General features: G+C 38.6%; 1 protein-coding gene across 2 annotated transcripts; it reads left to right on the top strand.

Annotated features, from left to right (window-relative positions):
* The first annotated feature begins 1,626 nt into the window (after positions 1-1,626).
* Positions 1,627-101,800, top strand: RNF128 (ring finger protein 128). Of its 2 annotated transcripts, none has more exons than XM_068533298.1 (7): positions 1,627-2,032; positions 69,980-70,227; positions 88,509-88,580; positions 91,784-91,866; positions 92,732-92,828; positions 93,627-93,795; positions 101,553-101,800. In XM_068533298.1, exons 1-7 carry the CDS (start codon positions 1,627-1,629, stop codon positions 101,684-101,686), a joined length of 1,209 nt encoding a protein of 402 aa, XP_068389399.1. In that variant the 3' UTR covers positions 101,687-101,800. The 2 variants fall into 2 exon arrangements, with proteins under 2 accessions (XP_068389399.1, XP_068389398.1); XM_068533297.1 differs by lacking the exon at positions 1,627-2,032 and adding an exon at positions 41,647-42,335.
* Positions 101,801-109,157: the final 7,357 nt, after the last annotated feature.

Genomic DNA, 109,157 nt, shown 5'->3' on the forward strand with positions numbered 1-109,157 from the left:
CCATCATCAAAAAATCTAGAAACAATAAATGCTGGAGAGGGTGTGGAGAAAAGGGAACACTCTTGCACTGTTGGTGGGAACGTACATTGATACAGCCACTATGGAGAACAGTATGGAGGTTCCTTAAAAAACTACAAATAGAACTACCATACGACCCAGCAATCCCACTACTGGGCATATACCCTGAGAGAACCATAATTCAAAAAGAGTCATGTACCACAATGTTCATTGCAGCTCTATTTACAGTAGCCAGGACATGGAAGCAACCTAAGTGTCCATCAACAGAGGAATGGATAAAGAAGATGTGGCACGTATATAAAATGGAATATTACTCAGCCATAAAAAGAAACAAAATTGAGTTATTTGTAGTGAGGTGGATGGACCTAGAGTCTGTCATATGGAGTGAAGTAAGTCAGAAAGAGAAGAACAAATACCATATGCTAACACATATATATGGAATCTAAGAAAAAAAAAAGGTCATGAAGAACCTAGGGGCAAGATGGGAATAAAGACACAAACCTACTAGAGAATGGGCTTGAGGATATGGGGAGGGGGAAGGGTAAGCTGTGACAAAGTGAGAGAGTGGCATGGACATATATACACTACCAAACGTAAAATAGATAGCTAGTGGGAAGCGGCCGCATAGCACAGGGAGATCAGCTCGGTGCTTTGTGACCACCTAGAGGGGTGGGATAGGGAGGGTGGGAGGGAGGGAGACGCAAGAGGGAAGAGATATGGGGACATATGTATATGTGTAACTGATTCACTTTGTTATAAAACAGAAACTAACACACCATTGTAAAGCAATTATACGCCAATAAAGATGTTAAAAAAAAAGAAAAGATAAACCTTGAACAGTCTTTTGTTAGAGTATAACACATGGGACATAAAAATTAATGGAATGCATCAACAGATATTTGAGTGCCCACCATGGGCAAGGCCTTGTACTTGAAAGGATCTCTAGCGACTGGAATATGTTTCCTTTTCAATGAATAAACTAAGGTAGCAGAAGATGTTCCTTGGGGAGCCTGTTAAGAAAAATTCCACAAAGAAATAAGAGAAAAAAAGGCTGTGAAATCAATTCTACCAATGCCGTAGCAATTCAAATGATGGCTCTTAACTTACTTCCGGCTGAACTGGTTGATAGCATTATTTCAGCAGGACTTGGAAAACCAGTTTGGTGTTTCAGATGATCTGAGAGGGGTGACTTTCGTTTTGTCACATGGTAATCCCAAAAGTCCAGTTCCTCATTCCAATCCACTCCATGTTTATGAAAGTTCATTAGCTGGAACAGTAAGAAGAAAAAAATGTCAGTGAAGGAAGTCATCCAATCCTGATAAGTTGACATGTAGAATAAAGTTGATGGTGTTATTTATTGCTAAGGTAGCCTGGTTAAGGGTTACATGTGTGTACAGTTGGAGGAGGGGCAGGCAAAACGGAATGTAGCTAAGTAAAGTGAAATAGAGCTGATGTATTCAGAGCTTACATTGCTAGAGGTGAGATCAGTTACCTACTTGCAGCTGAAATTTCAAACTTCTGCTTAGTGGGGACCTGAGTGGACAAATGGTGACTGATAGTTGGAAATATCAGCAGACATCTTAAATTTTATGCTCAAATGAATGAGCAATGAACCAGGAGAATAAGTCCAGTTGTTCTCAGCTGCTGGTAATTTTTACCTTTTTATTTAAAATCACAGCGCCTTTTTCAATGAATGCCTATGTGACTGTGGCTTATTACAATGAAACCAGCAACTACACTTCAACAGAGACATGTGAATGTGGTGTTTACGGATTAGCCTCACCGGTGGCTAATGCTATGGGGGTGGTGGGCATCCCTAAGAACAGTAACTACCAAGCTTGTGACTACAACACTGAGTTTACTAATACTAAGAAGCCCTGGATTGCACTGATAGAAAGAGGTAATTGTACATTTTCAGAAAAAATTCAAGCAGCAGGCAGAAGAAATGCTGATGCTGTTGTGATTTACAATGTTCCAGAGACTGGCAACCAGACGATACAGATGGCAAATTTCGGTAAGTAAGAACTGATTCCCAAAGAGGGTTAATGTCTTTGTTTATCTTAACGTGGTATTTCCATCTACAGTGACTCTAGGGTCTGGCAATGAGGTTGTAAAACACGTGTATTTTAAATTTTCTTGCCTGGCACTACTCTGAATTACTTTACTATTACTTGATATTGGCAATTAATTTGTTCCAAGGTCAAAAGCAATTCATGAAGTGGTTCCCGTTTTCTTTCACGATGTTCTTAGCTCTACTAGTTTTCTCAGTGTGTATTACATAATTGCTTTTTAATAAATGTGCATTTACCTGTAAACATTCAAGAAAACATAAATATTTTAATTTCATTCTTAATTTGTACTTTTCAGTTTGATTCAGGGTTGTATGTATTCAAGTGTGCAGTAACTGCAAAACTGATTCATTATTATGATTAAACAATAGCATATTGTAAGTGTGCAAAATGTTTACAGAAATGAGAATTCGACTCTGCTGTATGCATGTGAGATTTTAATGTCTGTGGGACTAATATATATAAAACTACTCTATAAGAAACATTATACATTGAAAACGGTAAGGCTGAAATTGGATACCTCTGTAATTCACACCAAAAGTAAAGATTTCCCTTAAAAATGTTTACTTATGACTTCTTAAGTAAATATAATTATCTAATTTATTAATTTTGTGAAGGAATTTACTTCTTAGAATTACTGTTTTTATTTTGTAAAAAATGCCACTTTCCAAATAAATGCTTTTAAACCAGTGAAGAAGTAGACTTCTGAAACAAGTTTTCTATACTGTAAGTGGGTAAAGGTTTTTTTGACCCCAGACTTGGCCAAAGGAGAAAAATGGTAATTTCAAACAGGGTAAGATCTGGTCGAACACAATACCAGGATAATTGGTATTCTCACCACCAAGTTTGGCCTCTGAGAAGATTAATGTAAATTAAATCAACCAGATTTCAGAACTGTAAGAAAAAAACAAATTTGTGTTAAGAGTAGTAGAGTGGAACATCCAGGCTGTGTACCTACAATATGGCAATTTAGTACTAATCTTTGAAAAACAAGCTGCTTGTTTCTCTGGGTATCAAAAACTAGGTAACATGGTCTTTAGCGGTACAAAATTATTGTAAATGTACAAAACTCTACTTGCTACCTTTTGTAACGTATCCTGGACATTTTGAGAACCCAGGCATTCACATTTTTTTCTTTTAAAGTTAAGAGCACTTCATAAACATTCTCTGCATGTTCCTATAATTTTACGAGTGACTTTTATTTTTGTAGAAATAAAATGAGGTGGCTTTCTGTTGAAAATTAGAAATTAAACCTTTTCTAAGGAACCTACTTGCTCTATGTTTCAACTTAGAGATTCTGAGTATTCTAGGTTTCCTTTTACATGCATAGCCACATTCTGCTGTTCGCTCCCCTGCTTTCTTTAGGATAATCTTCTTTTTTTTTTAATTGAAGTATAGTTGATTTACAATGTTGTGTTAGTCTCAGGTGTACAGCAAAGTGATTCAGTTATATATATATATATATGTTCTTTTTCAGATTATTTTCCCATATAGGTTATTATAAAATATTGAGTATAGTTCCCTGTGCTATACAATAGGCCCTTGTTGTTTGTGTTATATATAGTAGTGTGTATATGTTACCCCAAAATTCCTGATTTATTATTCCTCCCCACCTTTCTCCTTTGGTAAACATAAGTTTGTTTTCTATGTCTGTGAGTCTGTCTCTGTTTTATAAATCTTCTGCTTTTTTAAAAGTATAAACAGTATCAAACTAAATAGTAGTCAAGTTTTCCAAACTTGCTTTGCATCATGCAGTAAGGGGCAACTACTGGAAAGTAGGTGCCCAGCCACTGAATTTAAAAGACTGACCAAAACAGTAAATCTCTCCAAAAGGCATGCACAGTCATTTGAGTATATGTCTCTGAGCAGAATTTAAGAAACAAAGCAGTTACATTTATCATTGAATATATACTTCCAATATAATCAAGGATATGTGATCAAAACATTTTTTAAAACTACTGCATTGGGGCTTCCCTGGTGGCGCAGTGGTTGGGAGTCTGCCTGCCAATGCAGGGGACAGGGGTTCGAGCCCTGGTCTGGGAAGATCCCACATGCCACGGAGCAACTAAGCCCGTGAGCCACAACTACTGAGCCTGTGCGTCTGGAGCCTGTGCTCCACAACGGGAGAGGCCGCGACAGTGAGAGTACCCCGCACCGCGATGAAGAGTGGCCCCCGCTCACCGCAACTGGAGAAAGCCCTCGCACAGAAACGAAGACCCAACACAGCCAAAAATGGATAAATAAATAAATTAATTTAAAAAAAAAACTACGGCATTGCCCCTGTTTTAAAATAAGCAAATTTGAAAAGATAGCATAATCATAGTAATTGTAACAGTTAATATATATTGCCATTTAATATATGTCAGGCACTGTTTTAGGGTCTTTATTTAATGAATGTTGATCTTTAACATTGAATGATTTCAACCCCAAAGAATTAAAATTGTAAGTTTAGTGTTTTGCCATTATAAAACCTGTCAACTAGTGTGTCATTGGAGTTCTTCCTTCCTAGAAATTTCTCTTATATAAAAACTATTATATGATGCAGTTGACAAACATAGGGAAGGGAGTGTGGATACGAAAACTATGATCAGCCCCTAGACCATTAAAGATTGAGTCATTATTTTATAACATAAGCCAAAATTGTGTTTGTTTTTGCTGTTTTTCATTAGGGTTTTGTTTAGGCACAGAGGGTAGGGCAACAACTCGTCCTCCTCCTCCTACAAAAGCTCAAGGCTTTACCTTCTATCACATTATCTTTTTTTTTATTATTAGTTATCTATTTTATACATATTAGTGTATATATGTCAATCCCAATCTCCCAATTCATCCCACCACCACCACCCCCCGCCACTTTCCCCCCTTGGTGTCCATACGTTAGTTCTCTACATCGGTGTCTCAACTTCTGCCCTGCAAACCGGTTCATCTGTACCATTTTTCTAGGTTCCACATACATGCGTTAATATACGGTATTTGTTTTTCTCTTCCTGACTTACTTCACTCTGTATGACAGTCTCTAGATCCATCCACGTCTCTACAAATGACCCAATTTCGTTCCTTTTTATGGCTGAGTAATATTCCATTGTATATATGTACCACATCTTCTTTATCCATTCGTCTGTCAGTGGGCATTTAGGTTGCTTCCATGACCTGGCTATTGTAAGTAGAGCTGCAATGAACATTGTGGTACATGACTCTTTGAATTATGGCTTTCTCTGGGTATATGCCCAGTAGTGGGATTGCTGGGTCATATGGTAATTCTATTTTTAGTTTTTTAAGGAACCTCCATACTGTTCTCCATAGTGGCTGTGTCAATTTACATTCCCACCAACAGTGCAAGAGTGTTCCTATTTCTCCACACCCTCTCCAGCATTTGTTGTTTGTAGATTTTCTGATGATGCCCATTCTAACTGGTGTGAGGTGATACCTCATTGTAGTTTTGATTTGCAGTTCTCTAATAATTAGTGATGTTGAGCAGCTATTCATGTGCTTCTTGGCCAACTGTATGTCTTCTTTGGAGAAATGTCTATTTAGGTCTTCTGCCCATTTTTGGATTGGGTTGTTTGTTTTTTTAATATTGAGCTGCCTGAGCTGTTTATATATTTTGGAGATTAATCTTTGTCCATTGATTCGCTTGCAAATATTTTCTCACATTCTGAGGGTTGTCTTTTTGTCTTGTTTGTAGTTTCCTTTGCTTTGCAAAACCTTTGAAGTTTCATTAGGTCCCATTTGTTTATTTTTGTTTTTATTTCCATTACTCTAGGAGGTGGATCAAAAAAGATCTTGCTGTGATTTATGTCAAAGAGTGTTCTTCCTATGTTTTCTTCTAAGAGTTTTAAGATGTCCGGTCTTACATTTAGGTCTCTAATCCATTTTGAGTTTATTTTTGTGTATGGTGTTAAGGAGTGTTCTAATTTCATTCTTTTACATGTAGCTGTCCAGTTTTCCCAGCACCACTTATTGAAGAGGCTGTCTTTTCTCCATTGTATACCCTTGCCTCCTTTGTCATAGATTAGTTGACCCTAGGTGTGTGGGTTTATCTCTGGGCTTTCTATCCTGTTCCACTGATCTACATTTCTGTTTTTGTGCCAGTACCAATTTGTCTTGATTACTGTAGCTTTGTAGTATAGTGTGAAGTCAGGGAGTCTGATTCCTCCAGCTCCGTATTTTTCCCTCAAGACTGCTTTGGCTATTGGGGGTCTTTTGCGTTTCCATACAAATTTTAAGACTTTTTGTTCTAGTTCTGTAAAAAATGCCGGTGGTACTTTGATAGGGATTGCATTGAATGTGTAGACTGCTTTGGGTAGTATAGTCATTTTCACAATATTGATTCTTCCAATCCAAGAACATGGTATATCTCTCCATCCGTCTGTGACATCTTTGATTTATTTCATCAGTGTCTTATAGTTTTCTGAGTACAGGTCTTTTACCTCCTTAGGTAGGTTTATTCCTAGGTATTTTATTCTTTTTGTTGCAATGGTGAATGGGATTGTTTCCTTAATTTCTCTTTCTGGTCTTTCGTTGTTAGTGTATAGGAGGAATGCAAGAGATTTCTGTGCATTAATTTTGTATCCTGCAACTTTACCAAGTTCATTGATTAGCTCTAGTAGTTTTCTGGTGGCATCTTTAGGATTCTCTATATATAGTATCATGTCATCTGCAAACAGTGACAGTTTTACTTCTTCTTTTCCAATTTGTATTCCTTTTATTTCTTTTTCTTCTTTGATTGCCATGGCTAGGACTTCCAAAACTATGTTGAATTATAGTGGCGAGAGTAGACATCCTTGTCTTGTTCCTGATCTTAGAGGAAATGCTTTCAGTTTTTCACCACTGAGAATGATGTTTGCTGTGGGTTTGTTGTATATGGTCTTTATTATGTTGAGGTAGGTTCCCTCTATGCCCACTTTCTGGAGAGTTTTCATCATAAATGGGTGTTGAATTTGGTCAAAAGCTTTTTCTGCATCTATTGAAATGATCATATGGTTTTATTCTTCAAGTTGTTAATATAGTGTATCACATTGATTGATTTGCATATATTGAAGAATCCTTGCATCCCTGGGATAAATCCCACTTGATCATGGTGTATGATCCTTTTAATGTGCTGTTGGATTCTGTTTGCTAGTATTTTGTTGAGGATTTTTGCATCTATGTTCATCAGTGATATTGGTTTGTAATTTTCTTTTTTTGTAGTATCTTTGTCTGGTTTTGGTATCAGGGTGATGGTGGCCTCATAGAATGAGTTTGGGAGTGTTCCTTCCTCTGCAATTTTTCGGAAGAGTTTGAGAGGGGTGGGTGTTAGCTCTTCTCTAAATGTTTGATAGAATTCCCCTGTGAAGCCATCTGGTCCTGGACTTTTGTTTGTTGGAAGATTTTTAGTCACAGTTTCAATTTCATTACTTGTGATTGGTCTGTTCATATTTTCTGTTTCTTCCTGGGTCAGTCTTGGAAGGTTATACCTTTCTAAGACTTTGTCCATTTCTTCCAGGTTGTCCATTTTATTGGCATAGAGTTGCTTGTAGTAGTCTCTTAGGATGCTTTGTATTTCTGCGGTGTCTGTTGTAACTTCTCCTTTTTCATTTCTAATTTTATTGATTTGAGTCCTCTCCCTCTTTTTCTTGATGAGTCTGGCTAAAGGTTTATCAATTTTGTTTATCTTCTCAAAGAACCAGCTTTAGTTTTATTGATCTTTGCTATTGTTTTCTTTGTTTCTATTTCATTTATTTCTTCTCTGATCTTTATGATTTCTTTCCTTCTACTAACTTGGGGTTTTGTTTGTTCTTCTTTCTCTAGTTCCTTTAGGTGTAAGGTTAGATTGTTTACTTGAGATTTTTCTTGTTTCTTGAGGTAGGATTGTGTTGCTATTAACTTCCCTCTTAGAACTGCTTTTCCTGCATCCCATAGGTTTTGGATCATCATGTTTTCATTGTCATTTGTCTCTAGGTATTTTTTGATTTCCTCTTTGATTTCTTCAGTGATCTCTTGTTTATTTAGTAACGTATTGTTTACCCTCCATGTGTTTGTGTTTTTTACGTTTTTTTCCCTCTAATTGATTTCTAATCTCATAGCGTTGTGGTCGGAGAAGATGCTTGATATGATTTCAGTTTTCTTAAATTTACTGTGGCTTGGTTTGTGACCCAAGATGTGATCTATCCTGGAGAATGTTCTGTGTGCACTTGAGAAGAAAGTGTAATCTGCTGTTTTCGGGTGGAATATCCTATAAATATTAATTAAATCTATCTGGTCTGTTGTGTCATCTAAAGCTTGTTTTTCCTTATTAATTTTCTGTCTGGATGATCTGTCCATTGGTGAAAGTGGGGTGTTAAAGTCCCCTATTGTGTTACTGTCGATTTCCCCTTTTATGGCTGTTAACATTTGCCTTATGTATTGAGGTGCTCCTATGTTGGGTGCATAAATATTTACAATTGTTATATCTTCTTCTTGGATTGATCCCTTGATCATTATGTAGTGTCTGTCTTTGTCTCTTATAATAGTCTTTATTTTAAAGTCAATTTTGTCTGATATGAGAATTGCTACTCCAGCTTTCTTTTGATTTCCGTTTGCATGGAATATCTTTTTCCATCCCCTCATTTTCAGTCTGTATGTGTCCCTAGGTCTGAAGTGGGTCTCTTGTAGACAGCATATATATGGGTCTTGTTTTGGTATCCATTCAGCGAGCCTGTGTCTTTTGGTTGGAGCATTTAATCCATTCACGTTCAAGGTAATTATCGATATGTATGTTCCTATGACCATTTTCTTAATTGTTATGGGTTTGTTTTTGTAGGTCCTTTTCTTCTATAGTGTTTCCCACTTAGAGAAGTTCCTTTAGCATTTATTGTAGAGCTGGTTTGCGGATGCTGAATTCTCTTAGCTTTTGCTTGTCCGTAAACCTTTGGATTTCTCCGTCGAATCTGAATGAGATCCTTGCCGGGTAGAGTAATCTTTGTTGTAGGTTCTTCCCTTTCATCACTTTAAATATAAAATGCCACTCCTTTCTGGCTTGTAGAGTTTCTGCTGAGAAATCAGCTGTTAACCTTATGGGAGTTCTCCTGTATGTTATTTGTCGTTTTTCCCTTGTTGCTTTCAGTAATTTTTCTTTGACTTTAATTTTTGTCAGTTTGATTACTATGTGTCTCGGCGTGTTTCTCCTTGGGTTTATCCTGCCTGGGACTCTCTGTGCTTCCTGGACTTGGGTGGCTATTTCCTTTCCCATGTTAGGGAAGTTTTCGTCTGTAATCTCTTCAAATGTTTTCTCAGGTCCTTTCTCTCTCTCTTCTCCTTCTATAATGCAAATGTTGTTGCGTTTAATGTTGTCCCAGAGGTCTCTTAGGCTGTCTTCATTTCTTTTCATTCTTTTTTCTTTAGTCTGTTCCACAGCAGTGAATTCCACCATTCTGTCTTCCAGGTCACTTATCCGTTCTTCTGCCTCAGTTATTCTGCTATTGATTCCTTCTAGTGTAGTTTTCATTTCAGTTATTGTATTGTTCATCTCTGTTTGTTTGTTCTTAATTCTTCTAGGTGTTTGTTCTTTAATTCTTGTAGGTCTTTATTAAACATTTCTTGCATGTTCTCGATCTTTGCCTCCATTCTTTTTCCGAGGTCCTGGATCATCTTCACTATCATTATTCTGAATTCTTTTTCTGGAAGGTTGCCTATCTCCACTTCATTTAGTTGCTTTTCTGCGGTTTTATCTTGTTCCTTCATCTGGTACAAAGTCCTCTGCCTTTTCATTTTGTCTCTCGTTGTGTGAATGTGGTTTTCCTTCCACAGGCTGCAGAACTGTAGTTCTTCTTGCTTCTGCTATCTGCCCTCTGGTGGATGAGGCTATCTAAGAGGCTTGTGCAAGCTTCCTGATGGGAGGGACTGGTGGTGGGTAGAGCTGACTGTTGCTCTGGTGGGCAGAGCTCAGCAAAACTTTAATCCTCTTGTCTGCTGATGGGTGGGGCTGGGTTCCCTCCCTGTTGGTTGTTTGGCCTGAGGCGACCCAGCACTGGAGCCTACCTGGCTCTTTGGTGGGGCTAATTGTGGACTCTGGGAGGGCTCATGCCAAGGGGGTACTTCCCAGAACTTCTGCTGCCAGTGTCCTTGTCCCCAGAGTGAGCCACAGCCACCCCCATCCTCTGCAGGAGACCCTCCAACACTTGTAGGTAGGTTTGGTTCAGTCTCCTATGGGGTCACTGCTCCTTCCCCTGGGTCCCGATGCGCACACTACTTTGTGTGTGCCCTCCAAGAGTGGAGTCTCTGTTTCCCCCAGTCCTGTCAAAAAGTCTTGCAGTCAAATCCCGCTAGCCTTCAAAGTCTGATTCTCTAGGAATTCCTCCTCCCGTTGCCAGACCCCCAGGTTCGGAAGCCTGACATGGGGCTCAGGACCTTCACTCCAGTGGGTGCACTTCTGTGGTATAACTCCAGTTTGTGAGTCACCCACCCAGCAGTTATGGGACTTGATTTTATTGTGATTGCGCCCCTCCTACCATCTCACTGTGGCTTCTCCTTTGTCTTTGGCTGTGGGGTATCTTTTTTGGTGAGTTCCAGTGTCTTCCTGTCGATGATTGTTCAGCAGTTAGTTGTGGTTCCGGTGCTCTCGCAAGAGGGAGTGAGCGCATGTTCTTCTACTCCACCATCTTGAACCAATCTCTGAGTGTTCTGTCACCTTATCTTTTATCACCCCTAAAAACCACCTTTTCAGAAAACCACACTCTAGCCCCCTTCAGGGATGTGGACGCCCTTCACTTCCTTGGTTGCTGCTATCTCTTCATTCCTTCCATCGCATTTTCCATGCTAGGCCTTCCTAGCCTTTCCACAATGCTGTGCCTCTTTATGTCTTAATGTTGCCGATGCCCTCCAACCAAAGGCTCCTAGGAGCAGACCTGTAGTTGAAAAAGTTGGGTTTATTACTTACTGCAGCAAAGGGAGAATGCACACCACGGGAAACAATGGGGTATCTCAATAAGAGGGCTTAAGAAAGGATTTATAGGATTTGGGCTTGCTTCAGATGATTTGGGGGAGGGTTTAAGGAAGCATGCCATTGACCAGCCAGCCCAGTTTGCCTGAGACAGGGATTTCCTGGAACTTGGGACTTTCAGTGCTAAAGCCAGGAAATTCCTGGGAAAACCAGGCTGAGTAGGTCACTCTAGCTGGCTTTGTTCTGGATTTGGATACTGTCAGAAAGTAGGGGGTAATTCTGTGATTGGATTTCTAAATAAACCTTATTTGTAAGTGGGGAAGCCTAACCTGAAGCTACAGCTATAATTAGTAAAGAAGCAACAGTCACTCATGTTAGCCAGAATGGGAGATGTTTGGTCATTTTTGTGACTTGGATGTTGTTCATATTTTGACTGGGTTCAGACATGATTACGGAATGGTCTTGTTTTTGTCTTGATCTATCATGGCACAGAATGACCTCCTCTACTGTTGATGCTCTGTGAAATTATTTATGTTCAACAAGAAAACACCAAAGCCTGATTGGTAGTGCCAGGCCAGGTCCCAGATGTCAAGGGCTGCTTGCCCCTTTCTCAGCAACAGTATACTATGCCTATGTCTTTACTGCTGTGCAAATACATTATCTCCTCCCACTTTATGTATCAGTGCTTCCCCATCCCCTATAGCCTGCCTTCAAGGTCCTCAGCAAGCCTAAGGGATGCTTCTGCGCTCCTTGCTTCTCATGGTTTCATGATGTGGATACAGAATGTCTTTACTCCTGGGCCCAATCCATTCACAGCCCCCCTACTAGCAGTATCCCTTTTCTGAAGGGGACAACTTCAGTCTAAGAAGTGCTCCCACCGAGGAGGAATGGTGTCTAACCTAGTACTTGGAGGTAAACCTTTAATTCTAAGTTTCCCAGTTTGCAGTGTGTTTTGATTTGCATTTTGATGCAGTTGGAAATAGAAAGATATGCTTATGGTATCCTTAAGTAATTATGTACCTTCTTAACAACCCTTTCCAAATGCTCCAGAGTCGTCCATCCATCCAATTGTCCCAGATGTGCAAGAAAAGGCAGGACTCCTCAGTTATTAAAGCAGAAAATTCAGACTATGTTAAGTACTTGCTTGCTGACAGAACAGGTTTTGAAAGTTAAATATGCTATTAATAGGTTAATTGCCCTAAGAAAGGATTAGATTTTAATGTACTGTAGTTTATTTCAGCCAAATCAGTAATCGAAGAGGAATAAAATATTTCTTAACGTTTTTATCATTACGACTGTGTTCAGTGAAGTGTATTACAGGGTGAGGTCTGCAGCATTTCAGAATCCCCCAAACTCACCAATTCCCCAGCAATTAAGTACATGGAAAGGAAGGGTTTAATCAGAGTAGCAAACTCACATGTTTTAGAAAAAAATTTTTCTAGAACTGAGAAGGGAAATAAAAACATAATATATAAATGAAGTGAGAAGATAATAAAAACTTCAATAAGGCTTAGACTCCAATATATACATGAGTTTAATTCAAGAAAACTAATCAGTTCCACTTCAAATGAATCTCAGATCTGCCCAGCACCATCTCCAAGACTTCATCCTCAGACCTCTGCAATAACTTCCTAACTCATCTCCCTGCTTCTCTTGTCCCCCTCTAAGCCCACTACCCACACTGAAGCCAGAGTGGCTTTTTAGAATAAAACCAAACCACACCTTGTTTAAAACCCTTCAGTAGCTTCCCACTGCACTTTGAGTACATTCAGACTCCTTTCCATGTCCTCACCCAGCCATGAATCAACTGGCTCATGCCCACCACTCTGACCTCATCTCCTCTCACCTCCCTGCATGCCTCCTGCCCCCTACACTGAGCTCCAGCCACACTGGGCTCCTTTCAGTCCCTCAATCCCACTAAACCCTTCCCTGCCTTGAGCTTGAAAATACTTGAAACCGCCCTCTTCTTCACACTCCCACATCTCATTAAAGATCAAGTCCTGTTGATTCAATCTCCAAGCATTTCTGAAATCCATCCCTTTTCCCACCTCTGCTGCATCCATCCAAGCCCAGGCCAATATCCTGTCTCACCTGGACTATTGCAGTAACCTCCCAGCGGGTCTCCCTCTTATTCTCGTCCCTCTACAGAGTCTTGTCTTCCACCCAGCAGCCAGAGTGATCTCGTGGAAAATGGAATTCAGTCCCAATTAGAATAAAATCCAGGCTTCATGCCATGTCCTACAAAGCCCTGTGTGATGAGACCTGATTCCACAACCCTCTCTCCCACATGACTATGCCTCAGCCACTCTGGTCTTCTTTCTGTTTCTAAACCAAAAGAGCTAGCTTTTGCACTTGCTGTTCCCTCTACCGAAGTCATTTCTCTTTCATGTTTTCACGTAATGCTTCCTCCAAAAATATAGCCATGTCACTACTTTCTCGACATGGCAGCTGGAGCCATCCTCTAAAAATCGAGGTCAGATCACATTGCTCTTCTTCTCAAAACCCCCCAGTGACTTTTCATTGTTCTTCAAATAAAATCTAAACTTTGCCATGCCGAAAAGGACTTGCATCATCTGGCCTCTGCCTACCTTTCCAGCCTAACAGTGCCACCCCTGCCCTACCAATGCCTAACCACTCTGACCTTCAGATATTTTCTCCAACCCACGAAGCTTTTTCTGTGAGGGCCTTTGTGCTTGTTTTTCTCCCCATCACCATCATCACTACCACATGTAAGGTGGTTCTCCGAATCCCAGTTTAAATGTCTCTTCTTTGAAGAACTCTCCCCCTACTGCATTAATTCCAATCAAAACCTGGTGCTCATTTCTGCTGAAATCTCTTATAATGTGTAATGATTTTATTTGCTTATTTTCTTATAATAATAAGATGATTATTGTAATGATTTTCTTATAATGTGTAATGATTTTCTCATTTGCTTATTATCTGTCTTTCTGTCTTTCCCACTTGATTGTAGGTTCCAGGAGGGCAGAGACCATGTCATCCATTGTATAGTGCATAGTCTTCACTAGTTGTTAAATGAATGAAAGTTTAAGAAACCTGAAAGCAATTCCCTTTTATATATGAAAAGATAGACAAGTTTAAGTGAAGTTGATTAGGTGAATTTGGCAAACTATTGTACTTTAAAATTGTTTTTATTTTTACCTATACAAGTAATACTTTCTCCTTTAAAAAACAACACAAGATATAAAGTCCCCCTTGACTATTGCAGCCAATCTCAGGCTTCTCCCAAGAGATAACTATTGTTATTCATTCAGTAGGTAACCTTTCAGGCTTTTTCTATTAATTTTTACATATGTATACCTATAGAAACTACAAAGTCAACCTGTGTTTTATTTTTCACATTAATGAAGTTATCTGTAGCCTGCTTTTGTCACTCAATAGTAGGAATTGGAGTTATTTCCATATTAATAAATTTATATTTAGATCTAATCCATTTTTAACTACTGCATAATATTTCATAGTGTGAACACACTCATAACTTATTCAACCACTCCCCTACTAATGGACATTTGGGTTGTTTTCAACTCTGCTCTTTTACAGACAATACTTCAATGAACATAATTATTGCTGATACCTAAGGAAGTTAATGATATTGACCTTGCATCACTATTGATGTTGCTCTTGCATGTGACTGCCTTGTTGAACTCCTATTTCATTTTAATAGTTGGCTCTTGAATTTTCAGGATAAATGACCATTTTCTCTACAAAGCTTTACCTCATCTTTTATATTAATTGTACCTATTCATTCTTTCCAGTGGTCTTATTCTATTGTCTAGGGTTCTAATAGTGATAATATATACACTTTTGACGTGTTCCTGACTTTACTACCAAAATGCTCCCACTGTTCCACCATTAAATGTGTTGTTTGATACAAGTTTCTGGGAGATACTCCTTATCAAGTTTCAGGACTTCAGTAAGGCTTTTGAATCGCGTTATTCTTACTGGCAAGCTATAATATAAATACATATGTATATACATATACTTATGTATGTATATGTGTAGATAGATATAAGATACAGCTATAGTCACTACTGTAGGATATGATCCAAAGGGGAAATCCAATAGTTTACTGTCAGCTAAGGGGAAATAATAAAGTGATATACAGAAACAAGCTGAAACTAACACACCATTGTAAAGCAATTATACTCCAATAAAGATGTTAAAAAAAGAAAAAAGAAACAATAGGTAAAAGGGACAGTTTTGTTTTTCTTTCTTTTTTTTAGATATCATTTTATTGGTGCCCTTGATAAAAGGATTGAAAACATTTTTGTTGCTTATACATATGACTCCAAGTTGAGTGTCAAATTGTAAGACACAAACAAAATTTAAAATTATCTTGACAAACTAGAAAAACTGTTTATTAAAACAAGATGAAGTGCCACAGTGAATAGTAAAGAATAATAAATGTAGGGACAGATATAAAATAGAAAAACCTGTCAGGTTTATAAGCAAAATATTTGGCAGTCAATATTTTGCACCACAAGTTAAAGAGTGATACAGTTATTTTAAAACTAGTACGATCGTGAGATGTGCCAACAAGTATATAATATGTTAGGTCTGGAAAATACCCTGGCTATGCTTGGAATTCACAAAACCCTGAAAACATCATAACCCTTACTGTAACCTAGCTTACAATAACAAGATTTTAGTACCTCTCTCTCATACTCTCAAATAAATTCCCAAGTGTCTGTCTGTCTGTCTGTCTGTCTCTCCCCGCCCCCACATCCCACCATATAGGCACAGACATACATAACTGCATAAGAATTTATATTTTTATAAGGGAGTCAAAGATACAGTACCTCCGGATGCTGGTTTCCAGAAAAATACAAAATGAGTAAATTCACTATGAGCTCTTTAAAGTACATTAACTCCCTTTTCTCCATTTTAAAATCTAGGAATACTTTTTTAAAACCAAGGAATATTTTGTAAGTCTAAACATGGCCTTTTTGTTCATTGATATATATTCTCTACTTACCTCTTGTCCTCTTCCTTCTAAACTTTTAATCTTTTATTTATTATATTATGATTTGCTGCCAGGACATTGATTGCCCCCCAAATTATTGATAATTACTTGGAAAGAATGTGCACACGGATGTGTGTGTGTGTGTGTGTAAATACAGACAGAGAAATGCCTGGATAGGATTGCATAAAATAGAATAGTTCCTCTTAAGTACCCTCTCCCTCTATTTTCAACAATCCTTGGTTCCTAAGTTCTCTTACCCCAGCTACCCCTCTTCCATCACTCAGGCTTACCTTCCCTAGACAGCAAGGACTTCATGTAAATAAATTATATCTGTTTCCATCTAAACTCGTAAGTCTTGCGTCCTACACATTTAGGTAATTGTTAGATATGCAGGAGCTACTTTGTTAAAGTATCCCAGGGGAAACTTTATTTGTTGTACTTGGAAACAACGTGACTTAGACAAACAAACCCAATTTCTAACTGATGATAATTTCAGGACCTTTGAAAGAACTGTGGAACAATAAATTGGGGGAAATCGTATTTCAAAGCATCCCTTATCACATCATATAAGCAATAACCTACTCCACCTAACGTTTTAGATTTTTAGATGTATATCATATTTGTATCTAAATTTATAATAATATATATTATCATGTGATCTTTTTAAAAAATTACTTACTTACTTACTTACTTACTTATTTATTTATTTATTTATTTATTTATTTATTTATTTATTTATTTATGGCTGCGTTGGGTCTTTGTTGCTATGCGTGGGCTTTCTCTAGTTGCAATGAGCGGGGCCACTCTTCATTGCAGTGCGCGAGCCTCTCATTGCGGTGGCTTCTCTTGTTGCACAGCATGGGCTCTAGAGCGCAGGCTCAGTAGTTGTGGTGCACGGGCTTAGTGGCTCTGTGGCATGTGAGATCTTCCTGGACCAGGGCTCAAACCAGTGTCCCCTGCATTGGCAGGCAGATTCTTTTTTTTTTTTTTTAATAGATATTTATTGGAGTATAATTGCTTTACAATACTGTGTTAGTTTCTGTTGTACACCAAAGTGAATCAGCCATATGCATACATATGTCCCCATATCCCCTCTCTCTTGAGCCTCCCTCCCATCCTCCCTATCCCACCCCTCTAGGTCATCGCAAAGCACCGAGCTGATCTCCCTGTGCTATGCGGCTGCTTCCCATTAGCTATTTATTTAACATTTGGTAGTGTATATATGTCCATGCCACTCTCTCACTTCGTCCCAGCTTACCCTTCCCCCACCCCTTGTCCTCAAGTCCATTCTCTATGTCTGTGTCTTTATTCCTGCCCTGCAACTAGGTTCATCAGTACCATTTTTTTTAGGTTCCGTATATATGTGTTAGCATACGGTATTTGTTTTCTCCTTCTGACTTACTTCACTCTGTATGACAGACTCTAGGTCCATCCACCTCACTACAAATAACTCAATTTCGTTTCTTTTTATGGCTGAGTAATATTCCATTGTATATATGTGCCACATCTTCTTTATCCATTCATCTGTCGATGGACATTTATGTTGGTTCCATGTCCTGGCTATTGTAAATAGTGCTGCAATGAACATTGTGGTACATGACTCTTTTTGAATTATGGTTTTCTCAGGGTATATGCCCAGTAGTGGGATTGCTGGGTCGTATGTTAGTTCTATTTTTAGTTTCTTAAGGAACCTCCATACTGTTTTCCATAGTGACTGTATCAGTTTACATTCCCACCAACAGTGCAGGAGGGTTCCCTTTTCACCACACCCTTTCCAGCATTTATTGTTTCTAGATTTTTTCATAATGGCCATTCCAACCGGCATGAGGTGATACCTCATTGTAGTTTTGATTTGCATTTCTCTAATAATTAGTGATGTTGGGCATCTTTCATGTGCCTCTTAGCCATCTGTATGTCTTCCTTGGTGAAATGTCTATTTAGGTCTTCCGCCCATTTTTTTAATTGGACTGTTTGTCTTTTGATATTGAGCTCCATGAGCTGTTTGTATATTTTGGAGATTAATCCTTTGTCCGTTGTTTCATTTGCAAATATTTTCTCCCATTCTGAGGGTTGTCTTTCGTCTTGTTTATGGTTTCCATTGTGGTGCAAAAGCTTTTAAGTTTAATTAAGTCCCATTTGTTTATTTTTGTTTTTATTTCCATTACTCTAGGAGGTGGGTCAAAAAAGATCTTGCTGTGGTCTATGTCAAAGAGTGTTTTTCCTTTGTTTTCCTCTAAGAGTTTTATAGTGTGTGGTCTTAACCAGATTCTTAACCACCAAGGAAGTCCTATGTGATCTTCTTTATCATGCAATGATAGTGATACCACGTGGTTAAATAAATTAGTCTCTAGCAATAATCAATACATTGGCACCTCCTCGGTGGAAAGTACAAATAGAAGGAAATGAAAATTTGCTTAATAATTTACTTGCTTTCAATTTCTATTTTAAATGACTGTCTCCGTATCATTATTCCTAATATCTGGAGCTCTTTCTTTTCTTTCAGCATTGCACCTAATTCCTATTAAAATATGTTTTTCTTTGCTCTTTATGAAGGCAATTGTTAACAATAAATATTCTATTAGCTGTGTGCTGCACATTCTTCTAAATGTGATTAATCACTTCAACAATCCATGAGGTACAAAGTGTTAGTATCCCCATTTTATATATATATGGAAACTGAGGCATAGAAACGTTGGTTAACTTCCCCTCATGGTCATACAGCTAGTAGATTGCAAAACTAGGGTTTGAACTTTATACCTCTATACCCTGACTCCAGAATCCGTGTTTTTAATCAGTACACAATACTATAATACCTTTCTGGTGAGCATATACTATGCAAGGCACCATACAAAAATGGTACCAAAACACGATCATTGCCCTCAAGAAGGAAAATGTAGTAGGGAGAACCGATATTTATACAACTAGTAGAAGGCAGAATATAAAAAGCACTATTAATAGAAGTGTTAAGATTATTGGAGCTGAAGAGGTTAAGAAATTATGAGGTCATAGTGTTGGGAAGGTCATCAACGTGGATGTTAAAGTTATAGATGATTATAACAGAGAACTGAAAGATCAGTAGTGGGAGTATAAAAGGGAGAGCTACAGAGTAGGCAATCAGAAAGTGGAGTATTTCTGTTACGATTTCAGAAGTTGAGCAGATCAGGATGATAATAATGTCCAGAGTCTGGTCATGGCAGTGGGGTGACTACACTGGAATAGAGACAAAGGTCCCTGAAGTTGAATCACAATGAGGTCAGAGTGTTGGATGATGGAAGAACTTAGGGTGGAGAGAATGCCTGTGATCCAAATGACAGAGTCTTCATATATGTGGTGGAATGACTGGGAGGCTGGTCCATGACCAAAAACAGGGAGGGAAGGAATAGAAGGTGGTAAAACCAAGTGCCATGAGTCTCTTGACCGCCATGAGTCTCCAAAAAATGGGTTTTACTCATGACGGTGGGGGAAAAGTAGTCTGGCGACAACCACTTGGGAGTGAGGAGACCACTTATAGCCCTGAAGTATGTAGGATACAGAAGGATGAGCTGCCTCTACTAAAAGTAACTGAAGGAGAAGTGGTGTCCTCAGGGGTAAGATGGGTCAGGGACCATAAGGAAATATCATAAGCTTTAGTGTAACCCTCAGTGAAGAGGAAATGAGGGAAATTTACCAGTTAGGCATGTGTCATGTAACCAGAGATCTAGAAGACACAGTAGAAACTCGGGGGAAAGAGCAGTGGAAGAAGAAAGTAATGAACAGTACAGAGAGGGGAGCACAGAAATGAAGATTAAACATATTAGCTTCCATTTGGGGCAATAACTAAGGATGACATGAATGTGAGAGCAGGAAGCATTAGTGTGAAGGTAAAAGTGTCTCAGACAAATAGAGGACTTGGGTTACCAGCGTAGAAGGCTTGCAGTCTATATAAAACATAAGAGAATTATTCACAAGAGAGCAGGCACTCTTGAAGGAGTTGAGAAGGGCAGAGCTGAATAGGGTAGAGATGAAAATATGAAAGAATTTAGATAAGTGGGGTCCTAGAGCTGTGGCTGTAGATTACAAGAGTGAAAGAGGGGCATGTTAATGTTTGGGCAGGGAGGGGGAGTACACTGAAGGTAATAGGTGCTGAATGACCCAAAAGTAAAACTAACCATACTTAAGGTTCCAAATGGAACTTCTTTAAAGTCTTAAGTCAGGTGCAAGTTGGGGCTTGAGGTAAGTGTTACATAGGTATCTGGAGGATATTTCATGAAAGTATGAAATCCTTATAAAGAATGAGCTCATGACAAAATTCTTTGGGGCCATTTTAATAAATCAAACGTTCTGGGAAATGATCTGTTTGTTATGACTGATGCTTTTAGTAAAAACTGGTAGAAACCTAGTCAAGGCCTTAGGATTTCAAAATTGCAATGATTAAATGTCTGTATGCCCCCCATTCCAGAATTGAATTAAATCCAATCTACGTTTACTTGTGTATATTTTTAGCTTTTAAATGGAAATGTAAATTGAGTTCTTCTCAAGCAGTCAATTCAGGCTGAGGAGTCAATTCAGTTCTTCTCAAGCAGTCAATTCAGGCTGAGGAGGAGGAGTGTAGAATCAGTCACATAGGAGGTCTGACATAATTTTACCTCTAAAAAATGCCTACATGGACCAAATAACCATTTGTCAAATTAATTTTTCCACTGATTATTTTTATTAACCTCATACAGGATATAACCAGCATCTAAATGCTCAGTAACTTGTGTATGGTAAAGTCAGCTGCAGTTGGAGGCCACAGTGATTAATTCTGAGAAGTTTAGTACCATTCCGACCATACAGGCAAATGTTCTTCGAAAATTAGTCTTGTAAAAAAGCCAGGATATGCAAAAAGGCCATATTTACCAAAGGGCTTTGAGGAGAATTCTTGGAACAGAAGTCAGATGGAGAGAGGGGTAAGTTGTATTTCGGCTGAAGGAAGATGTGTGGTTTCTCTGACCATTTCACAAAGAACACATCCTTTCTCCCCTGAAAACTGTAGCCCTTTGGCTGAACAAGGAAAGCTTAAAGAAGGCCTAAAGAGAAATACTAGGGCTCTAACCTGATGCATATTATCACATGACATCTCCCTCACCTGGGATACAGGGGTGAGGTTAAACAATAGGGCATAAAACCCTTGGGTGCTATTTGTTCTTGTTTACATACCCATAGCCTGGGCCTAGGGATAGCTCTGCAGTGACTAAGAGGTAAGCTCCTAGGGAGAGCAAGCTCTGGCTGACAACTGGGTTTTCTAACATGGGAATAGAAGAAGACATAAAAATGTGGGGTTTTTTTTTCATCTAAAGATCAAGGATTTACTTATTCATTCAACAAATATTTGCTGAGGGCCAACTATTTGTCCTGTCTTCCCAAGTTTTACATTTCATAGCTCTCTCTCAGCCTTCAAGAATACAACAGGCATTCTATGAGAAGCAGTGGCATGTCGTAGTGATTTAGGGCATGGGCTTTGTAGGGAGACAGATCTGGATTTGAATACCATATCTACTATTTGTTTACTAGCTGTGTGATCTTGAATAGGTTATTTAACTTCTCTGAATTCCAGTCTTCTCATCTTAGTCATCTCATCTGTAAAATGGGAATACTATAGTACTACCTTATAGAGTGGTTGTGAGGATTGAATAAGATAACACATGTAAAGAAAACACTTACCATGGTGCTTATTCTGTTGCAGACACTCAGAAAATGGTAGTAGTAGGATGAGGATGACGAAGTAATTCCACTTCTTGATTTATTACCTCTCTTTGCCTATTCAATTTTTTCTCACTTTAACATCTTGGGCAAAGTTTATGTCCTGTTAGAAGCCTTTCTTGACTAACAATTTACCCTGATCTCTCGTTACTTGGTACCTATTCGACACTAATAAACATAGTTTAGGTCATGTTAATTTGCTTTTTTGCCCATTTTTATGTATTCTTATGTATTCATTTTTGTCTTTCCTGGATTCCCAATTAACATAGAGCAAAAAAAAAAAAACACAGAGCAATAGATTCATAGACTAAACATAAAATAATATAAATCTTCCATGTACTTCAGGAGTCCCTTCAACTAAAACCCTGTCTGGTAGCCATTCATTTACTGCTTGAGCACTTTCAGTGATGGAGAACTCATCTCACAAGGCCATTCAGTTCATTGCTGGAGAGCTTAAGTTTTTAGAAAGTTATCTTTCAAACCACACCAAAAATGTGCCTCTCTCTAACTTTCATACATTGTTCCTTGTTGTGCCCTCTTGAACAATATAGGACATTAGACAACTAAGTGAAGTTGTCTTCTATTTACTTTATATCATTCCATTCAATTCTCGGTCAGTGGTATTGACTTTTTGGCTTTCTTACTAGTGGTAGATTTTGAATTTCAATGTTCCTTACCACTAAAATCTTTTTTTATTCTGTTGATGGGGAGGGGGCATTCCCTTTGCTTTTTGAGAATAACTTCACTTTTTGTGTCTTGGAGAAGGAATTGGGAGCCAATCACCTTTGTGATGTGCTGTGTTTGGTCTGGCAATATCTTCCTCCCTATGACATATTCTCTGAAATTTTGTCCATCAGTGAAGCAGCATTCCTTTGGGTTTTAAAAGCTATAAGGTCTTTGAGTCCCTGTTTGAAAGACATATGGTCCTGGGAATGGTGATATCTTAACCTTAACAACTGATACCATAGCAAGGATTAATTCATTGATAGTGACTTGAGTGCAAAATTGCAGATAGGCTGAAGTGTGACCTGGAAGCAGTACTAGACTGTTGGAGATCCAGGGATCTTGTTTCGTTCATCTCAGTATACATAACACTTAGCTCAGTGACTGACTAACACTAGGCCCTCGCTAATGAATGAATGAATGAATGTGGCTGAAAAGGGAAGTATATGCTCTCCCAAACAAATAATACCTACTTCACAATTCTATCTACAGCCAACGGAGTGTGGTAACACCAGAAATGTTGGGGTTCCTCAACTTAATGACAGCCTTGCTGGCTATTAACATGTTCTTTTTATCTCCATCGCCTCTCCCTGAAGCTAGTTGGCGTGTCACCTTCAGCTGGCAGTCGGGGACATGACTTCTTTGTTAGGCTGCTTCTATGTAAAGGTCCAGCAATAGGAACTGCCTAGATTACCACCAGCGATTCATACACCTACACAGAGTGCTTACACCCACACGGGGTCATAGAGTGAAGGATCCAGATTCCAGTTCAGGTCTTGTTTCACTGCACAATATCGTGGAATTAAAATCACTCTTTCACTTCTTTATATAAGTTATTGTAGATGTAGTGATCTGCATCATACTATGTGAATTTGGGTAGAGTGTAAGAAAAACCTCATTAATTCTCACCAGTGTTTAATCTAAGTTAAAAATGTAAGGTTGGCATTTAGACAAGTGGGGAGATGATTAACTGCCTTCAGAGAATAGAAACTCTTATTATGCAGTACATAAAAGCAACTATTTTCCTGCAAATAATCTTTGCCTATTCATTAAAGGATCTCCAGCAGTGCTTCTCTTTGGCATGATTTTAGTACCAATTCATTTGTGTTATTGTATTACTTGAAAATAATAAAGCTGCATTTTGCATTTTGTTAAAATTTTAAGAGGAAGGCTTGTGTGACAGGAGATCACTGAATTCTGGAAGGGCATTTGAAAGAATATTTTTCAGACATATACAGTAATGTAATCAAAGCTAATGAAATATAGAAACTGCTTCAAAGAACAATGAAAATGACGAATTAATAGTCTAATTGCTTTTATGTAAATGATGCTTTCTAAGGCACTAGAAAAATTGGTTTTCTTGTACAAGGTAACTGTTCCCAGTGCAGAACTAATATACACCATAAACTTCCTTTCATCATAGAATAAGTCCTAGCCCTTCTCCAAAATAATGAAATATTACTATATTCTATAATTCCAATTATAGAGCTTGCCAGCTTCAAGCAAGTCTGATTTAGTAAAGTTTTACTCTACTTGCAAAATAATTTCATAATGAAAGTAAAGTTCTATTTTCTTTATTCTGCATGCTTGGACTGTACTTCTGGCAATGAAAAAAGTTAAACCTAAAAGAATATCCACATTGTTCATTTGTGAAAATTGTTTAAACTATTGGATGTCCTATTAATACGTCTCTGAAAAAAATTGATGTCCACAGCCCATTAATCCTCACTCTGTGAACACTTAAAGTGTTAGTAAAGTGGTAAATACAAGATGTGTCTCCTTCAAGCAGTAATACCTTACAAATCTGGTCCTTTAGGCTTCCATTTAATGGACCTGTGCTCTTAACCTGTAATTACATTTTAAAAACATGCAGTTGTGGTGTTTTGTGGGTTTTTTTTCTGACATTTATTTGGGACATTTTTTATGCTATAACTTCGTATGGGAATATTTCCATTTCCTTACAGTAAGATCTTGGAGATAGTATATATTTTTAAAATATCTTCTCATATCACATACCCTATTTGCACTTTAGAGAAAGAAAATATTACTCAGAGTAGAAGGGTAATTCAAGGCTTCTTTGCCTTCAGCCGAACAAAAGGGCAAGAACAAAAAAACGAACAAAACCCCTATTGTCCTAATTTACCTTCAGATAAATTTAATTACTGCATAGATCATAGTATTCTGATTTCTGAAAGGCTAAACAGTAAAGTACCATGTTCTACTGAAATATGGAAAAATAGATAATCTAAATTCCTTTCATATGTTTGTTTTCCTGTCCTTGAGTCAGTTTCACCCTTGTCTTTGACATACCACTAACATTCATAACAAAAGGAAAGCAGGGAAGACTAATATATACCACAAGACAAATCTCTAGTGCTCCAATCATTACTTTTGCACCTGTTGTTATTTTATTTTGTTAATGGTGTAAGCAATTGCATAAAACTCAGAGAACAGTAATTTCATTGAAGGCATTGACTTAAATGAGTCCAGAAGAATTTTCAGTTTGATAAAAATGAAAACCTTTTTGACTCCCAGGGATATGAATGCTGATCTTGGCGCCTTAGGGAGAAATTCATAAAGAAAATAGCCAGCTATATTCTGGCCAGTTCTATTTTTTGAGCGCCAGTTGGCACTGGGAAGAGTACAAACAATAGTCTCTAGATTTTGTCTAGTTTCATGATTTGCTTCTTCTGAAGCTATAAGCAGGAACATGTGGTCAAGTAAAATGTGGCTATGTGTACAATTTATACAGCCGAACTGTGTACACCCCCGTTTGACTGTAAGGAAGTTGTGGGGAAGATACTTGCTGGATGGTCCATGTATTGTTAGGAACCGGGCCGCACAGCAGGAAGCGAGAGGCGGGCGAGCGAGGGAAGCTTCATCTGCCGTTCCCCATCCCTCCCCATTGCTCGCATTAACGCCTGAAGCACCCACCCCTGTCCGGTCCATGGAAAAATTGTCTTCCATGAAACCGGTCCATCGTGCCAAAAAGGTTGGGGACCGCTGCCATAGAGGATGTTAAGAAAATATTTTGATCCAACAAAAATATAAAAATAATTTTTGCTGAAGAAAACACTGAACCTAAATCCCCATTCTTCTCCATAAGCAAAACACCCTCTTAATTTATAGGAACACCTGCTGATTCATAGGATTTGGTCTCAGACAAAACCTTTGGGATAGGGGCAGGGCAGGAGGTAGGTAGAAATGCATCTTTGCAAACCCTGCAAAAATCTTGAATTAAAATCCACCTCTTCACAGATATCCTCTTGTGGCAGAATGATTTAGTTGGTTTGTATAATAATGTAATAATTACATAAAATATAATAATGATAGAGTTATTTAGTTAGTTTACATATTTATGCAGTGAATACCTGACAATAAGATTATCTTGCTTCGTAAAACACAGGGGAATTCTCAGGTGCATAACAAAGTTTTCGCTTCTTTGGGTCTAGATAGCATTTTATTTTATTTTATTTATTTATTTTTGGCTACGTTGGGTCTTCCTTGTGGTGCGTGGGCTTCTCATTGTGGTGGCTTTTCTTGTTGCAGAGCATGGCCTCTAGGCGCGTGGGCTTCAGTAGTTGTGGCACATGGGCTCAGTAGTTGTGGCTCGAATACTCTAGAGAGCGGGCTCAGTAGTTGTGGCGCACGGGCTTAGTTGCTCTGCGGCATGTGGGATCTTCCCGGACCCGGGCTCAAACCCGTGTCCCCTGCATTGGCAGGCGGATTCCCAACCACTGTGCCACCAGGGAAGCCCTAGATAACATTTTAAATCTTCCTTTTGAAACCAGCTAAGTGAGCCAGACTTATCCGTGCCAGAAAGACTCATGAATCTGTATTTAGGGTTTATTCATTGCATGTGATCATTACAGGGGAATTCCTTTTCTCAACCCACTGTACAACCTGATGACACAGCATTTTCAATTCCAATCTTATAAAAGAAAGGCCCAGCAGAGGGCACGTTGAGCATTTTTATGACTAAACACCTTGGTACTTGTCTCAAGGATATTTAAACAGTAACATGCTATATTGGCATCTGAAGTAAAATTTCCAATGTCTCTGACATCATATGGCAACTCTTTCAATTAAGAGAACACCAAGATACTCAGTCAAGTTCAGCCAAATAGATTTAAATAAAACAAAAATCAATCTGATTACTTTAACACCAGGCACCTTGAAGATGTGAATAAATTCCCAGAATGAATAAAACCAGTGAGTTCATAGATCCTCTTTAGTGGTTACATGCTTATGGGAGTAAGGTGATATACAGAATATAAATATGCTAAGTTATGCCACTAATTTAATTACCTGCATGCAGCTAGTCCACTGGCAGTGTTTAAATCTCAGGCTAACTTTCTCTGATCACTCAAACTACTTCAGAGTCACCTCTTATGGGTCTGAAGGGAACACCTGCATAAAACATAAGATGAAAATGTGCTGAAAAATGCATTTCAAAGCCAACTCCAAGTATCTTTGATAATCTGCTCTTTTGTATTATCTACATCACTGCTTCCCATCTACTAGTATCTATAACTGAGATCTGACTCCTTTCTTAGGGGACTAATAAACAGTGACCCTGAGAAAACTACACCTTCAGTATAATAATTCTGGTGTGTACCTAGCTTTAGGTGGAAGATGAAATTCAACTCAAAAAATTAAAAAGTTGATTTCAGTATTTGAAGGAGAAAGCCAGGAAGGCAAGAATATTGTTTACATTTTAAGAATATAATTCTTCTAATAAGAGAAAGATCATCAGAGCTTTGGTAAATGACTCCTACTTTAAGCATGAATGCCCTCTATTCCTAAATACTTGACAAACTGCAATGAACTAGAAAGTTGCTTATTGCAAGACATCAGTTCCCTTACATTTTTCTCCACCTTTTTTCTGCCTACACATCTAAAATGTTACTCAACTCAGCTGTTTATTTTCCCATCACAGCATTTAAACTCTTGCTCTTCCCCCCTTTCTATTTTAATAACCCTTTGCCACAGTTAGCATCATATATGTTTACATGATACCAAAATAAATAAAAGACACTAGTTGAACAAGGCAACTGAATGTTCCACTTTTAAACAATTGTTTTGGTATTATGTAGGTAAGACTGACTCTTGAATATGTCCTAATATCTATTCATCTGTATCTATGTCCTCTTCCAAAATTACTTTATGCACTTGAAACAATTCTTCCTATTTGCAAGTGCCAGCCCTGTCTTCTTCCATCATTATATTTAATAATTGAAATGGTTAAAAATTTAGTTTCTGTAGCCTACGTAATTCAAGGGGATTTCAATTAGTCCCTTGGTTAAATCCAATACAAAAAATAAGACATTTATGGATAAAATAGAATCCATCTAAAGAGGGGGTTCTTAGGCTGGGGTCCTCGGAAATGCACAGATAGGTCATACAAGGTCTTTATGCAGCTGAAGTATTCTTTTTTATTTGCTTATTTATTTGCTTATTTTTTATTTTTGGCTGCGTTGGGTCTTTGTGGCTGTGCGTGGGCTTCCTCTAGTTGCGGCGAGCGGGGGCTACTCTTGTTTGCGGGTGCGTGGGCTTCTCATTGCAGTGGCTTCTCTTGTTGTGGAGCACGGGCTCTAGGCGCATGGGCTTCAGTAGTTGTGGCTCGAGGGCTCTAGAGTGCAGGCTCAGTAGTTGTGGCGTATGGGCTTAGTTGCTCTGTGGCATGTGGGATCTTCCTGGGCCAGGGCTCGAACCTGTGTCACCTGCATTGGCAGGTGGATTCTTTTTTATTTATTTATTTATTTATTTATTTATTTATTTATTTATTTATTTATTTATTTCTGGCTGTGTTGGGTCTTCGTTGCTGCACGCGGGCTTTCTCTAGTTGCGGCGAGCGGGGGCCACTCTTCATCGCGGTGCGTGGGCCTCTCACTATCGCGTCCTCTCTTGTTGCAGAGCACAGGCTCCAGACGCGCAGGCTCAGTAGTCGTGGCTCACGGGCCTAGTTGCTCCGCGCCATGCGGGATCCTCCCAGACCAGGGCTCGAACCCGTGTCCCCTGCATTGGCAGGCAGATTCTCAACCACTGCGCCACCAGGGAAGCCCTGGCAGGTGGATTCGTAACCACTGTGCCACCAGGGAAGTCCCAGCAGGTGGATTCTTAACCACTGCACCACCAGGGGAGTCGTTATGCAATTTTATTACATGTTTAGGTTCATGTGATCACCACCACAGTCAAGATTCAGAACAGTTCCATCACCACATTGTTCCCTCATGTGGGCCTTTTATAGTGACACACAACTCCACCCCATACCCTCTCCCTGACTCTGGGCAACCACTAATCTGTTCTTCATTACTACAGTTTTTCATCTCAAAAATGTTATATAAATGGGATCATACTGTATGTAATTTTGGGGGATTGGCTTTTTTCACTCAGTAAAATTCTCTGGAGATTCATCCAGATCGTTGCATATATTCATAGTTCATTCCTTTTCACTGCTGAGTAATATTCCATGGTATGGATGTATCACAATTTGTTAACCATTACCTACTGAAGAACATTTGGGCTGTTTCCAGTTTTTGGCAATTATGAATGAAGCTGCTATAAACATTCATATATATATATATGTTTTAGTGAATATAATTTTTAATTTATCTAAGATAGAGGTCCATGACTGATATTGCTGAGTCATATGGTAGTTACATGTTTAGTTTTATAAGAAACTGACAGACTGTTTTCCAAATTGGCTATACCATTTTACATTTCTCACCAACAGTGTATGTGTGTGTGATCCAGTTTCTCCACATGGTCACCATCATTTGGTGTGATCACTTTTTTTTTTTAGCCATTCTGATAGGTGTGCAGTGATATCACATTGTGGTTTTAATTAACATTTCCCTAATGGCTAATAATGTTGAACATCTTTTCATGTGCTTATCTACCATGTGTATACTATTCTCTTTGGTGAACTGTCTGTCCTTGTCCCAGAAAAAAAAAAGCATCCCAAATAGGAATGGGTTCTTTTCACATAGGAATTTGAGTAATATCAGTGGATAACAAAGTTTTACAAAAGAAAGAAATGCTGTTCAACCAGGATCTTTTTATTGGCTATCTGCTAGGACAGAACCATAACATTAATTCTTACTTAACCCAGTGAAGGTGTTTCTGTGGAGAATCTGGAAAATAGAATCCAGGAACAATGCTTGGCTTTTTGATAACTTGACTGTAGAGAGAATTGAGAGAGTACAAATGAATGAAGAGATAAGAGAGCTTTTGGTAAGTATTAGATTCTGTCATTTCATGAACACGTTTTCTAGCGAGTACCAGTAGTGCAGATATTTTATATCCTTGGTATGCTTTTGATATATTTAAATATCATTTGTGGCCTTGTTTTACGGGTCATAGTTGTATACTCACCCAGATAGAGAGCCATCTACTTCAGCGCAGGCAGGGTAACAGAATTACCTGCAGGCAGAACTATTACTCTCCTCCAAGAAGAGCTTGAATCAAAAACCTGCAATGACTATCCACTGCCTAATAAATCAAGACCAAATTCCTAAATACCTTTTCAAGGTCAACAAAACCCTAACCTACCTTTTCTGCCCTATCTCCTGCTACTCCTCCTCTTGCGCTCTCAACAAACTGAAATAATGTTTCCTAAATCCCCTCTGCTCTTTCCTGACTCTGAGCTTTTGTTTCTGCTATATCCTTTACTGAAATATCTTCTCTCACCATTGGTACCTATAAAAATCCCACCTATCCCTCAAGGCCCTGCTCAGACAGACGTTGCTTTCTCCATGAAATCTCCCCTAATTTCTTAAGTCAAAAGCAAACATTCCCGCCTCTATACTCACACAGGACTTTGTACCCCTTCCCAGCACCCAGCTCTCTGACCACTCTTTTGTTTAAATGCCCTGCCATTGCAATAACATAGATGAATCTCAAATGCATTTTACTAAGTGAAAGAAGTCAGACACAAAAAAACTACATACTGAGTGATTCCATTTATATGACATTCTAGAAAAGGCAAAACCATAGGGACAGAAAACAGATGAAGGGTTGCCAAGGGTTAAGGAGGCGGGGGGCTTTGACTATAAAGGCATAGTGTGTGGAATTTTGGGGGTGATGAAACTATTCTATATCTTGATTGTGGTAGTGGCTACATGACTACACATTGAATATTTGTCAAAATTTATGGAACTGTACACTAAAAATAGAAGTTTATTGTATGTAAATTATACCTTAACAAACACAGTAGAAAAAAATTCATACCAGCTAGCCAGCAAACTAACCAGCCTGCCCTCCAGTTCTTGCCGTCCACTTACTGTTTTTCAAATGTACTCTAATGTGCCAGGCTAAGAGCAGGGGCTACAAAGAAGAAAAATACATGGTCCCTCCTCTCAAGGAACTCAGTCTCTGACGGAGGAGATATGTAAGTAAATAAATGCAGCATAGCATGGAAGATACTATATATAATACACATATATGTCAGACACAGTGGAGGTATAAAGGAGACAGTGGTCAGATGGACCTAGATTGTTGAGATCCTAGCCATCCAAGCTTAGAAATCTCTATTCTGTTCAATATACAGTGAGAAATGACATAATCATAGCTATGTTTTCGAAAGTATAAATGGCAGTAATATGAAGGATGACTTGGAGTGAGGGAGAGACTAAAAGCAGGGAAATCAATTAGAAGGCTATTTGCAATAATCTGAGAGAAAATTAATATCACTTCTCTTCCCCATTAGTAGGCAATTGAGATTAGACTAGGCTTTCAACTAAAGCTTGTATTGCTTATAATCTAGATTCACATAGGCAAAAACAAAGAGAGGGCTCACAAAATTTTCCTTGGTACAATTTACCCCCAGTAGACTAAGATACTAAATGGAGGGACCTTGTTGCAACTATCATAAGACTTTGTAGATATTAGAAGCTCTAAAAAATGTTTATTATTCTAATGAATAAATTAGAGAATGTGTGAATTTTCTTTTAAATCACCGAAACTCCAAAAGAGAAAATTATAAGTCCTGTATGCCCAGTGATGCTTATTGCTTATCATTTTTTGTATGTCAGACGGCCCAGAGGGTCAAGGTTAGTAAAAAAAATTTTTTTGCCTAAATTCAAATACTGACTGCAGTTATCAGGTGGGATAGTCTAGCACATTTTTTTCCCAGAAAGTCTGTTTCTTCTTTGCTTGTTCACTGCTACATAACACAACTTGCAGTGACAGGGCTAAGATTCTGTTTTAAAAAAAGGCTGGATAAGAGCAGGCGTTATAAATCTACTTTGTTCCAGTATACTACCCTTAAGCAATTGACTGTTCCATCTGTCTCGGAACTTGAAAACCTCTGCTGAAAATGCCTTATGAGGGGCATAACTGAAGGCACCGATATAAGACAGCCTGGTTCTTGGAATGTGTGTGCTGAAAAGTTTTCATCCTGCCTTGAATCCAAACAAACAGAAGGTCCTAAAACCAGCAGGGTGTTGAGCCCTAAACACCTTGTAAGGCCCAAACACATGCTCTCATCGGGTCTCTAAATACCTCAACCATCAACCGCCTCAGCAAAACGAAGACATTTAATGAACTGGTGGGATTATTGAAGGTAAAGTTGACGAACCTCTTCTTCAAACAAACAGGAGCTTCAGGCTTTCAATGTCTGCTCCCTCTCTCTTTCCCCCCCACCCCACAAAAAGCAAACATTGCTGAGCCACTTCATTGCCTCTGCTAAAAGGCTTTCTGTGGCTCCAGAGCTGACAGCATCTAGAATATAAAGCAGTTGTTGACTTCTGTGTCCAAACTAGTTTGCTGGGAAGGACCTGAAGTATACTGATCCTATCTGCACACAAAGTTACATAGAGACAACTTAGAAAAGAGTATACCCACCCTCCGCTAATTGGAAGTTTGGCAGCTAAGGGAGAAGTGATTTTATGGATTCCTGAGTGTGCTGTGGTTCAATGGATCTGGACATTTTTTCCTTTTGATGATTCCATTAGTGTTTTTCCTCATTAAAGTTCCCATACTTTATACTGCATGATTTGTGGTGAAGTCAAACCAAAGTAATTTTTGTAACCATAAAATACCCTTTTGGGTTTTTTTGTTTGCTTTTTGTTTTTTTAAAATTTATTTATTTTATTTATTTTTATTTTTGGCTGCATTGGGTCTTCATTGCTGCGTGTGGGCTTCCTCTAGTTGCGGAGAGCGGGGGCTACTCTTCCTTGTGGTGCGCGGGCCTCTCATTGCGGTGGCTTCTGTTGTTCCGGAGCACGGGCTCTAGGCATGCGGGCTTCAGTAGTTGTGGCTCGTGGGCTCTAGAGCGCAGGCTCAGTAGCTGCGGCGCGCGGGCTTAGTTGCTCCGCGACATGTGGGATCTTCCCGGACCGGGGCTCAAACCCGTGTCCCCTGCATTGGCAGACGGATTCTTCACCACTGCGCCACCAGGGAAGCCCATAAAATACCCTATTGTTGAAGGCCTGCTTGTCTCTTGCCCGTTTCCTGCGACCAACATAACCATGACACATCTAATTCTGGTGTGACAGAACTTAATTACTATGTGAATCATGAGTGGGAGGCCAGCTAATTTCAGTTGTCTCAACTGTGTGCTAGTACCTGGTCACTTATTGCCAGATACTTCTTTACTCCAAGTTTTTGATCGATTTTGAGCCCTGGCCAGCAGCAACGAATCCTAATGCATATAGTTGGCAGCTGTGAATTTTTGACTTTGCCCCTTGGAATACAAAGGCTGCCTTTGCCCACACTCAGGCTGACTGTAGCTTCTAAAGAGTAAATCTTGGGACTTCTCGAGTGGCACAGTGGTTAGGAATCCGCCTGCCAATGTAGGGGACACAGGTTTGATCCCTGGTCTGGGAAGATCCCACATGCCTCAGAGCAACTAAGCCTGTGTGCCACAGCTACTGAGCCTGCTCTCTAGAGCCCCTGAGACACAACTACTGAGCCCACATGCTGCAACTACTGAAGCCCGCCCGCCTGGAGCCTGTGCTCCGCAACAAGAGAAGCCACTGCAATGAGAAGCCCACGCACCGCAATGAAGAGTAGCCCCCGCTCGCCATAACTAGAGAAAGCCTACGCGCAGCAACAAAGACCCAACACAGCCAAAAAATAAATAAAATTTAAGAAAATAATAAATAAAATAAAGTTTCTACTCTTAAAAAAAAAAAGAGTATACCTTGGCCTCAGTAGGTGATTGTGATTATGTGCTACAATATAACTATGTTTATTCTTTTCAAATTAAATTTATTTATTTAATTTTGGCTGCGTTGGGTCTTCGTTGCTGCGCGTGGGCTTTCTCTAGTTGCGGCAAGCGAGGGCTACTCTTTGTTGCAGTGCGTGGGCTTCTCATTGCTGTGGCTTCTCTTGTTGCAGAGCATGGGCTCTAGGCGTGCGGACTTCAGTAGTTGCGGCACGTGGGCTCAGTAGTTGTGGCTCACGGGCTCTAGAGCGCAGGCTCAGTAGTTGTGGCGCAGGAGCTTAGTTGCTCTGCGGTATGTGGGATCTTCCTGGACCAGGGCTCGAACCCGTGTCCCCTGCATTGGCAGACGGATTCTCAACCACTGCGCCACCAAGGAAGCCCACTATGTTTATTCTTAAACTGCTTTTCAGAAGCCCCAGCTTTACTAGGAATTATCAAATTAGGCTCCTATTGGAAAGGAATCCCATTCTGTCTGTAGGCTAAAAAAAAAAAAGCTTACTGCCCACGTGCATTTTAAAGAACTTAACCTCTCCCTAATTTAGTAAACTGATCTTATCCATGCCTGCGAGGCCCACTCCCTTCTACAGCGATTCTGTCATTTGTCCTAGGCAGTGGCAAAATCATAGATATTTATTTTAGCTACACTAGCTGATTTGGTAGGCTTTAATCTGAAGGAACACTAAGTGGTTCAAAATATATCTGCACAATTTTTCATTATTATTATCCCTATTTTGTAGCTGAGAGAGAAGAAAGAGAAACTTCCTCGGTGTCACATAACCAGTCAATGGAAAAGTTAAAAATAACAACAGAGACTGGAATGAGGGAGTTCTGTGGATCTAGTCTACTGGATAGCACAAACGGATTGGAAGTAAACCTCAAATACGTGGCCATATCTGTAGGGCACAATTCATTAAAAACTTTTTTTTTCCCATTTTCCCCAAGCAATTGTTTTTCTTTCTTTTAATATACATAAATCTCTTGTGGACACAGATTTAATTCTTTGGAAGTCTTCATCTTACTAGAAACCTAAAAAAAAAAAAAGGAGAGAGGAGACTGCATGAGAACAGATTAATTTCCCAAGTAGGTTGTCCTGATACTGCAGGCGAGGGTAAAAATCACTCATGTCCATCTTTCCCTCCAAGCACCTCCCCTGCCCAACTTTCCCCTGGAGCCATTGCTGCCCTCCCATGCCTTGGGCCCTTCCCCACTCTTATCCCTTTTTAGCAATCTGAGATCCCCTCAATCATCTCCCCAAACTCACTGATAGCTAATCTGATCCCTCAATAGCAATCAACTTGACACAGCTTAAATTTTCTGCATTACCCTTATCAGTACAATTCCTTTCTGTACCAGTTTTCATCAGTGGACAGAAAACACCCTTTCCACACATAACACATGTTCAGGCATTCCACTCCACACATGCATGGGAGCGAGTGTGTACAACTGAAGATGTAGACATTTATAAATGATGATGAAGCACTTGACAAAATGTACTTTCATAATCTCCGTTATCTAGGACTTCCAGGGCTGCTCAGCAAGAAATCAGGGCGTCCTGGTGAGGGGTTCTTAGTAGGTTAAATGTGTTACCATATCTGGTTGAAAAACACCGAATCTTTCCACCTTGTAATAATATCCTCAGTACGTATGTGGAGAGGTAGTACAGCAGAGTGAAAATGGTATAGAATTTGGAGTCAGATATACTCCCATGTGAATTCCAACTCTGCCACTTACTAGCTGTGTGACCTTTGGCAACATACTTCACCTTTCTGAGCCTCATTTTCCTCATCTGAAAATAATGGGCTTTTATTACTTGTTGTAAGAATTAAATGATATAATTAATACATGTACAGTGTCTGGCACATAGTAAGTTCTCAATAAATATGTTTCCTTCCTACCTCTGCTTTGGAAGGTAGTGTTATAAGGAGTGGAATGTTGCATAAGGAGAAGAGTGTAGTTTTGTACTAAGATGTCGGGTCAAATCCTAATCCAATCATTAGGTTATTCCCTAATGGGTGCCCTCAGCAAGTTACTTAACCTGAGCGCACGTTGCTTCTTCTGTAAGATGTAGCATATAATACTTATCTCATGGGTGTAAAGTATCTGGCCCCTAGCAGGTTCTCAATGGTAGCTATTTCTGTTACAGGTATAAGACTGTTCTTAGTTTCAGATATAGCACACCTACTGTTGTAAAGCCCCTCTCTGAAATTCTGTCTTTTCTTCGAGTGCATGAAATCTTTGTTTAAAAAAATCCCGTTTTCTAATGGTTGTATACCCACTTGAGCTGACTGAGGTTTACCTGCATTTGCAAGTAACAGTATAGTATTTGAAAGTATACTGCAGTATCACATTTGGGGCTTTTTGTTCTGTTTTGTTTGGCTGCTCTCTCTCTCCACACCACCATCATCTTCTTCTTGCTATCCAAGGGGCAACTGCCTCGAGTGGAAATTTGTTGCCATTCATTCTCTACACCTATATTGTCCAGCTGTGTGGCCACATCATTGCTTTGATGCCAGGACACTAGCTGTCTCAGATGGTGATTTACCATTTATTTAATGGTAAGAAGCCAGATGTGGTGTCTCATTTCCTGCAGACATATTAAAGGCTGAACACTATGGCCCATCTCTGCACCGCTGCAGAAACTCAGTATGATCGGAAACTTAATCGGCCATGGTGCTACCCTGCTGTTGCTTCTGCAGGATGCTGCTCTGTTTACCAGTTCATCATTAGATAGTGCACTGCTTAGGGCAGCTTTCAGTTCAGTGTTGCTGATATAAATATTTGGCAAGGCTAGCCTTTGTGGTACGATTTGAGAAATTCAAAAAGCCTCCTGGCCCAAATATATCTCTGTCACTGGTCACAGTGCCTGAAATGCATGCAAGAAACATTTCACATGAACTTTCCTTCTTGGGTATAAGGCAATGTTAGAATGCAAATACCACTCTCTAGAGGGAAGATACTGAGTCATTATCGGCTATTAATACTCAGAGTCAGAAGTGCATTGGAATCCTGATTCTGTTACTAGCTATATGAGCTTAGGGGGTTGCTAATTCTCTCTGAGCCAGTTTCCTCTTCTGAAAATGGGGATAATAATGGATGGTTGTGAGAATTTAATGAGATAATGCATGTAAAGAACACAGTAAATGCTCAATGAACAATAGCTGTTATTAGCCTTAGGGACAGCAGGGCCCCGAAGGAATACATTTAGGACTGGTAAATTTGGTTTGAGGGTCAGGACTAAGGTGAAGTCTGGTACCAGGAAACTGCTCAAAGCAAAGGCCCTGGTGGAGTGGTGATATTACAGCCGGGGAATAGCATGGAAACTCTGGGGACCTGGGGTTGGAAGAGTTGGGCGGAAGGAAGAGGGAAGACTGAAGCAAAATCACACTGCATTTCCATGAACCTTCCAATAAGAAAAGCGCAGTACTACTCAGGATGCGATGCTTTGTGAGGTAGTAAGCTCTGACACTGGGAGTGTTCAAGCAGAGGCTGAGTGCTGGCTACCCTCAGGATACTCAGGGCTTCTCAAACTTATATTTGCAGACAAATCACCTGGGAATCTTGTTTAAATGCAGGTTCTGATTCAGCAAGTCTGGGTGGGACCTGAGATTCTTCACTTCTCATGAGCTTGCTGACAATGCTGATGCTTCCGATCAACAGATCTCATCCTTAGTAGCAAGGCTCTGTTGCAGTTTGAAGAGAAATCGCAGTGAGACAGAGGGATATGGTTAGGGAAAGCCAGAGAGTTACCCAGACAAGGCTCCATAAAGTAGGAGCACTCTGATGCAGTCATGATCTACAGTCTGGTTCTTAGCTTTGTAAGCTTTGAAATTTGATTGGTAGTATAAGCAGAGCCTGGGCTCCTGGGGACTGACTCACAATTAACCAAACTCACGAGACCAGTATATAAGCCAGAATGCCAACTGATTAATTTATAATGAGAAGTATAACTTCCAGTGGAACAGATACTAGTGTTTGCTGATCAGAGAATTACCTCCCTGTAGGCATATTTACAGGAGGAGCTAAATGATGAAAAGAAGGTTGCTTGGTGAGGAGGGACTCATAGCAAGGGGAGTTCATAGGATGATTTTAATGGTTCATGTCATCAAGCTATGATAGTCTGATACCTTCATCTCCACTACTGGTCTAGACCTCCAGAATAGTGCTGAGGGTGTTAGCCTCCGTATCAGTCTCTCTGCCTCCTGTCTTGCCCTCATACAATCCAGATGATCTATGTAAGCCTAGGTCTGATAATATCATTTGTTTGATCCACTGATTTCAATATAAATTCACAATCTAAGCTCATCATTACAAAAAGTTTAAAATATAGAGAAAAGTTGAAAAATATTACAGTGAGCACCTATATACCCACCACCTAGATTCAACAATTGTTATCATTTTGCCATATTTACTTTATGTATCTGTGTGTGCACATGTGCATTGAGCCCACACTCTTTAACATAGGTTTCTAAACTCTTCATGTTCTGGCATAACCCACTTGACCTGCTTCACTCCCCTTGGCTCCCCCTTTGCTCCCCCAGACATGCCTAACTATTGAATGTTAGTTCCCTGAATGTTTGCTGGTCTTCTCATGTATTGCCTATTGCCTATGCCTGAATATCCTTACTTTCTTTTTTCTTGATTAGCTCTATTTGTTCATAAAGAGAGCCACGCCCATGTTGCCATAGCACCCTATACTCTTCTCAGTGATAACATGTATTATACTATACTGTTATTGTGTGTTTGCCTCTTTGACTTTCCTACTAAACTATGAACTCCTTGAGGGCAGGGACTGTTTCATTTGTCTCTGTATACCTGCACCTCTCAAGTGTCTTGCGCTTAGTAGGTGTTCAGTAATCAGAAAATCCAACTGCCTGCCGGACAGTTCTACCTAGTTACATCATGGGTACCTTGAATTCAACTTGTCTAAACTGAACTCATTTCTCCTCCTACCCACTCTACACATTTAAAACCCTCCTCCTAATTAAATGCCATTCAGTCTTCCAAGCCAAAAGCCTCAGAGCAATCCCTAACTCTTCCCTCTCATTCATCCTCCAAACAAGTCCTGTTGATTCTATATCCAAAATACATTACCAATCTGTCCATTTCTCTTTATCTCCACTACCAATTTAGTCCAAGCCACCTTCATTTCTCACCTGGAGCACTGCCAACAATCCTCTATCTGGGATCCCTGCTTCTACTCTTGTCTCCTCCAATTTTTATTCACAGAGAAGCATAATGATCACTAAAATTCAGATCTGATTTTAGTACTCCCTGCTTAAACCCTGATTATATTACTCCTTGCTTTTGGATCAAGTCCAAACTCCTTAGCTTTACCCAAAGGACTCTCAAGAACTGACCCCTTTGTCCCTCTATAACTTTATCTCTTGTACTCTGGGTTCCAAACACTTGGTGTTTATAGAGCCTGTAGTACCTGTTGTTTCTCAACATTTTCAGTTTCATGCCTCAGTGCCTTTTCTTGTATTGTTCTCTGTCTAGAAAGGTTAACACTCTCAAAGTCAGCACAGGTGTAACCTCCTCTGGGAAGCTTTTTCTTACTTCCCAGTCTGGGTTAGTTCCTCTTCTCTAACACCCACTACTGCCCTATGCATACCTCTAGTGTAGCTCTTATACTATATACATCAGCACTCTCTCTATATATATATTACAATTATCAGCTTGTTTGTCTCATCAAAGGTAACTTACAAGCTTTTTGAGAGCAGAGTTAATGTCTTATTTTGTTTTAACCCAATGCTTAGCCCATGATTGGCATATAGTAGATTGCAATAAATATTTAAGAAAGAATGAATATTAACAAATGTCTCTCCAAACTTCATTTTTGTAAATACCTTATAAAAGATCTCTTTTCTTTTAAACACATTGTTTCTTCAAAGTACAACATACTTGATTGTCATGCAGGTTTTATATGTATATATTTTCTGCTGCGCTGCGCGGCATGTGGGATCTTAGTTCCCCGACCAAGGATCAAACCCACACCCCCTGCACTGGAAGTGTGGAGTCTTAACCACTGGACTGCCAGGGAAGTCCCAATCATGCAGGTAATATTGATTGAATATTGAGTGTTCTTCACCAGCAATTTCAGACAATTTCTGGAACTGTACCATTTCTTTTTTTTATATAAATTTATTTATTTTTGGCTATGTTGGGTCTTCATTGCTGCGTGCGGGCTTTCTCTAGTTGCAGCGAGCAGGGGCTACTCTTCGTTGCAGTGCACGGGCTTCTCATTGTGGTGGCTTCTCTTGTTGCGGAGCACGGGCTCTAGGCACGTGGGCTTCAGTAGTTGTGGCATGTGGGCTCAGTAGTTGTGGCTTGCGGGCTCTAGAGCACAGGCTCAGTAGTTGTGGCGCACGGGCTTAGTTGCTCTGCGGCATGTGGGATCTTCCCAGACCAGGACTCGAACCCGTGTCCCCTGCATTGGCAGGCGGATTCTTAACCACTACGCCACCAGGGAAGTCCCGTACCATTTCTTTAGATGACAGATGCTACCCTTTTATTTTCCCCTAGGTAATTTTTATCTAAGAGATTAACATCATCAGTAGTTGGGGGGTGCCATGCTATTGGTCCCATACACCTCCCTTGACCTCTAAAGTCCCTTGCAACACCTACGATTCATGTTTCACAAAATTGCCCATTTATTTGGATTCTAGGTGCTCTTTGGTTATGGTGTTAATTTTCCTCTAGGTTTCTCTCAAGCCATAAGAGCATCACGTGCAGGATTGTCCCATGCTTAATCTTTGCAAATAATATTGATTAAGTAAATGTTGGGTCAGGGGAGTGGAATGATTGATTAGGAATTTAACAAATGTTGGGCTGGATAAAGTAAATTATATTTATTTGAACTGAAAAAAATGGCTAAAAGTGAACATCCTGAACATTACTTTCTCTGATTATTACCTCAAAGTAACAACCTTAATATTATTTTAAAAGTATTGGGTCCCTGAATCTGTTTAATAATAATAGTATTTAACAGATATAATTTTTACACTCTGCTAAGCACTGTTCTAAGTGCTTTACATGTATGAACTCATTTAATCATCTGGACTACTCTATGATGTAGGTACTATTATTATCCCCATTTTACAGATGATGAGGAAACTGTGGCACAGAGAAGTAATTTCCCCAAGGGCAAAAGTTACCCATAACTGTCAGACACCAGAAGTATTAATTCAGTTTAATCCATGCATATTTATTGAGCACCTACTAAATGTAATAACTGACAGGGTAGATAAAAATTGTACACTTAAAGTAAGGAGAAATCTTAACGCAATAGTGCTGTGAGTGAATTGTCAAGGTGAGTCAGGCTCTTTTTTAGTTAGTGGGAGATGGAGAAAGATTATGTAGTTAAGGTCATGAATGGCGCAGACATATCTGTTTGGGTAAGTCTGGTTTGCGGAAAATGGAAGAAAAGAGGCTTAGTTTTGAGGAGTATGAAAATGGTCATTCTTTTTTGAGGGCTAAGATTACTTTTAGAAGGGGCGTCTGATGCAGTATATTTAGTATGAGGTAAGGGTAAGAAGGAAATACATAGGTATGACGCTTGTTTAGAGAAGGAAAGGAAAAAGTTTAAAAAAAAAAAAAGGCAATGCGCTCTTCCGCCCCCCCCCCCCTTAGAGAATTAGTAAATAGCCTGCTTAAGCACCACCCACCTACCCAAATTCTCTGGACGGCAAGTCAGACCTTTCAGATCTGCGCTTTTTAGAAGTACTTTCGCATTCTGGCACCTTAAGCCAGAAATGCCCCGCAGGCAAACGTTGCGAGGGAAAAATATATTCTTGCAATTCAAAACGGACTCGAATCCTACCAACCAGCGTTTCTGTTCGCTGATTCCATAGTTCCTCGCCTGTCCATTTTTCATACAACGACTTGACACACCTGACCACACAGCCTCCGATCCTATTCTAAAGCCTGCCCATCCTGTTACCCTTTTAAAAGGCGGATCCCGCAGTGTCCTTTCCTCCCTCCCAGCCGCCTCCACCCCCAGTCGGCTGGGCGGAGCTTCACGCTAAAGCCCCGGAGCCCGACGCGGCCAAGGCAGTAGCGGAGAGGACTGGAGCCCCGAAGAGCTGCATCTGCGGCAACATCTCCAGCGACGTTACGTGCCTGTCGGCTTCGACCCAGCCCGCCGCGCGTGCCAGTCTCTCCCCGCCCCCTCCCCACCTGGCGCGCACCTGGCCAAGGCCGGGGTCCCGCCGAGAGCCGGGAAGGCGCGTGCCAGGGGCCCTAGGGAACCGCAGAGCGCGCGCGCCATGGGGCCGCCGCCCGGGGCCGGGGTCTCCTGCCGCGGTGGCTGCGGCTTTTCCCGATTGCTGGCCTGGTGCTTCCTGCTGGCTCTGAGTCCGCAAGCCCCCGGTTCCCGGGGAGCCGAAGCAGTGTGGACCGCGTACCTCAACGTGTCCTGGCGGGTTCCGCACACCGGAGTGAACCGCACCGTGTGGGAGCTGAGCGAAGAGGGCGTGTACGGCCAGGATTCGCCGCTCGAGCCGGTGGCTGGGGTCCTGGTACCGCCCGACGGACCAGGGGCGCTGAACGCCTGTAACCCGCACACGAATTTCACGGTGCCCACGGTCCCGGGGGACTGGGGCAGCAGCGTGCAAGTCTCTTGGTTGGCCCTCATCCAGCGCGGCGGGGGTTGCACCTTCGCAGACAAGATCCATCTGGCTTACGAGAGAGGGGCGTCTGGAGCCGTCATCTTTAACTTCCCGGGGACCCGCAATGAGGTCATCCCCATGTCTCACCCGGGTGAGTGCGGCTACCGAATTGCGCGCCATCAAACCCCTGCCAAGGCCATTTTCCCTTATTTTCCTCAGTGTACTCTTCCCCCTATCCCCTTGCTCCGAAGGAAAACGAGTGTCCTTTCTGTCCCCATCGAGTGAGGGCAGGGTCCTCTCTTCCCCGAGATTCACCCTGCGTCGGGGGGTTGGGCGGAAAAATCCTTTAGAATTTGCCTCTCTGGTGGAAAAGGGTAAAAACAGAGTGAGGAGGCTGGCAACTCGAGAAGGACTGTTTGGGCTCTTTGCGTCGTCTTTTCCTGCTGTTTCACGAGGGTGGTTTGCATTGGGTTAATTGGTTGGTGGTGGGCATTGGCTTTGAAATGACTGGGAAGAAGCCTGCCTGGAAATCCCTTCCTCAGTCTTGTCCTGATTAACAGCCTCAGGCCCGCAGCAGATTTTTTCCCTCCTCTCTCACTGTTTTCTCTGCATGTTTCCTAGTATCAGGTACAAGATTGTGTTACTGTGCCCTGTTAACCTCATTCCAGTTTTGGTGGAAACTTTGCTCAGCTGTCGGGTTCTTCTCTGCCCAGGGGTCTCAGGTCCCAAGTGATTTTTGGTATCAGTGCTTTCCTTTGCATTTGAAAAAATCTGATTTAGGATATAGAGTGGCAAAACAGGTGATTAGTGTTATTAAAGAAGAAGAGGTTTATGCATGAGGCTAGCAAAGGCCTAGACTTTGGAAAATGTAATCCAGGTAGGTCTTAAATTTGTGCAGATGAGGTGGATTACTGTTTCTCCCTCTTCAGTTATCCTTCCAGAAACCTTCTCCCTATTTGTGATTAGGTATCCATACCATATGTACATAGTGATCCTAGGCCCCAAAAGACAAAGAAGAAAAATTGGGGGAGAAAAAGGCAGAGACACGTAATAGTAATAGCAGTATATCATAGTTGTTGAGAGCTGGGCCTCAAGTCAGACCTTGGTTAAATTCCGGCTCCATTGCTTACTAGTCCTGTGACCTTGAGCAACTTATTTGAAGTCTAGCCTGGATTCCCTCCTCAAATGGGAAAGAACTAAGAATGAACCACTCCTACAGGTTTGCCTTGAGGATGAAATGAAATAACGATGGTAAAGAGTTTATAACACATCATCCTCTGTAAAGGTTAGGTGGTAGGATCAGCTTTTCAGAGTTGTTGGAGAGATGAATCTGCTTGTTTAGCTACTGGAGATTCTGTGTTTTTCCTAAAACAGTATGTCTGGCCCTGCCTAGAGAGCACTTGCACTGAGTGGCTGGGTGGTATAATGGAAAGAACACTGAACTGGAACTTAGGAGATTTTAGCTCTTTTAGTCCCTTCTCTGCCTCTACCAGCTTCACAACCTTGTACAAGTTACTCACTGGTCAAATGATAGTATAGAGGCAGGAGGAGGAAGCCAGGTTGGCAGATCGTGACAAAAAATGAACTAGATGAACTCCCTTCCAGCTCTAAAATGCTGTGATTCTTAGATTTTATATTGATTAAAGAAAGCAACTGCATCTCTTTTGGTTGATAATTCGTTGATTAGAATGAAATTACTTTTTAAAGGCTGATAGAAACAAAGAATAAGGACTTGATGTATTTTAAAGTCCTTACATTTCAATTGGCTACCTAAATGCAAGGGTTTGACTTTGCTTCCTCCCAATGAGATTCATTTGCACAGATGATTTGGAATTGAAGAGTACTCTTTAGTTAGAGAATTCCAATTTAGACTGCTTTCATCCTACTTCTGTTAAGTATATAAGCTTATATTTATCTGATAGTTTTAGGGGACAATAAAATTAATTTTGTTGAGCTCCCACTATGTGCCAGGCACTCTACATACATCTTACTTATTCTTTATTGAGAGACAGTATGGTGTACTAGGAAAAGCAAACGCATTGTAGTCAAGAATGAGAATCAAATTCTGGATTTACCACACAATAGCTTTGTGTCCTTGGTCAGATTATTTAACATTACTGAGTCTCAGTTTTCAGAAAAGTGTTTTGATACTTTAAAAATGTAATTTAAAAATGTATTATTATCTGAGATGCTGACTCTAGCAATGTTACACTTAGGCTAACTAGCTAAAGGAACTAGCTAGTTACTTGAGGAATGGAATCGCGTTTCTTCCTTGAACTCCTGGAGAAACTACTTTTCAACACAGGGGAAAAATCACTTTGCATTTCATCCACATATGTTGTTAAATATTTGTTTGCAGAGTGCTGTGTTGTTTGCTTTGCTCATTCCTGAGAGTAATCCCAGGATTTGTTGTAATCTCTGGTCAAAAACGATTTCTCTTGGATCTTAGTGGCAAAGAGGTAGGACTGAAGTTTATGTGCTGATTAACAATATATATTGCCATGAATTCTACAAGGGCCACCAAATGTGGAAAAGCCATTGCTGTGGTCTTTGTTTACAAAACCTTTCTTCACCCCCTCTCACAGGGGCCTATGCTTGAATTGTCTGTCCTTTGTTGGAGTTCGTGTTGATCATCCACACCCACCTATCACAGTCCTGCGACCATGAAGACCCATTTGTTTCAAGTAACAGAACTAACAGAACAGTAGCTTTAAAACTTTTGTGTATTGGAGAGAAACTCCACTATCTAAGTGCAATCGATTAGGAAAATCAGGCTATTTTTTTAAAAAAATCAGGCTGTTTTTATGGATACCAAATTTTCCCAAAGGGTAGCTGTAGGCTTGCAGCAACCCATGCCGTTTATTTCTGTATATTATCTTCCAGAAAATCCTGATTCACACAGATAAAAAATTTTAAATGACAGATTTTTATTAACAGATGATCCTGCAGTCTCTGGATATTTTTCATTCAAATTGATCCAGAAGCTGGGAATAAAATGCAGAGAAAATTTTGGTTTCACAGTTTAATCACTATTCATGTCTTATTTAAATATGAAAATCAGATAAGAAGCAGCCAAAACAGAGTAAGCACTAAAGCTGTCTAAAATGTATGGCTGTCACGATGAGACACGTTATGCATGTTCTTGTTATTGCACAACTAACTAGTCTCCTTTCGCCAAGCAGATGAGCCTGAGCCTTGCATGCTTTCTAATTGAGCACAGCCCACGGGTTGAAGTGGTGTCAGTACTTCCTTACACAATTTTCCTTGAGTCAACATGTGCAAGCATGAATTTATTGAAAGACCTGTGCAAAGCTTCCACTTTCATAATCCATGACGCATTTACAAGAACTTGAAACATATTCAGAGGGATGGCAGGAGAAGCATTATTCCTGAGGGCTGTAAAAAAGTGAATGAACCAAGCCATTTAAGTTAATGATTTGGTGGTCTTCCCTGGGATAGAGTTTGCTATATAAAACAGTTGCTTGTATACATTGTTGAAAGACCTCTTAGAGTGTATTAAGAAGATGGCCTCTGCCAGGTTTTTTTTTTTTAGGTTTTCTTTTTTTTATTGAAGTATACTTGATTTACAATGTTGTGTTAATTTCAGGTGTATAGCACAGTGATTCAGTTATATATATACATATATAGATTCTTTTCCCTCATAGGTTATTGTAAAATATTGAGTATAGTTCCGTGTGCTATACAGTAGGTCCTTGTTGGTTATATGTTTTATATATAGTAGTGTGTATATGTTAATCCCAAACCCCCTCCCTCTACCACTTAATATTTTTAAAATCGTAGGCCAGTATTTTACTTCTCTAAGTCTCAGTTTTCTCCTGTGTAAGATGGGCATATTAAAAAACTTACCTGATAAGGGATTAAATGAGATACTACAGATAAAGTGTTTAGCATAGAGCCTGACATTTAGGAAGCTACTATAATTTTTCTTTGTTACAGTTAAGATAGTTAAATGTATTTTGGAAAATGAAAAGTGATTTGTATGTTTGTGGTATACAATTTGAAAATGAATAGCCTAGAGTACTTCAAGGTCCATATTACCTGACATCTGACTGTAACCCTTTAGGAATAAGTTGAGTAGACTGACTGTTTTACCAGAAAATGATCTTTTGGCCCACCTATGTTTGTCATTCTTTTCTCAAGTAACTGCTTCTCCCTCAAGTAACCAATCTTCTTCCCATTCACAAAGGACTTTGGAATAGGATTTTCCACTGATTTATTACCACCCTATCCCTTCTCACCACTTGACATTTAGTTTTTATTCTTTGTTGGGTTTTTTGTTGTTGTTGGCTGTTTTTTTTTTTTTTTTTTTGCCCCCTAGTAAGTTGGCATCAAAAAGAACCTTTTTTAGTAGAATGATAGGCTCAAAAGAAGTTGAGAAGAGATTGGGTGGTGATGATTTACCAACGTAAAATACCATTCCAGAATCTGTTCCACGTGCATCCTTTTTGATCTCTCTGCAGTACTGTATTTGATATTGTTGACCACTCCTTTGAAACTCTTTCCTAAGCAGTCTCTTGCTTCTCTTGCCTCTCTTTTGTTTCATTTATGTTATTTTATTAACATATGCACCTCATACCTTTTCTTCCTTGCATTCATACCCAGGCCCCCAACACTCTCCCTCCAGTAAATATCTGCCACGTCCAGTTGCTTCCATCACTTTCAGTCTTCTCACATATGTTCCCTTCTCCCTCACAATTGTTTTTACACTGCTTTCAGTTCCTGTGTCTTCTCATGGGAACAAATACTTAGCCTCCTAATTGGTCTCCCTGCCTCCAGTCACTTCTCCCCTTCGGTTCTTCCTCCACGTGACCACCAGAACACAGCTCTGGTCACACATACGCCATTGCTCAAAAGCCCATTACTTATAAATTTGAGACTATGTTTCTCAGCATGGCGTATAAGACTCTTAATGATCTAGTCCCAACCTACTTGTGAAGCTTTATGTATTTCTTGTCTCCTATTGATCCCTAAACATGTTCTCTACCCTTTCCCATTATCATTCCTTTGCTCGTACTTCTGCTTTTGCCTACGTACCCTTTTCTTACCAGCTCTGTTGGTCAAAACCTTACCCATCCTTCAAAACCCAGCACAGATGCCTCCTCATCTTTGAAGCTTTTCGTAATTCCTTCTTTTCCTCTTCCCACCACAGCCCCCGCACCAAAAACAAAATAATCTCTTCTCTTATCTCCCGTAGAACTCCATCTCTTATAATACTTTCTCCATTTTGCTGGTAGTTTTTTGTTTATATATTTTACCTTCCTACTGGATCGTAATCATTTTAATGTTTTATTATTGTCATATTCCCCATAGGAACCTTTATACTTTATGTGCTCTGGAAATGCTTGTTGAGTGGCCTTAAATACACAACAATGCCAGAGGGTCATATGATTCCCTAGAAAAATATGTAACAGAAGGGGATTGAAATTCAATTCATAGAACATTTATCAAGGGTCTACTGTATGCTAAGTACTGTGCTTCTTGCCTGAAAATAAGGAGGACTAAGATTGTACAAATACTTCAAGATTGCAAACGCCCTAATTTTTATGTTGGTCACCATCGTGTGCCAGTTTATGGGTTTTTAATGGCAAAATGACCTAGGTAACAAAGAAATAGTGACAGTGAGTATTTACATTGAACTTTCCCTGTTCTATTTTTTCTTTGATGTTTTAAAACTTTGATTTACACCATTCAACGTATGTCTCCAATTAAAGTGCTTCCAGTGAACATGTTGATGAATGTGGAATTCCATAACATAAAAACCTTACAAAAATATAGCCTGATCGGTGAATTGTTTTTCTAAGTACATAAAGAACTATTTCCCCCAGTCCATGGAAGATGTGTGTTGTCTCATATAGAATGCCACATTTAGTCTCTGTTCTCAGGCTTAAATGGAGGAAATAGAGGAGAGTACCAAAGATATTTTCTAAGTTATTTTATGATTATAAACTTAACCATGCGTCTTGCAGAAAACTTGGAAAATACAGAAAAGTATAAAACTAAAAATAAAAGCTACGTATAATTCCACAATGCAGAGATGGTACCGTTAATATTCCTTCTAGTCTCTTTTTCCATGTACCCTACTTTTATCATAATGGTTATTTTTTCATGAATATTAATGTAGTATTAAGAAAATACAGACAATTTAAAGGAAAACACAAAAAGCCATAAATATAACCATTTTAGCATTTGGGTTTTTTTTTTGTCATTTGCTTCCTTTGCTCTGCATATATATTATTTAAAGAATTATAATTATATACTGTATATACAGTTTTGCATCCTGCTTATTATTGTAAGCATTTTCCCATGTAATTAAAAATAGAGAGGGGGTTCTCTTGTAAGCTGAAGATGGTGGTCATTGACTGGAGGGGTGGGAATTGAGCTTCTCTTCCATTAACCAGCAGAAAGGAAGTGCAGAAATGGCGACGGGGAGGGGTGTGAATTGGAACATTTAAAACAAAAATATGCCCCATAGAGCTTTACATAAAAATATACTTACTAGCCATAAATATGATCTGGTCTAACCCATGTTCATTGCCTATTGTGTGTGGCCTTGGTGTTTTGAAAGGTTTGATCACCATTTGTACCTTAGTTCCTCTTCTCCTATAGTATTCCTATAGGTGATGTCTTTGTTACAAATGAGGTTTGCACCCAGTTTCCTTGTTGCTTGGTTAAGTAGCACCTCATTGGCTAAAATGGCCTTTCTTATTCATGATGACCACTGAACTGTAAACTATTGTTGGGGTTTTCCCCAAAGTTTACTTGATAGGGTACCACAAATACTGCCTAGGGGTGAATAAATTTTTGTATATGTAAATTTCATCAAAGAATAATGTACATACCAAATAGGTACAGAAATAATTAACGTATAGCTCAGTGAATTTTCACAAAGCAAGCACACCTGTGTAACCAGCACCTGGCTCAAGAAGCAGAACAGTACCAGAACCCCAGAAGACTACCTTGCGCCCCAAGACGAAGAATCTTTGAAGCAGCACAATTGTCAACTTTGTCTCCTGAGGAAATGACTTCTTGCAGCATGTGGTAGGAGCCCAGTCACCTACAGAAACAAATCCTTCACTGTATTGGAGCTAGTTAACTGTGGTGATCCTCAGCTACACACTGTAGGGAGTTATTTCCAAGCACAGAATACACGCACTTTTAAAAAATAATTAATTAATTAATTAATTAATTAATTTTGGCTGCATTGGGTCTTCGTTGCTGAGCGCGGGCTTTCTCTAGTTGCGGCGAGCGGGGGCTACTCTTCATTGCAGTGCGTGGGCTTCTCACTGTGGTGGCTTCTCTTGTTGTAGAGCACGGGCTCCAGATGCGCGGGCTTCAGTAGTCGTGGCACGTGGGCTCAGTAGTTGTGGCGCATGGGCTCAGTAGTTGTGGCTTGCGGGCTCTAGAGCACAGGCTCAGTAGTTGTGGCACACGGGCTTAGTTGCTCTGAGGCATGTGGAATCTTCCCGGACCAGGGATCAAACCCATGTCCCCTGCATTGGCAGGTGGATTCTTTTTTTAAGTGATCTTTTTATTTTTATTTATTTATTTATTTTTAACATCTTTATTGGAGTATAATTGCTTTACAATGGTGTGTTAGTTTCTGCTTTATAACGGAGTGAATCAGCTATACATATACATATATCCCCATATCTCTTCCCTCTTGTGTCTCCCTCCCTCCCACCCTCCCTATCCCACCCCTCTAGGTGGTCACAAAGCACCGAGCTGATCTCCCTGTGCTATGCGGCTGCTTCCCACTAGCTATCGGTTTTACGTTTGGTAGTGTATATATGTCCATGCCACTCTCTCACTTTGTCACAGTTTACCCGTCCCCCTCCCCGTGTCCTCAGGTCCATTCTCTATTAGGTCTGTGTCTTTATTCCCATCCTGCCCCTAGGTTCTTCATGACTGTTTTTTTTTTTTTTTTAGATTCCATATATATGTGTTAGCATATGGTATTTGTTTTTCTCTTTCTGACTTACTTCACTCTGTATGACTGACTCTAGGTCCATCCACCTCACTACAAATAACTCAATTTCGCTTCTTTTATGGCTGAGTAATATTCCATTGTATATATATATGCCACATCTTCTTTATCCATTCATCTGTTGATGGACACTTAGGTTGCTTCCATGTCCTGGCTATTGTAAATAGAGCTGCAGTGAACATTGTGGTACATGACTCTTTTTGAATTACGGTTTTCTCAGGGTATATGCCCAGTAGTGGGATTGCTGGGTCATATGGTAGTTCTATTTTTAGTTTCTTAAGGAACCTCCATACTGTTTTCCATAGTGGCTGTATCAATTTACATTCCCACCAACAGTGCAGGAGGGTTCCCTTTTCTCCACAGGCAGGTGGATTCTTAACCACTGCACCACCGAGGAAGTCCCCATGGACTTTTTGACACAGTTATTAAGCCAGTTTAGAGTTGCCACATTTTGCTGTTAACACCCCACTTTGGAGCCCTATGGGCAAAGCAGAGCACAAGGACTCTTTTGTTATTTTTCCATTTCTTGTTCTGTCTTTTTCAGCTGTATGTATGTATGTCTTTCTAGATATCATGACAATATAATTATTGCTTGAATTTACCCATAGGCTTGTTACAATATTGATTTCTTCCGAAAAGAAAGTTTGGTGATTCATGCCTGACTTGATGGAGGCTGTGGGTTCAGAACCTAGTCGTGCTTTACTTGGTTTTAATGCTTGAATGCTCAAGTTAGATACAAATCAGTGATTTTGAGTTTAACCCTATTTATTTTGACCTTTTTTATTTTTAAAGTATTTGTTTATTTATTTATTTATGGCTGTGTTGGGTCTTCGTTTCTGTGCGAGGGCTTTCTTTAGTTGCGGCAAGTGGGGGCCACTCTTCATCGCGGTGCGCGGGCCTCTCACTATCGCGGCCTCTCTTGTTGCGGAGCACAGGCTCCAGACGCGCAGGCTCAGCAATTGTGGCTCACGGGCCCAGCTGCTCCGCGGCATGTGGGATCTTCCCAGACCAGGGCTCGAACCCGTGTCCCCTGCATTGGCAGGCAGATTCTTAACCACTGCGCCACCAGGGAAGCCCTGACCTTTTTTGAAAGAAGATGGTGCTTGAACTCACTTGGGGTATGTGTGTATGTTTCCCTCAAGATATTAATCATTATCATTTTAGATAAAATGTTGAAGTAGCTTAGTTAAATGCTGCCTGCAACTAAAAAGTCTTAGCTTTTGAAAGGAAAATACACCAAAATGTTAACCTTGGTTATATCTGGTTGGTGGAATTATAGGTGATTATTGTTCTTGTCATTATTATTTGTCTGTATTTTCTGAATTTCCTATAATGAATATGTTTTATACTTGTAATCAGAAAAAATCAGGTATTTTAAAAAATCCAAAATACTCCTATAGTGTTGATAAATCCTAAAGAAAGCGTTAATAATGTGACCTTCGCAACAACAGGAACGAAGCATACCTTATAATAGAAATGATTTACTGACTATTATGAGAATTTAAAGAAGAATTACTTTGGTCTTTTGAATATATCTAACTCACATAATTGTTAGTGTGGTCCTTTCTTGTTAACACTAACTGGTTTCTTCATATGTAAAATGAGCCTTGAACACTACAGAACTTTAAAGAATGACTTTTTCTATTTTAATATGGAATATTTCTCTTCTCTTCCTTTTGTATCACGATTGGTGTTTTTTTTCTTTCCCCCCTTACACATAACTCACCTTTCTTGGTTTGGTTGTTTGTTTGTTTGTTTCCCATAAGAGGCCTGCTTCCCTTCACTAGCCCCCTTCAATATCTATTCTATTCAATACTTTTAAGATTAGTGCTAAATTTAACAACTTAGGAAGAAGAATCCAATATATTGGCAGTTTTAACCCATGACACACTGAGTTCATCTGATGACAATAGCTTTTGTCATCCTAGAAAAGAGGAAGAGATTTCGTGAGAATAAGGGCAGAGGAGAATCATGGTGTTCTTATTTTACACTTCATTAATGATATGCAGAACATACAAGCTCAATCAAAATTGCATTTAACACATCATTAAAATTGAATTGCAGATCTTCCTCAACTTATGATGGGGTTACTTCCTGATAAACCAATCATAAGTTGAAAATATTGTAAGTCGAGAATGCATTTAATACACCTTAACCTACCTAACATCATAGCTTAGCTTGGCCTACCTTAAACGTGCTCAGAACATTTATATTAGCCTACAGTTGGGCCTATTTGATAGTAAAGTATTGAATATCTCATGTAGTTCATTGAACACTGTACTGAAAGTGAAAAACAGAATGGTTGTCTGGGTACAGAATGGTGGTAAGTGTATTGGTCACGTGGCTGACTGCTACTGCCCAGCATCATGAGAGAGTATCATACCACACATATCGTAAGTCAAACCATCATAAGTTGGGGACCTTCTGTACTTGTTTTCAAAATTGGCATTTCCCTTGAAATACTATTGTGCTATGTGAAACTCCACAAGTTGGTGGTTTGCACAAGAAACTGTCAAATTCAAGGGTAGCTTCTGTACCACTTCTTTTTCTCTTAGGGTACATTTTGTGTCCTACTTTTATACCCACTTCCTTTGCCTTTCATAGCTTAATTAATTGTACCTTAGATATTCCCCCCACCTCTCTCTCTCGCTGAACCCCATCTTCCTTTTCAAAAAAATTTGAGCTTCTTTCTATGTGATGCCATTTCTTTTGAAGTGAAATTAAACATTATAAGCAGCCAGTGCTTTCAATATCTAATGACCTTGAATGTGTCCATAACTCAGTCCCACAGTCTCCACAGAAACTTCCCATTAACCATGTAATCCTCCTGATTAAATATGCATTTTTCTTATGTCCCACTATTTAAGATATTTAAGATATTTTAAGATATTTTAAGTGTTTTTTGTTTTGTTTGTTTGTTTGTTTTTTCCTTTAAGTATTTCCGTGATTTTTTTCTGAGAAGTTTTATTACAAATATGGGTTAAATAATAATTTTTATTTGCTTTGAAGTTTTTAGTCCTCCAAGCATTTCACATGGAAATAATCTGTGGGCTCATTTGGGAGCTCAAACACTGTTTACCAACATTGCTATGGGAAAATGTATTGTCTCTAGTTCCAAACAACTCATTTACAAATGAATATTTTTTAAATTTTTTTTAAATTTTTAACATCTTTATTGGACTATAATTGCTTTACAATGTTGTGTTAGTTTCTGCTGTATAACAAGGTGAATCAGCTATACGTATACATATATCCCCATATCTCCTCCCTCTTGCGTCTCCCTCCCTCCCACCCTCCCTATCCCACCCCTCTAGGTGGTCACAAAGCACCAAGCTGATCTCCCTGTGCTATGCGGCTGCTTCCCACTAGCTATCTATTTTACATTTGGTAGTGTATATATGTCCGTGCCACTCTCTCACTTTGTCCCAGCTTACCCTTCCCCCTCCCCGTATCCTCAAGTCCATTCTCTATTAGGTCTGTGTCTTTATTCCCGTCTTGCCCCTAGGTTCTTCATGCAGCTCAACATCAAAAAAACAAACAACCCAATCCAAAAATGGGCAGAAGATCTAAATAGACATTTCTCCAAAGAAGATATAGAGATTGCCAACAAACACATGAAAGAATGCTCAACATCATTAATCATTAGAGAAATGCAAATCAAAACTACAATGAGATATCATCTCACACTGGTCAGAATGGCCATCATCAAAAAATCTACAAACAAAACAAAACAAAAATCTACAAACAATAAATGCTGGAGAGGGTATGGAGAAAAGGGAACCCTCTTGCACTGTTGGTGGGAATGTAAATTGATACAGCCACTATGGAGAAGGGTATGGAGGTTCCTGACAAATTAATTTTTGAAACACAACCCGTCAGTGTTTCTGTTGTGGTTACTGTTCGTAATGATAGCTCCATTAAGTATAGTTTATTATGTTTTCCCCAATCATGCTGGTTTAGAGAGTTTTCTCTACTTATTCAGTTTCTTTGTAATGTTGACCAAATCTGTACCTCACCTTTTCCATGTGTTTCACCTTAAGGGCTCCACATTTTGTTTTCCTAACCTATGATGATCCCAGAAGTTGGCTTATTTTAATAGGGTTTGTAATGTTCCCAAAAGTTTTAAGAACATAATTTTGACTTGTGGCTTAGCCATTAACAGATTTCCAAGTCAGTACATCTTTTCTCATTTTAGAGGATTTCAACAGTCATTCACATGAAGGCTAGAAAAGTGTGATTATATTGAGTGAGGTTTTCATTCATAGATCTACAAGCAACCTATACTTAACACAGTTCCAAAGTGCTTTGAGTTGTAGGAGTGTTTCAAATTTTGGTTTTCTACCACCATCATTTCATCTTGGCAAGACAAGCAGGATGTGTAAAAGAAACTGAAACTGGCCCGTGCAAAAGCACCAGTCACCTCTCTTGCCCTAGCCCTCAACTCTCCACCCATCTTGCTGCTCCTATCTGGCTGATGCCTTTTGGTTGAACTGGCAAACAAGACAAGGAAATTGACTTACCTTGAGTAACCTGATTAAAAGCTAAGAGATTATCCTTTGATGGTAAGGAAAGCTACATGATTGCTCTATTTTTATTTCAACCTATTGTACCAAAGGTGAATGTGTTCCATTTGAAATTGGGAGGTAGCATATTACAATGGAAAAACAGGTGTCCTTGAGTCAGACTGCTTTTCTTGAATTCCAGCCCTGCCGATTAATAAATATATGATCTTGGGCAAGTTGTTGACCTGGACTTATCTTGATCATAAAAGGGGGGATAATAATGCGCATTTTCTATGATACTGTAAATAAAGTGTTTGGCCTGTGGTGGGTATTTTGTAAATGTTAGTTCTCTTGAACCTTTTGTTAACAATTTTTTTACTAAGCATAATATTTCACCTTTGGTTATTATAGCTGTTCACTACCACATTTTGAAATATGTAATTGTTTTCTATGTAGAAGTAGGAAAAAAAACTATGACATCCAAATTGCTATTTTTCTGGCAGTTTCTGAGAAATGCAGGTAGAGATCACATAATCAAGAAACTGAAACAACTCTTGTCCTTCTCCCCTGTGTACTTCCATTTTAATTAGCAGCAGGACCTTAAAATCAAGATGTTATGCTCTAACAATAGACATGGCTTTGGACCTTTTGATGGCAAAGTGGTGAAGATGGAGAACTTAGGAATCAGGTAGATTTTTACTTGAATCCCAACTCTGTCATGTAATAGCTTTGTGACCTTAGCCAAATTAACCTCTTTATGACTCATCTATTGAATGGGGGATGATAATTGTACCTATTTCATAAGGTTATTGTGAGGACTAAATTAGATAATATATAAAGCACTTAGTACATAGCCTGGATCATTAAAGAATAGCTTAGCCACCTCCTCACCCTCATGTATAGCCCTGTCTTGGAGATTGGCAATGTATATCACTGCAGGGCTTCTCAGAGCCTCTGGGAAGTCTAAATGCATCTAAATAAACACCTTAACTTTGTTCAATGCATTATTTTCTAAACTTATTTATCTATAGAATCATTTTTCTTTCAAAATACTTAACATCTGAAATATAATTTGGAAAACACTGATTGCCATGTACTTGACAACTTCTTTCCTCTCTCTCTCCCTCGCCACCCCTGTCTGTCTCTCTCTCTTAGACTGGCCTCATGCTTTAACTGTATCAAAGTTCTGTCAAGGATCGACTAGACCAGTTATCTCACTATGATAAGAACAGAATGTTTTCAATCGTGATGATAAACATTTAAGTTACGTTTCTTGGTACTAATATGGTACCTTTTTTTTTGGCCACACCATGCGGCATGTGGGATCTTAGTTCCCTGACCAGGGATCAAACCCGTGCCCCCTGCCTTGGAAGTGCAGACTCTTAATCACTAGACCGCCAGGGAAGTCCAATATGGCACCTTTTATATCAGGTTAATGTGACTTCAAAGTGTAGTTCCACAGGCTAGGCTTATTCTCCTTATTGACTTTCAGAAACAATTTATTGTGAAAGGATAAAAACACAAATGAGACAGGTTTGTGTTTGTTTTTATAAATTAGTGTACAGGCCTTAGTACAGAACTTAGCTTTTGTAATACTTAATACAGGAGGAAATTTAATATTCTCAGTTAGTAGAATGTTCTTATTTATGAATTTTTTATACTGAGCGGTACCAAAATTTCTGTAGAGGCATACCAAATTCTCTTTTTCTCTAATTCGGATACCTAATAGAACACTAATTGGATGTCTATAACTTTTGCACCCTTGGGTTCTTGTGGCAAGGTCAAAATGAATATCCTATATCTCAACATAATGCTCTTCCTAATTTTAATGATTAATGCAATTTCCAATCTAATTCCCCTATTACAAACTATACCTGAAGAGAATGCACACAAAAAGAGGTTCCAGTTTCAGCAAAAGTTTGAACACCCCTTTATGACCAGCCCTGTGGCTAGATGTTGTAGTAGGAGAAGGGTGAACAGGAAGTAGCTAAAGATAAACAATGACCTGGCCCTTTCCATCTAGCTTACATTTTCAGCCTATATTGCCTTTTTTTTGGAGGGGGCGGGGGGCTAATAATGATATTTTAGTTTGGCACTCAAATATCAATATAGGTAGGGCTTTTAGACCTACATAAAAATGTCACTCTCTAGAGTTCGGCAATATTTAAGGTTCAGAGTACATTTCCCTTCCATACATTCTTTTTTAAAATATTTTTAAATATTTTTTTTAATTAATGTCTTTATTGGGGTATAATTGCTTTACAGTGGTGTGTTAGTTTCTGCTTTATAACAAAGTGAATCAGTTATACATATACATATGTCCCCATATCTCTTCCCTCTTGCGTCTCCCTCCCTCCCACCCTCCCTATCCCACCCCTCTAGGTGGTCACAAAGCACCAAGCTAATCTCCCTGTGCTATGTGGCTGCTGCCCACTAGCTATCTATTTTACATTTGGTAGTGTATATATGTCCGTGCCACTCTCTCACTTCGTCCCAGCTTACCCTTCCCCCTCCCCATATCCTCAAGTCCATTCTCTAGTAGGTCTGTGTCTTTATTCCCGTCTTGCCCCTAGGTTCTTCGTGACTTTTTTTTTTTTTTAGATTCCATATATATGTGTTAGCATACTGTATTTGTTTTTCTCTTTCTGACTTACTTCACTCTGTATGACAGTCTCTAGGTCCATACATTCTTGTACTAGTTTCACCTGATCTGAAAATTTGAGAGTAAAGTGGCATGATGGAGGCCATGTCAGAATTTTATTTTATGCCTAGGCTATGGCCTGGTTTTGTGCTCATTTTTCCCCCCTGGATACAGCAGCAATTTATTCAGTGGAATTCTCCTTCCCAAGGTCTCACATTACAGGAAAACAGAACCAATGACTACAAGGACAAAAGAGCACCATAATTTCCAACATTCATTTGTGTAAGTTTTCTTTCCCCGAAACCCCTAAATCTCCTGTTTATCTTTTTTACTGCCTAACAGAGATCTGATTATTTTTAACCTGTTGTGTGTATATTGTTAGTCAGTAATTGCTTTACCTTGAGCCATTAAATAGCCTTATCAGATTCTGAATAGCTCTGGATATCGTGCAATTTATTATCCCAAAGGGTTGAGTACATTGATGCTGTGGAGTTTACTGACTAGCATTCCTGCAGGAAACATTAATAAATAGCAAAAACAAATGTTGAATTTGGTTTCTAGAAACCTTACTACTCCAAAACAAAAGCTATGACAATAGAAAACTTTAGCATGAACATTTTAATACAATTACAGAATACCCTATTAATCAAATAACATACATACTACAATTTCTGCCTGGCCTGGCAATAGCATATCTTATTATTTTCTTTTCCTCAGTAGCAGCACAAATTTAAGGTTGTATAAACACTCAACCTGTTCCAACTGCTTCAAGATTTCTCTTTTATGTCCTCTGGACTTCCTCATAAGTGCCCAAACAACCAGTCTCCTAGTGAACCAGGATAACTGGGTTCCAACTTGAACTTGGGGCTAAATGGCATCCATCCTAGCTCCTGAATGTAAGTGTGAAACTGCAAACCCCAGGCTGGAGAGGGATTATTGCCACCATTAGTGCTGTGATTTCAGTGGGATCTGCACTGTAGCAGTAAGCGTCACACTAAACCCAGGGTTTGCAGAGTAGGATTAGTATTTAATTTGTTACCCGTGTATAGATAATATGTCCTTGCTTATAAGCAAACAGTCTTGAAGAAATGCCATCTTTGAATGCAGGGAGGAGGCGCATCTTAGACTCTGTTCACCACAATTATCTTTAAAGGATGAATCTGTTTTCAGATTCAATCAAGATTCAAATTACCACTAAATATAGCACACTTAAAATTGCATTCATCAAATATTTATTTGACATGTGTTACACGCCAGGCACTCTGTTAGACATTGTAGTTACAGTGGTGAAAGACCCAGTCCCTAACGTGAAAGAATCCATAGTTTAGTGAAACTCAAGTTAACCAGATAACCTCAAGGGAAGCCTGCACTAGACAGTGTAAAACCTATCTAACGCAGATGCGTCAGGATCTTATAAAAGGAGGTTGAACTTTATTCTGTAGGTGAATAAAGCTACAGAGCTTTATGGAGATCAGTTAAGGGCCTTTGGCAAAGAGCTCTTTAAAGGCCTTTGGACAGTGTAAAACCTATCTAACGCAGATGCGTCAGGATCTTATAAAAGGAGGTTGAACTTTATTCTGTAGGTGAGTAAAGCTACAGAGCTTTATGGAGACCAGTTAAGGGCCTTTGGCAAAGAGCTCTTTAAAGGCCTTTGGCAAAGGAATTATATGAACATTTTTCCCATTTAGAAAAATTTATCCAGTAGCTGTAAGGGGAATGAATTGGAAGACTGAGACTGGTGGCGTGGAAACCAGTTAGGAGGTTGTTACAGTGATTTTGGTGAGAGACAATGGTGACAATGAAGCAGTATTATAACAGAAAAGAAATGGGCCTGTTTATTATATGGCTAATTTTCAAAAAATAAGTTTATTGGCAGAGTTTTTCTATGCAGGGTAAAGGATTGGCATTGATCTGGCTAGAGTGACTGGACCACTATCTTGAAACTCCTTGACCATAACATCAAACTATAATCAAACTCCAGCCCAATACTTCTGAAAGTATGGGCCACAGACCACATGCAGCAAAAGAACCCACAGAGCTTGTTGAACTGTAGATTTCCAAGCCCCACCCCAGACATACTGAATTAGGGAATGGGGCCCAGGGAGTTCAATGTTTTAACAAGTTTCCCAGGTGATTCTCATGCATATTAAAGTTTGAGGAGCATTGATCTAGCCCGACAGTTTTCAAAATATGATCTGGAGAACTGGTCCCTGAGATTCTTTCAGGGGCCCATGAGGTCAAAACTATTTTCACAGTAATACATAGACATTATTTGCAGAATTCACTGTGTTAACATTTACAAGGATGGTATAAAAGCAACGGTGGGGAAAAGCTGCTGGCACCTTAGCACCAGTTAAGACAGAAACACCAAACTATGTTGTATACTATACCTCCATGCATTTACAGTAAAAAGAAAATGCCGGGCTTCCCTGGTGGTGCAGTGGTTGAGAATCTGCCTGCCAATGCAGGGAACATGGGTTCGAGCCCTGGTCTGGGAAGATCCCACATGTCGCGGAGCAACTAGGCCCGTGAGCCACAACTACTGAGCCTGTGTGTCTGGAGCCTGTGCTCCGCAACAAGAGAGGCCTCGATAGTGAGAGGCCCGCACACCGCGATGAAGAGTGGCCCCCGCTTGCCGCAACCAGAGAAAGCCCTAGCACAGAAACGGAGACCCAACACAGCCAAAAGTAAATAAATTAATTAATTAATTAAAAAAAAAAAAGAAAATGCCAGTTTCACTCAGGAATGTCCTTGACGTAGCAGTAAGAATAAGTAATTTTATTAAATCTCTACTCTGTCATACACAACTTTTTTTTTTTTTTGCCTATTCTGTGTGGTGAAATGGGAAGTAGGCACAAAGCACTTGTATGACTGAGTTGTGAGCTGAACTAGCTGTTTTCTCCAAGCAACTCCTTTTTAACTTGAAAGAACTACTGACAAACAATGGTTATTCAGCCTTGGGTATTTGGAAGACCTATTAAACACTCCTCAATCTTCTAATTACATATCTGTGTGAGTACAGATTTACCTTCATATACTTCAACCAGAAAAACAGTTCACAGTAGATCTAATGCAGAAGCAGATATGAAGATCCAACTGTCTTCTATTAAATCTGACATTAAAGAGGTTTACACAAATGACAATGCCACTCTTTTTTTTTTAAATTTTATTTATTTATTTATTTATTTTTGGCTGTGTTGGGTCTTCGTTTCTGTGTCAGGGCTTTCTCTAGTTGCGGCAAGTGTGGGCCACTCTTCATCGTGGTGCACGGGCCTCTCATTATATCGCGGCCTCTCTTGTTGCGGAGCACAGGCTCCAGACGCGCAGGCTCAGTAATTGTGGCTCACGGGCCCAGTTGCTCCGCGGCATGTGGGATCTTCCCAGACCAGGGCTCTAACCCGTGTCCCCTGCATTGGCAGGCAGACTCTCAACCACTGCGCCACCAGGGAAGCCCCCGACAATGCCACTCTTATTACATTTTTTTGGAAAATAGTTATTTTTGATTAAAAAAAGTTAATTACATTAACATATTTACAGCCGTTATTTTAAATGAATGAATAACTAAATGTAAAATTTCTCTGTTAATTTCTAATATGATTAATATGAATAGAAATAATCTACATAAACAAAAGTTCTTTGGAGTCTTCAATAACTTTAAAGAGTATAAAGGAGTCCCAAGTCTAGAAACTTGGAGAAATGCTGATCTAGCCCTTGGGTTCTTAACAATGTGCTAAACATTACCACTTGTGGAAATCAGAAGAGGCCTGGCAGGACTAGGTTTTTTAATAATAATTCTAAGAATTGTTTATCTGTGAATATGACATGTCATCCACAAATTATGCATCTGTGACCTTTGGAACAGCATGGTTTCTAATTTCCTAGTGTCTTTAATATGCTGTTTCCTGAGGGTTCCAGCTCCTGAGATTTTTTTGGTGCCATATCAATCTGTGACCCATTCCCTAGTGTAGTATTACCTTCAAAACCTGGGGGTACAGGACAGAAAGAAAGGCAACTTGCTGAACTACCCATGTGCTTCTGTTTCATTTGTTGGCTTTCATTTGTTGGCTTTCATTTGTTGGCTTAAAAGGATGCTAATAATACAAGGTGATTTTGGTCATCTTCACTGCCACCACCCCCCCCCCTCAAAAAGATGACTTGTAACAGTACAAAAAGTTAAGAACCATTGCTTTAACCAACAGGCAACCTGTACTAATGCCTATTTCATATTCTGCTATAGACTAGAATTTACCTAAAGGCTAGTTAGGAGCATAACATATTAAAGGGATGTGCAGTACTGATTTGTCTGGTTCCCAGTAAACCGCAGACATATATTTCCAGATACTTTTAAATCATTTGCATATTTGTTTGTTGAGGTGCAGTGATAAAACTATTTTTTTTTTTCATCCAGAGAGCTGCTATGAAGCAGTCAATTTAAGAAACTAAATTTGGTTCATTGGTGACTGGCAATAACCAAAAGGGGGCAAAAAAACAAGTTGTCACAAAACAGGAACTTGAATAAAGAGAGGCTAGTCTGGCTTGAAAGTTTAGATAATTTTTTTTTTTTTTTTTACTGGTTTAAAAAAGTCCCACTTAGGACTGCTTGGTCTGGGGAGCTTTGATATCCCTCTTTGAAATGCATTGACCTTCCCCAGTTGCTCAAAGAGTTTGGGCTATGAGGGAGTGGGTGGGGGGGAACTGAACCTTTAAAAGCTACTGTGGGCAAAACGAATATTTAGAAGTTCACTTGAATTGGTTCCAGATTTTCTAATGGAGGAAATGTTTGTTAGAGAATTATGTTGGAATTCGTCACACCTAGATCTTGTTCATTCCAGATACAAGTGAATTCAGAAGTGGTGACCCCATTGTATCGTCAGAATGTTGGGCAGTATTGAATGTGAGCTTATTTTTAGAAGAGCTACTTTGGCTTTCAATTGCCCTTATTATTTGTAAGTCACTCATTGTGAATACTTCTTTCTAATATTAAAAGTGGAAAACTGGTTGAAATAGATACTAGAACAGCTTTCCTCACCTCCTTGTATTTTGTGTTTGAATGCCAAGGTGCTGTAAGTATGCCATCCATATGCTTAGGATATTTCATATATTGTAAAATATTTTAGACTTTATTTTCCATTTTGACATGTTAATATTAAAATGTGTGTGTGGGGGGAAGATCTAGAAGCACAGAGCTCACTACATGGTTTGCACTTGATAAATAATTTATTCAATGAATTTGTCTGTGTTCACAAATAAATAAGATTAGACCAAAACCATAATATCATTAGTTTTTTTGAAAGAAATGAATGGGGTTGGCCACCAGCAGGATCCTAGGGTCAAATTTCTATGTATTATGAATAATAACTATAAAGTATTTTTTGCCAGTAGTGCTGGGATAGATAACCTTTATTTATATTAATCATAATTGAATGATATTTTAATTGAATGATATTGAGTAACAGTAGTAAGAGTTGCTACGGCTTATTTTATTACCTTTGCTCCCAAGATAGGCACATGCCAAAACCTTTATTCACTGTTGAACATTTGAAATTGGAGTCTGAATTTCCTCTTCTGCTTAATTATCATCTATTCCTAATCTGTCCCTTCTCCCAAAATACTCTAGGTAGCAGAGTGAGAATGTGAAAAACTTGAGCCGTATCATGTTGTTAATGATTTTTAAGGGAGAAGTTCAAGGATTCCCTGTAGAATTGAGTGACTGCTACAATGATCCTATCAAGATAAATGTCGTTAAAGTTCTGCTGGACCCAGGAATATGTAAGCAACAAGGGCCCAGATTAGCTATTCTTGACCATTAAATTGTTAATTATAAAGTGGTGTTAATACACTAGAATTGTAAAAATGACAGCTTGTTTTTGGTTTTTTTTTTGCTTTTCAACTCTGAAAATTTATCGGATACAAAGCATTAAAATTTATGCATTTGCATAGCACAGGGAGATCAGCTCGATGCTTTGTGACAACCTAGAGGAGTGGGATAGGGAGGGTGGGAGGGAGATATGGGGATATATGTATACACATAGCTGATTCACTTTGTTGTACAGCAGAAACTAACAAAACATTGTAAAGCAGTTATACTCCAATAAAGACATTTTAAAAGTTTATGAATAAATCCTTGAAACCAAGTGCAGATTTGGAGAGATTCAAATCCTGAAATGACAGCTGTTCTGTGATCAGGGTTTAGGCCATAAAGGTTTGTTGTCCAATTAATGATCAGTTTTCCTCATCAGACATTTTTAGCATGTTAAAGATTTTTCTTTTCTTTTTGGTGGGAATGGGTGCTATGATTTTTGGAAAAACCATGAAATTAATAGCTGTTTGAAAATTCCATAAGGATAGCAGGAGAGACGTAGTCATATTCCTTTGCCAGAAGGAATTGATTTTAGAAGCTTAGTACAGCCCTGCTTCCTTCAGGCAAAAGCTGCAACCCAATGGTCTGATTCCCACTTCAGGGTTATTTTTGCCACATGATACTTCTTCCCTCCCTCAAACTCTAGTCTGTTTCTGGTTACCAATTTTTAAATAAAGAGCACTACCAAGTTCAGAAATATCGAAACAAGTACAGTTTGTTATATTACAAATTACTGGGCATTGAAGGAAATTAAGTTGTCTTTTTTATATAGGAACCTATTCTAACCCAGTATCAGTTCAGAATGTGATTTGGAAATCATTTTTTTCTACTACTGGACATGAAAATGGATATGTACAATTCATTTCGCTGGCTTAGTTCATATTGCTAGTGATGAATGGCTAATATATAGGAGACATTTGCAAGTGCCTGGAGGGCAGGGACTATATTTTATTCCTTTCTGTAGCCCCAAGGCCTAGCACAGTGTCTGGCATGTGTATAGATACTTACAAAATACTTAATGAGTTTAGAGGTACTGTCTTCTGTGTAACTGATCCACAAGAAGATTAATTGAATAGCCTTGATCTTATTAGCACCATGTTTTAATCAGCTGAGCTGTACAACCCATATTTGGCTTCTTAAGCCTGGTACTTTCCAAATGAGATAGTTGTTGTAGCAATATTTTGGATAGAAAAGTGAAAAGCTTGACACCTTGTATAAGGGTCTATGTGTTAAAAAAAAAAGAGTCTATGTGTTAGTACATCAACATTGGTTTTAAAGATCAACTCTAAGGGGCTTCCCTGGTGGCTCAGTGGTTAAGAATCTGCCTGTCAATGCAGGGGACATGAGTTCGAGCCCTGGTCCAGGAAGATCCCACATGCCACGGAGCAACTAAGCCTGTGTGCCACAACTACTGAGCCTGTGCTCTAGAGCCCGCAAGCCACAACTACTGAGCCTGCGCTCTAGAGCCCGTGAGGCACAACTACTGAAGCCTGCGCACCTAGAGCCCGTGCTCCGCAACAAGGGAAGCCACCACAGTGAGAAGCCCGCGCACCACAACGAAGAGTAGCCCCCGCTCGCCGCAACTAGAGAAAGCCCGCGCGCAGCAACGAAGACCCAACGCAGCCAAAAATAAATAAATAGATAAATAAATTTATTTAAAAAAAGAAACTGCCAAACTGTTTAAAAAGAAAAAAAAGATCAACTGTAAGAATGGTTTAAGGAAATAGCAATAATTTTAAAGATTGTGTTAAAACTATTTCCATTTAATATGTTGTTGTACTACTGTGAGAGAATAAACCGATATGCAAAATTCTGCAGCATAAAGAACATAGATTCAATGATACAGGTTAAGTTTCTGTTAACTGGGCTTGTTTTCTTGAGTGTCTGAACTCCTGTCTTCAAAGAAGATCAATTCTTATAATCACTGAAGAAGTGCTTTGAGTTTCTCCAGGAAGGGAATAGCAATACTTCATCCTTCCAAGTAGGCAAAAGATTGTATTTTAATCATCCCTTTGAAAAAATGTCATTCTTCACATTTTCTAAATCTTATTTAAGATGAGAAAAACTTCTGGGCTTTGTGTGCATTTTCAAAGTTCCCTTCAAGTTTCTATTCCTCAACACACCAGAAATCAGAGAAATTAAACATTCAAAATAAGTTCTGAATACGACCACATCTGTGTTTCTTATAATAAATGGCTAACTTTTTATACAGAATATGTTTCGTGATGCTTTGAAAAGATCACTTTCAAAGTCATTAATTTTAATTTGAGAGGTTTGGAATTAGCTGAAGTATAACAGCCCCTTGAATCTCCAATATTTTAAGGACAAGAAGAAAGCTTAAGGGAGAAAAAAGGCTCGGCATGCCTGCTGTAGCAAAACACACACACACACACACACTCATTCATTCACACGCCCCAGTCAGAAAAAGTTTTTTTTTCCGTTCCACAAAAAGAAGTCTGATTGATTGTTCTTCTTTGAAGTTTTAGGGTACATATTTTGTGTTTTTAACAATAGCAAATAGAAAAACAAATTTTACCTGGGACTGTACATGAACTTTGGCTTTTTAAAGTAGGTATGAATAAGTGAAAAGAATAAGCAAAGTAATTTCGTTATAAGTTTTGAATTGTATACTACTTGTATTTAAGTTTTGACTCTGTAATGTCCAGTGGTGCACTGGAGTCATCTGACTCAGCCAATTGTACCCATATTTTCCCAACTCCACATTCATATGGCCATGGGAGTAGTATTTATACCATGGAAATTGGCACACACTACAAATCAAGGCTTCTTCCACCTCCCCCAAGAGCCAGTTGTTAAACATTTACCACTCCCCATCCCAAATGTACCTATTTAATTTTCATTTTTTGCAGTGAAATAATAGCTTTAGGTTTCATTGAAGATAGAGAACTGATGTAGAATGGTGGTGAAGAGCAGAGGCGCTGAAGCCAAACTGCCTGGGTTCAGATACCAGTTCTGCATGTTTTAGCTTGTGTTATCCTAGGCAAGTTAGTCAATCTTATCTCTAATGGGATAATAGCAATGCCTACCTTATAGGGTTGATGTAAGGATTAAATATGTTAATACAGGTAAAGCACTTAGAATAGGGTCTAGTTTACAGATGAATCTTATCTGGCAATTTCAGTTATCCAGAACATAGCCAGGGTTCAGGAAGTAAACAAAAATGTCACTGAGCAACCAATCTAAATATCAGAGGGTGGTACTTGCACCGAAGCCCTCAAGCTCTCTCTGGGAGCCTGTTTTATTCTTTGTTTAGATCCAAGCTTGATGACTTCTCAGAGCTGACAGTAGATTAGATGTATAAAATTAGAAAGAGGGGAGAGATGCTGCTAGAAGCAACAAGTGACAACCTCTCTCCCCCAAAGAAAATTACCCAAAGTGAGAACTCAAAAATGAGTCAGAGGGGCTTCCCTGGTGGTGCAGTGGTTGAGAATCCGCCTGCCAATGCAGGGGACACGGGTTCGAGCCCTGGTCTGGAAAGATCCCACATGCCGCAGAGCAACTAAGCCCCTGCACCACAACTACTAAGCCTGAGCTCTAGAACCCACGTGGCACAACTACTGAAGCCCATGCGCCTAGAGCCCGTGCTCTGCAACAAGAGAAGCCACTACAATGAGAAGCCCGCGCGCCGCAACAAAGAGTAGCCCCTGCTCGCCGCAACTAGAGAAAGCCCGCGTGCAGCAACAAAGACCCAAACGCAGCCAAAAAATAAATAAATAAAATAAATTAATTAAAAAAAGAAAGAGTCAGACTGGATGATATCTAAGGTCCATTCCAGCTCTCCAAGTCTGTGACTTTGGTGAAAAATCGTAACGGTCTGGGGACAAATAACCTAACTACTGTATTAAATAATGGCTTATAAAGATGATCCGCTATCAATAGTAAATCATAATCAGTATATCCTAGTTAGGAAAATAGGGCTGTATGGATGACTTTTTAAAATGTCCTTTCAAAATTGTTGAAATTAAGTATTTGTGTAAAACTTTTTGTTACTTGGGAATTTAACTTATATGGAATACCTAATTCTCTGACAATACCAGATAAAGGAAAGCGTTACTGTAGGTAATTAAAAGACAGTCTCTGCCCTTAAAATGTTCTTTAGAGAGGGAGTAACAGAGGAACAAAGAGGGAACATTTACATTCTCACTTGGAACTCGGGAAAATAACACAGGAGGCAACATTTGAGCTGGGACTTGAGTGATACATAGACAGGCAGAGAAGGAAGGGGGAGTGTCAGAGCAGATGTAGAGCATTTTAGGCTGAGAGAACAGAATGAGCAAAAGGAAAGTTATGAAGAGTGAATGACACTAGCCGATCCCATGTGGCTGGATCTAAGTGTTCATGAGATGGGGGTGTAGTGGAGGTACATCAAACTGGAAAAGTTGGCTTGGGACCAGATCATGTAAGGCTTTAAATGCTAGGTCAAGAAGTTAGAAATTTAACGAGTAATAAGGAGCCACTAAAGACTTTTGAGCAGGGAAGAGGCATGATCCAACCAAGTGATGACAAATGTCAACCAGGAAGGCTGATGAAACTTTAAGGGAAGGGGGAAAATTGGAGTTAGAGTGACCAGTTAGGAGGTTACTGATGTAGCTCAGGCAAGGAAATTATGAGGGCCTACATTATAGGGCAGCAGGAATGGAACAGAGGATCTGATAATGGGAGATGCCAAGGAAGTATTATCTACATGACTGACTAGGTTAGCAGTGAGTATTCAAATATGATTCTGAGGTTTCTAAACCCGGTGACCAGAGGGTTGTGATGCCATTAAGTGTGATCGGGAACAGTGGAGGGGGAGCAGTTTTTAAATAGTTGCAAGGGTGTAGGGAGGAGGAGGTATATAATAATGCTTAGAAATAGGTCTTTTATATGATTAGAAAGCTAATTCAATAGATAGTTGGACTACATATAGCATATATGAATATGAATTGGGGCGATTGAGGCACAGCATTGTTCCTTATGTGTAGACAATGTATATTTCTTGACTATCCTTGTTTTTTAATCTCCATTTGACCACAATGGCCAGTATGTTCCTGAGCATCCAGCCCTGCCACCCACCTCATATCTTCTAAAAGAATGAAAACTTCTGTTAGTCAAAAACATTTAGAAGGACACATCTGTGATTTAAAAAGAAATCTTTAAAATGATCATATATTCCAAAACCTCATTTTTAGAATGATCTATGCTTTCGAAGATTATTCAGGTTACAATATCAGAAATGAATGCTAGGTTATATAATTAATCAAAACTTTATAACCAGAAATTTTCCTGATAGATGGCTTGTAGAGAAAAGCCAAATAGCGACAAAAGAGAATTGAAATAATTTCTGTGCTTTTAGTGCCAAAGCTAGAAATGTAAAGCCCCCAAATAAAGAGAAAAATGAGCCTCTCTCTTGCAAAATAGCCAGTTCTTTAGGACTATTTGCATTATATACTGATAGAGGAAAGAGATGCAAAGAAGGCATTTCAACCTCCTTCACTTCCCATTGCTTTTGAGATTTTCCTCATGTAAATGGGAAGAGAGTGAGTCGTCAATGTTACCAAACTGAGTAATGGCAAATGAGTCAGCAAAGTTATATAAAAGGGTTTAACTAAATGGCTGTCATATGTAAAAATAATGTCTTTTGGAACTTTAGGGATCTTTAATAATACCCTATGAATATATTTTTTGAATTAGTAACTTCAAGTGAGACGAGGATCTTGATCTTTTGTAGACTTTGGCCACTGGGGGCCATAAATTTAAGGGATTACTTGCATAATAATTCTGCTATATACATTGCCATTTAAGGTTTATACTCCTGATTTGATCCATTGAAAGTGAATGCTATTAACATTCAAAGAACTCTATTCTCTTCCTAAAGATTATTGGTCTCAGGTTATTTAAACTAGAAGGAATATAAACCGTGATAAGCGTTGGAATGGTGAGAGTAATCTAACATTCACACACCACTGGGAAAGATAATGTCTGTTCTTTATTTTTATCACAAGATTTATAAAGTCGGTAAAGTGGAAGATGTTATAGAGATTTGGCCTTTAGACTAAGACTTATAGACGATTAGACTAAGTAATAAGTTTAGTCTGATTTCAGACTTGACTTTAGTTGGGGTTGAATAGAAACACCTTTCTATCAATTTTACATGTTATATTCATTGCTAACCTGATTAGGTCCATGCAAAACCTTAGAGCATCTTGGACAAATTTTACATTGCTCTTGAAGATATAGAAAAATGGCACATGGACATATATATAGGTTGTCCATTTGGGCTTGTAATCATTATTTGTCTCAAATTACTAATCCTGATATGTAGATCCTTACACATTTTAGTAGCGAGCTCATGAGATAGTTTATCACTTTATAAATTGGGAAACATATAGTTAAATAGTTTTGTCTTTCTCAAATCTCAGATTCTCTAGGAGAATTCCCTACCATCCAGGTGACTACTTGTCTTTAAGAAAGCCTTCATGTAAGAGGCAAATTGGGCCCCAAACCCAATACTTTTGAATTATAGGTGGCAAACCTGAGGAGAGGGGAGGTATTTGTTATATATCATAGCTTCCTTACTAAACTATGAGTTCCTTAAGATCAGTAACCAAGTCTCAGCATGTTTATATTCCCTATAACTTTCATATGCATATGTGCCCAATAAATGTTAATTGAATGAATGTCCTTCCTTTGTCTCATTGAGTGTCATTTAAAATCATTTTAGCAATTGGATTTTTATACTAAGAATGCTTTACCAAACTAAAACTGAATTCCTTTTCTTTTACAGGTGCAGGAGACATCGTTGCAATCATGATTGGCAATCTGAAAGGCACAAAAATTCTACAATCTATTCAAAGAGGCATACAAGTAACAATGGTCATTGAAGTAGGGAAAAAACATGGCCCTTGGGTGAATCACTATTCAATTTTCTTCGTTTCTGTGTCCTTTTTTATTATTACGGCAGCAACTGTGGGCTATTTTATCTTTTATTCTGCTCGAAGATTACGGAATGCGAGAGCTCAAAGCAGGAAGCAGGTTTGTAGTGGCCCTTTCTTCCAATTTAAAAATATTTTACTGTTTTAATTGTAGATTCAGTGTCATGCATTTTAATATACTTCACTTGCTGGACAATGATCCATGCATATGTTTTGTGAAAACTGGTAGTTTTTAAAAGTATGTCACCTTCTATCCTCTGAAATCTCTTATTTTCTGAAATTTGTCTATGGCCTTAATCCTGCCTGGTTAAGTCTTCTAATACCTCATTAGGGAGCACAGCCAGCATTTAAGTATATATGGGTGTAAATACATATGTTCCTTTACACATTTTTTCTAAATTACAAAAGCATTTCATACGCAATATAGAAAATTTAGAAACTAGAAAGTACAAGGGAAAAAAACCTTCACCCACAACTCCATATAACAACAACAACAAAACTGTAGTCATCACCCAAAGGTAACCACTGTTATTTTACATGTAAGTGTGTGCCTGTACGTGTGTGCATTTGCATTTGAGGGCAGGGCTGGGAAGAGAGACTAGGCTGAATGTCATGAGTAGGCAAGTTTAAAGATCTAATTGTGGATCATACAGTACTAGGCTCCAAACAGAGTCACACATTCATAATTTCTCCCATATTTTAACAGCTGATGTATAAACAGGTACAAAGTATAGAGATAATAGAACAAAAATACCAAAGCGTCATTGAACAGGGAAGAACCTCTGGTTATATGGCATTGATCCTACCACCTTTAAAGTGCCCCTCATCCCTCTTATATCCTTACTTCTCTTCCTTACCCAGCTTAACTTCCATGGCCACTCCCATGCATACGTCTTCAGTTTCCTTGGCCCTTCTCTCTCTTTGTTAACTTGCTGTCAAAACCCAACCCTGATTAAATCCTACTTCCCACCTACTCTATGCCAGTTCTTTGCTTAGCTGAAGTAGGAGAAAAACATTAGCATCTATACAGGCTAATCTCATTTTAAATTTATGATCACAAACTCAGAGTGAGTTTGCTTACTGCTGCCCAACAATCATGCCATGTTTTCTTAGCCATTTCCTCTCCTTTCCTAGGTTACTAATCATACATATTCCTTTCTCCTTAAACCTCCAACACGTCCTCCAACTTTACTCTCAACTTGTATTTTGGATCTTATTCCACTGAGAAAATTGAAGTAATCAAGGGTACTTCCACAAGCTTCCACCACATGTACCCATATATCTGCATCTGTGTCCATACCCAATATCCTCTGCCTTGTCTTCTGTTACTGTAGACACCCAAACATGCTATTAATTGCTTCCATTTTCAGAAGAACTTCTCTTGATCCCAGGCCAGAAACCTTGGAGTTAATTCTTTATTCTTCTCTTTCACTTCCCGTATAACCTCCATCAGCAAGTCCTGTTGTTTTCTACCTTCATTATATATCCAGAATCCGATTACTTCTCACCACGCCCATTGCTTCCACTCTGGTCCATGCCACCGTCATTTCTTAACCTCCTCTCCCTCTCGAGAATTCTCAACACAACAGCAGAGTGGTGTGCCACTTCTCCAGAATGATTAGTAGGGATTTAAGGCTTTCAGCTGATCATATAGTGGGGGCAAGATTGTATTTTATATGTACTGAGAAGTTCCTCCAAAGGCAGTGAAATTCTGGCCACTTCATGCACTCTTTCTCGAATAAGCAAAGATGAACCCAATTTATTTGAGAGTAGGGAAGCAGTGAGGATTTCTATATGGCAAGAAGGTTAATTAAATTTGGGAACAGATGAAAAATTGAAATCTTATTATAAAACCTTTGTAAAGATTTAGACACCAGCATGTGGTAATGAGTGATGATTATCTCAATGTTTAAAGTTAATTGACTTCTGTACTTCTCCTTAGAGAAGCAGCTTATCACATTGGTGGCAGGTTCAGCCCGTTACTAGCTGTGGTCAAAAGGATGTTTAAAATTCCTGTGCCGGGCCATTCAATAGTTTCACCCTGTGTTAATATTTGGCATCTGTATACTGTGCTGATTTTATCTCTGAAGTTGGAAAGAAATTGGTATCCAGTATGACGAACTATTCAAAGGTTGTAGTTACAATGACAAGAGTGTTTGGCTCAAAGTTTATAGTTACAGTGTTTGGTTTCTGCATGTTCATGGTGGGGTATGTATTTCTGTACTCCAAGTGCTATATTATATCTATTAATGTGGCATTAAACCCCATAAGCAAGTAATATAGTTTATAAAGAACTGTCTGGTGTTGCACAAGCTCCATTGGATATTTGACTCCGGTCTCATCACTCAAGTAATTTTCATAGTTTATAATATATCTTAAGAAAATCAACTTCTGTACAAGTGGTTAAGAATAGCATTAAAACTTCTCACCTCACCAGACCTGAACCAAGATGGCAGAGTAGAAGGACGTGCTCTCACTCCCTCTTGTGAGAACACCAGAATCACAACTAGCTGCTGGACAATCATCGACAGGAAGACACTGCAACTCACCAAAAAAGGTACCCCACATCCAAAGACAAAGGAGAAGCCACAATGAGACGGTAGGAGGGGCGCAATCACAGTAAAATCAAATCCCGTAACTGCTGGGTGGGTGACTCACAGACTGGAGAACACTTATACCACGGAAGTCCACCCACTGGAGTGAAGGTTCCGAGCCCCACGTCAGGCTTCCGAACCTGGGGGTCCGGGAACGGGAGGAGGAATTCCTAGAGAATCAGACTTTGAAGGCTAGTGGGATTTGATTGCAGGACTTCGACAGGACCGGGGGAAACAGAGACTCCACTCTTGGAGGGCACACACAAAGTAGTGTGCGCATCGGGACCCAGGGGAAGGAGCAGTGACCCCAGGGGAGACTGAACCAGACCTACCTGCTAGTGTTGGAGGGTCTCCTGCAGAGGCGGGCGGTGGCTGTGGCTCACTGTGGGGACAAGGACACTGGCAGCAGAAGTTCTGGGAAGTATTCCTTGGCATGAGCCCTCCCAGAGTCTGCCATTAGCCCCACCAAAGAGCCCAGGTAGGCTCCAGTGTTGGGTTGCCTCAGGCCAAACAACCAACAGGGAGGGAACCCAGCCCCACCCATCAGCAGTCAAGCGGATTAAAGTTTTACTGAGCTCTGCCCACCAGAGCAACAGTCAGCTATACCCACCACCAGTCCCTCCCATCAGGAAACTTGCACAAGCCTCTTAGATAGCCTCATCCACCAGAGGGCAGACAGCAGAAGCAAGAACTACAATCCTGCAGCCTGTGGAACAAAAACCACATTCACAGAAAGCTAGACAAGATGAAAAGTCAGAGGGCTATATACCAGATGAAGGAACAAGATAAAACCACAGAAAAACAACTAAATGAAGTGGAGATAGGCAACCTTCCAGAAAAAGAATTCAGAATAATGATAGTGAAGATGATCCAGGACCTCAGAAAAAGAATGGAGGCAAAGATCGAGAAGATGCAAGAAATGTTTAACAAAGACCTACAAGAATTAAAGAACAAACAAACAGAGATGAACAATACAATAACTGCAATGAAAACTACACTAGAAGGAATCAATAGCAGAATAACTGGGGCAGAAGAATGGATAAGTGACCTGGAAGACAGAATGGTGGAATTCACTGCTGTGGTGGAATAAAGAAAAAAGAATGAAAAGAAATGAAGACAGCCTAAGAGACCTCTGGGAAAACATTAAACGCAACAACATTCGCATTATAGGGGTCCCAGAAGGAGAAGAGAGAGAGAAAGGACCCGAGAAAATATTTGAAGAGATTATAGTTGAAAACGTCCATAACATGGGAAAGGAAATAGCCACCCAAGTCCAGGAAGTGCAGCGAGTCCCATACAGGATAAACCCAAGGAGAAACACACCGAGACACATAGTAATCAAAGTGGCAAAAATTAAAGACAAAGAAAAATTATTGAAAGCAGCAAGGGAAAAATGACAAATAATATACAAGGGAACTCCCATAAGGTTAACAGCTGATTTCACAGCAGAAACTCTACAAGCCAGAAGGGAGTGGCATGATATACTTAAAGTGATGAAAGGGAAGAACCTACAACCAACATTACTCTACCTGGCAAGGATCTCATTCAGATTCGATGGAGAAATCAAAAGCTTTACAGACAAGCAAAAGCTAAGAGAATTCATTGCCACCAAACCAGCTCTACAACAAATGCTAAAGGAACTTCTCTAAGTGGGAAACACAAGACAAGAAGAGGACCTACAAAAACAAACCCAAAACAATTAAGAAAATGGTCATAGGAACATACATATCGATAATTACCTTAAACATGAATGGATTAAATGCTCCAACCAAAAGACACAGGCTTGCTGAATGGATACAAAAACAAGACCCATATATATGCTGTCTACAAGAGACCCACTTCAGACCTAGGGGCACATACAGACTGAAAGTGAGGGGATGGAAAAAGATATTCCATGCAAATGGAAATCAGAAGAAAGCTGGAGTAGCAATACTCATATCAGATAAAATAGACTTTAAAATAAAGAATGTTACAAGAGACAAGGAAGAACACTACATAATGATCAAGGGATCAATCCAAGAGGAAGATATAAGCATTATAAATATATATGCACCCAACATAGGAGCACCTCAATACATAAGGCAACTGCTAACAGGTATAAAAGAGGAAATCGACAGTAACACAGTAATAGCGGGTGACGTTAACACCTCACTTACACCAATGGACACATCATCCACACAGAAAATTAATAAGGAAACACAAGCTTTAAATGACACAGTAGACCAGACAGAAGTAATTGATATTCATAGGACATTCCATCCAGAAACAGCAGATTACACTTTCTTCTCAAGTGCACATGGAACATTCTCCAGGAGAGATCACACCTTGGGTCACGAATCAAGCCTCAGTAAATTTAAGAAAATTGAAATCATATGAAACTTCTTTTCTGACCACAACGCTATGAGATTAGAAGTGAATTACAGGGAAAAAAACATAAAAAATCACAAACACATGGAGGCTAGACAGTACGTTACTACATAACCAAGAGATCACTGAAGAAATCAAAGAGGAAATCAAAAAATACCTAGAGACAAATGACAATGAAAACACGATGATCCAAAATCTATGGGATGCAGCAAAAGCAGTTCTAAGAGGGAAGTTTATAGCTATACAAGCCTACCTCAAGAAACAAGAAAAATCTCAAATAAACAATCTAACCCTATACCTAAAGGAACTAGAGAGAGAAGAACAAACAAAACCCAAAGTTAGCAGAAGGAAAGAAATCATAAAGATCAGAGCAGAAATAAATGATATAGAAACAAAGAAAACTATAGCAAAGATCAATAAAACTAAAAGCTGGTTCTTTGAGAAGATAAACAAAACTGATAAACCATTAGCCAGACTTATCAAGAAAAAGAGGGAGAGGACTGAAATCAATAAAATTAGAAATGAAAAAGGAGAAGTTACAACGGACACTGCAGAAATACAAAGCATCCTAAGAGACTACTACAAGCAACTTTATGCCAATAAAATGGACAACCTGGAAGAAATGAACAAAGTCTTAGAAAGGTATAACCTTCGAAGACTGAACCAGGAAGAAATAGAAAATACGAACAGACCAATCACAAGTAATGAAATTGAAACTGTGACTAAAAATCTTCCAACAAACAAAAGTCCAGGACCAGATGGCTTCACAGGGGAATTCTATCAAACATTTAGAGAAGAGCTAACACCCATCCTTCTCAAACTCTTCCAAAATACTGCAGAGGAAGGAACACTCCCAAACTCATTCTATGAGGCCACCATCACCCTGATACCAAAACCAGACAAAGACACTACAAAAAAAGAAAATTACAGACCAATATCACTGATGAATGTAGATGCAAAAATCCTCAACAAAATACTAGCAAACAGAATCCAACAACACATTGAAAGGGTCATACACCATGATCAAGTGGGATTTATCCCAGGGATGCAAGGATTCTTCAATATATGCAAATCAATCAATGTGATACACCATATTAACAAATTGAAGAATAAAAACCATATGATCATCTCAATAGATGCAGAAAAAGCTTTTGACAAAATTCAACACCCATTTATGATAAAAACTCTCCAGAAAGTGGGCATAGAGGGAACCTACCTGAACATAATAAAGGCCATATATGACAAATCCACAGCAAACATCATTCTCAATGGTGAAAAACTGAAAGCATTTCCTTTAAGATCAGGAACGAGACAAGGATGTCCACTCTCACCACTATTACTCAACATAGTTTTGGAAGTCCTAGCCACGGCAATCAGAGAAGAAAAGGAAATAAAAGGAATACAAATTGGAGAAGAAGAAGTAAAACTGTCACTGTTTGCAGATGACATGATACTATACATAGAGAATCCTAAAGATGCCACCAGAAAACTACTAGGTCTAATCAATGAATTTGGTAAAGTTGCAGGATACAAAATTAACGCACAGAAATCTCTTGCATTCCTATACACTAATGATGAAAAATCTGAAAGAGAAATTAAGGAAACACTCCCATTTACCATTGCAATAAAAAGAAAAAACTACCTAGGAATAAACCTACCTAGGGGGACAAAAGACCTGTATGCAGAAAACAATAAGACACTGATGAAAGAAATTAAAGATGATACCAACAGATGGAGAGATATACCATGTTCTTGGATTGGAAGAATCAAGATTGTGAAAATGACTGTATTACCCAGAGCAACCTACAGATTCAATGCAATCCCTATGAAATTATCAATGGCATTTTTTACAGAACTAGAACAAAAAAATCTTAAAATTTATGTGGAGACACAAAAGACCCCGAATAGCCAAAGCAGTCTTGAGGGAAAAAAACGGAGCTGGAGGAATCAGACTCCCTGACTTCAGACTATAATACAAAGCTACAGTAATCAAGACAATATGGTACTGGCACAAAAACAGAAACATAGATCAATGGAACAAGATAGAAAGCCCAGAGGTAAACCCACCCACCTATGGTCAACTAATCTATGACAAAGGAGGCAAGGATATACAATGGAGAAAAGACAGCCTCTTCAATAAGTGGTGCTGGGAAAACTGGACAGCTACATGTAAAAGAATGAAATTAGAACACTCCCTAACACCATACACAAAAATAAACTCAAAATGGATTCGAGACCTAAATGTAAGACCAGACACTATAAAACTCTTAAAGGAAAACATAGGAAGAACACTCTGTGACATAAATCACAGCAAGATCTTTTTTGATCCACCTCCTAGAGTAATGGAAATAAAAACAAAAATAAACAAATGGGACCTAATGAAACTTCAAAGCTTTTGCACAGCAAAGGAAGCCATAAAGAAGACGAAAAGACAACCCTCAGAATGGGAGAAAATATTTGCAAATGAATCAATGGACAAAGGATTAATATCCAAAATATATAAACAGCTCATGCAGCTCAATATTAAAAAAACAAACAACCCAACCAAAAATGGGAAGAAGACCTAAATAGACACTTCTCCAAAGAAGACATACAGATGGCCAAGAAGCACATGAAAAGCTGGTCAACATCACTGATTATTAGAGAAATGCAAATCAAAACTACAATGAGGTATCACCTCACACCAGTTAGAATGGGCATCATCAGAGAATCTACAAACAGCAAATGCTGGAAAGGGTGTGGAGAAAAGGGAACCCTCTTGCACTGTTGGTGGGAATGTAAATTGATACAGCCACTATGGAGAACAGTATGGAGGTGCCTTAAAAAACTAAAAATAGAATTACCATATGACCCAGCAATCCCACTACTGGGCATGTACTCTGAGAAAACCATAATTCAAAAAGACACATGCACCCCAATGTTCATTGCAGCACTCCTTACGATATCCAGGTCATGGAAGCAACCTAAATGTCCATCAACAGATGAATGGATAAAGAAGATGTGGCACATATATACAATGGAGTATTACTCAGCCATAAAAGGAAATGAAATTGGGTCATTTGTAGAGACGTGGATGGATCTAGAGACTGTCATACAGAGTGAAGTAAGTCAGAAAGAGAAAAACAAATATCGTATATTAACGCGTATATGTGGATCCTAGGAAAATGGTACAGATGGACCGGTTTGCAGGGCAGAAATTGAGACACAGATGTAGAGAACAAACGTATGGACACCAAGGGGGGAAAGCAGCGGGGGGGTGGGGGGGTGGTGTGATGAACTGGGCGATTGGGATTGACATGTATACACTGATGTGTATAAAATTGATGACTAATAAGAACCTGCTGTATAAAAAAATAAAATTAAATTAAAAAATTTAAAAAAAAACCCTCACCTTTTAGATAAGGCTTTTGAGAGGGCATTTTTCACTACTTAATGGGCTATATTTGTTTATCCTTTGGTGACTAAAGGATTAAATATATGACTGATAATCCCTTTTGCTTATATATACTTGAGAGTGCTGAAATGTCATTTACATGTTATTTAATTTTCCTGACTTCTTATTTTTAAAACATAAAGCTTGATGCCTATGATGGTTATAACTATCACTAAATATTTAACTGCATTATCCCCATTTTACTGGTAAAAATAGTACTGAAACTGAGTAATGAAAATTTACCTTTGTTAAAATTCATTAGAATAATCAGGAATGTCTTCCCTCTGAACCATTACGACACATAGTAAATAATGTCAGGCAAACTGATAAATGTATAACCATAAATTTTGATGACCAAAATGCCCAATTATAATGGACAGCATATAGTGGTCGTATGCTTGATATGCCATAGTATGATGTGCAAGAACACACATCATCCCTGTTTTTGTGGATGGAAAGCTTTTAAATAAGATGAAAAATATCAGTGGGTTGTGAATGAAAATAACATATTAGGCATTATATGGTGGATTCATGTCTTCACTGGGAACAACCCTAACCTAAGACAAGGAAGATTATGGAAAACCTTCTGGCATGCTCAAACTAAACTGAGTTTGGGAGTCACCATTATACACTTGACTCTTGCATGGGACACCCAGCTTTTTTGGGATATAGTACATGTACCTTAACCTTACTCAAGCAGTCAATACTCAGTGGAAACAAGGTATGTGTTGGATTAAACATTGGCCAGTGAAACAAAACGGGGGTCTAGGTGAAATAGAAGCTGACCTTCGTATAATGGAACAAGCTGAATTTACTTTTAATGAAAACTGTCTTTCAGAAGAAAAGAATTTACTCTCTGAAATAGATTGGTAGGAATCATCTTCCAAGAGCAGAGAAAAGAATGGGAATCCACTTGGAAAGATGATAAAGACTTAGTAATATGGTCACACAGACCCAATACATAATGCTAGAGAATGTTAGCACTCAACACTTGGAAAGAGCATATACTCTGACACAGCAGGGTCTGTTAACTATTTTACTCCACATGGGGACCCAGGTAGTCATGGGGTAATGGCCTTCCATTTTTACTTATGGAAGTTCAGGAAGAGCATCTTTGAGACACATGCAGAGCCCCAAACTTATGGAAATTTTCTGGGTGAAATTGTAACTTACATTGCTGATCTCTGACTGACCTCTCCCAAAGGATGGACCAAAATAAGATGAGTTATAGGAATAGGAATAATACTGAATGATACCCGTGTATTCCCCATGGGAGGGAGACAGCCTTGCTGCACAACAGTCAGTGGGAAAACTGTATAATAGTGTGAGTTGAGACAAATGATTGACTTTGTCCTCAGCTAACATGGAACCTAGAAATGACAGAATCCTCACCACTGGTGGTAACACTTGTCCATCATAATATCTGGTATGTGGGCAAAGAACAATTTCTTCTAGGAAGATTTAATAAACACTTCTGTGATACTTCCTGACTTCTTTTGTAACCAGATGAAACTGTATCATAACCATACTGTGATATGGTGTAATACTGGTATTGTTGGTAAGGTTCAACTGCCTTATATAAATACATCTTAATGATAATCAAATGTATTGGGAAGCTGAACTAAAACCTCCCCAGGATGTGATACCAATGGAGAGTGACTGGCCTGAGGAAGAATTAGATATAGTTCATTACTTTAAATAGCTCTGTACAAGTTTATCCCAAAGTTCAAGTGGCCATAGATCAAGGGAGTAAACAGATAATTAAATTGGTACATCAATATAAAGATGTTTTAAATGGTCTTATAGGTTGGAAGAATTATTTCTTTGAACCTATTTTCATCCTTCATTGCCTTCTGCAAGTATTAGATATGGTTATGTTGTTCTTGCTTACCTTATACATAAACGCTTTACTAATTGTAAAAGCCCAAAACGACTGTTTTGTTGTTAAAAAGACCATGATTGAGAGAGAGAGAGTAGATTGTAAGGAAAGAGACAACACAGTAGATCTAGCTGCTTACTCCTTGAAAGTCTCCCAGGAAACCATGCTTGGCCCTTGGCCAACCCTGGGAATATGGCCGTCAAGATGGTTTTATTTTGTTTGTTTTGTTTGCTTTTCTGTTTTCTTCCAGTTTTATTGAGATATAATTGACGTATAGCACTGTGTAAGTTTAAGGTGTACAACACAATGATTTGACTTACATACATCCTGAAATGATTAACACAGTAGGTTTAGGGAACATCCATTGTCTCGTGTAGATACACATTAAAGAAATAGAAAAAAATATTTTTTCCCTTGTGATGAGAACTCCTAGGATTTACTCTCTTAATAACTTTCATTTATAATATATAGCAGTGTTAATTATACTTGTTGTACATTATATCCCTAGTACTTACTTATCTTATAATTGCAAGTTTGTAGCTTTTGACTACCCTCATCTAATTCCCCCTTCCCCCACCATCCGCCTCTGGTAGTCACAAATCTGATCTCTTTTTCTGTAAGTTTGTTTGTTTGTTTGTTTTTTGCCTGCATCTCACGTCATGTGGGATTTTAGTTCCCCGACCAAGGATCGAACCCGTGCCCCCTGCAGTGGAAGCGCGGAGTCTTAACCATTGGACAGCCAGGGAAGTCCCAAGTTTGTTTGTTTTTGAAATATAATTGACCTACAACGCTATGTTAGTTCCTGGTATGTAACACAGTGATTCAATATTTCTATGCGTTTGAAAATGATCGCCATGATTGTCTAGTTGTCATTTGTTACCATAAAAAGATATTACATAATTATTGACCGTATTCCACACACTGTGCACTTCATACCGGTGACTCATTTATTTTGTAACTGAAATTTGTGCCTCTTTATCTCCCTGTATACAATGGAATATTACTCAGCCATAAAAAGAATGAAATCTTAACCATTTGCGACAACATGAATGGATCTAGAAGATATTATGCTAAGTGAAATAAGTCAGGCAGAGAAAGACAAACACTGTATGATTTCACTTACATGTGGAATCTAAAGAACAAAACAAATGAACAAACATAACCAAATAGAAACAGAGTCATAGATACAGAGAACAAACAGGTGGTTACCAGAGGTGGGGGGTAGTGGGGGGAGGAGAGAAATAGGTGAGGGAGATTAAAAGGTACAGACTTTCAGTTAAAAAATAAATGAGTCAGTGTTCTTTATGTTAGTGATTGATGATTTTGTTATACACAACTGGAGCAACAATCAGGATAAATAATATGCACCTGGTTTCGTTGTTGGGTTCCTGAGCTTGGAGCAGCATGGCCAACTGCTAGCAGAATTATCTAGTGACCAGTCCCCCATCTGAGCCTCAGATCCTGAGACTCAAATTGGCTTCCTGGGCAGAGATATGTCACACATGTCCTTATAGTTTGCTGCCAAAGAGATAGCACTCCTGTGTGGTCTCAGATGAGGAAGAACTTAGCTACATTAATATCTTAAAATTTGTCCTTGAACTTAAAGCATGACTAAAAATATCTGAAACATTTCTGGTTACATTAAATTTTCTCTACTGTCCTAGTATATGAAATTAACTGGAAGACTTACCAGGTGTCTGCATACTGCACCACTATCAATATATACATATTTGTAGTGGGTGCATTTGTATGTATCTGTTCCTGCCTGAATTTGAGATTTAGAGCCCTTTACAAAACCACTGCTTTGGCTCTTGTGTAAGAAGAGCAGATTAAACAGATTCTCATCTGAGTAGGACCTGGTTTTATAGTCTTTCTCTGACTTTCTCACTGGACAAAAGGAAGCTCTTACAATGGGTCTGTCGGGATTTTTTAAAATTTTCACTTACTCTAATAAAGGCTTTGATTGTCTTTCTTTGAAAAATGCTATAATCTGAGTCATAACCTATCTCCTAGGGTAAATGCCCCCTTTTCTCACTGCTCTTCCTTACAGTGCATTTCCTCACACTGTTCACAGGGATCACCTTCATGTAAATGGTCTGTACTCCTATTTCTGTAGTTCCATAGACTTATGGGAAGCTGTTCTACAGTCTGCACCTCCTCTTTCCTTTAGGAATACTCTCATTCAAGTATTATACAGAGGTTTTTTTGGGCTTTATCTTTTTTAATTGAAGTATAATTGACATACAGTATTATATTAGTTTCAGGTGTACAACACAGTGATTCCATGCCTAGGTTTTTGCTGGGGAAAAAAGTAGATTTCTCTCAGTTCTCATATATCTAAACAGCCACATCACTCAAACTTTGATTTTGTTCACAGGAATGTATCTGAAGAAAAGAATCCTCTTACTATAATCCTTGATTTTAAGTATTCTGTTTTATAAATTCCGAGCCAAATTTTTATGAAAATTTTTATTTTAAAAAAGTGGTGAGGGACTTTCCTGGTGGTGCAGTGGTTAAGAATCTGCCTGCCAATGCAGGGGACCTGGGTTCAAGCCCTGGGCCGGGAAGATCCCACATGTCGCAGAGCAACTAAGCCCGTGCGCCATAACTACTGAGCCTGCGTGCCATAACTACTGAAGCCCACGTGCCTAGAGCCCGTGCTCCGCAACAAGAGGAGCCACCACAATAAGAAGCCCGCACACTGCAACAAAGAGTAGCTCCCACTCAATGCAACTAGAGAAAGCCTGTGCACAGCAACGAAGACCCAATGGGGCCAAAAATAAATTTAAAAAAAAAAGTAGTGACTTAAGAACAGGAAATATAGTTTGCTTATATCTACCCTTTTTTCTTGCTTTTACATACCCCACTCTGCCCCCTCCCCCCACCATCAAGTGATTAGGTTTGACTACGTGCCTAGTGTTATTCATGTGGGTTTCAGTTAAACTAAAAGCTGAATGCCATGGGACCAAAACCCAGGTGACAAATAACCAGACTAAAACATTTATTGTACTTAGTTTGATATAAATTCACAGATGAACTAGGTAAGATATCTTTGAGTTCACTGTAATTTAAAAATTGAACATTGTAATATAGGATAAGAATTGACCTGACTCTTCATTTTCAGTCCACTTAAAGTGTCACTCAGAACCAAAATAACTATACAGCTGAAATTCTTCAGTGACTAGAACCATCCCAGCTTTTGAATAGACTAATGGCATTAAGCTTCTTTTAAGAAAATTGGCGAAAAACCAAGATGCTTTGAATCAGTCTTCTACTCTGCCAAATATTCTTAGACCAGGTATCTCTTAGGATTGGGGAAGAGGTGGGTAGAGTCTATTGATATAAAATACCTGTTTAAAAGAGCTCCCCAGGGCTTCCCTGGTGGCACAGTGGTTAAGAATCCGCCTGACATGGGTTCGAGCCCTGGTCCGGGAAGATCCCACGTGCCGTGGAGCAACTAAGCCCGTGCGCCACAACTACTGAGCTTGTGCTCTAGAGCCCGCAAGCCACAACTACTGAGCCCGCGTGCTACAACAAAGAGTAGCTCCCACTCGCCGCAACTAGAGAAAGCCCACGCACAGCAACGAAGACCCAACGCAGCCAAAAATAAATAAAAATAAAATAAAATAAATGTATTAAAAAAAAATAAATAAAAGAGCTCCCCAAATCACAGTAAGTAGCCAGTTGAGGAAGGATTTGAAGATTGGGTAATAGCTGACTTTGAGGGGTTTTATTCTTATTTCTTTCATTTATCTTCTTCACAAGGAATGTGAAGCCCTTTAAGGGCTTCTTTGCTGTTACACAGTGGAGGCAGCGTGCTATAGTGGAGAGATCATGGGCTTTAAAGCCACATAGAACCTGGGCTTGAATTGAATAACAGCTCTGCAACTAACCAGCTGCCTGGACTTTAGTCAAGCTTCAGAACCTTTTCTTGTCTATAAAATTTGGATATTAAAATACCTATTCCATAAACTTGTTAATGTTTAAACAAGATGACACATGTAAAAAGCTTAGGGTTAAACCTGACGCATGGCAGGGGCCCAATACATGTTCTCTAAACCTTTCTTTTTCCAGATTTGATAGAATAGAAGCTTTTAATGAGTAAAACTTAGATGAGAAAATCATGAAAATGTGTTTTTCTAAACTCAGAAGCTATTCTTTGAGCAACTACTAGGCATTATGGGAAATTTTTTTTAATGATTAAGGCCCAGTCTTCCACCTACTCACAATCTACTAGGAGAAAAAGACAGATGAATAATTCAACTACAGATATAAGAGGTAGAAACAATGTGCTATTGCAATTTATAGGGTAGGGGGGAATTCTGATATGGTGGAGAAGTACTGAAAAGGTGTCCAAAGTAATTTGTGTAACAAAGTAGATATACTCTTGAAGTTCTGATTTTAAGGAATCAAATATAAATTACAGTTTGCATTGGGGCATATTCTCTTTAAATGTTAAAGCCAGAAGTTTGACTTAAACAAAATTACCCAAACATATATTTAATATAAACTACTTGGTCTTAATTTTTTTCTTGTATGTCAGTTTTTAGAGGAATGGATGCATCTTGGGAACTCCTGCTATCATGTGACAGTGAAATAGTTTGAGTACTGATGGCAGTTTTAAAAGTGACCTTTATTCAGGTTCTAAAAATACAGTTTGTGCTTCTTAACAAAACCACGTTGCTCCTCCATATTGAAAGAAATGTCTTTTCTTTATAAAAGCTTGGTAGGAGTTATTGGAAATATTCAAATTGTCCTTTAAAGGATTTTTTTAAATTCTAGGGCTGCTTCATTAAACATCGGTTTATTCTGTGCTGCAAATGTTTTAGAGATCCTTCATAATCAAGTCCCTTGCTTAGGATCTTCTGGTCTTAATGTAAGTTCCACTTTTCTCATTCACACAGACTTGGACATTACATTTAAAGTTTGCCTTCGATCCCATCTCTCAAATTAATTTGCGTTAGTCTTGGATATAATCAAAGTTGTATAGTTAGCATTCATCCCTGATGAACTGATGAACACTAGCACTGGAGACTCATGCATTTAGATTTTGTTGAATATTTTGGAATGAGAAATCAGACTATATAGATTTAATCAGGTAAATACACTAGAGATGTATTACTTCCTTGTGAGTGCATTTCCCCAGTTGTGTCATAGAGCTTGTTACTTAAACCTAAATCAGAAGTGCTCTAAAGACAGGTTGCAAAATGATTGTCAAAGACTTCTTATCAACTACATTTTTTCCTTGCCCAGTTTTCTCTTGTTGGCTCTATTTTTGTATCATTTGCATTTTTTTCATCTTCGTGTTGAAATAGCTCATGCTTTATAGGAAAAGAAAGTAGTGATGTTTGGAAGTCTAGGCCAGGGCCAGAATCCTGTGGGCCTACTGGTTGTTCCCTGTAAGGACTGGCCACAATTTGACAGACCATAGAATCCAGGAGTTGGAAAAACTTCAGAAGGTTTTGGATGGTTGTATCGTAATGGAATCTTGGAATACGAAGAGCAGACTTCCAGTACCAACTCTATCATTCAGAGGCTGCATGCCCTTTTGGACAAGTTATTTTACTCTTCCAAGCCTCCACTTGCTCAACGTTAAAGTGGAGATATCCTCTCCTTTAGGGGATTGTTGTGAGGATTAAATGAGGTAATAGATATCAAAAATAATTATAAAATAACTATATAAATGTAAGGAAGTAGTACTAGCTTCCTTCTCCAAGCCACAGTAAACAAAAGATGGCTACCTTGATGTCAGAGTTAAGTGTTCCCAAACTCTGGGCTTCAGTGGGACTGACACTAACCAACTCTGAGATTTTGAGCACAGCATTCTTTCTCTTTGGGCATCAGTTTTCTTATCTGTCAGATTAGATCTCAGGCTAGGTGAACTCTAAGAGTTTTCCAGCTCTAAAGATCCTAAGTGTACCTCCTTTCACTATCACTCTATTATTTACTTGTGATGCAACTGACAGAAGGGAAAATATTTAAGCTCAAAATGAAGTACCAGGGCTTCCCTGGTGGTGCAGTGGTTAAGAATCCGCCTGCCAATGCAGGGGACAGGGGTTCAAGCCCTGGTCTGGGAAGATCCCACATGCCGCAGGGCAACTAAGCCCTTGCGCCACAACTACTGAGCCTGCGCTCTAGAGCCCGCGAGCCACAACTACTGAGCCCACGTGCCACAACTACTGAAGCCCACGTGCCTAGAGCTTGTGCTCCGCAACAAGAGAAGCCACTGCAACGAGAAGCCCACGCACCGCAACGAAGAGTAGACCCCACTCATCACAACTAGAGAAAGCCCACGTGCAGCAACGAAGACCCAACACAGCCAAAAAATAAAAAAATAAGAAAAATTAAATAAATACATTTATTTAAAAAAATTAAGTACCATCATAAAATTCCCCTTGTGAGTGAAATCCATGATTAAGTCTCAGAGAGAGAGTGAAAGGGCTTCGATTAGTGTCTCTTTCCTTCTGAGAGCTAGGCCTTCCTATTAACTGTTTCTATGAGCTATATTTGCCAGTCAGGTAACAATCTGAGAAGTTTCTGCTGCTACTATGCCAGCAAAGAAATATTTTGGCAGTAATGTCCTTGGCATCAAGCCAAATACGTTTCACAAAATGATATCTTATAGGAGGCAGGTTTGGGCATTAAGGAATTTCCTCACATACCTACACCCATGGATTATTCCCTTCCAAAATATATTTGCTACAGATATGTATAAATCTGTAATACTAATTGATGAATAAATAGTACTTTATATTTTTGTTTAATAAACATTTTATTGAGTGTCTGCTATCAGCCAGACATTATGCTGGATACTTTACTTACGTTATATCTAATTTTCATGTAACCTCAATGTCACCTAGGGGTCTCCCTGCTGGGGATGGAGGTACATACAGGGGGATGAGGAAGTTGTTGACATCCTCACAAGACCTCTGGTTCTGAGCATCTACTTTCTGCTGAATTTCTATAAGTTTGTCCATTTTACAGTACAAAATAGGAAGATTGCTTATCATCTTGCCATGCTGCACATGCTATCTCTCTATTCCATACAGCATTCACCCAGGTGTGAAACCTAGCCTCTTCTTCAATTTACACATATATTATCTTCACTTGAGGCATTCGTGTATGTGGTAGATTTTACTGAAATAGAAGGAAGGTTTATTTGTGGCATCACAAATAATTTCAAATTAACACCAAATATCTCATACCACCTGGGAGTTCTTTCCTCTGGGCAGTTCATCCCACACAGAGGGATAGTCTCTCATTGATTCCTCTCTTTCTCACTTTTCCTTCACCTTTTAAATTTCCCCCTATACCTTAACCTCACTTCTGATTCAAATATATATATATATACACACACATATATATACATACACACACACGTGTGTGTGTATGGATAGATAGATATAGATATATATGTAATATTTTAGTCTTTATTCCCTAAATGAGCCACGGACTTGCCTTTGCATATCCAGACTCATCTAGGTATATGTTCAGTGAAACAAAAAAAGGCTTACCACTCTCAGAATCCACCCTCCTTACAAGGCAGTAGTGGTTATAAACAGCAATTTTTTCCCCTAATACCAAATAACACTGTAAGGATTGGTATTATCCTCATTTTATAGATGAGTAAACAAGCTCAAAGATTTAATGACTTGTCCAGGATTATTCATTTAGTAAGTGACAAAGTCAGATTTTGAAGCTAGGTCCATTTGCATCCAATGCACTTTCTACCAAACAAGACACGATTCAAAAAAGAAATTGGAAAAGATGTAATTTAAGGACCTCTGGGCTTTTGAAAATAGAAAAATTGCTTTGAAAATTCATAGCATCCGAATCCATTTGGAATAGGGACGCATAGCTTTACCATTGTGGCCCAAAGCTGCTGTTTAAGAAGGTAAGGAAACATAAGGTTTCAGTAATTTAAAAAAAATCCTGCTTGATATCAGATAAATGGGCATTTATTATGGCTAATTAAATTTTATCTTTTAAAATTTACTTAGACATTGACTTTTACCTGATAAATATTTATTAATCCTCTCTACCTTTTTTATCGTATTTCTTTTAGACATATTTTTTCTAATACCGGCTATTTTTTTTTTTTATTACAGAGACAATTAAAGGCAGATGCTAAAAAAGCTATTGGAAGGCTTCAACTCCGCACACTGAAACAAGGAGACAAGGTGCATTTATGACTTGTAAATGCTATTTGTTTTAAAGCAGTGCTACCAAGCCATTGTTAAAAGCTAAATGTTCTTCCAAAGTATGATTTTCATTGGAATTTATAAATCTTATTGATTTTTTAATCTATTTGATGCTGGAGGTAGGCTGAATAATGGCCCCCAAAGACATCTAGGTCCTAATCCCTAGAACCTGTAAATGTTACCTTATATGGCAAAAAGTACTCTGCAGATGTGATTAAGTTAAGGATCTTGAGATGGGGAGGTTATCCTGGATTATCCGGGTGGATCCTAAGTATAATCACAGTGTCTTTATAAGAGGGAGGAAAGGGGAGATTTGACTACAGTGCAGTAGGAGATGTGACAATGGAAGCAAGAGGTTGCAGTGATGCAAGAAAGGGGCCATGAGCAATAACAGTAAGAGTATAAGTTTGTGTCATTTTAAGCCATTAAGGTATTGTAATTTGTTACAGCAACAGGAAATTACTACAGTGCTTCAGTACAACTCTACTTGAACATCCATTTTCAGATTTAGCACAGTTGAAAACTACCATTGATGTATAAAACACGTATCAAAAAATAGCTATGGAAGTTTGTACTACAATAAAAATATAGCTACAGAACTTACTGAAATAAAAAAATACCATTTATAACAGCACCAAAACCATTATATACTTAGGTATAAATCTTACAAAATATGTACAAGATCTATATGCTGAAAAGGGCAAAACATAATGAAAGAAAGAAATCAAAGAAGACCTAAAGAAATGGAGGGATATACCGTGTTCATGGGTTAGAAGACTCTGTTGTCAAGATGTCACTTCCTCCCCAAACTGATCTATAGATTCAATGCAGTTTCAATCAAAATCCTAGTTGCATCCTTTGTAGGAATTGACAAGTTGACTCTAAGTTTATTTGGAAAAGCAAAAGAACTAGAATAACCAAAACAATTTTGATAAAAAACAAATTTGGATGACTCACATTTCCTGATTTGCAGAATTATTTTAAAGCTACAGTAGTCAAGAAAGCATGGTATTAGGGAAAGGATGGACCTTTAGATCTTTGAAACAGAAGAGACAGTCCAGAAATAGACCCACACATAAATGGTCGATTGATTTTCGACAAAGGTGCAAAAGCAATTCAAAGAAGAAAGGGCAGCCAATTGTTGGCTCTCCATACGCAATGACTGAATATCCATAGACAAAAAAAAAATGAACCTCAATCCATACTTTATGCCCTCTGCAAAAATTAACTTGAAATGGATCACAGACTTAAATATAAAACCTAGAACTATGAAATTTTAGAAGAAAACTTTGGAGAAAAATATCTTTGTAGCTTGGGTTAGGCAAAGATTACTTAGATATGATACCAAAAACAAGTCCATTAAAGAAAAAAGAGAAATTTGTTAAAATTAAGAGCTTTTGCTCTTTGAAAGACACTGTTAAGAGACTGAAAAGACGAGCCACAGACTGGGAGAAAATATTTGCAAATCACATATCTGATAAAGGACTGTATTCAGAATATATAAAGAACTCTCAAAACTCAAGAAGAGAACAGACAACCTAGTGGAAAAATGGGCAAAACAGACATTTTACCAAAGAAATATATGGCTGGCAAAAAAGCACATAAAATGATGCTAAACATCATTAGTCATTAGGGAAATGCACATTAAAACCACAATGTGATACCCACAGCACATTTATTAGAATGGCTAAAACCAAGAGCTGACCAGATGTGGAACAGCTGGAACTCTCATGCATTTTCTGGTGAGAATGCAATGTACAGCCAGTTTGGAAAACAGTTTGGCAGTTCTATGTGTGTGTGTGTGTGTGTGTGTGTATGTATAAGTTAATTAATTATTGGAGTATAGTTGCTTTACAATGTTGTATTAGTTTCTGCTGTACAGCAGAGTGAATGGCAGTTCTTTATGAAGTCAAATATACACTCTCGAAAGAACCCAGCAATCTCACTGCTAGATGTTTACCCATTCACATAAAAACTTGTTCACAATTGTTCATGGCAGCTTTACTGATAATTACCAGAAACTGGAAAGAACCCAAATGTCCTTCAAGTGTTGAATGGATAAAAAAAACTGTGGTACATCCATATCATGGGATACTATTTAGCAATAAAAAGGGGGAAATCCTACTGATACATACAACAACATGGATGAATCACAAATGCATTATGTTAAGTGAAAGAAGGCAGACTCAAAGGCTATATAAGGCACAATCCCACTTATAAGATATTCTGGAAAAGCCCAAACTACAGGCACTGAAAAACAGATGAGTGGGTGGCAGAAGATAGTGATAAAAGGAGGAGTTAATTACAGAGGGGTTAATTACGAAGTGGTATAGAGGAATTTGTTGGGGTACCAGGACTATCCTATATCTTGACTATGGTGGTGATTAAGTGACTGCATGTTTCTCCAAACTTGCAGAACTGTATACTCAACATTTAGAGTGAATTTTATTGCATGTGACTTATACCTTAATTTTTTTAATGGAAAAACATAGCACCTTAATTTTTTTAATGGAAAAACATAGCCATAGAACTTGTGGCATTGTGTAAATTCTAAAACCAGGAAGAGGTTTAAATCAGTGCTACATGTTTCTCTTTGTACTGTTCCCCTTTGGTTGACTTTATTCTTTTACTTTACTTATTTGTTTGTTTGTTTGTTTGTTTTGGCTGCACCGAGTGGCTTTGCAGGATCTCAGTTCCCCGACCAGGGCTTGAATCCGGGCCACAGCAGTGAAAGCCCGGAATCCTAACCACTAGGCCACCAAGGAACTTCCTTCTTTTACTTTTTAAAGTCTAAATATTTTATTTTATTTTCCAACTTCAATTACATAATACACAGTGTTATTGACTGTAGTCACCATGTTTTACATTAGATCTTCAGACCTTATTCATCTTATAGTTGAAAGTTTGTACCCTTTTATTAACTTCTCCCTGTTTCCCCCATTCCTCAGACCGTGGAAACTACTTTTCTACTCACTCTTTCTATAAGTTTGACTCTTTTTTTAGATTCCAATTAAGTCTAGATAATTTTAAACTGCTTATTGAAACAGTCGTTTTAGTGATGTGATGCTCCTTCTTCTGTAGGAATTTATGTAATTTATTAAATACATGTATATTCTGATTTTGCTCTGTAGTTTAATGTATTTTTCTTATCCATCTGAATAACAATAACTATTTGCTCTTAGGAAATTGGCCCTGATGGAGATAGTTGCGCTGTGTGTATTGAACTATATAAACCTAATGATTTAGTGCGCATCTTAACCTGCAAGTAAGTTTGATTTTCTTTTATGTCGTCAATGAGAATAGCTGACTTACAAAAATGATTGTAGTGGGGGAAACTATTTTGAATGTTTCCAATTTGATGTAAAGAAAGTGTTTATTTTTAACTTCTTTTCATTTAAATATAGGTGATTGCTTTATTTTTAATGTCATTGGAAATGGTGCAAGGCTAATTATATAATATTTCCATAATCTGGTACAATTTGGAAACTAGTTCCGTAAAAAACTTAAGAACCTAGCCAGCATCACTGTGTGTGTGTGTGTGTGTGTGTGTGTGTGTGGTACTGGATTATTTAATTCAAAATAATTCTACCAATCCTATTGAGAAAAAAATAAAATCAACTTATGAGCACCTATTTGGAAGTCTTCATTCTTTAGCTTCTTATTATCCCTCTCCCGGAAGTTGTTCTTAACACTCTTCCTTTTAGCTATTAAATAGTGGCGTTCTTGGAACTTATCACATTGCCTAAAGTATCGGAATTATGTTACACTCAATACTTTATTGTACTATATTATTGAGAATGACTAACTGTACTATTTTATAGTTAGGGAATAACAAAATAATTAAGATCCGAATTACTGAACAAAACCTTAGGTCAGGTAACATCTTAGCTATTTTTCAAGTAAGTGGTATTGAAAATAGTTTTTATGAAGCTAGAGTAATGAGGCTATATTTAAAAGTACCGTATTATGAAATTTCCAAATATTGTTTCTGTAATAGTGTGTTTAAAAGGGAAAATAAAGGCATCCATTAAAAGACTAAGTAAACTTACAGGGTAACCCGTTAGTATATTAGGCAAAGTGTTGCTAGTTCACAACTGATAACCAAAATATGTGTTTTTTTCCTTCATTAGCCATATCTTCCATAAGACATGTGTTGACCCATGGCTATTAGAACACAGGACTTGCCCCATGTGCAAATGTGACATACTCAAAGCTTTGGGAATTGAGGTAAACGTTGCTAAACTATTTATACGAAGGAACTTAAGCAGTGTGTTATTTATATATCTGGGCCTTCAGGAAAAAAAATCCTTATTTTTTAGCTATGTAATGTGCTAGACTTACAGTTTATACCAAAAATTGGACCTACTTACATCATAGTGACAGAGAGGTACCATGTTGGACCACCTCCATTTTCCTCCTTCTTCCCTCTCCTCAAATGTACTTATTATTTGGTCAGAATTGGAAGTGATGACCCCAACTGACTTCTGATAACCGCTTGCTGTTTTTTACTCTCTTACTATTGCATAGCAATCAAACTTGTTGTTAACTGAGCATGTAAAGTTTGAGAGAGTATAATAAATATTAAGTTATATTTCGTAAATGAAAAAAAAAAACTACCTATTTCACAGTACACACAACAGAAAGTCAAGCTCAACAAACTCTTCCTGACTTGAGGAGATATACAGATGACAGTGATTCTCAAAACCCCTAGGGGACAGCATAGGAATTTTTTTTGAGTGCCTTCCTTGTATCAGGCATTATATTATGAAGTGTTCACCCAGATAAACATGTCAGATGTTGATGGCAATCTGCCTGTAACATCTTTCACTCCATTGGAGCCAATTACTCCAACTGCTCTGGCTGGGACCTGCAAGAAATTTTTGTGATCATCAAAAATGGATTGTAGGTTTAAAAGGTTAAGAAGCATTGCTCTAATAAGTCACCTATGAAGAAACTTTGTAATGATATGTCAAGGAAAAACATATACTCTGAGAGCCTCTTAATGTGTTTAAATGCTTTCCGCAGGTGGATGTTGAAGATGGATCAGTGTCTTTACAAGTTCCGGCATCCAACGAAGCATCCAACAGTGCCTCTCCTCATGAAGAGGATAATCGCAGTGAAACTGCATCGTCTGGATATGCTTCAGTTCAGGGCGCAGATGAACCGCCTTTGGAGGAACATGTGCAGTCAGCAAGTAAGCACCATGCTGAGGGGCAATGAGTGCCCCACAAATGATCCCCACATTGGGGATTAGACACCAGGCAGAGTACTCCTGCTTTTTAGCATTTATTCTATTCATCCATTAACACATTCCAGGTTTTTTCTAGTAACAATGATGCAATGCAGGATGCACCCCTACCTTAACTTAATATACACATTCAAATGTACCTGAAACAGATGAAATGCATTAAGAGTGGGGATTAGTCACAGAAGAAAAAGATTTTTTTATTGGAAAGCTTCTCTCCAATGCATTTAAGAGTTGGCTTATTAACTTAGGCTAAGGAGAAACTTTTCAACTTTAGAAGCCATTGTTTATTGCATATCAATCAGAAATTAAGATAAAGAAATTAAGATAAAGAATTCCTGGAATGATAAAACAGAATTTAATTTCCAAAAGCTTGATTTATACACAACTCCAGAACCCATTTTTTGCACAGATCAGAAACTGTGTTTAAGAATGATGTGCTGCCACCTGTTGATTATTTGCCATGAAGTGAACAAACTGTGGAAAGTAAAATTGAATGTATTAATTTCAAAATTCATGTGAATCAGTATTAGCAACTTAGTAATGTCATACCAGTAGAGAGATTTTAGGGAATTCTGTTACTTTTTTCCTTAGAGAAAACCCGTATACAAATTACTTTCCCTTTCTTTAACTTCCACCTTTTTCATGGTTTTTGTTGGTTGATAGTTTTTCCTCTATCCTCATTTTGAGATAACCTAATTCTGGCATAAAAGTAGAAGGAAAATGAAATGTCAAGATGACTTGTAAAAGTTTCAGCTTCCTATGACATGAACCTTTGTCCTTGGTAGGCTTATAAGTGCCATAGATACCATTTCTACAGAGGTCACGAGGAATACCATCATGCAAACGCAAACCTCATGTTGTAATCTAACCTTTGGACATTTCCTAGAGTACAAAGTAGTCATAAGAATCTTAATAATCTGTGTTTTGTTCTACCTATAATAGATAATCATTGTCTATTTGCCCCAGATGAATTTTTGGTTCCTGTAACTGTGTGGTAATAGAATTCAGTGAAGATAAAGGACAGTGTATGGGATAATTCAGTTTAGCAGCATTGGTGGTTCAGTGGTAGAATTCTTGCCTGCCATACGGGAGACCTGAGTGTATGGGATAATTCAGTTTATTGTCAGACCAGTTTAAAAAAAAGAAAAAAATCCCAACCTACTTTTTTTGTGTTCTGTTCTTGTGGGGGAGGGTAGAAGGCAGAACAGTTTTTGCAGAGAATTTGCGAGTTTTGGGGGGAGGGTAGAAGGCAGAACAGTTTTTGCAGAGAATAAGCAAATAAAATGATTATCCATGTTCCTTCTTACCTTTTTTAGCAATGGGTTTATAGCTACTTTATTTATTTATTTATTTATTTATTTATTTTGGCTGTGTTGGGTCTTCGTTTCGTGCGAGGGCCACTCTCCATCGCGGTGCGGGGGGCCACTCTTCATCGCGGTGCGCGGGCCTCTCACTATCGCGGCCCCTCCCGTTGCGGGGCACAGGCTCCAGACGCGCAGGCTCAGTAGTTGTGGCTCACGGGCCCAGTTGCTCCGCGGCATGTGGGATCTTCCCAGACCAGGGCTCGAACCCGTGTCCCCTGCATTAGCAGGCAGATTCTCAACAACTGCGCCACCAGGGAAGCCCCTTCTCCTGTATTCTTTATCTCCGTGAATGGTAGTAACACCTACCCGGGTGAGTCAAACCAGAAACTTAGGCCGAACCTAGATCCTACCCTCTCCCCTTCCTATTGATTCAATATCATTTTTCCTCTAAACCATCCCCTAATTTCCAACCTTAATTCAACAGTCATAGTTTGAGCCACTATCTTCTCTCTGCCCATTCCTTCTACTCTTCCTCCCCCAAGAAACTGGGGAAGCCCAGTCCAACTCCTGTTCCTCCTTTAAAACTTGCTCCCCTTTGAGAAGCTTCCCTTGACTCACCTGTGTGGTCCTACTGTCTACTTCGGTAGAACTTCTATCATTGCATTTATTGTACTGAATTGTATTAAAACCTTAAAAAGTCCCTTTGGGTAGGGACAGTGTCTTATTATTCACTGTCGTATACCCAAGCACCTAGCACAGACTGCCACATAGTAAATACTCAAATAAGTGTTGAATGAGTGACCACATAGAATAGATTTAATTTTATCTATGATTATATATTAATAGTTTGGGCATTATGCCTATTAACCATTGATTATTATGGTGATAGTTGTGATTTAAATAACTTTGTAAACATACAGTTGATTAGTTCATGCCTGTGTGTTCCATCATTGTGCTGAATTTTATCAGAGCACTGATTTTCAAACGTAAGCATACATTGAGTCACCTGGAGGGCTTGTTAAAACAGAGGGGCAACCACCAGTTTCTGACTCAGTTGGTCTGGGGTGGGCCCTGAGAATTTTCATTTCTAAGAAGTTTCCAGGTGATACTGATACTGCTTGTCCAGGGACCACACTTTGGGAACCACGGAATAAGGGCCCTAGTTCTTAACCCTGGCTGCACATTAGAATCACCCATAGAAACTTTAAACATTACTAATGCCTGGGCTTTACCCCAGAATTGTTAAGTCAGAATCCATGAGATGTGGGGCCCAAGCACAGGTTATTTTTTTATTTTGAAATAATTTCAGCCTGACCAAAAAATGTTTCAAAAACAGTAAAAAGAATGCCCATATACCCGTCACCAAACTTCTCCAAAAGTTAACATCTTATATAACCATATACAATTATAAAAATCAGGAAATTAAATGATAAAATGTTATTAACTAAACTGATCTTACTCAAATTTCACCAGTTGGCCCATTAATGTCCTTTTTCTGTCCTAGGATCCCACATTGCCTTTCCTCTTTTCTCATTTTTCCCCAGTTTTATTGAAATATACTTGACATATAATCAGAGTAAGATTAGTTAAATCCATCATCTCACATAATTACACATTTTGTGTGTGTGTGGTGAGAACATTTAAGATCTACTCTCTTAGCAACTTTCAAGTATTTAATACAGTATTGTTAACTGTAGTCACCATCTATATGTTAGATTCCCCAGAACTTATTCATCTTATAACTGGAAACTTGTACCCTTTGACAAACATTTCCCCATTTGCCCCACCTTCCAGCCTCTTGCAACCACCATTCTACTCTGTTTCTATGAATTTGGCTTTTTTTTTTTTAAGATTCTGCATATAAGTGATATCATACAGTATTGGTCTTCTCTATCTGACTTATTTCACTTAGCACACTGCCCTCAAGGTCCATCGATGTGGTTGCAAATGGCAGGATTTCCTTCTTTCTCATGGCTGAATAATGTTCCATTGTTTTATATATATATATATATATATATATATATATATATATATATATATATATATATATACACACCACATTTTCTTTATCTGTTCATCAGTCAGTGGACACTTAGGTTATTTCTGTGTCTTGGCTATTGTGAATGATGCTGCAGTGAACATGGAGGTGCAGCTCTCTCTTCAAGATAGTGATTTCATTTCCTCTAGATATATACCCAGAAGTGGGATTGCTGGATGATATGGTAGTTCTATTTTTAATTTTTTGAGAACCTCCATACATGTCTCCCATAGTGCTGGACCAATTTACATTCCCACCAACGGTGCACTAGAGTTCCCTTTTCTTCACATCCTTGCCAACACTTACCTGTTTCCTTTTTGATAATAGCTATTCTAACAAGTGTGAGGCAATATCTCATTGTGGTTTTGATTTGCATTTCCCTGATTAGTGATGTTGAGCATCTTTTCATGTACCTGTTGGCCATTTGTATGTCTTCCTTGGGAAAATATCTCAGTTCTTCTGCCCATTTTTTAATCAGATTATTTGCTTTTTTGCTATTGAACTGTATGAATTCCTTATATATTTTAGATATTAACCCCTTATCTGATATGTGGTTTGCACATATTTTCTCCCGTTTTGTAGCTTGCCTTTTCATTCTTTTGATTATTTCTCTTGCTGAGTAGAAGCTTTTTGGTTTGATGTAGTCCCATTTGTTGATTTTGGCTTTTTAAGTCCTTAATCCATTTAGAGTTCATTTTTTAAGTGGTGTAAGATAGGGGTCCAGTTTCATTCTGTTGCATATTTATCCAGTTTACCCAACACCATTTACTGAAGACTGTCTTTTCCCCATTGAGTGTTCTTGGCTCCCTTGTCAAATATTAGTTCATCTCATACACATGGTCTCATACACATGGGTTTACTTCTGGGCTCTCAATTCTGTTCCACTGATCTATGTGTCTGTTTTTATGCCAGTACCATACTGTGTTGATTATTATAGCTTTGTAGTATAGTTTGAAATCAGGAAGTGTGATGCCTCCCCACTTTGTTCTTCTTTCTCAGGATTGCTTTGGCTATCCAGTGTCTTTGGTAGTTCCATATGAATTTTAGGATTTTTTTTATACTTCTGTGAAAAATGCATTTGGAATTTTGATATGGATTGCATTGAATCTACAGATGGCTTTGGGTAGTATGGACATTTAAACAACATGAATTCTTTTTTTTAATAAATTTATTTATTTATTTACTTATTTTTGGCTGTGTTGGGTCTTTGTTGCTGTACGCAGGCTTTCTTTAGTTGCAGCGAGCAGGGGCTACTCTTCGTTGCGATGCACGGGCTTCTCATTGCGGTGGCTTCTCTTGTTGCGGAGCACGGGCTCTAGGCACGTAGACTTCAGTAGTTGTGGCATGTGGGCTCAGTAGTTGTGGCTCACGGGCTCTAGGGAGCAGGCTCAGTAGTGTGGCGCACAGGCTTTGTTGCTCTGTGGCATGTGGGATCTTCCCGGACCAGGGATCGAACCCGTGTCCCCTGCATTGGCAGGCGGATTCTTAACCACTGTGTCACCAGGGAAGTCCAATATGAATTCTTCTGATCCATAAACATGGGATATATTTCCATTTATTTGTGCCCTCTTCAATATCTTTTATAAATGTCTTATAGTTTTCAGTACAAATCTTTTACCTCCTTGGATAAATCTATTCATAAGTATTATATTGCTTTTTGATGCTATTGTGAATGGGATTGTTTTCTTTATTTCTCTTTCAGATATTTCATTGCTGGTGTATAGAAATGCAACTGATTTTTGTCTGTTGATTTTGTAACCTGCAACTTTAGTGAATTCGTTTATTAGTTCTAACAGTTTTTGTTGGTATCTTTAGCATTTCCTCTAGGTCATGTCATCTGGAAACAGACAATTTTACTTCTTCCTTTCTCATTTTGATGCCTTTTTTCTGTTTGTTTGTTTGTTTAAAATTTTTTTATTTTTTGGCCGTGCTGCATGGCATGTGGGATCTTAGTTTCCCCGACCAGGGATTGAACCTGCGTCCCCTGCATTGGAAGCACGGAGTCTTAAACCACTGGACCGCCAGAGAAGTCCCTTGATGACTTTTCTTTTCCTTTCTAATTTCTCTGGCTAGGACTTCCAGTACTATGTTGAATAGGAGTGGTGAGAGTGGGTACCCTTGTCTTGTTCCTCTTGAGTATGTTGTTAACTGTGGGTTTGTCAGGTATGTCCTTTATTTATTTATTTATTATTTTTTAAATTTTTTGGCTGTACCACACAGCATGTGGGATCTTAGTTCCCCGACCAGGGATCAAACCCACGCCCCCTACAGTGGAAGCATGGAGTCTTAACCACTGGACTGCCAGGGAAGTCCCCATGTATGTCCTTTATTATGTTTGGGAATGTTCCTTCTATACCCAATTTTCTGAGAGGTCCACATTGCATTTAACTGTTACGTCTTCTTAGTCTCCAATCTGTGACTGTTCCTTACTCTTTTTCTTTCATGACTTTGACACTTCTGAAGGCCACCAGTTAGTTATTTTGTAGAATGTCCCTCAATTTGGAATTGTCTCCTGATTCCCAATGATTAAATTTATTGTCCATTGTCTATTTCTGGCAAGAATACCACAGAAATTATGTTGTGCCCTTCTCTGGCTCATATCATATAATGAGGCACATGATGCCCATGTCTTATTACCAATGGTTTTAATTTTGTTCGCTTGGTTAAGGTAGCATCTGCCAAGCTTCTCCTTTTAAAGTTATTCTTTTTCCCTTTATAATTATTAATTATTTTATAGAGAGACACTTGGAGACTATGCAAATATCCTGTTTCTCATCTTACTTTTTACCTACTAATTTTATCAATCAGTGATGTTTCTTGCTTACAATAATTATTACTGAAATGTGTGCCAAATGGTGATTTTCTATTTCCATCCTTCTTTCTACATTAATTAAGCTTCTATTTTAAGGAAGCTTTCTCCACTTATTTATTCAATTATTTATTTATAATAATATGGACTCATAGATATTTCTTTTATTCCATAATATTATTCTCATGATTTATTCATGGTTAGATTGTCCTAGATTTGGTGATTGGGAACTCCCTCAAGTTGGTTTGTTTCCTTTCGACATGCCCCATCATTTTTTTTTTTTAGGCTTTGAAGGCCATAGGTCTTTGTTGCTTTTGGTTGTTTTCTCTTCCAACCTCTTAAGAATGAAAAAACCACTCTTAGCTATAGAGTTGGCTTGCAAGCTGTAGTTTGCTGATCCCTAGGCTTGAATCTAGATTAATCTTGTACTTTCCTTGTCCTAGCCCTGGAATCAGTTATTTCTTCAGGGGGTGGGGGCTTTTATTGGAGAACAGTACCTCGAAATCAAGATCTGGGCACTAGGTATGCTCATTGCTATTGGGGTGTCATTGCTATTAGCCCTTTCAAGGAACAACGCTAGGAAATATGTGTATGTACTCACACAAATATACACACACATCTACATTCACCTATCTGAAGAACAGCTAGTTCATACTTATATTTCTGATTCCAGTCCAACACCACAGAGTTTATTCTAGCCTTCCCCTTTCCTTATTTGTAACTCCTTTCTCTGACATTGAGAAACCTGGCTGTTGTTATCCACAATATATTTACTTATTTGTTCAGTCCTAAAGTACACCTAAGTTTCAACATTGCTAACACACCCCTGTGAAAAACAGTTTCACTAACCAGTGTAGTTCTTTGGTTTTAGCCTTATAGGATATAGTCAAAGTATCATTTTCCAAAGTTACTTAGGTTAGTTCTTTTCTTTCCCACTCTCTTCAGGATGATTATATATTTCACCTGTAATATAATTATATTCACTTGTTACTATTTGTATTCCATTTTGGGAACTCCTGCCCCCCACAACTTCCTGGTTGATTTTTTTTAGTCTGTCTGTCTGTCTGTCTGTCTGTCTGTCTATCTACCTATCTATCTATCTATCTATCTATCTATCTATCTATCTATCTATCTATCTACCTATCTATCTATCTATCTACCTACCTATCTATTTATCTATCTATTTATCTATCTATCTATCTATGCATAGCATATGTAATTTTTTAAAGTGCCCAGGTGATTGAAATGTGATTTAAGAGCTATTACATTTAGAATAGAGAAGCAGAAGACATAACTTTTGCTCTTAAGGATGCTATAATCTAGGTAAAAGTAAGCACACGTGTGAATCAATAAAATCGTAATTGTAAATTAAAATAATGCCATATGTGCTTTATGTAAGGCAGCACAAATCATATTAAAGGAACAGGGAATGAGGGTAATAATCAGAGTATGATGAAATTAGATAAGAAAGGCTTCTTAGACATGTGTGTTGAATTTTCTCTTAAAGAAGAGAGGGGTGAAATCATCCTAAAATTACCATTTCTTTTTAAAGATGAAAATCTACAGCTGGTAAACCATGAAGCAAGTTCCATGGCAGTGGATGTTGTTCCTCACGTTGACAACCCAACCTTTGAAGAAGATGAAACTCCTGATCGAGAGACTGCTGTTCGAGAAATTAAATCATAAAATCTGTGTCAATAGAAAACTTGAACCTTTAGTAATAACAGAACTGCCAATCAGGGCCTAGTTTGCTATTAATGAATTGGAATAACTTAATAAGAATGATACTGAAAGTGATGAGATGACTAATATTATGCTATAGTTAAATGACTTAAAATATTTAACCTATTAACTTTTTCCACAAACTCATTATATAATGTTTTTCATAGGCAAGTTTCCTCTCAATAGTGGTAGCAACATTTTTAAACATTCAGAACTCTTGTCAAGTAGTCATGTTTTCCATTTATAACAATTTTCTTATAAAAACATGTTGCTTTTAAAATGTGGAGTAGCTGTAATCACTTTATTTTATGATAGTATCTTAATTAAAAATAATACTACTTTAGCTTGGGCTATATGTTTCAGGGTTTTTCTCCAGGTGCTTATATTGATCTGGAATTGTAATGTAAAAAACAATGCAAACTTAGGCTAGTACTTCATGAAATGTCTATTTAAGCTACATTAAGTTGATAGAACAAGATTAAAGCAAAATATTCATTTAAACTATTTTTTTGTTTTTAAAATTAGGCTAAATGTACTTCATATGAGTGTCAAGCATAGTTTATCAGAGAATATGGACTGGACTGGATTGATTGGTATATTAGTGACACCAATTTGACAAAAGATTATAGATAAAAACTGTACTTACAGAAACACTGTATAACTATTTCTCAAACTTTACTTATGGGACTTTCAAAAGCAGAGTATATAAATCATCATACTATTTGAAAATGATTATGAATAAGTCACACAAAAATTGGTAATTGATCTTTGTGTATGAATTTGTCTACAGAAATTAGTCTGTGGAAAATATTTTCCAAACAATGTTGACTTTGAAAATTGAGTTTACATTTTACCTAAATGGGCTAAAATAACATTAGGTAAACTAAAATTCTGTCCATGTAGCTATAAATTTCGTGAATGCATTTTCTTGGTGTTTGAAAAAGAATTGGGGGAGGGGGAGAATTCCAGGTGCCTTAATATAAAGTTTGAAGCTTCATCCACCAAAGTTAAATAGAGCTATTATAAAAATGCACTTTACTTCTATTCTCTGTGGCTTATCTTTGGTTTTAGAGTTTTGTTTCCAGTACAAATTCCAGCAGAATTTAGGCAAAAGCAGAAGAGACATGTATTTTTGTTGGCTAAATGTAGAATGGATGAAACCATTGCATTCTTGTACACTGATTTGAAATGCTGTAAATATGTCCCGATTTGTATTGATTCTCTTTAAATATAAAATGTAAATAAAATATTCCAATAAAAGTTTGTGTTTGGTGTTTAGTTATCATATACTAACTTTTTTTTAAAGAATGTTTTATTCTTGTTTTTAGTTATGAAAATCCTATTTTTTTTTAATAAATTTATTTATTTATTTATTTATTTATTTATTTTTGGCTGTTGGGTCTTCGTTTCTGTGTGAGGGCTTTCTCCAGTTGCGGTGAGCGGGGGCCACTTTTCATCGCGGTGCGGGGTCCTCTCACTGTCGCGGCCTCTCCCGTTGCGGAGCACAGGCTCCAGACGCGCAGGCTCAGTAGTTGTGGCTCGCGGGCTTAGTTGCTCCGCGGCACGTGGGATCTTCCCAGACCAGGGCTCGAACCCGTGTCCCCTGCGTTGGCAGGCGGATTCTTAACCACTGTGCCACCAGGGAAGCCCCTAAATTTTAATATATGCTTGGATTTAGGAGGGAAAAAGGTTTAATGTAAATGGTCATTGATATATTTGATCAATAAAAACTAAAACTTTACATTTACATATTTCATTACATAGAGAGGAACTGCTGCCATTATAATATAACTGAACCTACCATGAATTATTTTTAAATGTCAGCAAGGTAAATAATGAGGTTGACCACTGATAATATAGGGTTAGAAAAAGACCATGATACCAGTCCATCTTTATACTACTCAAGACATAAGGCCGTTTTATTGCTTTAAAGTTACCTTTTCCTTCAGCCTTCTCTTTGGCAGTATCATTCTTGGGATGCTGTTAATGAGTTAAATGCACCTCTTTATTTTGCCAAACATGTTAAGAATAAACAGTTGCTTGTAACACTTCAGAACCATGATTATCAAACCAGGGTACACGTATGTCTTCTGTGGCAATATGCCAAATGTACGTGTGTGTGATGCCACACAATAAAGTTGGCCTATATTCTTAGAAAATTAATCATTTCAAGCTTTGTGGGGTTTCTTCTGGGGAGGCATTTATAACTTTTTAAATTTTTAATAGCTGTATTGACATATAATTTATATACCAAAAATTCACCCATTGTAAATGTATGGTTCCAAGATGCCTTGCAAATGTATAAAGAGTTGTGCGATTATTACCACCACAATCAAGTTGAGAACATTTCATCACCCCAGAAAGTCCCCTCATATCCATTTGCACTCAGTTTCTGCTCCCATTCCTAACCCCAGGCAACCACCAATCAGCTTTCTGTCTCTATGGATTTGCCTATTCTGGACATTACATTTAAATGGACTCATACAAGATACGGTCTTTTGTGACTGGCTTCTTCCACTTATCATAATATTTTCAAGGTTTATCCATGTTGAAGCATGCAACAGTACTTCATTCTTTTTCATTGCTGAATAATATTCTATTGTATAGGTATTCCATATTTGGTTATCCATTCATCAGTTAATGAACACTCAGATCGTTACCACTTTTTGGCCATTATGGATAATGCTGCTATGAACATTCATGTACAAGTCTTTGTGTAGATGTATGCTTTCAGTTCTCTTGGGTATATGCAAAGGAGAGGAATTACATGTCACTTGTGAATTTTCTTCCTGGTATTATCTTTTGATAAGAAAAAAGAGTTTGAGCAACAGACTTTATTACTTTCACATGGTCAAAATATAAGCTGATTCCTTTAACAGTGGCAGTAGATGTATTTGTATGTATAGGTAGTCTCCAACTTAAGAAGGAGGGGTTTTCTGAGAGTTCATTTGTAGGTTTAGTAGAAGTCAGGTTGTATTATCTTATAAGTAAGAATACACATGGTTCCCAGGTAAATCAGTAAAAATACACTTAAAAATACAACTGGAATGCTGGGAACAATTCTTCTCCCCCCTCCTTCTGGTTTTGGTTCATTTACTAAATATTTTAGTTATGTTCTATAATATCTGGATCAATTTTATCACCTTAGGTTATAAAAATTTTCCTTACTCATTGTATCTTCTGTTTGGAGTGGATTTTTAAAATATCTTTAAACATATTAAACAATATAAAATTTACATACTACTTAATGTAATGAACTTAAAGGAAGTTCATTATTATGGGGGGCACTTTGACCACCAGAGAAAAATGTTCATTATCTTCTACCTTAGAGGCAATTCAGTGAAAAGTTTGAAAACCACTACTCACTAGTTCTTAACTTTTTTTCCTCCAGAAACATACAATCTCATGAATGTGAGACACTTGTGGACATACCATTTTTGATGGTTAGAGAGAGTTTAGCATGGATAGTTAGTGGCAATTTCTCTTCCAACTAACATCCCAGTTCTGAACCACTGCCTTAGAAAATTTTAATAGGCATGTCCTGATATAAACTTTTAAAAAAAGGCAATTCAGTCATCTAAAATTCATTAATAGAGCTTATTTTTTAAAAGATGCCTATTAGCTCTTAATGGAAACATGATTACCCCCAATTTGTTGTGAAGTTTGATTTTCAAATATCTAATTTGCTTTCAATCAGTGCATCTAAAACTTTAATGTGCCTACAAATTACCTGGGGATCTTGTTAAAATGGCACACTCTGATTCTAAGGTCTGGAATGGGTTCTGAGATTCTGAATTTCTAGCAAGCTCCTGGGTGATGCAGATGTTGCCGGTCCAGAGTCTGTATTTTGAGTACTACAGCTTTATATGGCTCTCCTCTAGAATCTTACTGCTCCTAAGCCTGCTGCAGACTGTAAAATATCAACTAAGCTTGTGAAATTCATTTCAAATAAGAATCCAGTGGAATCTTGAGTGACAGCCTCAGCCTTTCCATGGCACAGGTTTGGAGTTGCGATTTGGGGTTTCCTAGTACCTTTTCATGTAGGTGTTTGAGACTATGATTTAGAAGCCTGAGTCAGCTGGAAGACTGACCTCCGGATAGATGAGGTATTATTCACCTCTGCGTGGTATATCATTCTGTCCGTAAATACGTGGCTTGGATAAATCAGAAAACAAGCATGGAAGTAGACAGATGAGTTGGGAAGCTATTATTATAGTGCAGCAGGAAAGGATGTGAGGCTTATCTGAAGTGATAATAGGAGGATGGGATGGACTTTTGAAAAAAAAAGTAGAGGGGTGTGTGTGTGTGTGTGTGTGTGTGTGATAGTGGAGGTGGTGAGAGTAAGAAGTTTAAGACTATTCCATAACACAGCATTGTAAAGCAACCATACTCCAATAAAAGTTAATTTAGGGGCTTCCCTGGTGGCGCAGTGGTTGAGAATCTGCCTGCTAATGCAGGGGACACGGGTTCGAGCCCTGGTCTGGGAAGATCCCACATGCCGCGGAGCAACTAGGCCCGTGAGCCACAACTACTGAGCCTGCGCGTCTGGAGCCTGTGCTCCGCAACAAGAGAGGCCGCGACAGTGAGAGGCCCGTGCATCGTGATGAAGAGTGGCCCCCGCTTGCCACAACTAGAGAAAGCCCTCACACAGAAACGAAGACCCAACACAGCCAAAAATAAAAATAAATAAATCAAACATACGCATCTGATAAAAAAAAAATTAGGATTATGTTCTCCTAGAGCTTTTAAGTTCTATAGCACCATTAATCCAATTAATTACAAGCATAAATAGCTTTTCTAGACTGGTTTATTATGGCCACACAATATTTTTTAAAAAAAAAGTTAATTAAAAAAAAAAGCCTATTCCAAGGTTCCTTACATGCACCCCAATATTCATAGCAGCACTATTTACAATAGCCAAGATGTGGAAGCAACCTAAGTGTCCATCAACAGATGAATGGATAAAGAAGATGTAGTATATACATACAATGGAATATTACCCAGCCATAAAAAAGAATGAAATAATGCCATTTGCAGCAACATGGATGGACCTAGAGAATATCATGCTAAGTGAAGTCAGACAAAAACAAATATTATATGATATCACTTATATGTGGAATCTAAAAAATAATACAAATGAATCTATTTACAAAACAGAAACAGATTCACAGACATAGAAAACAGACTTCCCAAAGGGGAAAGGGGGGCAGATAAATTAGGTGTGTGGGATTAACAGATACACACTAGTATATATTAAATAGATAAGCAACAAGTATTTACTGTATAACACAGGGAACAATGTTCCATATCTTGTAATAACCTATAATGGAAAATTATCTATATAACTGAATCACTTTGCTGTACACCTGAAACTAACACAATATTGTAAATTAACTATACTTCATTTTTTTTAAATGTAGGAAATAAAAGACTATTCCAAGGTTCTTAGCTTGAGCATGTTGGTAAACAGTGGTGCTCTGACCTATGAGAAGCCGGTAGAAGAAACAACTTTGGGCAGGGAGGATATTAGAAAAATAAATTTGGCTTTGGACATGTTGCCTTGAGGTAGCTATAAACGATATGTCATGGTTTGTAGTCAGACAAATCCAGGTTCAAATCCCAGCTCTGCCATTTATTTAGTTATGTGATCTCAGGCAAGTTACTTAACTTCTCTGAGCCTCCTGTTCATCTGCAAATTAAGGATGTAAAAAATGTACAAGCTTATTAATGAGGGTTAAATGACTATCTGTATATACAGTCATAGATAGATATAGATAGATATTACCAGCACAGTACCAGCAGTGATATCCATGGCAGTTTGTAATTCTGTCCTTCGTCCCTAAAAACAATGTACATTAACATAAACAATTGAATAGAGTGACATGCTCTGTTTTTTTAAGGCACTTTCAGAAAAATACTTTTATTTGTAAAAGCTTGAAATATAGTGCATGATCAAGCCAAAACTTTATATCGCAGGAGTAATTTAAAAGTGTTTTATTTACATAATCAATGAAATGTTTTACTACAGCGGGAGCTCGCTAAATGCCCCCCGCTCTAAGCCAAAAGCGGGCCTGATTCTATATAACAGGGAGCATGTGGGTGTATCTGAATGGAGTTGCGCAGTAACGAGGCACAGGAACCATCCAGTTCTGCACAGCCCTTGCTACAACTCTTAAAGTTTAAGGGTATTGGAAAAGAATGTGGTTTGATGAGGAAGGAAATAAAAAGGGGAAGGAAAGGTATCAGTAAAAGTAAAGAAGGAAGATACATTTGCCACATTTACTGATCTTTCACCAGGAAGATAAGAAATTATCTTCCTTAATACACATCCAAATTATGATGGCTTTTCCCAAGGATACATTGCAGTTTGGGCTGTGGGAAGACTGCCTCTTCCCACCCTGTCCGGAAAGCTGCCTTCGGACAAACGACTGCGTTTCAGAAGAGAATCCCAAACTGACCTTTTTCTCACCTCCAAGAAAAATCCCTACTCATAGCACACGCCTGCCTTCTTTGAGCTGGCCCACATTTTGCGAGGGTTAAGCCACAGACGCAACTCCAAGGCAGAGTTCTTTGGCTCCACGACTTGGCATCCGGGTGTGCCCCACCCCATTTTTTAAAAAAAAAGCCAGATCCTTGAGGCTTCATTCTCAAAATAGCTTGCCAAGAGCCCCTTGTTTTTTGTACACTGCCTCCCAACTCCTTCCTTCCTATAAACCTGTTTTCGCTTTTAGTGCACTCTTTAATTCTGGTGGGCTTAGTTATCGCAGTAAATAAAAACGTCCCTCAAGTAATTTCTCACAATGATGTCTCACAAACCACTGACCTCATTCACCTTAGTGTTTAAGCAGCTGCGTATCATTGCCAAGGTACAAAGAGGTGCAGCTTGCCCTGAAAGGAATTTTTTTTTTCTTAAAGAGTTTAACAAAGAAAAAAAAATCGCTCATAAATTGTTTATATCCAGTAAAGCAAAGTTGGACGACATTTTCTGTGGCTGATTACAACAGTTAAATAGAACAAATCTGGGAAGGGAGGAGCGCGGCGTAAAAAACACCGTGTGGCTTCTGGAGATTTTATATTCTTATTGTACGCGCGGGAAGAGCTTAATCAAAGGAAGATTCTCAATCAGACAAGGAATCGTATCAAACTCCACTTACTGTGTGACCTTGGGTAAGTCACCGAACCCGACTGCGCATTTGTTTATTTACGTGCAAGCTGAGGAATGAGATATGCTTCGTGAGACATCTGCAAGGATTATGTGAGACATTGTGTGAAATCTCTTTTGTACGTAAGAGCTCATTAAACGTTAGTTGCCGCTACTGCTCCTTCCCAGAATGGCCGTTCGTTACTCCCAAATTCCGGAAACTGTTTTCGACAGTTTAACACCCTCGGCTGCAAAAGGATGAGAAGAAACAACACTTCTGTACCCGGCCTCACT

Source organism: Eschrichtius robustus, chromosome X (assembly GCF_028021215.1).
Source record: "Eschrichtius robustus isolate mEscRob2 chromosome X, mEscRob2.pri, whole genome shotgun sequence".
Lineage (NCBI taxonomy): Eukaryota > Metazoa > Chordata > Mammalia > Artiodactyla > Eschrichtiidae > Eschrichtius > Eschrichtius robustus.

Excerpts from the sequence above, each read along its gene's own strand:
- RNF128 (XM_068533297.1), top strand. The coding sequence starts at position 41,843 with ATGGGGCCGCCGCCCGGGGCCGGGGTCTCCTGCCGCGGTGGCTGCGGC. Across the intron at positions 91,867-92,731 it reads GTGCGCATCTTAACCTGCAA|CCATATCTTCCATAAGACAT; the intron begins GTAAGTTTGATT and ends TTCCTTCATTAG. Across the intron at positions 92,829-93,626 it reads TCAAAGCTTTGGGAATTGAG|GTGGATGTTGAAGATGGATC; the intron begins GTAAACGTTGCT and ends TGCTTTCCGCAG.